Source organism: Lithobates pipiens, unplaced genomic scaffold, assembly GCF_037356315.1.
Source record: "Lithobates pipiens isolate NorthernLeopardFrog02 unplaced genomic scaffold, aLitPip1_a1.2 Scaffold_19, whole genome shotgun sequence".
Lineage (NCBI taxonomy): Eukaryota > Metazoa > Chordata > Amphibia > Anura > Ranidae > Lithobates > Lithobates pipiens.
In genome coordinates, this window is record NW_027507764.1 from 14,928,814 (window position 1) to 15,072,992 (window position 144,179).

Consider the following 144,179-nt stretch of genomic DNA (forward strand, 5'->3'; position numbering starts at 1 on the left):
TTAGCCAACAAACAAACCCTAGATATGTCACCCTCTCATTTAAGAGTTGCTCTTTTTGTATAAACTTTCCTCTGAGCATATGGCGATGAAAATTTACATTTCTGCTTAATATCAGTATTATTGAAGTCAACTGACTTCCCACTTTCATTGTCTGAGGAAATATTAACATTTGACTCATCACAAGACATAACGCTCACATCTGCCTTTGTCACGTGTTCAAGATCCTCCATTTTTAAGAACTGAGCATGTGCAGTCTTTTCCTGAGTCAAAAAAGCAATTTGACTTTCTTTTTCTTTAAACGATTGCAATAATGCATTCATTTTATGTTCCAATTCAACTTTTTCAGTCAATAATTGTTCAGTATATTTCTTCTCCTGCTTTGCTGCAATTTCTATTGCATTCTCTAAATGCTCAATATACGTACAAAAAGTTTCATAACCTGAACAGCTAGGTTCAAAAAATACATTTTCATGTGTATTTTCAGTTACATTTTGACGTTTTTCTGGCATATCAAACACCATTGTATTATAAATTTTTACTAGCTTCATTACATTACGTAATTTTTTCTTTGTTTTAACTAATGAGAATCTATCCTTCTCAATGTCAGCATTTGCCTGAAAGCATTGATTATACATTGATTTCCATAAAAAAGCATCAGAGACCTGTTTCAATAAACCTTTAAATTCTAATGTACTTTCATCAGCTAAAACATCTACAAATTCCATATTACTTTTCTACTCACCAAATATAAAACTTTTCAGTTTCCCGCCGAACTCGAATTGAAATCTGTCAAGACTTCTGTATATCTGAAATTCTCCGGTCTTTCACAATCATCAATATCATAATTTTCTTCTAGGTTCTTTTTTAATCTTTGCGAAGTTAATTTCTGTTCATCACTTCTTTCCCCTCTGATCAAAGGATGGAAGTTGAAAAAAAACTTCCAACTTATGATTGACTGGATGGCTGAGCCAATGTAAAAATATTTGCAAATGTCTTATATATCTCTTATATATATCTGGTGAGACCGATTGAGATTGTGAGAAGAATTTCCTTAATTAGTTCTGAGTCAGCGTAAATCAAAAATGTGTATTTTATTGTACACGCTTAAATGGAAAAGAATACTTACAAAAAATAGTACAATGATAAAATTATTAGTATCTTTCTTTCTTATTAGAGATATCAAGCTTGTCCATATGGTCTATTGTACTATCTAAAATGGCAGAATAACCCTTTGTATGCTGAATGTGTCTTTCTGAGAGTCTACTTAGTTGTGTGTGTAGGATCCAACAGGAAGTCTTACCACCTAACTTTTGTTTATATAAAACAGACTTTTAATTTCGCGCCAAAAGAATAAACCCTCCTTCACAAGGGTATGGGCTAAAGAGTGGTTACTATAGTAAAGCTACCTTCTGTTAACACTCATGAGTTGGGGGAAGTAAAACTATACCTCTAAACAAAATATCAGTTACATACAGGAATGTGTCTCTAAAAGCATATATATAATGAGGTGGGGAAGTAAAAACTAAGCAATGTATCAATTACATAGAATATATCTCTTAAAAGCATATATATGATATACAATATTCATCAAAATTCTGACAGGTTTTAAATGTTTAATTTTTCAATTATCACATGTTATAACATAGAATTAATTGATTCAAAGTTTTCTTTCACACAGTATGGAGTATTCATATTCTAAATAAAATATAATAAAGCCAATTAAAATTTAGATATTAAGAATATAACAGGGCCCAACCCACAATTTTCCACAATTATTTAACCAGCACCTCCTTCAAAGACCCATTAGACCCCCTGCCTGCTGCTATTACAAGACAATAAGGTCTAAGGTCTTTGAAAGCCTATATACTCACGATTAACTGCTTGTATCTGTCACCCAATCAAAGGCCCCCATCCGCAACTACACCAGCTCGGGGATAATTAGCCACTTATGTACTACCAGATACAACCTACTTAATACCCAGATGTTACCACCATATTGCTAGGAAGGCACACCCATACCTCAGATGGCCCCAATCCACAATTTTCCACAGTTAGGAAGGGATACCCATACCTCAGATAGGCCCAACCCACAATTGTCCACAGTTGGGAAGGGACACGCATACCTCAGATGGGCCCAACCCACAATTTTCCACAATTATTTACCCAGCACCACCTTCAAAGACCTAATAGCTAATAACACTAAGAAACTGAATGGCAAGCTAATGACATAAAACCTGAAAACCCACTACAAATACCCCAGCACCATGAGGAAGTAAGAGTCTCCCCCAAACCAAAACAAACAAGGGAGGGAGGGTGGGAGAAAATTGTCTGATGCTGTGATGAGCTCTGACTGAGCTGTGACACAATTCCCCTTCCTCTCTACTCACTACAGGACGCACCCTCTGCCTTGAACACTTCAATCTGCTAAGCGGACTGCATCATTCTAAATCACTGTATGATTCTCGTTTTTACGGTAATAATATTGATATTTCAATAATTCATATTGATGAGGAAAGCTCCAAGAAAGTCCGTTCAGTTCTTGTGTAAAAACTCAAAAATGTATTTAACTAGTTCCCGACCGCTGGACGGCCAAGCGGCGCACCTATTGTGGCGGGAAGGCGTCATATGATGTCCTCCCATTTAAACAGGGAATGCGTGTGATCGTACGCGTGCATCCCTGTTTCTTCGGTGATGGCGTGTCATGGAGACACCGCTCGCCACTGAAGGGGATGAACAGCCATTGAGTATGGCTGTTTACCACGTGATCACAGTTGGTCACACCCCCACTGTGCACGGCGCGTGCGAGCTGGTGGCGGCGTGTTCCTGGGAACACTGCTCGTCACCGACGCTGGTAAACAGCAATTGGCTGGCTGTTTACCCACGTGATCGGCTGTGATAGTTTCACATCCGATCACTAAAATGTAAACAAACCGCGATAAAGAGATGTTACCGGGTTCTCCTCCTCACACACCGATCGTGTGTGAGGAGGAGATTGAGGTAACATCTCGTTACCGCTTACAGTGTACACCAATCACACTGATTGCCCCCCAAGAAAGAAGACCTGTCACCACCCCTCATAGTACCTGTCACTCACATTCCATCAGCGTACCTGTCATAGTCCATCAGAGTACCTGAGTACCTGTCACAGTCCATCAGAGTACCCGAGTACCTGTCACAGTGCATCGGAGTACCCGAGTACCTGTCACAGACCATCTGAGTATCAGAGTACCTCTCACGGTCCATCAGAGTACACGAGTACCTGTCACGTCCCATCAGAGTACCTGAGTACCTGTCACAGTCCATCAGAGTACCCAAGTACCTGTCACAGTCCATCAGAGTACCCGAGTACCTGTCACAGCCCATCATAGTACCCGAGTACCTGTCCCAGTCCATCTGAGTACCGAAGTACCTGTCCCAGTCCATCTGAGTACCCGAGTACCTGTCACAGTTCATCTGAGTACCTGAGTACCTGTCCCAGTCCATCTGAGTACCCGAGTACCTGTCACAGTTCATCTGAGTACCTGTCACAGTTCATCTGAATACACGAGTACCTGTCACAGTCCATATGAGTACCTGAGTACCTATCACCGCCCTTCAGAGTACCCAAATACTAGTCACCAGGCTATCAGAGAACCTGTCACCAGGCCATCAGAGTACCCGAATACCTGTCACCAGGCCATCAGAGTACTCAAGTACTCGAATACCTATCTGCAGCCCATCAGAGTAACTGAGTACCTATTTACAGCCCATGCTTCATAGAATATATATGTTGGGGCGCTTGTTTTTCCAAAATGGGGTGATTTTGTGGGTAATTGCACTGTCCTGTTGCTCCAGGACCTTCAAAGTGTGATAGGTAGGAATGAAATGAGATGTGTCATTTTTGCTTGTAGAACGTCTGAAGGTACTACTTCAATATTGGTGCTCTGTATGTGGTCGTAGCAGAATGTATTTTGGGGTGTAATCTGTTGTATGCATATGCTGCATATGCTGTGTGTGAGAAATAACCTGATAATATGACAATTTTGTAAAAAAATAAAATAATAATAAAAAAAATCTTAATTTTGCAAAGAATTGCGAGAAAAAAAAGACAACTTAAAAAAACTCACCATGCTACTTACTTAATACCTTGGAATGTCTACTTTCCAAAAAGGGGTATTTGGGGGGTATTTGTACTTTCCTGACTTGTTTATGTCTCAAGAAAGGAGATACACCTGATGTACTGAAGGCCTGATCAGATGTGATCAATTTTCAGTGATTGGCACCATAGTTTGTAGACTCTATAACTTTCACAAAGACCAAATAATATACACTAATGTGGGTTATTTTTACCAAAGATATTTAGCAGTATAAATTTTGGCCAAAATTTATGAAGAAAAATTACTAATTAGCAAAAGTTTATGACAGAAACAAAGAAAAAGGATTTTTTTTCACAAAATTTACATTTTATTTTATTTATAGCACAAAAAATAAAAAACCCACTAGTGATTAAATACCACTAAAAGAAAGCTCTATTTGTGTGGAAAAAAGGATGCACGTTTCATATGGGTACAGTATTGCATGACTGAGTAATTGTCATTCAAACTGTGAGAGCGCTGAAAGCTGAAAATTGGTCTGGTCAGGAAGGGGGTGTAAGTGCACTGCATTGAGGTGGTTAATAATAAATATAGCAAAATATTACAAGAACAATATCCAAATATAGAATCTCATTAATAATGTATTATAATCTTAAAACTTTAGCATCTTTTAAAAAATGTAAATCCTTCCTTCTCACAGATGGGCGAAGCTGAAAGGAAACCAACTAATTATTACCATATGGGAAAAATGTAATTATTAAACCTTTTGCTTCATATACCATAAAAATATTTCACCCTTATTGATTTCTTTTTCTTTTACCAAATAATCATTCCCCTTAATTTCATAATTCATAAATGTAACATTGTTTTACAATACTTTGAAATACTTTCCCTCCAAACTGTGTTTAGCATAAATCTAAAATCCATACAACCTTTCAAATTTGAACTTAAAATATGTTTCTTAACTTAAATTCATTCATATATATGAGATGTTTTTAAAAATAATTACATATTATAATGTAAAGCTAATCCTAACTTATCTATATGATTTTAGGAAAAATGTACTGTTATCATAATTAACACAAGATGTTCCTCCTATCGAAAGTGACTCTATAGTAAGGATGTTTAACCCTTTCAAATCTGAAAATACACTATATGTGATTGTAAAAATTGATGTGTAAAAAATATCTCATCTTGCTTTGATAAACATATCATGTCACAAAAATGTATATATATATATATATATATATATATATATATATATATATATATATATAGCTGCAATATATCTTATGGATAAATTATTTCATCAGTAGTCAAAAAGTCAAAAGTCATGTTTTTTAGAGGTTTCTCTTTTGTTAGAAGTCTTGAGTTTTTTTTTCTTATTCTTCTTCCTGTACTCTGTAAAGTTGGAAGAACATTATTGAACATTAAAAGACAACAATAATTATAACAAATAAATCTCTTCTGTCAACTCTTCTCCCAAAACTGATATTCTTAAGCTTCAAAGTTTTGTTTTCATCTGGAAGGTCTAGAAATATAAATTCTCTCTTCTTTTGATGACTTACAAGTCAGATCCTGAAACAGAATGCTGTATCATTATTTTGAATTTCATTAATGCAAAATAGACCTTCATTTACTTATTAATTTTACATACCACAATCCTAATATTTTATTATGACATGAAAGACATATTATAGTAATAACATTTCTAATTACCTTACTTTGCTATATTTCTCTTAAACTGGTCTATACTCCTTATACTATTATTCTGTGTATTTAAACTATAACAGGATGCAATTTCTCCTTTTTGTCATGATTTGAAACCTCGTTTTTACAAACAAAGAAAAGGTTTCAAAACAACACAGAAGATTTAAGCAAAACTGTATCCATTCACTTCTCCTCTTTAAGACTTAGAGTAATGCGTGCTGTACTGTAATTTTTGGCATCTTTCAATTCAGTATTTTCTGTAGAACTTTTGCTGAATAGCATAACCATTCTTTGGGTAACACATAGAAAGACCTGCTGAACGACTCTTAATATTATTAACAAATACTGGCTCAAAGCCTCTCTCAGCACTTTTTCTAAAAATACCATTTACAGGTTTTTTAAAAACATTTGTACAAACATCATTTTGTGAATATAGGTAAAAATGTTCTGTTACCATATCTACCTGTATAGATTTAAATTGTAAAGCTTTAAAAATGGACAATATTTGTCATATTATTCTCCTGAATGAATTCTCTTTAAAATATTTTTTTTCTAGATCCCACAAACTTTGACTGCAAAATAAACACTTAACAATTGCTTCATATGTGTGTCAAAAGTCTTTTCCATATTTGTCAAACCTCTGGAGAAAAAAACTATTATTTTCTGATCACCTTCTTTTAATCAAGACAAAGTTACTGAAATTGAATTCTCAGATACGTCAATATGCAAAACAACAGACATTGACACACCAACTTCGATTGTATTCAACGAAGGAGCTTTCTGCAAATCCCTTTTCAACATTTCAAAAGGCATCTGTCTGGGTTTGACCCCATTGATCAAACACAACATCTTTTTGTCTCAAGAAATCAAATAATGGTTTAACTTTATCATCATATTTCTGCAAAAACTCTTTGCAACAATTTACTTCACTCAAAAATGGTTCTAATGCCTTGTAAGATGTTGGAATTGGAATAGCCGAAATGTTTCTAACTTTTTTCTGTGATAACTGTCTCTGTCCATGACTAATTTGCATATGAAGGAATTTTATCTGACTTTCCATTAACGGAACTGAGTTCTGTGTTCAATTTCAGCCCTGCTGTTTGTAACAGAGTAAATAACTCAGACAAAATAGTGACCTTTATACTTTGTGTAGACAGCAAAAACTTGTCCACCTGCTGGAAAATACATTCTGATCTGGAGAATGTTGATAATACTTTCTCCAAGTGCTAGTGCACTAAACCGTTACTAATATCCAATCCTGGAATTATTCTCGTGAATGCATACGTTTCTTTATTAAAGCTGAATGCAAGTTTATATTAACAGCTTTTAGTTAATGTTACTGAAAAATTACTATTGGCGACTTCCAGTACATAAAATACTTTGGCCTCGGCATCCAGGTTTGACATAAAATTTTAATTAGGAACAATAGGTTTGTTATTTCTAATGCATTTATTCAGTGATCTTAAATCAACTGATAAAGAATATGTATCATCAGCATTCTTGATAGGCCAAATACAATTATTTACCACAATTGTGCCTTCTTTAATATTCCTTGTTGTAAAAATTATTGTACAATGTCAGAAACTGGACTTGTTGATTCTTGTGGCAACTTATTTTGAATTTGGGGTTTAAGATTGTTTCCCTCAATTTCTATTTCAATGTCTTTAAACAAATCTGTATCCATTTTGGTCTGACTCTAAAGACTTTTATGTGATCGAACCAATTGTTCCAATACGAGATTGGTTCCTGTAAGTGGCCAATTATAATCTGAAGACATGTCAGCTGCTGTACTAAAATTTCCAACATTACTGTACATTGAGGGTTCTATTAACATAGATTTGGGCCTAGATGAATCTATCCATATAGTAGAATTACTTAAATCAATAATCCAATTTAATTTACTAATCACATCCATGCCTAAAATATTCTCTGTATTTTGGCAACACCGAATATCTATCTTAGTTTTCAAAAGTCCTGGAATTTCAAAAGTCCTGGAATTTCAAAAGTCACATCAGAAACTTTAGTTGCAACTGTATTTTCTTTTGCACTGAAACCAATTAATTTACATTTTAGAGAATCAATATTAACAGGTAATTTGTGTTTAGTTAAACTAAGTTTAGCTCCTAAATATTTTAACCATTTAGTTTTCTTACCATTTAATAAACCATGTACCCATGGCCTTCCACCTTCATCTATTAAAATTGGAGCAACAAAATTTAATGTACGAGAGGTCTCAGAAACTTTTTTATTCAATACCGATGGCGATGGAAGTATTCCATCTCTCTCATGTTCAGCATTGTTTGTCATATTGATTGAACTGTCATTAACAGTCAGTGTACAACAACAGAGGATGCACACGGTGTGAGCTCCCGTGCGCATGCCTGGACTGCGGTGAGAGGAGGAGGCACTAGTGCTGTACGTGCTGTCGGTCCGATGACCTGACGGCGAGAGTAGCGTCCGACAAGCCGAGGCCAAGGCTTGAGACACAGTGCAGAGTCCTGCAGGCGGGAAGGAGTTTAGCAGGGAGAAGCAAGGGGCACAAGCACCCAGCGGGACATGGCGCTGGAGAGGCAGCAAACAGCGGGCATTAAGTGAACGTGGAGTAGAGGTAGGCAATACAGCGCTATAGCAGAGGACATTGGGTGTTGACAGGGAAGGTTCCCACCCGCAGACGAGCTGCACTGCAGCCGGCAGGAGGAAGTTGAAAAAGTGCTAATGGAGGACTAAGGGCATATATGACATCACAAAGAGGTGAGGAGACTACCATGTTACAGCCCTGTTATAGGTCCCCAGAGGCCGGGCAGGTGCAGGAGAAGCTCGGGAGAGACCCCCCAGGATGCAAACATCAAACCACGAGACGGGGAGCCTGCTACAGAATGGAGAAGGGAGGAGGCCATCAGAGCAGAGCCAGATTTACTGGAGACGAAGCTGCGACTTAAAAATAGCAGCGGAGCCGAAAATCATAGCAGAGGAGAGGAGAGACTCTAAAGCCATCAGAGGTACAGGGGGGCATGGTGGGGAGAAGGAGTCAAATAAGGCCACGGATAAAGATTTGAGGGGGTTTTCGGAGGTGGGTAGCACCCCCACAGAGCAGGGGGGAGGTGATACATGATGGGCCACTCTCTCGCCCCTCAATAATATCAGAGACTATAGGAGACAAGCAGGCATCTAAGTGGGGACCTCCTACACTGCCCCTGGAACCCCCACCACCCCAAACCCCCCCTATTCCCCCCCTCTCTAAGGTCCAGACTAAGGAGGGGATGGATGTTGCCGGAGAAAAAGAGATCTGTGGAGTGGCTAATGTTATGCAAGCAGTGATAGAAGGTATAGCCCAGGAAGAGGAACTGATAAGAGAATCCAAGATATATATAGAGGGAATGGAGGTAGATTGAAGCACTACCCACAAAAACACATATAATAGAGTTAATATGTACGGTGGAAAGGACATGCAGACAGGCAGCAGAAGAACTTAAGGAAGAAATCAGGGCAATAGCAGGTAGAGTGGAAGTTCTGGAGGAAGGCCAAGGTGAAATTCAGCAGGCAGTAGGAGACATACAAGAGATAATAAAAATACAAGAGGACTCGATGAATATGTATAGAGATCAGTTAGATGATTTTGAAAATAGAGACCGCCGGCAGAATATTATGAAACAGGATCTACCAGAAAGATATAGAGACACGGAGCTTATAGAGACAGTGCAAAGGCTTTTTTCACAAATCCTTGGAGTGAATAACACAGAGGGGGTAAAATTAGATAGAATTCCAAAACCAGTGAGAGTAAATAAAGAAAGGCCAAGGGATGTAATTTACAAAATCTATAGATTTAGTGCAAGAGAGGAGATTATGAAAGCTGCACGTAGCACACCAGTAATAACGTTTGAAGGAGCAAAAATCGCACTGCACCCGACATATCGCGTAGGACTTTAATGCAACGCAGGTCAGTGCATCCAATATTGTAAGTGCTGAGGAAAATGGAGATCAGGTATCAGTGGGGATATCCTTTCTCATTGATAGCAACACGAGAAGGTAAAACAGCAGTGCTTCGCACAAAAGATGACTTAAATGAGTTCCTGGAGATATTGGACCTACCCCCGATTGACTTTATAGATTGGAGAACAAAGGAAAATTACACATGTTGTACATATTGACCAGACCGGATTTATGCCAGGTAGAGAAACTAGAGACAATACTATCAGAGCCTTACACATGTTATATTGGATGCAGAATGGAGGTAAAAAGACCCCAGGAATAATGCTATCTATGGATGCCGAGAAGGCTTTTGATAGAGTAAATTGGAGATTTATGGAAGAAGTACTGAATGAATGAATGAATGAATGAAATACTTATATAGCGCACAATGCGAACTGAATCGCCTCTAGGCACTGAAAGTAATAGGGCTGGGTGAGAGAATGATGGATTGGGTAATGGCTTTATACTCAGGTCCAAGGGCAAGAGTAAAGGTGAATGGAACATTATCAGAAGGGTTTGACATATGGAATGGAACAAGGCAGGGATGCCCCCTGTCCCCAATTCTATTTTCCTTGGTATTAGAACCATTCTTATGTAGAATTAGAGGTAATGGGAAGATAAGGGGAATAGAGATGGGTGATTGAGAATATAAAGTATCAGCATATGCTGATGATTTGTTATTATCTCTGACGAATCCACAAGACTCTATAAAAGAGGTAATGCAGGAAGTGAAGCGATATGGAAGATTGTCAAACTTTAAGGTTAATGCAGAAAAACCAATGCTACTGCCTATACAGATTCCATCAGCTTTAAGAGTGACCCTACAAAATAACTATCCGTTTATATGGAATAAGAGGTCACTATTTTACCTAGGAGTTCATATATCAGCAAATGTAAAAGCATTGTATGAACAAAATTATAGTCCTTTATTAATAAGAATAGAAGAAGATCTAAAGAGATGGAAAGGTCAGACTTTGACATTGTTGGGGAGGGTTAATGCACTAAAAATGAATGTAGTGCCTCGACTATTTTACGTTCTATATACACTACCCATAGCGTTACCCCAAAAGTTTTTAAAAAAAATATGTAAGATATTTTTAGAATTTATCTTGGAAAATGGAAAAGCAAGAATAGCCCATAAAATCTTATGCAGAGGGAAGGATGAAGGGGAGGGGGGGGGGGGACTTCCGGACATGATGAGATATTACAGAGCTATGACACTGGTTCGAATACTGAATTGGTGCCATGAGGGCGAGGAGAAAGAATGGGTAAGGATGGAGAAGAGAATGACAGAAAGAGAACTAGCGGGCACACCCTGGATACCAGCAAAGGACAGGGGTCTATCTAAAAGAACATCTCCACTAACACGAAACACATTGGCAGTGTGGGACAGATTAAACAAGACAGGCAAATACGCCCCGGGGATATCCCCTCTGGCACCATTAGGAGGGTTCCCTTGGTTCCCCCCGGGGGAGGAAAAAGGGGTATAGGGACCATGGGAATTAGAAGGAAATGCGATGTGTCTAAGATATGCCCCATCAGGAGTTTTACTGCCACAAAGGGAGATGGAATTGCAACAAGGAGGGAAATTATTATCAGGATGGAGGTATAACCAAATAAAATGTTTTTTTTTAAGAAAATAGAGTTGCAGATAAGATCTCAGGACACCCTTACTATATTTGAAAGATGTGTAGAAAAATATCAAGTCCAAAACATCTATTGCCCCAAATGTACAAATTGGTTTCGAAGGAAGAAAAGAATACCATACCCTATTTCATAAGAGAGTGGGAAAACGAATTAGAACATAACTTTTCGACAACACAAATAAAAAAATTAATTGGAGCAACATATTCCCTATCAAGCAGTTCAGCTATACAGGAGATGTCATATATATTTTTGACCAGATGGTATAGAACACCAGTAAGACTGGCACAAATATACAAAAAGGCAGATAATAGGTGTTGGAGAGGGTGTGGGGAGATAGGAACCTTTCTACATATTTGGTGGAATTGTCAAGGGATAAGGAATTTCTGGGAAGACATAGCCCCATGGATCAGTAGGGCCTCAAAGAGGCAGCTGGAGTTTGGCCCCTGGCACTGTCTGCTCCATGGCACTATGGATACCGGAGGGAGATATAAAGATAGTGTGACCCCCACCTATTAAATGCAGCGAAGAAACGAATTCCCAGATACTGAAAACAAACAACCTGCCCAACATTGAAAGACTGGAAGAAGGAAGTACAGGGAATAAGGGAGGCAGAGCGATTGTCAGGAACCAGGAGTCAGACTGAGACAGAAGTACAATCAAATCACACTTGTTTATTAATAAAAATAAAAAGGTAAATAGAAAAAAGCGTAGTCAAGCATAGCCAGAGTCCAGTAACCAGATCGGGTAGTCAGCCAGTCCAAAGTTCATTAACCAGATCGGTTAATCAGCCAAGCCAGAAGTCAGGGATCCAAGCAGAGCAACTGCAAGCAGGATAAGGAGCCAGGAGGGATGTCCATGGACCTGAGCAGCAATAATTTTGTCACCCAAAGGAGAAGTAAGACTGGTGCGAACCGTAGCCAAGATACAATCAGGAGGAATCATAGGAACCGGAATCGACTCTGACTTGGAAGTGGAGGAAAATTGTCGTGACAAGGCATCAGCCCTTACATTCTTAGTACCGGGTAAGAATGAGACAATGTAATTAAAGCTCGACAAGAAAAGAGCCCATCGTGCCCTTCTGGGAGAGAGTCGCTTAGCCTCAGACAAGAATGTAAGATTCTTATGGTCAGTAATAGGGATGAGCTTCGTGTTCGAGTCGAACGTACGTTCGACTCGAACATTGGCTGTTCAGCCGTTCGGCGAATTCCGAACGTTTTGGCCGTTCGCGTCAAAATTCGAGTGGCGCGCGCGCGGACCACAATGCACTGCGGTGGCACAGTGCATTGCTGCCTCATGATTGGCCAAGCATGCACTGTGACCCCGCATGCTTGGCCAATCGCAGCGCCAGCAGCGAGGAGAGCCATGATTGGCCACAGGCATCCTGCCTGTGGCCAATCATAGCTCAGGCTGTGTAGTACACGCCCCACACTATATAAGGCCGCCTTTTAGGCGGCCTCGTGTAGTGTGTTAGTTAGCATCTGAAGCAGTGGGTGTTCTGTGTACCTTCAACACAGTTACACACCAATCGTTTTTGGCTGATTTCCTATCTTGCTGCTGTGTAGTGGTTGTTGTCTGTGCCCTGACCGCAGTATACACCACTATATTCACCTCACCTATATAGCTAGTGATCTAGCTTTAACCACTTAACAACTGCCCATTGCCGATTAACAGCTTCAGGGCGGTTGTTTAACTCTGAGAGGCCGTTAATTAACGGCCTCCCAGAATTCTGCTCTCGCGCGCCCCCTGGGGCGCGCACTCGAGAGCATCTGTGACCGCTGGGTCCACAGGACCCGGCGCATCACGGATCACGGTAAACGGCCGCTCATAGTGGGCGTTTACCACGTGATCGCTCCATCAAATGACGGAGTGATCACTTGTAAACAAACCGGCGTCATGTTATGACGCCGGTTCCTCCCTCCCCTCTCTGTACCGATCGGTACAGCGGAGGGGAAAGAGATCAGTGTCAGCAGCGATGTGGGCTGCATCTGCAGTGCCCACATAGCTGCTCACCGAATTTAACCCCTCAATTCCCTGCCAATACTCTGCAATACCAGTGCATACTCTGCAGTACCCTGCCATTACTCTGCAGTACCCCGCCATTACTCTGCAGTGCAGTACCCTGCCATTACTCTGCAGTACCCGCCATTACTCTGCAGTACCCCGCCATTACTCTGCAGTGCAGTACCCTGCCATTACTCTGCAGTACCCTGCCATTACTCTGCAGTACCCCCCATTACTCTGCAGTAACCCCCATTACTCTGCAGTACCCTGCCATTACTCTGGAGTACCCCCCAATACTCTGCAGTACCCTGCTATTACTCTGTAGTACCCCGCCAATACCCCGCCAATACTCTGCAATACCCTGCCATAAATTGCCATACCCAGCCATACTCGGAGATACCCAGCCATACTCGGTGATACCCTGAAATACCCAGCCATAGACGCCCCCCACCCCTCACCGCCCTCCGGTGCTTCTACCAACTCGCCAGTACGATCAAAGCCAGAATCTTTTTTTTATTTTTTATTTCAGGCTTCCCAGCCTAGAGGTGAGATGTGGGGTCATATTGACCCCCAGATTTCACTGTAAAGAGGACCTGTCACCCCATATTCCTATTACAAGGGATGTTTACATTCCTTGTAATAGGAATAAAAGTGATCAAAAATATATTTTTGGGGAAAAAAATGTCAAACTAAAATAAATAAAGTAAAATGAACAATAAAAAAAAAAAAAAAAATTTAAAGTGCCCATGTCCCCATGTGCTCGCATGCAGAAGCGAACGCATGCGTAAGCCCCGCCCACATATGAAAACGGTGTTCAAACCACACATGTGAGGTATCGCCGAGAATGTTAGAGCGAGAGCAATAATTCTAGTCCTAGACCTCCTCTGCAACTCAAAACATGTAACCAGTAAAAAAAAAATTAAAGCGTCGCCTATGGGGATTTTTTAAGTAGCGACGTTTGGTGCCATTCCACGGGCATGTGCAATTTTGAAGAGTGACATGTTTGATATCTATTTACTCAGCATAACTTCATCTTTCACTTTATGCAAACATTGGGCTAACTTTACTGTTTTTTTTTGTTTGTTTTTTAAGCACAAAACTGTTTTTTCCCCCCAAAAAACGCGTTTGAAAAATTGCTGTGCAAATACCGTGTGAGATAAAAATTTGCAACGACCACCATTGTATTCTCCAGGGTCTTTGCTAAAAAAAAAAAAATATATATATATAATGTTTTGGGGTTCTCTGTAATTTTCTAGCAAATAAATGATGATTTTTACATGTAGGAGAGAAATGTCAGAATTGGCCTGGGTGCTCCAGAACGCCTGATGGCGCTCCCTGCATGTTGGGCCTCTGTATGTGGCCACGCTGTGTAAAAGTCTCACACATGTGGTATCGCCGTACTCGGGAGTAATAGCAGAATGTGTTTTGGGGTGTAATTTGTGGTATGCATATGCTGTGTGTGTGAAATAACCTGATAATATGACAATTTTGTGGAAAAAAAAAAAAAAGGAAATAGGCCGTCAGTACTTCAGGTGTGATCAATTTTCAGATATTGGCACCATAGCTTGTGGACTCTTTAACTTTCACAAAGACCAAATAATATCCACCAATTTGTACTTATTTTTACCAAAGATATGTAGTAGTATGAATTTTGGCCAAAATGTATGAAGAAAAAATTACTAATCTGCTAAATTTTATAACAGAAACGAAGAAAAATTCATTTTTTCGCAGAATTTTCGGTCTTTTTTCTTTTATAGCACAAAAAATAAAAAACTGAGAGGTGATTAAATACCACCAAAAGAAAGCTCTATTTGTGTGAAAAAAAGGACAAACATTTCCTATAGGTCCAGTGTTGCATGACTGAGTAATTGTCATTCAAAATGTGAGGGCACCGAAAGCTGAAAATTGGTCTGGTTATTAAGGGTGTTTAAGTGCCCAGTGGTCAAGTGGTTAATAATAGAGCTTGCAGTCAGTAGTGTTAGGAGATAGTGCGTGCGTCTGCGTGATCTGTACCCAGTACATACCGCTATAATATAGGGCAGGCCCCTACTTTCAAACATCCAACTTACAAACATCTCCTACTTGCAAACGCAAGGAGACAGCAGCAAGTGAGATGAAAAAAGATGGACGACAAAACAAATTATACAGGGGTGATAACCCTTCCCTATGTTTTCCAAAAAGCTTAAAAATCGTTTTTTTGACTGGAGCTACACTTTAAAAATGTACCGGTTGAAAATGACAAACAGATTCAACTTAACACAACAAACCTACACAGTCCCTGTCTTGTTTGCACCGCCTGTATACTGCTGTTCTGAGTATATAGGGCCTGGGGGCCACACGCATTTCCTTTTTTTAATATGGGTACGGGGTTCCCCTTAATATGCGTACAAGACCCAAATAGGCTGGTAATGGGCAGGGAGGGCTACCCATGCCATGTTTCTCAATGATTTTCAACCATATTGCAGGAACCAGATATAACATTAAAACCGCAAGCAGTTTTAAATGGTGTTATTTCCGTTTAATGTCATTTTGTGCAGGGACTGTTCTAAACACGGGAAACATGTGGCACTTCACAGGCATACTACAGACACCCCCCAGGCACCATATTTAAAGGAATATTTCACCTTTTTTTTTTCACTTTAATCGTCATTAAAATCAGTGCTCCCGCCAAAACGGCAGTTTTTAAAACTTTTTTTTGCAGTGACCCATGTCCCCTGAGGCAGGAGGCAGGTCCCCAAACCCTTTTTAGGACACTATCTTGCATATTAGCCGTTAAAATTAGCACTTTCCATTTCGAAAGTTCGAGTCCCATAGACTTCAATGGGGTTCGTACTGAACGCGGGGGTCGTTCGCAAGTTCTGGTGCGAACCAAACCGGGGGGTGTTCGGCTCATCCCTAGTCAGTAAGAATAAGAATGGGCACAGTGGTACCTTCAAGGAGATGTCTCCATTCTTTCAGGGCTAAAATGATTGCCAACAGCTCTCTGTCAACAATCTCATAATTGCACTCAGCAGGTGACAATTTCTTGGAAAAGTAGCCACACGGATGCATAGTGCTCTCAGAGTTAGGACATTGAGAAAGAAGGGTGCCAACTCCAGTCTCAGAAGCATCAACTTCTAGGATAAAAGGCAATGTAGGATCAGGATGTGGCAACACAGGAGCAGAAACAAAGGCAGCCTTGAGAGTCTCCAAGGCCTTAATGGACTCCGGAGACCAACTCTGTGGGTTACCGTCCTTTCTGGTCATATCAGTCAGAGGCTTGACCAGAGACGAGAAGTTACGAATAAACTTCCGATACTAGTTGGCAAAGCCCAGGAAACACTGCAGAGGACGTAAACCCACGGGTCGAGGCCACTGTAGGACTGCCGAAAGTTTCTCTGGGTCCATCGAAAAACCAGCAGTGGAAATGACATGGCCCAGGAATGTAACCTGTTCATGATGGAACTCGCACTTCTCCAGTTTACAATAGAGATTGTTCTCTCTTAGTTTCTGAAGCACATGACAGACAACTGTGTGGTGGCTCTCCAGGGACTTGGAAAATATGAGGATATCATCGAGATAAACCACCATACACAATTGCAACAAATCTCGGAGGACATAGTTAATAAATTCCTGGATAACTGCCAGGGTGTTACAAAGGCCAAAAGGCATTACCAGGTATTCATAATGGCCTGTTCTGGTATTAAATGCAGTTTTCCACTCGTCGCCCTCCTTAATGCGCATGAGATTGTATGCCCCTCTCAAGTCAAGCTTCGTGAAAACCGTTGCTCCCTTGAGGTGGTCAAATAACTCTGTAATCAATGGAATCGGGTAGGAATTCTTAATCGTGACACGATTGAGACCCCTATAATCTATACAGGGTCTCAGTTCACTGCTCTTCTTTTTTACAAAGAAGAAACCAGCACCAGCAGGAGACGAAGATTTGCGGATGAAACCTCGAGAAAGTGCGTCAGCAACTTACTTCTCCATGGCCTTATCCTCCAAGACTGACAAAGGTAAACCCGGCCACGAGGAGGAATGGCTCAAGGTTGAAGGTCAATTGCGCAATCATAAGACCGGTGTGGAGGCAAACTACCGGCTTGACCTTTATCTAAGACATCACCAAAATCATGGTACTCCTCCGGCAGGGAGGGGAGTGAAGTGGTGCACAGGACCTTGGATACCTTCAGGAAGCATGTCTCACCGCATTGTGGTGACCAGGAGAGAACCTCAGCACGGAGCCAATCAAAAGAGGGGTTGTGCCTCTGTAACCAAGGATAACCAATAACCAGCGGAAATCTGGGTGAGGAAATAACTTGGAATTTTGATTATCTCATGGTGAAGAGCCCCTACGGCCATGGACAATGGAACCTTCTCATGAGTCACATGGGCAGGCTGTAAAGGTCTCCCATCAAGAGCCTCAATGGCAAGTGGAGTGTCATGCAGCTGCAGCGGCATCGAGTGCTGTGAAACAAATGCAGCGTCAATGAACAGGCCTGCAGCCCCAGAGTCGATTAGAGCCTGTATCTCGATGGACGACTCAGCCCAAAAAGTGACCTGCCTGGCCACAATAAAGGCACAATCTCTCCCTCCTCCTAAAGGCTCTCTCATCTGCAGAGAGACACATGAAGCCCAAGTGCATGGGTTCATCTTCACTGACCAACTCGGTACCAGGAGGCATGGGAGGTGAGGGAGGCATGGGTAGGACTACAAAGCTCGGAGCGCCCAAGCAAGCACTCCTTAAGAGAAAGTCTTTCTCTGAGTCTGGAGTCAATGAGGATGGCAAACGAGATCAAACTCTCCAGCTCAGTGGGTATATCTCGGGCTGCTATCTCATCCTTGATGGAATCCGAGAGACCATGAGAAAAAGCAGCCACAAGGGCCTCATTGTTCCAAGCAACCTCTGCTGCCAGAGTACGGAATTCAATGGCGTAGTCGACAACAGTTCTCGTACTCTGTTTGATGGACATGAGGCACTTGGCAGCAGAAGCGGAGCGTGCGGGAATGTCAAAAATCCTTTTAAAGAAGGCCACAAACTGAGGGTAACTCAAGAAAACAGGTTTTTGCGTCTCCCATAGAGGGTTAGCCCAGGCCAAGGCTCTCTCAGAAAGCAAAGATATCACAAAACCTACTTTGCTTCTGTCCGTGGGAAACGCCTGTTGCAGCATTTCGAAGTATATCTCAACCTGATTGAGAAACCCTCTGCATTGAACTGGATTGCCCCCAAATCGCTGGGGAAGCAGAGCAGAACCAGACATACATCTTATAGAGGTAATACTCGAGGCGGGTGCCTGCACAGAGACTGGTGCAGTATCAGGGACGGCCTGCGACTCACGTTGTACCGGATCAGACACCATGGGGGATTCCAGGTGAGTTGTGCGATTCAGGAGCGTTTGTAACGCCAAGGCAAACTGATCCATAGTGTGATTTTGCTCATCCAATCTGGAAAAAATATTACCAACAAGTGGATTGACTGTATCTTCTGAATTCATGGTCTTCGCGTACTGACAGAAACCATGAATCAGACTGAGACAGAAGTACAATCAAATCACACTTGTTTATTAATAAAAATAAAAAGGTGAATAGAAAAAAGTGTAGTCAAGCATAGCCAGAGTCCAGTAACCAGATCGGGTAGTCAGCCAGTCCAAAGTTCATTAACCAGGTCGGGTAATCAGCCAGGCCAGAAGTCAGGGATCCAAGGAGAGCAACTGCAAGCATGATAAGGAGCCAGGAGGGATGTCAGCAAGCCAGTCTTGAAACAAACAGCAGGAGATGGTTCCTTGTGAGGTGACCAATGCGAAGACGGAGGAGAAGTTAGCTGGAAGGCTTTAAATAGGCAGGCCAGACGAGCATCATCAGGAACAGCTGGTAACTGTGGAGAGAGAAGAGAGCTGGCAATTAGCCGACAGCTGAGTGGCCAGCCCAGAGGAGGAAGGGCTAAGCCAGCCCTGACAGCGATGGATGCATAGGATAAGAAATAAACAAGATAAATTCGTGGTAACATGGGAAGGTTGGGATGAACATAGGGAAGATCTAGAAAAAGAAATATTTGCAAAAAATAATACGAGATGCGACAGAAGAGAAGTGATAGAGTTGAACAGAGAGCGGAACCAAAACTGTTACTCCTTGTTGGTTTTTTTATGTTAAATATCCATGTTAAGGTTGAATATGAAGTTATATGTAAAAGTTGAGGCGAGGGAGTGGGAGGTCCTCTTCTTGGTTAGAATCTTAATATTATTAAATTTTAAAAGAGGGTGGGGGGGGGGGGAGAGGAATAAGATAGGGTCTGGAAGAGAAATAAGTTAGGTAAACGCAATTAACCTTTTCAATTTTTTTTGTCCTTTTCTCCTTTATCTCGCACGTATTTATTCTCTGGTGATTTAAATTAAAAATTAGAGACACATAGGGGGAGGAAAGGAGAAATAGGTGGAGGAAGTATAAGTAGGAAAAAAGGTGCACTAAATTTAATATTGGGAAAATGCTCTCACAAGGAGGACAATAACACGAATACAGATAAGAACACATGGAGTAAGAAAATATCAAAAGTATTAAGAGGATAGGAAAACGCACATTGGATATTGGTAGCACAAAGGAGGGAAGAGGGGGAGGGTTTCTTCACCCCTGTCTTCTTCCTCCCATCCCCCCCTTATTTTTTTTTTCTCTCTTTTCTCTTTTTCACGTGAAGGATTTAATGACAATCATGGGCACAGATGGAGATGAAATGAGTATTAGGTGGAAGAATTATAAGTATCATCAAGGGGTAAAATGATTTTACACAAAAGATATAAATGTGAATATAGGATTGAACACACGCAGTAGAATAATTAGCAAGAGGGAAAGGGAAACTTAAATGAGAAAATGGGCAATTTTTACTAGAATCGAACCGAAGAAGTAGAAAATTCCTCTCCCAAGCCTTAATCTTAAAGGGAATATTGAAAGATAATATATTGGAATTGAAGAGGTGTCTGTACATGGATAGAAAAAATATGTTTAATAAAACTTTGAATTATAAAAAAAAAAAACATCCCCTGTAATACAAAAAAGCATGACAGGTCAAAAAGACCTCAGATTTCCCATTTACACTCAATCCGCAACGTGTGTCAAGTGACAATTCGTAACTTGTGGCAGGCGATGTGGCAAGTGGACAATCCGCAACTTGTGGTAGGTGACATGGCAAATGACAATCTGCAACTTGTGGCAGGTGACGTGGCAAATGACAATCTGCAACTTGTGGCAGGTGACATGGCAAGTGAAAATCTGCAACATGTGGCAGGTGACGTGGCAAGTGGAAATCCCCAACTTGTGGCAGGTGACGTGGCAAATGTCAATCCGCAACTTGTGGCAGGTGACGTGGCAAGTGACATTCTGCAACATGTGGCAGGTGACGTGGCAAGGGGACAATCCGCAACTTGTGGCAGGTGACTTGGCAAATGACAATCAGCAACTTGTGGCAGGTGACGTGGCAAGTGACAATCTGCAATATGTGGCAGGTGACGTGGCAAGTGGACAATCCGTAACTTGTGGCAGATGACGTGGAAAGTGGACAATCCACAACTTGTGGCAGGTGACATGGCAAGTAGACAATCCACAACTTATGGCCGGTGATGTGGCAAGTGGACATTTGCAACATGTGGCAGGTGACGTGGCAAATGACAATCCGCAACTTGTGGCAGGTGACGTGGCAAGTGGAAATTCCACAACTTGTTGCAGGTGAGGTGGCAAATTACAATCCACAACTTGTGGCAGGTGATGTGGCAAGTGGAAAATTCGTAACTTGTGGCAGGTGACGTGGCTGGTGGACAAATTCTGCAACTTGTGGCAGGTGACGTGGCAAGTGGACAATCCACAACTTGTGGCAGGTGACGTAGCAAATGACAATCCACAACTTGGGGCAGGTGACCTGGCAAGTGGACAATCCACAACTTGTGGCAGGTGGCATGGCAAGTGGACAATCCACAACTTGTGGCAGGTGACATGGCAAGTGGACAATCCACAACTTGTGGCAGGTGACATGGCAAGTGGACAATATGCAACTTGTGGACGGTGACGTGGCTAGTGAACAATCCGCAACTTGTGGCAGGTGACATGGCAAGTGAACAATCCACCACTTGTGGCAGGTGACGTGGCAAATGACAATCTGTAACTAGTGGCAGGTGACCTGGCAAGTGCACAATCTGCACCTTGTGGCAGGTGACATGGTAAATAACAATCTGCAACTTGTGGCGGGTGACCTGGAAAATGGACAATCCACAACTTGTGGCAGGTGACATGGCAAGTGGACAATCCACAACTTGTGGAAAGTGACAATCCATAACTTGTGGCAGGCGATGTGGCAAGTGGACGATATGCAACTTGTGGCAGGTGACGTGGCAAATGACAAACCTCAACTTGTGGCAGGTGACGCGGAAAGTGACAATCCGCAACATGTGGCAGGTGACGTGGCAAGTGGACAATCCACAACTTTTGGTAGGAGATGTGGCAAGTGGGCAATGCGCAACTTGTGGCAAGTGACGTGGAAAGTTTACAATCCACAACTTGTGGCAGGTGACGTGACAAGTGGACAATCTGCAACTTGTGGCAGGTGATGTGGCAAATGACAATCCGCAACTTGTGGTAGGTGACGTGGATAATGGACAATCTGCAACTTGTGGCAAGTGACCTGGCAAGTGGACAATCTGCATCTTGTGGCAGGTGACATGGCAAGTGGACAATCTGCAACATGTGGCAAGTAACAATCTGTAACTTGTGGCAGGCGATGGCAGGTGACGTGGCAAGTGGACAGTCTGCAACTTGTGGCAGGTGACGCGGTAAATGACAATCCGCAAATTGAGGCAGGTGACATGGCAAGTTGACAATTCGCAACTTTTGGCAAGTAACATGGCTAGTGAACAAATTTCCCTTGTGGCAGGTGATATGGCAAGTGAACGATCCACAACTTGTGGCAGGTGACGTGGCAGGTGGACAATCTGCAACTTGTGGCAGGTAACCTGGCAAGTGGACAATCTGCATCTTGTGGCAGGTGACATGGTAAGTGGACAATCTGCAACATGTGGCAAGTGACAATTCGTAACTTGTGGCAGGCGATGTGGCAAGTGGACAATCCGCAACTTGTGGTAGGTGATGTGGCAAATGACAATCTGCAACTTGTGGCAAGTGACGTAGCAAGTGGTCAATCTGCAACTTGTGGCAGGTGACATGGCAAATGACAATCCGCAACTTGTGGCAGGTGACATGGCAAGTGACAATCTGAAACATGTGGCAGGTGACGTGGCAAGTGGACAATCCGCAACTTGTGGAAGGTGATGTGGAGAGTGGACAATCTGCAACTTGTTGCAGGTGATGTGGCAAATGACAATTCATAACTTTTGTCAGGTGACGTGGAAAGTGACAATCCGCAACATGTGGCAGGTGACGTGGCAAGTGGACAATCTGCAACTTGTGGCAGGTGACATGGCAAGTGGAAAATCCGCAACTTGTGGCAGGTGAGGTGGCAAGTGGACAATCCTCAACTTGTGGCAGGTGACATGGCAAGTGGGCAATCCGCAACTTGTGACAGGTGACATGGAAAGTGGACAATCCACAACTTGTCTCAGATGATGTGGCAAATGACAATCCACAACTTGTGACAGGTGATGTGGCAAGTTGAAAATTCGCAACTTGTGGCAGGTAACATGGCCAGTGGACAAATTCCGCAACTTGTGGCAGGTGACGGGGCAAGTGGACTATCCACAACTTGTGGCAGGTGACGTGGCAAATGACAATCTGCAACTTGTGGCAGGTGACAACTTGTGGCAGGTGATGTGGCAAGTGGACAATCCGCAACTTGTGGCAGGCAACATGGTAAGTGGACAATCCACAACTTGTGGCAGGTGACATGGCAAGTGGACAATCCACAACTTGTGGCAGGTGACGTGGCAAGTGGACAATCCACAACTTGTGGCAGGTGACGTGGCAAATGACAATCCGCATATTGTGGCAGGTAACATGACAAATGACAATCCGCAAATTGTGGCAGATTACCTAGCAAGTGGACAATATGCAACTTGTTGCAGGTGACATGGTAAGTGGACAATCAACAACTTGTGGCAGGTGACATGGCAAGTGGACAATCCACAACTTATGGAAGGTGACGTGGCAAGTGGACAATCCGCAACTTGTAGCAGGTGAGTTGGCAAGTGGACAATCCACAACTTTTGGTAGGAGATGTGGCAAGTGGGCAATGCGCAACTTGTGGCAGGTGACGTGGAAAGTTTACAATCCCCAACTTGTGGCAGGTGACATGACAAGTGGACAATCTGCAACTTATGGCAGGTGATGTGGCAAATGACAATCCGCAACTTGTGGTAGGTGACTTGGATAATGGACAATCTGCAACTTGTGGCAGGTGACGTGGCAAGTGGACAGTCTGCAACTTGTGGCAGGTGATGCAGTAAATGACAATCCGCAACTTGAGGCAGGTGACATGCCAAGTTGACAATTCGCAACTTGTGGCAAGTAACATGGCTAGTGAACAAATTTCGCAACTTGTGGCAGGTGATATGGCAAGTGAACGATCCACAACTTGTGGCAGGTGACGTGGAAAGTTTACAGTCCACAACTTGTGGCAGGTGACGTGACAAGTGGACAATCTGCAACTTGTGGCAGGTGATGTGGCAAATGACAATCCGCAACTTGTGGTAGGTGACGTGGATAATGGACATTCTGCAACTTGTGGCAGGTGACGTGGCAAGTGGACAATCTGCAACTTGTGCTAGGTGACGTGGCAAATGATAATCCGCAACTTGTGGCAGGTGACGTGGCAAGTGGATAATCTACAACTTGTGGCAGGTGACATGGCAAATGACAATCTGCAACTTGTGACAGGTGATGTGGCAATTGGAAAATTCGCAACTTGTGGCAGGTAACGTGGCTAGTGGACAAATTATGCAACTTGTTGCAGATGACGTGGCAAGTGACAATCTACAACATGTGGCAGGTGAAATGGCAAGTGGACAATCCGCAACTTGTGGCAGGTGACGTGGCAAGTGGACAATCTGCAACTTGTGGCAGGTGATGTGGCAAATGACAATCCGCAACGTGTGGCAAGTGACAATCTGTAACTTGTGGCGGGCGACATGGCAAGTGGACAATCCACAACTTGGGGTAGGTGACGTGGCAAACGACAATCCGCAACTTGTGGCAGGCGATGTGGCAAGTGGACAATCTGAAACTTGTGGCAGGTGACGTGGCAAATGACAGTTCGCAACTTGTGGCAGGTGACATGGCAAGTGGACAATCTGCAACATGTGGCAGGTGACGTGATAAGTGGACAATCCGCAACTTGTGGCATGTGACGTGGTAAGTGGAAAATCCGCAACTTGTGGCAGGTGAGGTGGAAAGTGGACAATCCAAAACTTGTGGCAGGTGACGTGGCAAGTGGGAAATCCGCAACTTGTGGCAGGTGATGTGGAAAGTGGACAATCCACAACTTGTCTCAGATGATGTGGCAAATGACAATCCACAACTTGTGGCAGGTTACGTGGCAAGTTTACAATCTGCAACTTGTGGCAGGTGGCGTGGCAAATGACAATCCGCAACTTGTGGCAGGTGACCTGGCAAGTGGACAATCTGCAACTTGAGGCAGATGACATGGCAAATGACAATCTGCAACTTGTGGCAGGTGATGTGGCAAGTGGAAAATGTGCAACTTGTGGCAGGTAATGTGGCTAGTGGACAAATTCTGCAATTTGTTGCAGGTGACGTGGCAAGTGGACAATCCACAACTTGTGGCAGGTGACGTGGCAAATGACAATCCGCAACTTGTGACAGGTGGCCTGGCAAGAGGACAATCTGCAACTTGTGGCAGGTGACGGGGCAGCTGAGAATCCGCAAATAGTGGCAGGTGACGTGGTAAGTTGACAATCTGCAACTTGTGGCAGGTGACGTGGCACATGAAAGCCCAAAACTTGTTTGTGGAAGGTGACGTGGCAAATGACAATGCGCAACTTGTGGCAGGTGACATGGCAAGTGGAAAATCCGCAACTTGTGGCAGGTGACGTGGCATGTGGAAAATCTGCAACTTGTGGCAGGTGATGTGGCAAATGACAATCCGCAACTTGTGGCAGGTTACCTGGCAAGTGGACAATTGGAAACTTGTGGCAGGTGACGTGGCAAGTGGACAATGCGCAATGTGTGTCAAGTGACAATCCGCAACTTGTGGCAGGCGACGTGGTAAGTGACACGCTAAATACAAGTACACTGCGGCTCTCTCAGCTGCTGCTACTCACTCTGGTCTCACAAAATGTCTGAAATAGTTAAATAATACTGTTTTCTCTTATCTGTGATGTTATCTTAACTAAACGCTTCTAGACCCGGCATGCAAACGAGGTAAACGGGCATTTTAAACACTGGTTTCATGGTGTAAAAAAAAATTGTTCAGAGGACTTTGCCTCTGCGTCCCATGTACATGGAGCCTTACTGTACCCATTAGCAACTTTGACTCTTTCCGCAGCCCATGGTGGCAGGGGTAAGGTTGGTTCTGTCAAAGGGAAAAAATCTGTGTTCACTGGTCATACCCCTGTCCCTGATTGGTTGTGTAAACCTCCTGTTTTGCCACATCCACTGCAACACCTCCAATGTGCTTGTGTATTAAAATAAGTTAAGTTTATTTGAGGTTTTAGGTGTGCTTTGCCACAAGGGCCAACTTTTATTAATTGTGTGGTTTGATCCCCGCTTATGAAATCCTTACAAAAAAAGTACTGATTACAAAATGGTGTCCCCAGGCACCCACCTTTGGTACCAGCCCTGAGACTCCTCCAGCTTCTTGCCGTGGTACCAAAGCTAGCCTTGTTGATTGCAGCATTTTCCATTTGTTAGGAGGTGTGGGGTCTTATCTGAAACTTTACTGACTGCATCAGAAATTGCTTAAAATGTTAAATACAATAAATAAATAAAATGCGTGCACAGAGGGCAATGACTTAGACCTATTGTGTGCAACTGTTTGGAACAGAAATGTAATTTTAAAGCTTGCTGTTTAAATTAAAAGAACTGACTAATTCTACAGATAAAGTGTTTTTTTTTTTTTGCTAAAATTCCTGCCTGGTTTCAAGAGCTTGCAATCTATGTCCACTATGTCGGCACTATGTCGGCATAATCTGCTCAGTACTGTTTGAAGAGCTAATTAGGTCTTGTGTTATGCTTGTCAGACAAATGCGTATTTCAGCTTTCAAATACTGATCATGCTACTTACTCTACTACTACAATAGAGGAATTATTGGACATAAAACCCACAGAGGAACTTCCAGTGACCCCCCCCCCCCTAAAAACAAACCCCCTCTAACTGTACATGTTACCTGGTACAGTGCCGGGCATGTATCAATCTGTCCTGGATGGTACGATTAGTCCTGGAACCCGTTGTCTTCTGGGCTGGGCTATCCGTATGGCCCATGGATTCCGCACTCTTCACACACATAACAGCCTCTGAATGTCCAACTGACAGCTGAACGCCACAGATTACCCCGGGACAAGGGTACTGATGATGGCACTTATAATTAAAGGGGTTGTTAAGGTGTTAAGGTTATTATCAATAGATAGGTTCAGTCTTTGACTGATGGTGAGCAAAGACACACCAGGCGGGAGATCGGTGAGTAAACAGATTCTGATCTGCTTTATTGATAGCTTAATTCCTTCTTTTATACAGGTAAACAGGGGTGTACAGGTTCATTAATAATTGTACAATTGGGAGTATACATACACTATGTTAACCTTTATATCTGGGTGTATAAACTTTGATAATAATTATACAATTGGGCGGGCATTATCAAAAAAATAAATGTATCAACTTTGTATAACACATCAAAACCACATCATATCAAAGTACAATTTAAGGAAAAACCACCTTGTTTAATTATTTACTATTCCTCAAATAGTGCATATTTAATCTAGCTAAAGTAAACAAGCAGAATAAACTATTGTGTTGATTTAGAAATCGGCTTGTTGTGTATTTAGACGGTCAAACTGATATGTTTTCTGCTTGTGACATATTTTTCACGCTAGCTTGCAATAAATCATTTCATTAAAACTAAAAGTTTCTAGGCCTTATGAAAGTGATTGAGCCTTACTAAAGTAATGTCAAGCATATACCTATGATTAACTGCTTAACCACTTTTACCATTTTGCTGGCTTAAGACTAGGGATGAGCCGAACACCCCACGGTTCGGTTCACACCAGAACTTTCGAACGGATTTTAGAACCCCATTGAAGTCTATGAGACTCGAACGTTTGAAATGAAAAGTGCTAATTTTAATGGCTAATATGCCAGATACTGTCCTAAAAAGGGTTTGGGGACCTGGCTCCTGCCCCAGGGGACATGGGTCAATGCCTAAAATGTTTTTAAAAATGGCCGTTTTGGCGGGAGCACTGATTTTAATGACGATTAAAGTGAAAAAAAAGTGAAATATTCCTTTAAATATCGTGCCTGGGAGGTGTCTATAGTATGCCTGTGTAGTGCCATGGGTTTCCCGTGTTTAGAACAGTCCCTGCACAAAATGACATTTAATGGAAATAACATCATTTAAAACTGCTTGTGGTTTTAATGTTATATCTGGTTCCCGGCAATATGGATGAAAATCATTGAGAAAAATGGCATGGGTAGCCCCCCCTGCCCATTACCAGCCCCTTTGGGTCTTGTACGGATATTAAGGGGAACCCCGTACCCATATTAAAAAAAGGAAATACGTGTGGCCCCCAGGCCCTATATACTCAGAACAGCAGTATACAGGCGGTGCAAACAAAACAGGGACTGTGTAGGTTTGTTATGTTAAGTAGAATCTGTTTGTAATTTTGAACTGGTACATTTTTAAAGTGTAGCTCCAGTCAAAAAATCAATTTTTACGCTTTTTGGAAAACATAGGGAAGGGTTATCACCCCTGTTTAATTTGTTTTGCCGTCCATTTTTTCATCTCACTTCCTGTTGTCTCCTTCCGTTTGCAAGTAGGAGACGTTTGTAAGTTGGATTTTGAAAGTAGGGGCCTGCCCTATATGCTCTGCAGAAATGGCGAAACAAGGTGTTGGTGTTGCCACAACATTGTAAGCCCTCAAAGTAACTCTTGGTGGGTGCTGGAGCGCCCTGCTGTGAACGATTATATCAAGTATTGTAATTACATGCCATTGTTAAACAGTGGTAGAAAAATTGGGCCTTTGGTGGTTGTGGTGCTGGTGCTGGTGCCACAACACTATAAGTCCTCACAGTTACTCTCGGTGGGCGCAGGAATGGGCCCTGCTGTGAAATATTATATCAAGAATTGTAATTACATGCCCCTGTTAAACAGGGGCTGAAAAATTGGGCCTTAGGCACTGGTGCTGGTGCCACGACACTGCAACCTCTCCCATATACTCTAGTTGTGGTGCAGGAATGAGCCCTGCTGCAAAGCATTGCATCAAAAATTGTAATTAAACACCCCTGTTAAACAGGGGCTGAAAAATTGGGCTGGTGGCATCACCCAAAACCAAAAATGTTCTTCCAACATATCAGCGGAGGAGGAAGAGGTTAGACAATCAACATAACAGGACAGTCTCTCAGCATCAGCATAGGCAGTCTTGAATGGATGTGATATTTCAAAAGAAAATTATTCGGTTACATCAGCTTCAGGTGCTTGGTAGCTGTGGGTGATCCAAGACTGATTCATCTTGATGAAGGTCAGTCGATCAACTGAGTCGGTGGACAGGCGCACCCTGTGATCGGTAACAAAGTCACCAGCAGTACTGAAGGTGCATTCCGAAAGAACGCTAGATGCAGGACAGGCCAGTAGCTCAATTGCATACTGTGCAAGCTCTGGCTAGTGATCCATCCTCAAGACCCAGTAAGCCAGAAGATTTTCAGTGGGGAAGGTGTCCAAGTCTCACCTTGCCCCTAGGTATTGCTGCACCATGTAAATCAGACGCTGGCGATGGTTGCTGGAACCGATCATACCTTGGGGCTGCGGACTGAAAAATTGTCTGAATGCATCGGTCAGACGGCCACCTTCTCCACTGCTCATTCTGACCGATGCCTCAGCAACACGTTGTCCAGGACCAGGAGTTTGTAACCTCCCAGTCTCTGGGAACGCGTTGCACAGACTTTTCTGCAAGGCCTCCCGGAGATGTCTCATCCTCTGCTCCCTCTGCAACGGCAGGATAAGGTCTGCAACCTTACCCTTGTACCGTGGATCAAGGAGAGTGGCCAGCCAGTAATGGTCCCTCTCCTTGATCCGAAGAATATGAGGATCCTTCCGCAGGCTTTGCAGGATCAGGGAGGCCATGCAGCGTAGGTTAGCTGAGGCATTCGGTCCAGAGTCCTCTGGGTCACTAAGGACAACATGATCCGCAGCTACCTCCTCCCAGCCACGTACAAGTCCACTGGTTTCTTGGGACTGTAAATCATCCCTACAAGACTGCTGCTGCTGTTGATGCTGCTGATGCTGAGTGTCAGCCTCCACCTCCATGCTGACACAATCATCCTCCTCCTCCTCCTCTTCCTGTGTGATGGGTGGCACAGCAGGAACACTGTCTGGATAAAGGGGGCCTTGAGAGGCAAGGAAGTCTTCCTCTTCCTGCCTCTGTTCTGCCTCAAGTGCCCTGTCCATTATTCCACGCAGCGTATGCTCCAAGAGATGGAAAAGAGGTACAGTGTCACTGATGCATGCACTGTCACTGCTCACCATTCTTGTGGCCTCCTCAAACAGTGACAGGACAGTGCAAGCATCCCTGATCATGCCCCACTGGCGTGGGGAGAAAAAAACGAGCTCCCCTGACCCTGTCCTGGTGCCGTAGTCACACAGGTACTCATTGATGGCCCTCTGCTGCGTGTGCAGCCACTGCAGCATAGCCAACGTTGAGTTCCACCTGGTGGGCATGTCACATATATGGCGGTTCATGGGCAGGTTCAACTCCTTTTGGAGCTCAACCAGCCAAGCACAGGCATTAAATGATCAGCGGAGATGCACACAGACTTTCCTGGCCTGCTTCAGGACATCCTGTAAGCCCGGGTACCTGCCCAAGAACTTCTGCACCACGAGGTTAAGGACGTGAGCCACACAGGGCACATGGGTCAGTTGTCCCTGTTGGATGGCGGAGAGGAGGTTGGTGCCATTGTCGCAAACCACCATTCCTGGCTTAAGCTGGCGTGGCGTCAACCACCTCTCGGCCTGCCCCTGCAGAGCTGACAAAACATTTTCCCCAGTATGGCTCCTGTCCCCCAAACAAACCAGCGCAAGCACGGCATGGCATCGTTTTGCCTGCGTACTTGTGTAGCCCCTGGAACGCCTACAGAGCACCGCTGGTTCTGAGGACAGAGCACTGGAAGAGGCCATGGAGGAAGAAGAAGAGGAGGGGGTGAAGGAGAGAGGTGTGTCACAACCAATAGTAGCATTTTGGAGGCGTGGTGGCGGAACAACCTCCAACACTATTGCACCTTGTCCAGCATCCTTCCCAGCTGCCAGAAGAGTGTCCCAATGGGCCGTGAAAGACAGGTAAGGTCCCTGTCCATGCCTGCTGGACCATGAGATCACAAGACCGCCCTGTCCAGCGAGGCAAGGACATTGCCTTCCACATGCCGGTAGAGAGCCGGAATCGCCTTCCGTGAGAAAAAGTGGCGTTTGGGGACCTGCCACTGAGGAACCACACATTGTACAAACTCATGAAAGGGGGCCGAGTCTACCAACTGAAAAGGCAGCAGTTGAAGTGCTAGCAATTTAGCCAAGCTAGCATTCAACCGCTGGGCATGTGGATGGCTGGGAGTGAACTTCTTTCGACGGTCCAGCAGCTGGGGCAGGGACATTTGCCTGCTATAATCGGACGTGGGTGTACTGCTAGCAGAGTGCCCGGAAGCACTTGGCTGTGACACACCTAATTCTACACCTTCGTTCCTCTCAGAGCAGGTTTCAGAGACGGTCTAGTGGGGTTGGAGATCCCAGCTGATGAGGAGCAAGGAGAGGTCCGCTTTGTTCTTTGAAGTGGGTCTTTGAGGTACGCTTGCCAACGAGCTGCATGGCAGGTCAACATATGTCTGGTCATGCATGGTGTGCCTAATCGGCTGATATTTTGGCCACGCGAGATACGTTTGAGACATATATTGCAAATAGCAGCAGTGCGATCTGATGCACTCGTCTCAAAAAAGGCCCACACCAAGGAACTTTTAGAATAACGTGCAGAGGCAGCGCCCTGCACAGGCGGAGCTCTGCGGTGTGATTCAGTCGGTGTGCTGCCCCTAAGCTGGCCCCCGGAGGGCATCCTGCCTTGTTGGACATGTGCCTCCTCCTCCTCCTCCTCTCTCCTACCAGGCACCCACGTGGAGTCAGTGCCCTCATCATCCCCTCCCTCTTCATCGCTGGAGCAAACCTGGCAGTATGCTGCAGCTTGTGGAACATGACTGCCAGATTGCTATCCTTCTTGAGCATCCCCTCTCTCTGCGCTCACGCTACTGCCTTCCTCTAGCTGAGTATCATCATCAGAGCCTACAAAACATTGGGCATCCTCCTGGAGCATGTACCCAACACTGTGTTCAAAGAGTTCAGGAGACTCCTCACGAGGACGTGGTGGGCCTAGGGAAGGAGTCACTGATGATGAAATTGAGAGGAGGGAAGACGATGCGTTGGCAGCTGCTTTGCTAGTACCCTGAGCCTGGGTGAGAGAGGATGAGGAGGATGAAGAGGGCTTGGTCACCCACTCTACCAAGTCTTTGGCATGTTGCGGCTCAACATGTCCAGCTGCCAAAAAGAAGGACAAGCGTGTCCCATGGCCATGTGCTGATGATGGCAATGCATCGTGTCCACGACCAGCACTGTTGTTTCTAGACACAGAGCCTGCTTGCCCTCTTTTGTCTGCCTCTCCTTGCTGGCCTTCCAGATATGGTAATGGCCTGAAGGGAGATGGGAAAACCAGTGATTGGGTAGTGTATATTGTGCTGAAGGCACACACAACACCCACTAACTCCTGCAGATGGCAGATGGCTCAATTAGAGAAGAGCTATGTAGGTGGATATAACGGTGTATACTTTGGTCAGGGCACGCAGACAGCACGCACAATCTCCTACAACTGACTGTAAGCTCTATTTAAAAAGAGCAAGATAGCACGGCTATATTGGTGGATATATCGGTGTACACTGCGGTCAGGGCACACAGACAGCACGCACAATCTCCTACAACTGACTGCAAGCTCTGTTTAAAAAGAGCAAGATAGCCAGCTATATAGGTGGATATAACGGTGTATACTGCGGTCAGGGCACGCAGACAGCACGCACAATCTCCTACAACTGACTGCAAGCTCTATTTAAAAAGAGCAATATAGCTAGCTATATAGGTGGATATAACAGTGTATACTGTGGTCAGGGCACGCAGACAGCACGCACAATATCCTACAACTGACTGCAAGCTCTATTTAAAAAGAGCAATATAGCTAGCTATATAGGTGGATATAACGGTGTATACTGTGGTCAAGGCATGCAGACAGCACGCACAATCTCCTACAACTGACTGCAAGCTCTATTTAAAAAGAGCAAGATAGCTAGCTATATAGGTGGATATAATGGTGTATACTGCGGTCAGGGCACACAGACAGCATGCACAATCTCCTACAACTGATTGCAAGCTCTATTAAAAAAGAGAAATATACCTAGCTATATTGGTGGATATAATGGTGTATACTGCGGTCAGGGCACGCAGACAACAACCACTACAGAAGAGCAAGGACGCAAAATCGTCCGATAGCGAACGGTGTATACTGTGTTGAAGGTACACAGAACACCCACTAACTCCTACAGACGCCAACACACTACACAAGGCCGCCGCGCTGGCGGCCTTATATAGTGTGGGGCGTGTACTACACAGCCTTATCTATGATTGGCCACAGGCATCCTGCCTGTGGCCAATCATGGCTCTCCTCGCTGCCAGCGCTGTGATTGGCCAAGCATGCGGGGTCACAGTGCATGCTTGGCCAATCATGAGCCAGCAGTGCATTGTGGGCCGTGAGCGCCACACGAATTTGGAGCGAACGGCCCATAACGTTCGGTATTCGCCAAACGTATGTTCGACTTGAATACAAAGCTCATCCCTACTGACCACCAATGTAAGGTGACACTTCTACACTGACCACTAATGTTAGAGGGGGATTTACACTGACCACCAATGTAAAGGGGGATTTACACTGACCACCAGTGTAAGCGCAATTCTGCACTTACCACCAATGTAAAGGGAAATGTACACTGATCACCAATGGTATAAAGAATTTACACTGACAACCAATATAATGGGCGATTTTACATCAACAACCAATAAAGGGGGATTGCTACACTGGCCACTAATGTAAGGGTGATTTACACTCACCACCAATTTAAAGGGGGCTTATACATGAACCATCAATGTAAGGGAGAATTCAAAACTGACCACAAATGCAAGTTTGGATTTTTTTAAGGATTACCAATTTAAAGGGGGCTTCTACATGAACCACCAATGTAATGGGGATATACACTGACCACTAATGTAATAGAAGCATTCACATTAACCACCAATTTAAAGAGGGATTTACACTGACCACCAATGTAAGGGGGGCCTTCTCACTGGTTACTAGTGTGAATGAAAGGATTATACACCAAGCTTCAATGTAATGAGAAGATTTACACTGTCCACCAATGTAACTGAGACATTTAGCCTGCGTTCACATTTGTGTGTGTCAAGAATAAATGCAAAATTGATTTCATGACACCACAGAAACATGCTGCCCTAATTGTTAAAGACACCCTCATGCATTGGCTGAGATTTGCGTATTCACATGCACCAAGTCAGTTGTGGGGCCCTTATCAGCTGCCTCATACTTGCCAACTATCCCAGTTTAAATTCCCTTGTCCCCTGAAATTTTAGTCCTGTGTTGTGTCCTGATATCTCAGTGTGAAGTTCTATTACTAATGCTGCTTATCTCTGCCCTATTGTGTACAGATGACTCACCTTCAGACCCTGTGTTTTACATGTAAATAATGTAAATGGCCGTGGACCAGCGGAATTGATATGTAAATGGATGGCATATATATGTAAATCATGCCCCCCTGAGGTCATATCCACCATCCCTTCTGCTGAATGCTGCCCACTGGGGAGGTAAAGATGCATGCTTGCAGGTCTTGCCTTCAACTGTGGTCATTAAGCCTAACATCAGCCTGTTGTGCAAAGGTAAGCAAATTGGAGGTGGAACCCTTTTTTAAAATAACATGGTGCCACAGCGCCGTGAATTTTATTGCATGTGAATACACACATATCAGCAGATGCATGAGGGTGTCATTAACAATTAATGGCACTGCTGTGTATCTGCTAAAGGACAGCACATTTTTGTGGTGCCAGGAAAACAATTTTGCTTGTGTTCCCGATGCACACAAATGTGAATGCAGGCTAAATGTCTCAGTTACATTGGTGGTGAGTGTGAATCTTCTCATTACATTGAGGCTTGGTGTACAATCCTTTCATTCACACTAGTGGCCAGTGTGAAGGTCCCCCTTACATTAGTGGTCAGTGTAAATCCCCATTACATTGATGGCTAGTGTAGAAACTCCTCTTTATATTGGTAATTGGTAAAAAAATAAAAATTTGCATTTGTGGTCAGTTTCGAATTCTCACTTACATTAGTGGTCCATGTAGAAGCCCCCCTTGTAGAACCACCTTTCTCTGCAATTAGAGCTGCAAGTCTTTTTGAGGATGTCTCTACCAGCTTTGCACATCTAGAGAGGGGCATTTTTGCCCATTATTCTTTGAAAAAATATTTCAAGCTCTGTCAGATTGGATGGAGAGCATCTGTGAACAGCAATTTTCAAGTCTTGCCACAGATTCTCAATAGCATTTAGGTCTGGACTTTGACTGGACCATTCTAACACATGAATATGCTTTGATCTAAATCATTCTACTGTAGCTCTGGCTGTATGTTTAGGGTCATTGTCCTGCTGGAAGGTAAGCCTCCATCCCAGTCTCAAGTCTTCTGCAGATTCTAACCGGTTCTAAGATTGCCCTGTATTTGGCTCTATTCATCTTCCCATCAACTCTGACCAGCTTCCCTGTCCCTGCTGAAGAAAAGCATCTCCACCACATGATGCTGCCACCACCATGTTTCACGGTGGGGATGGTGTGTTCAGGGTGATGTGCAGTGCTAGTTTTCCGTCACCCATAGCGTTTTGCTTTTAGGCCAATTTTAGTCTCATCTGACCAGAGCACCATCTTCCACATGTTTGCTGTGTCCCCCACATGGCTTCTCACAAACTGCAAACAGGACTTCTTATGACTTTCCTTCAACAATGTCTTTCTTCTTGTCACTCTTCCATAAAGGGCAGATTTGTGGAGAGCACAACTAATAGTTGTTCTGTGGACAGATTCTCCCCCCTGAGCTGTGGATCTCTGCAGCTCCTCCAGAGTTACCATGGACCTCTTGGCTCTTCTCTGATGAATGCTCTCCTTGCCCTGCCTGTCAGTTTAGGTGGACGGCCATGTCTTGGTAGGTTTGCAGTTGTGCCATACTCTTTCCATTTTCGGATGATGGATTGAACAGAGCTCCGTGAGATGATGAAAGCTTGGGAGATTTTTTTTATAACCTAATCCTGCTTTAAACTTCTCCACAACTTTATCCCTGACCCGTCTGGTGTGTTCCTTGGCCTTCATGATGCTGTTTGTTCACAAAGGTTCTCCAACAAATCTCGGATGGCTTCACAGAACAGCTGAATTCATACTGAGATTAAATTACACACAGGTGGGCTCTATTTACTAATCAGGTGACTTCTGAAGGCAATTGGTTCAACTAGATTTTAGTTAGGGATATCAGAGTAAAGGGGGCTGAATACAAATACACGCCCCACTTTTCAGATTTTTATTTGTAAAAAAAACAACACATTTATCATTTTCCTTCCACTTCACAATAATGTGCCACTTTGTGTTGGTCTATCACATAAAATCCCAATAAAATACATTTTTGTTTTTGGTTGTAACATGACAAAATTTGGAGAATTTGAAGGGATATGAATACTTTTTCAAGACACTGCATTGTCTGCACATGTATAACATCGTTGTTATCATTTATTGACAGTTCTGTTGAACTGGTTAACAAAATGAACTTTGCATATCCAAAAATTCAATTACAGTCTTCTGACTTTACACAGCTCCTCCCCCCTCCCCAGGATAATTAGGGATTGGATGGATTTTTAGGGATAAGTCAGACCAGGTTCCCCGCCCTCATTGAGGAGGGGATTTGGTGTGGGAGGAAATGTGTAAAGCAAACACCCATATAAATACAGAGGGGAGGCTATGAAAATTTCAGAAGCTTCAAGACTCTGTACAGGTAAGAACTTCATATGTAGAAATACCTGTTGGCGGGGGAGGGGGATGAGGGCAACTGCTTAGGTTGCAAAGCACAAGGGGATACAAAGACATCCCAAAGGTATCAGAGAAATAAAAGTGTATCTAATGACAAATTTTTTAGTCAAATAGGATAAAGGAATAGTTAGGCTCCATTCACACATATGCAAGTTCTACAGTACGCATGCGTTTTTTGTGCAACTTTTGTGTCTTGTTTAGGGCAGCCTATTCAAATCAATAGGCTGCCCTAAGGCTGGGTTCACACTGATGCAAATTGAATGCGGGTTTCGCCGCATCCAATTCGCATGACAGGCGAGTGCGACCGGCTCTCAATAGAACCGCTTCACATTGGAAAAGGGTCCTGTGCGTCTTTAGCTCAGTTTCAGGTGCAAATTCAGGCAAAAATTTGGACCTGATGCGCACCTGAATCGGTAAATAGACACGCACTGGACCCCCTGCTGTGACCCTCACTCGCATGAGTGTGAACCCAGCCTTAATGTGAAAATCGCACAAAAATGCATATTCTTTTTTTTTGTAAGGTTGCACTGCACCAAAACACACGGCACTATGCTAGCATGCATTTTGGCGCATGTACGCTTGCATGCATGCAAAAGAGATGCACTTTTTTGCGTTTTGTGGAAACATTGACATTTATGGGGGGCACTACGTCATTCTCCCCTAGGCAAGAAAGAAAGACATGCTGTGATGCAGCATTAAAAAGGAATAAGGAATCATTTTCAAATTGTGGGGGAGAGCGGGAGGATCAGGGCCAAAACTGGGGGGCAAGAGGGACATGTGCCCGAAGTGCCACATTAAAACAGAAATATTGAGAGTGGTATCGCTATTCCTGTGGCTGGCACATCTGAAGAGATGCCAGGGATTAAGGTGACCAGATTTTTAAAATGAAATCTGGGGACATATTTTTTTTTTTTTTTAATGACTACCTGTATGAACTCTGCGGCAGAACAGGTTCTGGGGAGCTTGGTTTTTTCTTCACCACGCCAGTGGCTGCTAATGCGCGACGCATGCAGACTTCTGCAGCCATTTGATGAGATCACCAAACTGGTCAGTCGCAGCCATTGCGCCATCAGTGACATGGTACCTTATGCCTTCTTTATGGAGTGTGCATTGCGTCGTGTCACTGATCAAGCTGTGGAGGAGCAGGAGCGGGAAGATGAGGAAGTCGCAATGCTGGATGAATTCCCAGGGGGGCTACTCTATCTGAGACAAGTGAACAACAGGAGTCTGAAGAGGAGTCAGAGGAGGATGGTGCCGGGGCAGATGAGGAGGAGCAAGAAGAGCATGCTTTAAACCTTTCTGGGATCCCTGTTGTTGTCCGTGGATAGGGGGAGGAGAACGAGGAGGACGACATTATCCTGGATGATGAGCAGGAGCCAGGCCACCACACCGCTTCCAGATTAGTGCAAATGGGGGCCTTTATGCTCCAGTGTTTTAACAGGGACCCCCGTATAAAAAGCCTAAAGGTCAAGGACCAGTACTGGGTGGCAACGTAATTAGACCCCTGGTACAAACACAAAATGGTGGAAATGTTACCACCATCACAGAGGGCTGTCAGAATGGAGCACTTCCAGGCCTTGCTTCGAGAAATGCTGCATTCTGCTTTTGCGTGCGCTGGCAGAGGAGCAATTCCCACTCCCAGAGAAAGAGTTGTGGGTACCAATCCAACAGCGCCTGCAAGAAGAGGGCGGTTTGAAGATGTGTTGGTGACTTCTGATATGAGATCATTCTTTCAGCTGACCCATTGACAGGTGTCATCCGAATCCAGCATCAGGGAACGCCTAGACTGTCAGGTGTTCGACTACATCGGGTTATAGGCCGATGTGGACGCTCTGAAAAGTGATGAACCCCTGGACTACTGGGTGGGCAGGCTTCACCTCTGGCCAGAGCTTGCACAATTTGCAATGGAACTGTTGGCTTGCCCCTCATCCAGTGTCCTGTCCGAAAGGATGTGCAGCGCACCGTACTATATGCCCGTACCCTCCTGTTTGAAGAGGTTGAGTGGTATCATATTTTTGGGTCCCGCAGCGAGTTGCTGATGTCAGTGCTGGTGTCAGTGCTCTCTATCTCGGTGCTGGTGTCAGTGCTCTCTATCTCGGTGCTGGTGTCAGTGCTCTCTATCTCGGTACTAGTGTCAGTGCTCTCTATCACGGTGCTGGTGTCAGTGATCTCTATCTCGGTGCTGGTGTCAGTGCTCTCTATATATCGGTGCTGGTGTCAGTGCTCAGTCTCTATCGCGGTGCTGGTGTCAGTGTTCTATCTCAGTGCTGATGTCAGTGAGGGAGATAGCAGCGGAGAAGCCAATCAGCAGGCAGTGCCAGCACCATGGCTGAGGATCAGCACTGGACTGGCACCTCCGGACCACCTCAGTGAAGCCCTGCATAGGTGAGGGTAAGGGCCGGGCAGAGGGAGGGGTCAGGGGCTCAAGCACAGGTTGGCACACTGGGACACTGGCACAGGATTGCGCTGCCCTGACTGTGGCACTGATCATCTCCTGCACCCCCTTCATAGCCTGGCCTGACCTTGCCTCTCCTTCATTGCCTTCATGCACTCCTGAATTGACAAACTTTCACAGATAAAAAAAGAATACTTGTTGTTGTTGATCCCAGATTCACTTAATACTTCTGGTATGTCAGTGTCTATGTTGTGGGACTATGTGTGCACAGCTAGTAAGTATTTTGTGGCTGAAAATATGACTTGGAGGTTTTTAAGATTCGCCTGCCATTAAAGTGAATGGGGACCTGAGGTTCGCGAACATTTGGGAATGTTCGCGAAACGTCCCGTTGGAAGTTCGTCCATCACTAATAAGCATATTTCCCTCAAATTATATATGCAGTGTATGTGTTTATGGAATGATTGTATGATGCAGGGGTGGACTGACCATTCGGCACTCGGGCACTGCCCGAGGGCCCCATGCCACTAAAGGGCCCCATCAGAGTTGCCAGCCTCAATAAAACCAGGTACAGTATGTAAAAATCTGTGTTTTTTTAAAAATCCCAAGATTATAGCTGCCCCGCCTCTCCAGTACCTTTTCAGTGTGTGTATGTGTATTCTGTGTGTGTATACTGTGTGTGTAGATTGCGTGTCTGTGTGTGTATACTATATGTGTGTGTGTATACTGTGTGGCCCCATAATCGATTGCCTGGGGGCCCCATAATCTCCTATTGCCTGGGTGCCCCATAATAATCTTCTCCTATTGCCTGGGGGCCCCATGAGTTGTTAGTCCGCCCCTGGTATGATATATGTTATTTCTCACATTTTGTCCATGAAATAAAAAAAAAATACTTCTTAGAATTTTTTGAGATATGACTAGCAAATGTTAAGATGATAAGATCGAAAAAATACTTTTCAATGCATTTATTGATATTATATATAATTATACAATTACATATTTCTCTATATACTGTATATCTCTCTCTCTCTCTCTGTATACTGGATCTCCCCCTCGCGCTCTCTCTCTCTCTCTCTCTGTATATACTGTACCCCTTCGCTCTCTCTCTGTATACTGTATCTCCCCTCTCTCTATATATACTCTAATCCCCATCTCTCTGTATACTGTATCTTCTGTCTCTGTATATACTGTATCTCCCCCTCTCTCTCAGTGGCAGTGGTGCTCAGAAGGGGGACAGGGGGGACATTTGTGTTCAGTCGGTAGGAAGCACTGGTGCTCAGTGGGGGACGGGGGGCCGTGGTGCTCAGTGGGGGGACAGGGGGGACATTTGTGCTCAGTGGGGGGGGAAGCACTGGTGCTCAGTGGGGGAACAAGGGGGGCACTGGTGTTCAGTGGAGAGAGAAAAGGGGCACTGCTGCTCAGTGGGGGGATAACAGGAACAGGGGGGACTAGTGCTCAATGGAGGAACAAAGACCAGAAGACAAAAACAGTGAGAGAGGGGATGATTCATCTTCAGGATTCCAGATGCTATCAAGCAGTCAGATATTGAGAACCAGTACCTCCCACTCTGCCCCCCCAGCACCAGTGCCCCCCTTGTTCCCCCACTGAGCAGTGAGCACCAGTGCTCTCTTTGTCCTCCCAACTGAGCACCACTTCCCTCGCTTTGTTCCCCATGGAGCACCACTGCCCCATGTGCTCCCCTTGTCTACCCACTGAGTGCCAGTGCCCCCCTGTTCACCAGGGACCCCCTTTGTTCACCCACTGAGCACCAGTGCCCCCCTTGTTCCCCCACTGAGCACCAGTGCTCTTTGTCCTCCCAACTGAGCACCACTTCCCTCGCTTTGTCCTCCGGAGCACCACTGCCCCATGTTCCCCCACAGATCTCCAGTGCTCCCCTTGTCTACCCACCGAGTGCCAGTGCCCCCCCTGTTCACCAGTGACCCCCTTTGTTCCCCCACTGAGCACCAGTGCCCCCTTCACTCCCCATGAAGCACCAGTGTCCCTCTTTTTCCCCCACTGTGCACCAGTGATCTTTGTCCCCCCACTGAGCACCAGTGCCCCCTTTTGTCCCCCCCACTGAGCACCAGTGCCCCCTTTTCTCCCCACAAATCACCAATGTCCCTCTTTTTCCCCCACTCTGATCTCTTTGTCCCCCACTTAGCACCAGTGCCTGTCTTGTTCCCCCACTGACCACCAGTGCCCCCCCTGTCCTCCCACTGAGCACCAGTCTCACCACTAGGGATGAGCTTCGTGTTCAAGTTGAACGTACGTTCGACTCGAACATTGGCTGTTCGGCCGTTCGGCGAATTCCGAACGTTTTGGCCGTTCGCGTCAAAATTCGAGTGACGCGCGCGCAGACCACAATGCACTGCGTTGGCGCAGTGCATTGCTGCCCCATGATTGGCCAAGCATGCACTGTGACCCCGCATGCTTCGCCAATCGCAGCGCCGGCAGTGAGGAGAGCCATGATTGGCCACAGGCATCCTTTTAGGCGGCCTCGTGTAGTGTGTTAGTTAGCATCTGAAGCAGTGGGCGTTCTGTGTACCTTCAACACAGTTACACACCAATCGTTTTTGGCTGATTTCCTATCTTGCTGCTGTGTAATGGTTGTTGTCTGTGCCCTGACCGCAGTATACACCACTATATTCACCTCACCTATATAGCTAGTGATCTAGCTTTAACCACTTAACAACTGCCCATTGCCGATTAACGGCTTCAGGGCGGTTGTTTAACTCTGAGAGGCCGTTAATTAACGGCCTCCCAGAATTCTGCTCTCGCGCGCCCCCTGGGGCGCGCACTCGAGAGCATCCATGACCGCCGGGTCCACAGGACCCGGCGCATCACGGATCACGGTAAACGGCCGTTCGTCGCGGCCGTTTACCACGTGATCGATCCGTCAAATGACGGAGTGATCACGTGTAAACAAACCGGCGTCATGTTATGACGCCGGTTCCTCCCTCCCCTCTCTGTACCGATCGGGAAACATCGCTGCTCACCGAATTTAACCCCTCAATTCCCTGCCAATACTCTGCAATACCAGTGCATACTCTGCAGTACCCTGCCATTACTCTGCAGTACCCCGCCATTACTCTGCAGTACCCCGCCATTACTCTGCAGTGCAGTACCCTGCCATTACTCTGCAGTACCCTGCCATTACTCTGCAGTACCCCCCATTACTCTGCAGTACCCTGCCATTACTCTGCAGTACCCCGCCATTACTCTGCAGTGCAGTACCCTGCCATTACTCTGCAGTACCCCCAATACTCTGCAGTACCCTGCCATTACTCTGTAGTACCCCCCAATACTCTGCAGTACCCTGCTATTACTCTGTAGTACCCCGCCAATACTCTGTAATACCCTGCCATAAATTGCCATACCCAGCCATACTCGGAGATACCCAGCCATACTCGGTGATACCCTGAAATACCCAGCCATAGACGCCCCCCACCCCTCACCGCCCTCCGGTGCTTCTACCAACTCGCCAGTACGATCAAAGCCAGAATCTTTTTTTTATTTTTTATTTCAGGCTTCCCAGCCTAGAGGTGAGATGTGGGGTCATATTGACCCCCCAGATTTCACTATAAAGAGGACCTGTCACCCCATATTCCTATTACAAGGGATGTTTACATTTCTTGTAATAGGAATAAAAGTGATCAAAAATATATTTTTGGGGAAAAAAATGTCAAACTAAAATAAATAAAGTAAAATGAACAATAAAAAAATAAAATAAAAATTAAAGCGCCCATGTCCCCATGTGCTTGCATGTGCCACACATGTGAGGTATCGCCGAGAATGTTAGATCGAGAGCAATAATTCTAGTCCTAGACCTCCTCTGCAACTCAAAACATGTAACCAGTAAAAAAAAAATTAAAGCATCGCCTATGGGGATTTTTTAAGTAGCAACGTTTGGCGCCATTCCACGGGCATGTGCAATTTTGAAGAGTGACATGTTTGATATCTATTTACTCAGCATAACTTCATCTTTCACTTTATGCAAACATTGGGCTAACTTTACTGTTTTTTTTGTTTGTTTTTTAAGCACAAAACTGTGTTTTCCCCCAAAAAACCGCGTTTGAAAAATTGCTGTGCAAATACCGTGTGAGATAAAAATTTGCAACGACCACCATTGTATTCTCCAGGGTCTTTGCTAAAAAAAAATATATATATATAATGTTTTGGGGTTCTCTGTAATTTTCTAGCAAATAAATGATGATTTTTACATGTAGGAGAGAAATGTCAGAATTGGCCTGGGTGCTCCAGAACGCCTGATGGCGCTCCCTGCATGTTGGGCCTCTGTATGTGGCCACGCTGTGTAAAAGTCTCACACATGTGGTATCGCCGTACTCGGGAGTAATAGCAGAATGTGTTTTGGGGTGTAATTTGTGGTATGCATATGCTGTGTGTGTGAAATAACCTGATAATATGACAATTTTGTGAAAAAAAAAAAAAAAGGAAATAGGCCGTCAGTACTTCAGGTGTGATCAATTTTCAGATATTGGCACCATAGCTTGTGGACTCTATAACTTTCACAAAGACCAAATAATATCCACCAATTTGTACTTATTTTTACCAAAGATATGTAGTAGCATGAATTTTGGCCAAAATTTATGAAGAAAAAATGACTAATCTGCTAAATTTTATAACAGAAACGAAGAAAAATTCATTTTTTCGCAGAATTTTCGGTCCTATAGGTCCAGTGTTGCATGACTGAGTAATTGTCATTCAAAATGTGAGGGCACCGAAAGCTGAAAATTGGTCTGGTTATTAAGGGTGTTTAAGTGCCCAGTGGTCAAGTGGTTAATAATAGAGCTTGCAGTCAGTAGTGTTAGGAGATAGTGCGTGCGTCTGCGTGCTCTGTACCCAGTACATACCGCTATAATATAGGACAGGCCCCTACTTTCAAACATCCAACTTACAAACATCTCCTACTTGCAAACGCAAGGAGACAGCAGCAAGTGAGATGAAAAAAGATGGACGACAAAACAAATTATACAGGGGTGATAACCCTTCCCTATGTTTTCCAAAAAGCTTAAAAATAGTTTTTTTGACTGGAGCTACACTTTAAAAATGTACCGGTTGAAAATGACAAACAGATTCAACTTAACACAACAAACCTACACAGTCCCTGTCTTGTTTGCACCGCCTGTATACTGCTGTTCTGAGTATATAGGGCCTGGGGGCCACATGCATTTCCTTTTTTTAATATGGCATAAGACAGCACTAAGGAAAGGAAATGCCAATAACCCGGCATTTGTTTACATGGGATCAGCTGTGGTTGAACACAGCTGATCACATGTTAAAGGGCTGCTGTAATTGGCCCTTTACCTCACACTGTGATCACAGAGCGCTCCTGATGGGTGCCCTGGGGGTTCGGGGGGGGGGGGTTGAGGTTCTGGGAAGACATCAATAGATGCACTCCCAAAACTGGAGAAGGGCAGACTAGGTCTGACGGACTTCCCGACTGACTTTTCAGTGGAGTTCCGACGGACCTTACGAACGAACGGACTTGGCCACACACGAACAGACTAAGTCAGTTCGAAAGTCCATTCATTTTGAATGTGATGATGTAAGACGGGACTAAAAAAGGAAGTTCAATATCCAATAGCAAATAGCTTCCCTTTGTGTTGTATTTGGTCCGTTAGCCCAGCATACAGATGAACGGTTTTCCAGATAGGAATTGAGTCCGTCTGACAGATTTAAAACATGTTCTATTTCTAGGTCCATCTGATTTTCATAACGAAAAATGATCAGATTAGCCAACACGCGATTGGATTGTCTGGTGGACTGATCCCGTCGGACCTAGTCTGCCGGAAAGTCCGGTCGTGTGTACGCAGCATTAGGCCTGTGGACCATAAACATGTAGCTTTTAGTTTGACACTGCATAACCATTATAGTGTTCTTTCTGACCTAGAAGCAGATACAAAGGCTGCAAACATAGCTGCTTGTGAGATTGGCAACCATTCTCTGCACAAGAAGGAGGAGCTTAATAAAAAAAATCAAAAAAAAAATCAAAAAGTAACTGTTTTATCTGAGGTTTCAAACCAGGCGAGTGTTGTGGATAAGGCTCCTAAAAGGAGAAGTCATCTTCTTGTTGGCGATTTAATTGTAAGTGGTGTTTCCTTAGAAAATCAAGTGAAAGTGTCAAAGGAAGTTAAGTGTTTGTCTGCTGCTACTTTTAGGAGGGATAAAAGGCGCATTTCAAAAATTGTCAAAAAAAGCTAATGAAGAGTGCAATGTTGATGTTGATGCACAAATGATTTGTCCCAGAATGATGTGCATTCTGTAAAGAAGGGATTTGAGAATTTGGGTCAGGATCTTCAACAGTTAGGGTGTACTATTACATTTTCAGAGGTCTTACCTGTGCATAATGGACAACACGAGAAAGTACTTTGTATAGCAGAGTTGAATGTTTGGTTAAAGCAAGGGTAGGGAACCTTTTTGGCTGAGAGAGCCATGAACGCCACATATTTTAAAATGTAAATTCGAGCCATACAACATGTTTAACCACTTAATAACCGGCCTATAGCCAAATGACGGCTACAGGCCGGTTTGTTATCTGTGGGAGGCTGTCATGTGACGTCCTCCCGGAGAATCGTTCGTGCGCGCCCCCTCGGGCGCACCCCTGTGCCTGTGCCACCAGATCCACACCAGATCCACACCAGTGCCACTACAGTGCACACCAGTGCCACACCAGTGCCACACCAGTGCCACCTGTGCCCATCAGTGCCACCTGTGCCCATCAGTGCCACATCAGTGCCGCCTGTGCCCCACCAGTGCCGCCTGTGCCCCACCACTGCCGCCTGTGCCCCACCAGTGCCGCCTGTGCCCGACAGTGCCATCTGTGTGCTAGTCAGTGCCACCAGAGCCACACCAGTGCAACCAAAGCCACTATAGTGACATCAGTGCCGCCTGTGCCCACCAGTGCCATCTGTGTGCCCACCAGTGCCATCTGTGTGCTAATCAGTGCCACCAGAGCCACACCAGTGCAACCAAAGCCACTATAGTGCCCAGTGTCGCCTGTGTCCACCAGTGCCGCCTGTGTCCACCAGTGCCACCTGTGCCCACCAGTGCAGCCTCACCAGCCACCAGTATGGCAAAAAAATATTTTACTAGCGAGGAGGCCTACCAGCTTTTAAGTATAACCGATGAGAGCAGCGCGGAGCTCTCTCATTCTCTGTCCAATTCGGATTCTGCCGATGAACCCGTTACAAGCAGCGGGTCTGATACTGAATCAGAAGAAGAATATGTGCCCTTGAAAAGAATGCGTTCTGGCGTGGAGCAGCAGCCTACTACCAGCAGCGCAGTGCTGTCCACCTCGAGAGCAGTGCCGTTCACCTCGAGAGCAGTGCCGTCCACCTCGAGAGCAGTGCCGTCCACCCCGAGAGCAGTGCCGTCCACCCCGAGAGCAGTGCCATCCACCCCGAGAGCAGTCTCGAGAGCAGTGCCGTCCACCTCGAATAGGGGCCATGCCAGCCTTCCCTATGCCCTTCAACACCCCCTGTGGCTGCCCTCTAATTCCGGAGAAGCAAATTTCCCCCCCTTCACCGCCCAGCCAGGTGTCCAGGTGAACACCGATGATTTTTCAATGCTAGATTTTTTTCATTTGGCTTTCACCGAAGACTTACTATCATCCATTGTGGCCCAGTGCAACCTCTATGCACAGCAGCACATAGTAAGCAACCCTGGCTCTAGTTATGCCCGTCCCTTTCAGTGGAGAGAACTAACTGTAGAGGAATTCAAAATTTTCTTAGGCCTAACATTTTCTATGGGACTTTCAAAAAAAAAACAATTGTACTCCTATTGGTCTACCAAACCTGTCCACCACATGCCACTCTTCTCATCCCTTATGCCAAGATCACGATACGTAATGATTATGCGGTTCCTCCACTACAATGACAACACCCAGTGCCTTCCCCGAAATGACCCAGCTTTTGACAAACTATTTAAAATTCGGCCACTCCTAAATTATTTCTCTGAAAAATTTCCCCAATTATATACCCCCGAACAGAATATTTCCGTGGATGAGTCCCTTGTAAAATTCTCAGGCAGGCTTGGCATCAAACAGTTTATCCCCAGCAAAAGGGCCCGATATGGGGTTAAAATGTACAAACTTTGTGACCGAGCCACGGGATACATCTACTCCTTCCTTGTGTACGAAGGAAAGGACTCCCAACTGCACCCCCCTGAATGCCCAGAGTACATTGGAGCCAGCGGAAGAGTGGTCTGGCATCTTGTCTATCCACTCCTTGGAAAGGGATACCACCTTTATGTGGATACTTTTTATACGAGCTTGCCCCTCTTCCACAATCTTCACCGGAGAGACACCCCAGCATGTGGTACAGTGAGAGCCAATAGAAAGGGCTTCCCGCAAAAACTCGTCAATGAAAAGCTACAACGAGGGGAGACGGCATCTTTGCGGAACCAGGAGCTATTGGCTGTCAAGTGGAGGGACAAACGAAACGTCCACATGCTGATGACAATACATAATGACACCAACATAGAAGTCTCCAGAAGAAACGGCCCAATCCAGAAACCAGCCTGCATCTATGATTATAATTTGTTTATGGGAGGAGTGGACTTTAACGATCAGATGATTGAACCATACCTTCCCACAAGAAAATCCCGCCACTGGTATAAAAAAGTGTCCATTTATCTTTTCAGTTTGGCCATGTATAACACTTATGTCCTTTACCAAAAATCTACAGAGAACCCCGTATCCTATTTGTACTACCAAGAAGAAGTTATTTCCGCCCTTTTGTACCCTGAAGGCCCACCAGAAACTATTCGCTCTGATTGTGTGAGCAGACTCCACGAACGCCACTTTCCTGACAAAATCCCCCACAGTGAAACAGGCTGCAGACGTGCTCCAGAAGAGGAATTAGAAGAGACACCACATTTTATTGTCCCGATTGTCCTTCCCAACCAGGCCTCTGTATAGGTGAATGCTTCCGCCGTTACCATACTTCTCTACATTATTAGGGAAGTATGGTAAACGTAATTCTCATTTCCTGTCATTTTCCTCCACACCCCTTATGCCACTGCACTGAACTGTACATACCTCTGCCTTCTCCGACACCGACCCTGGCCTGTTATACGACCAAGCTTTTGCCTAACGCTAAACATACCTCTGCCTTCTCTGGAACTGACCCTGGCCTGTTATACGACCAAGCTTTTGCCTAACACTAAACATACCTCTGCCTTCTCCGGAACTGACCCTGGCCTGTTATACGACCACGCTTCTGCCTAACGCTAAACTGTACCTGCCTCTGCCTTCTCTGGAACTGACCATGGACTGTTTGACCACGTTTTTTGCCTGCCTCTTGGATTGATCTTTTACCCTGCTTTGCTAGTGGGAACAAAAGGGGTCTCACATATGTGAGGGGCTCCAGAATAGTTTTCCTGGATGAAGAAAACAAATTTTTTAGTTTTCTTATTCCCGAATTAGGGACTGGAGACTCAGAGGCTTCAAAGAGATTTGGGCGGGAGAAGCCTCTACCCCTTTCCCCATTATTTCATAGCCTGCTACTTGGACCATGTTCCTGCTTACTACCAGGATGGACAATATTCCTGCCTGCTACCTGGACAATTCCATTTACTGTCGCTGACCATGACCCTGCCTGCTGCCTGGATCAGGGCTCTCCTGCGGACAATTGGACTACTAAAACCACAGGTAATTTTTTGTTTACCCCTTACTTGGTTTGTATGTGCTATGTTAGAAATATGAAGGGCCTTCAAAAATGTGATAGATTGTAAGGAAATTGGATGCGCAAGTTATGTTCCTAGAACACCTGATGATGCTTCTAAGATGTTGGGCCTCTATGTGGCCAGGCTGTGTAAAAGTCTCACACATGTGGTATCGCCATACTCAGGAGTAGTAGCAGAATATATTTTGGGGTGTCATTTTTGCTATGTACATGATATGTGTTGGAAATATCTTATAAATGGACAACTTTTTGTAAAAAAAATGCATTTTCATTTTTTTCCCACATTTTCCAAAAACTTTGGGAAAAAAATGAAACATTCAAAGGACCCATTATGCCTCATAGATTATACGTTGGCGTGTTTGCTTTCCAAAATAGGGTCACTTTGTGGGCGTTTCCATTGTCCTGGTGCTCCAGGGCCTTCAAAAGTGTAATAGGTGGTTGAGAGATTAGATGGGTAATTTATGCTCCTAGAACGCCTGAAGTTGCTACTTCAATGTTGGGCCTGTGTATGTGGCCAGGCTGTGTAAAAGTCTCACACATGTGGTATCGCCATACTCAGGAGTAGTAGCAGAATATATTTTGGGGTGTCATTTTTGCTATGTACATGCTATGTGTTGGAAATATCTTATAAATGGACAACTTTTTGTAAAAAAAAATGCATTTTCATTTTTTTCCCACATTTTCCAAAAACTTTGGGAAAAAAATGAAACATTCAAAGGACCCATTATGCCTCATAGATTATACGTTGGGGTGTTTGCTTTCCAAAATAGGGTCACTTTGTGGGCGTTTCCATTGTCCTGGTGCTCCAGGGCCTTCAAAAGTGTAATAGGTGGTTGAGAGATTAGATGGGTAATTTATGCTCCTAGAACGCCTGAAGTTGCTACTTCAATGTTGGGCCTGTGTATGTGGCCAGGCTGTGTAAAAGTCTCACACATGTGGTATCGCCATACTCAGGAGGAGTAGCAGAATATATTTTGGGGTGTCATTTTTGCTATGTACATGCTATGTGTTGGAAATATCTTATAAATGGACAACTTTTTGTAAAAAAAATGCATTTTCATTTTTTTCCCACATTTTCCAAAAACTTTGGGAAAAAAATGAACCATTCAAAGGACTCATTATGCCTCATAGATTATACGTTGGGGTGTTTGCTTTCCAAAATGGGGTCACTTTGTGGGCGTTTCCATTGTCCTGGTGCTCCAGGGCCTTCAAAAATGTAATAGGTGGTTGAGAGATTAGATGGGTAATTTATGCTCCTAGAACGCCTGAAGTTGCTACTTCAATGTTGGGCCTGTGTATGTGGCCAGGCTGTGTAAAAGTCTCACACATGTGGTATCGCCATACTCAGGAGGAGTAGCAGAATATATTTTGGGGTGTCATTTTTGCTATGTACATGCTATGTGTTGGAAATATCTTATAAATGGACAACTTTTTGTAAAAAAAAATGCATTTTCATTTTTTTCCCACATTTTCCAAAAACTTTGGGAAAAAAATGAACCATTCAAAGGACTCATTATGCCTCATAGATTATACGTTGGGATGTTTGCTTTCCAAAATGGCGTCACTTTGTGGGCGTTTCCATTGTCCTGGTGCTCCAGGGCCTTCAAAAGTGTAATAGGTGGTTGAGAGATTAGATGGGCAATTTATGCTCCTAGAACGCCTGAAGTTGCTACTTCAATGTTGGGCCTGTGTATGTGGCCAGGCTGTGTAAAAGTCTCACACATGTGGTATCGCCATACTCAGGAGGAGTAGCAGAATATATTTTGGGGTGTCATTTTTGCTATGTACATGCTATGTGTTGGAAATATCTTAGAAATGGACAACTTTTTGTAAAAAAAATGCATTTTCATTTTTTTCCCACATTTTCCAAAAACTTTGGGAAAAAAATGAACCATTCAAAGGACTCATTATGCCTCATAGATTATACGTTGGGGTGTTTGCTTTCCAAAATGGGGTCACTTTGTGGGCGTTTCCATTGTCCTGGTGCTCCAGGGCCTTCAAAAGTGTAATAGGTGGTTGAGAGATTAGATGGGTAATTCATGCTCCTCGAACGCCTGAAGTTGCTACTTCAATGTTGGGTGTGTGTATGTGGCCAGGCTGTGTAAAAGTCTCACACATGTGGTATTGCCGTACTCAGGAGGAGCAGCAGAATTTATTTTGGGGTTTCATTTGTTGAATGTACATGCTGTGTGAGAGAAATAACCTGTTATAATGACAATTTGGTGTGAAAAAAAAATTAAATTTAAAAAAATCGTCATTTTGCAAAGAATTGTGGGAAAAAATGACAAGTTCAAAAAACTAACGGTGCCATGTACTAAATACCTTGGAATGTCTACTTTCCAAAATGGGGTCATTTGGGGGGTTTTTGTACTTTACTGGCTTGTTAGGGTCTCAAGAAATGAGATAGGCTCTCAGTACATCAGGTGTGATCAAATTGATACATTTTCAGCGATTGGCACCATAGCTTGTACACCCTATCACTTTCACAGAGAATAAAAAATTTCCACTAATTTGGATTATTTTTACTAAAGATATTTAGCAGTATACATTTTTGGTCAAAATTATGAAGAAAAATTACTTATTTAAAAAAAAAATTAATAGAAATGAAGAAAAAAGCATTTTTTTACAAAATTTTCGGTATTTTTTCATTTATAGCACAAAAAATAAAAAACCCAGAGGCGATCAAATACCACCAAAAGAAAGCTCTATTTGTGTGAAAAAAAGGACGAAAATTTCATATGGGTACAGTGTTGCATGACTGAGTAACTGTCATTCAAATTGTGAGAGCACTGAAAGCTGAAAATTGGTCTGGTTATTAAGGGTGTTTAAGTGCCCAGTTGTCAAGTGGTTAAAACTAAATACAAGTACAAGTGTGTGCATTTTATGTAAGACCAACACTTTTAAAGTATAATAAGTCTCTGAATTAAACAATCAGGTTTTCTTTATTAAGAGATAAATCACAGAACAAAGAAATACGGCAAAGTTGCCAAACATGACATGACCTCTGAATTCTTTTTAATAACGTTGTTATGCTGTTGCTAATCAATGATGAATTAAGTACTTCTTACCGTTAATGCGATTTCTGGTGCTGCATGGTTTTGCTGATGGCTTTGTGGTCTGGTTGATACATGGTGAGGTTAAGCTTCATGCAGGCGTTGAGACTTCCATACATTAAATGTGATCGTAGGTTGGTCTTAATGTTCTTTTTTTAAATTGATTAATCTACTAATTTCGACTAATTATAACTGTAATGTTGTCATCTCCCCCACTGTAATATCCACATCGTCTCCCCCACTGTAATATCCACGTCTCCCCTCACTGTAATGCCACATCTCCCCCCACTGTAATGTCCACATCTCCCTCACTGTAATATCCACATCTCCCCACACTGTAATATCCACATCTCCCCACACTGTAATATCCACATCTCCCCCACTGTAATATCCACGTCATCTCCCCCATTGTAATGTCCACATCTCCCCACACTGTAATATCTACATCTCCCCCACTGTAATATCCACGTCATCTCCCCCACTGTAATATCCACGTCTCCCCCACTGTAATATCCACGTCTCCCCCACTGTAATATCCACGTCTCCCCCACTGTAATATTCACGTCTTCTCCCACTGTAATGTCCACATCTCCTCCCACTGTAATGTCCACATCTCCCCCCACTGTAATATCCATGTCATCTCCCCCACTGTAATATCCACATCATTTCCTCCACTGTATTATCCATGTCTCTCCCACTGTAATATCCACGTTGTCTCCCCCACTGTAATATCCACGTCTGCCCCCACTGTAATATCCATGTCTCCCCCCACTGTAATATCCATGTCTCCCCCCCACTGTAATATCCATGTTTCCCCCACTGTAATATCTATATCCTCTCCCCCACTGTAATATGCACATCTCCCCCACTGTAATATGTCTGACTCTGCTTGCTTACCACTAGCAGGCAGATCCAGGAGCAGATGAGGCGGGTGGTAATGATGACGTCAGCGTGCCGTTCACCTAGGCCGCCGCTGGGTGTACCAAGATGGCTGCTGCTCCAGAGCTAGGCTGAATCTGCGGCATTTCCTATGGGCTCAATCCACGGATCGACACACCATGCGACCTGCAGATTGAATTGCGAGAGCCAGATGTAGCCATCAAAAGAGCCACATCTGGCTCGCGAGCCATAGGTTCCTGACCCCTGGGTTGAAGGATTGGTGTAAAGCTGAAGGCTTTGGTTATATTAGTATAGCGCTGACATGCTTGTTTATTAATGTGTGTTTCCATGTAATAATCAAAAGTTTATGGACATGTCTATGGCTTAGTATTTGGCGCCAACTAGTAGCCAAATACTGGTACTGAACTTAAATGTTTATTGCTTTGAAAAAAGCACAAAAGAGATATATAGGAATTGACTGTTGTTTTGATCAGAAGGTTGACCCTTTTATCCAGGAGGCTTGATGACCTACCCATGAACACTCTCTCTGGCAGTGCATGCTGGGTAGGACATAAAAGGACCCTGAATGGCCATGTTAGGTCTCTTGGGATCGCATGGTCAGCCTGTGAGGATCTGTATGAAGGTCCTCCCGAAGACAGGGCCCACAGCCTTTACGGAACGCAAATCTCGCTTGTTTGTGCGAGTGATCTGACGGTGCCAGAGAGATAGTGACCGGATTGGAGAGATCCAGAGGCACTCGTTTGAGCATCAGAGGACCGGACTCACCCAGTGGAGCGGAACAGAGCAACGGGCCCAGCCGAAGGAGAGGCAAGCTGCAGTCACCAGACCAAAGCGACTACATGGAGCTCCGATCCAGTTGGTGAGCGGGTCACGGCCCACAGTTTATTAACTTTCACACGCAGTTAGACTTATACACAGGCCTCACTGGGATTTATAGTTCCACGGAGGATGAGCAGAGCAACTGACACTGAGCAGGCTTGATGCCTACCTATTCTGATATCCCAAGCCTTGTAGAATAAGTACTGAAGTTATATCAGGAGCACCTTTACCTCAACTTAACCTACTTTAATCTGTAGATTACAAATCACAAGGAATTATTTTAGCTAGCGAAGACAAGAAGACCAAAGACCAAGTACTTTAAGTGAGATATCACGCATAGCATAAAAAATGTAAGGGGAGCTCCCGGGTGTTTATCTATATGTATATTGTTTGATATTGTTTATATTGAGTTCCATTGTACTGTCGTCCTATGTTGGGATGACAGCGCAATTACTGTAATCACCTCTTTGAATATTTTCTCAGTAAAATACACTGTTGTTTAAGCATCCGGTTGTGTGGCGTACTGTTTTCTCCCAGCAGGTGGAGCCAGTGGATCCTGAGGTTACACTTCAGGTACCTTGCATTGTATTATATTGTACTGTATTGTATTGCACCACAGCTGTGTCAAGGGGACTGAGCCAAGTTAGTGGGGTGTTGTTATTAGAGTGCAGGCCCAAATCAAATCAGCCGCTCCTTTGGGAGTCAGCGCTACACATGGGGGCATCGTCCGGGATCCTGTCACTCTAAAAAACAAGCCCACCTCAGCAGTGACAGTATGGATCCCCTCACAGTGGTCCAGTGGTGTGAAGAGGAAGGCACACGCTCACAAGTGAGCGTGGCCATTGAATTCCCAGGAGAAGACTGGAGGGAGAATCAAGTTAAAGAAATTGTGCAAGCATTGTCCCCAGACAGAAAAGCTTATGTGGTCGCAGTGAGACCAGACCATGAGACTGATTGCACTTACGCATTACTAGAGTGGAGGCAAGGTGTCCCTGAAAACCTTCAAGGTGCCAGTGTAAAAATGTCAGAGAAGACAAAGTTCTAACTGACACATCCCACCAGGTCAAAAAAGGACTGTTCGGGTCGGAAGCAGATAGAATCCTTTGACAAGGAGGTAGGGACCGCTGCCAAATCACGGTCAGAGCAACAGTTGGCTGACCTGAAAAGTAAAAGTAAAGCAATATAGTGACATACAGGAGAAGTTTCAGGAGACCTCCAGTATGATAGCTGAGCACATTAATGGATTACGTGTCGCATGCGGAGGTCAGAAAGACAGCCAGACTACGCCAAAACCTGGGTCGGTAATGAAGAAGCGTACCCATGGCCGCCTGCAGGAAGTGACTATCCAGAAAGATTTCAGCATTGATGGACAGATAGGAGAGAGAGGGCAGAAAGACAAACTGTCCTACACAAACCTCCTGCATCAAATTGAGTTGGGGCTACAAAAAGGATATTCAGAGTCCAAAATCAGAGAGGCTGTAATCCACCATGCCATTAGCCCAGGTTTAAGTGTCAGGAGCATGCTGGAGAGGAAAAGTAGATTGATTCTGACTCAGCTCAAGAGAATATTAAAGAGTTATTATGAGGAGTAAGATGCCACTGAACTATTCCACCAGCTAATAAATATGGCACAGAGCAGTCAAGAAACTCCCCAGAACTTTTTATTCTGAGCCATTGAACTTAAAGACTGCCTGTTGTCTGTATCACAGGGGGAAGGCACTGGAGAACACTTTGGAGCTGAACTGGTTCAGAAAAAATTCCAGAGGTCCGTGACTACAGGACTGAGGAGTGACTACATCAAGTTGCAGCTGAAGCAGTACCTGGAAGATCCCTCCACTCCAGATGAGATACTCATTGAGAAAGTTAATGAGGCAGACAAGATGGAGACTGAGAGAGATCAGAAACAGAGACATCTTCAACCTCCCAGCATCACAAGTGGCAAAGTCCATCAGTTAGATGTTCCCGAAAGCATTCGAGAACTCAGTGTCCTAACAGCACGTGCTGAACAGAGACCGTGGGTTTCATCCACTCACCATCTACCCACAAGCCAGCTTGAACTGGAAAAACTGCTCCAGACACAGAAAGAAATACTGGAAATGATGGCCCTGTTGACTGCCAGATCCACCATTCCTCTGGATAGAGAGGTTCCCGCGCCTAAAGAACTGACCAGTCCCACGGGGATAAAAGAGCCCATGACCTGCCTCAACTGTGTAGGAGTGGGACATCTCAGGCGAGTGTGCCCAAGCCCAAAAGCCGGCTTTAAACTTCAAAGGACCCCAGTGAAGGAGTCAACTGGGCGCCCAGTTATCACAAGGAACTTCAATCCAACCCGTACGCACCAGACCCCTGAGACTGCAGTAAAGTCAAGGTGGAAGAAGGAGAGGCCACAAAAGCCAATTGTAAAGGTACAAGCCACTAAGCAGGCCAAAAGTGCTACCTCCCGTGGGCTCCCTCCCAAGTTAGTGGGGCCCTCTCCAATTGGCCCATCCAGATAGAGGGCATATACACCAAAGCCCTGCTGGACACTGGAGCACAGGTGACACTGCTCCACAGGGACTTCTATGATAAGCATCTCAAGCACCTGCCTTTACAAAAACTGGAGGAGCTGGAGATATGGGGATTAGGGACCCCGAACTTCCCATATGACGGTTACTTGCAGGTCAAGCTCCCTTTCGACTCGAGTACAGCAGGGAAGGCGGAAACCTTTGACACCTTGGCAGTAGTGTGCCCTCGCACTTCAGGAGCTGACAGAAGTTCCCTCGTCATTGGAACAAACAATGACTTGGTGAGAAGACTACTTGCACTGCTTGTACAGCAGGAAAAGACTCTCCCCACAAAAATACACCCAATGTTAACCCAGGTGTACCGAGACCTTAAACATGAAGAGAAGGCCCCAGAAGAGGGAGTGGGAAAAGTCTGGCTTCTAGACAAGAAAGAGAGACTGGTAGTCTGCCTGAGAGCTTCCATCAAGTTAAGCTGGAAGAGACTAGGTCCTTTCAGTGTTCTTGAGACTTCAAACCAAGAAGAACACAGGGAGTTAGAACTTATCCCTGTAAGTATTGCCAACCAAGGCATTGAAGAGGAATCGCGGCAAGATTTCAGTCAGTGTCCGCAACACAGCAGCTGTGCCAGTGAGGGTGCCAGCCAGAAGACTGTTGGGACAGGCCAGCCCAGCAACTCCAGTCTCACCGTGTGTCTCAATGGGAGAACAGGCTGGAGAGACTCCCCAAGAAGAATTCTTCCTGAAGAACGCACCTCTTACTCCTGCCTGGATGGAGAGAGCCAAAGCCCAACTCCTGAGATGGAAGTCGACTTTCTCTACAAGTGATTTTGATGTGGGGCTGGCGAAGAGTGCGACTCACCGGATAGGTCTGGAAGAAGACAAGCCCTTTAGGGAGAGAGTCAGGCGAAACCCACTGGGGGATTTTGAAGATTTGAGAGAACAGCTGGCTGAACTCAAAAGGACGGGCATTATTAGAGAGTCCCGGAGTCCTTACACCTCTCCAATAGTGGTGGTAAAGAAGGAGAATGAGTCCTTACGGCTGTGCATTGATTACAGGACCCTGAACCAGAGAACCATTCCTGACCAGTACACCACACCTGGGATAGAAGATGCCCTGCAGAGCCTGTCAGGGGCGAGGTGGTTCAGTGTGCTGGACCTAAAAAGCGGGTACTATCAAATCCTGATGTGCCCTGAAGATAGGGAGAAGACCGCTTTTATCACTCCTGTGGGTTTCTTCGAATTCAATAGTATGCCACAAGGCCTGTCTGGAGCTCCAGCAACCTTCCAGAGACTAATGGAGAAGACAGTGGGTGACATGAACCTGATTGAAGTGCTGGTATACCTGGGCGATATCATAGTGTTTGGGAGAGCATTAGAAGAGCACGAAGAATGCCTGGAGAAAGTCCTGAAGAGGCTCCATGATGAAGGCCTGAAGCTCTCCATGGAGAAATGCCAATTTTACCAACCTTCAGTGAATTACGTGGAAGGGTTTGCCAAAATAGCCCACCCACTCACTGAGCTTCTGAAGAACGAGGAAGAAGCTGGTGCAGACTCAGATCAGCTTGGGAAGGCAAAGGAAGTACCCAGGAAGAAGAGATAATCCATACATGATCAGTGGACTCCAGAATGTGAGAAAGCCTTCAGGCAGTTGAAGTGGAGCCTCACCACTGTTCCGGTACTGGCCCATGCAGACCCTGCCAAACTCTACAAATTACGTAGATGCCAGCCGAGACGGCCTAGGAGGGGTAGTCTACCAGGAACATGGTGGGCACCTGCGGCACGTTGACTATGTGAGTAGAAGCTTAATTCCTGCCGAAAGAAGCTACCCGACTCACAAGCCTGAATTTCTGGCTTTGAAGTGGGCAGTGGTAGACAAGCTAGAGGACTACCTCTACGGGGCTGAATTCCTAGTCAAGGCAGACAACAACCCCCTCACATACCTGCTCACTACTGCAAAGCTGGATGCCACTGGTCACAGATGTTTGGCTGCCCTCTCTGCGTTTACCTTCAGCCTGAATTACAGACCAGGAGTTGGTAACCGAGATGCGGATGCCTTGTCAAGAAGGCCCCATGACTCTCAAAACCCCTCAAAAGACTGGATTCAGCTTACCCCGGAAGGAGTAAGAGCCCTCTGTGAAGGGACAAGCCAGCAAGGGAAAGGTGGGGCCAGAGCCAAAGAAGTGGGAGTGAGCTCAGTGGGGGTACCTAAGTGCTATTGTAATGTCTCTCAGATTATGCAAGAGGGTCTTCCCAAACTGTCGAAAAAGGATCTCAGAAAAGACCAGGAGGAAGATCCTCTCTGTGGATTAGTGCTAAAGGCAATGGAGAACAAACAGCCTTATCTGCTGCGGAAGAGCCCCCGGAAAGAAGCCCGGTTACTATTGAAAGAGTGGGATCAGTTACAGTAACAACAAGGGGTGGTCTACCGAAGGGGCCCCTCTGAAGATCCTGAAGAGAAGTGGCAACTGCTTTTGCCGAAAAAGTACAGAGAGAGGGTGCTGATGGCCCTACATGACCATCATGGTCATCTAGGAGCCGAGAGGACTCTTCAACTCATAAGGGACAGATTCTACTGGCCTCACATAAGGACAGAAGTGGAGAGCTATTGTCATTCCTGCCTCAGGTGCATACAACGGAAGACTCTGCCTCAGAGGGCTGCCCCAATGGGCCACCTAGTGAGCCAAGGGCTGATGGATCTAGTCTGCATAGATTTTCTGTGCCTGGAACCCGATCTGAGTGGGCAAGGGGACATTTTGGTGGTTACAGATCATTTCACCTGCTATGCCCAAGCGTTCCCTACTAGAGACCAGCAAGCAGCCACAGTAGCAAAGGCTCTCGTAGAAAAGTTCTTAATCAATTTTGACTTACCTCAACGGATACATTCGGACCAAGCAAGAGACTTTGAGAGCAGGCTGATAAAAAGACTGTTGGATCTGTTAGGCATACAAAAGTACAGGACTACTCCTTACCACCCACAAAGGGAACCTCAACCAGAAAGGTTCAACAGAACCCTCCTGAACATTTTGAGAACGTTAACTGCAAAACAGAAACCCCACTGGAGTAGACACATCACTGCACTGGTTCATGCCTACAACAGTACCAAAAGTGACGCCACTAGGTATTCACCTTAATTTGTGTAATTACTTCTAAAGGTCCAAAGAATTTAGGACCAAGTTTCTGAGAAGGAAGATTAAGTTGTAAGTGTTATGCATAGGGAGGAATGGTTCACCTGTGTCTATTTGCAATTTCCTTATAGGATTCTTGAAGTTTGCATAAGGTCTTCTTCAGTAATTCCTGATTGTTTTGTAAAGCAGACCCTCTTGCATTTACAGTTGGTAATAAAATGGTGATAAAAGATGGATGACATCCATAGTTAACGAAGAATAGGCTTTGAGAGATGTAACTATGGCAGGAGTTATTGTAAGCAAATTCTGCTAACGGTAAATATTCGGTCCAGTCATCCTGAAGATAGAAGATGAAACAACGAAGATATTGCTCTAAAGTTTGATTCGTTCTCTCAGTCTGCCCATTTGATTGTGGATGAAAGGCAGTTGATAGGTTGACTTCAATTCCCAGAGTAGAAAAGAATGTTTTCCATAGTCGTGATGTGAACTGGACTCCTCGATCATATATCATTTCATCTGGGAGCCCATGCAGTCTGTAATTTTCTCATACTAATTTCAGCAGTGTCTTCAGCTGAAGGAATGCTAGTGATGGGCACAAAATGAGCCATCTTGGTTAAACGGTCCACCACCACCATGACAGTTGTAAATCCCTTGCAAGGAGGTAGGTCCACAATTAAAACCATGGTCGCGATGGCACAGGGAGAGGCTGTAGAAGACCTACCGTGAGGAAGTGTGGTGCTTTGTGTCGGGCACAAGTCTCACGTGAGAGAACATACTCCTTTGCATCTTTCTGATAAGAAGGCCACCAAAAGGTACGAGCAAAGAGGTCTATCATTTTCCTAATTCCAGGGTGACCAGCAGATTTTGAATCATGCACCAGCTGAAGCACCTTAAGTCGTGCCTCTTCAGGGACATACATTCTTTTTTCAAAGGCCCAGCGGCCCTCATGAAAGTCCATGTGTAAATCTCTTGGTGGATTAAGAGTGGGTTCCTATCATAAAGTTCCTATCATAATCTTTTAAAGAAGCTCTGCAGGGTACATTACTCCCAAAAAGTGTCTGTCTTGTAAGATAATACTCACTTTTTCTAAGTCTGTAGAAGAGTCACAAGACATTCTCGAAAAAGCATCTGCTTTTCAATTTTTACATCCTGGTCTGTAAGAAATGACAAACTTGAATCTTGAAAAAAAAGAGTCCATCTTGCCTGCCTTACATTGAGTCTCTTTGCAGATTTAATAAATTCAATATTTTTGTGGTCACTAAGGACAGTTACGGGATGTGTGGTGCCCTCCAGAAGGTGTCTCCATTCAGGGAAAGCTTCCTTAATTGCTAAAAGTTCCTTATTGCCAATATCATAGTTCTGTTCTGCAGCTGTCATTTGGTGGAAATAAAATGCACATGGGTGTAATAAAATTTTTTCACCAATTCTCTGAGAAAGAACTACTCCGATGGCTGTATCTGAGGCATCTACTTCTACTATAAAGTGAAGTTCTGGGTTAGGATGTACCAGTATGGGTGCAGGGGTAAATAAGGTTTTCAGATGTGAGAAAGCCATTTCTGCCTCTGTGGACCACTGGAAGCGTACCTTCTTCCTTGTCACATAAGTAATGGGAGCCACGATTTTAGATTTTTTTTTTTAATACATTTCGGGTAAAAGTTTGAGAACCCTAAGAACCGTTGCACATCCTTTATGTTCTTGAGGGTAAGCCAATCTAGGATGACTTGGATCTTGCTGGAATCCATGTTCAGCCCTTCAGGAGAGATGATGTAGCCCAAGAACTGTATATGGGTCTGTTCAAACTCACATTTTTCCAATTTAATATATATGGTAATTCTAAGACCGTATGGACATAATCCCGGTGTTCCTGTAAATTGGCTGAAAAGATAAGTATATTATCCAGCAAAAGCTACCACAAATTGATCTAACAAGTCTCTGAAAACATCATTTATGAAATGTTGAAAGGTAGCTGGTGCATTACAGAGGATCCATAATGCCCATATCTTGTCCAAAAGGCAGTCTTCCATTCATCTCCAGGTCGAATTTGAACAAGATTATATGCACCCTGCAGATCAAGCTTGGTGAAAATTTTTGCTGTGCTTAGTCTCTCAAATAGTTGTGAAATTAATGGAAGTGGGCAATGATTCTTGACTGTCATTTTATTTAATTCCCTGTAATCGATGCATGGGCGCAGGGTTCCATCTTTTTTTTCAAGAAAGAATAGCGGGCTCCAGCAGGAGAGGTTGAGGGATGGATAAACCCCTTTGCCTGATTCACTTGTAGAAAGTCCCTTAACGTCTTCAGTTCTGGTTCAGTAAGATTGTAAAGGCGACCAAAAGGAATTGGGGCTCCTGGTACAAGCTCTATTGAGCAATCATATGCCCGATGAGGTGTTAATTGGTCAGCATATTTCTTAACAAAAATGTCTTTAAAGCCTCGGTGTTGAGGGGGCAATTTTTTCAGGTTAGTTGATGTCACTCCGATAACAGTAGGTGAGATGTATCTCTTTTGACAATGTAACTCACAATGTTCAGAGGGAAAGGCAAGATTTCGGGCCTGACAGTCAATATTGGGGTTGTGAATTGATAGCCATGATATTCCTAAAATAACAGGAAACTGAGAAGAAATCAGGTTGAAAGATAAGATATTAACTCTTGATGTCCGGGCTCAATACTTAACTGCAGAGGAACAGTCTCATGAGTGATTAATCCGGAGGTGAGTAGAGAGCCATCCACTGTCTCCATATGTACTGGGGATGGTTTAGGTATTGGGTGATGCAATTTTCATCAGAAAACTTCAAATCCATAAAGTTACCACCAGCCCCGGAATCCAGCATTGCTGAGGTGGAGAATAACTGGTCTTTCTCTTTAAGAGTGACGTTTACAGAAAAATTTGGGTGATGACAATCTCATTTTCTCCTATTCCCACTTGTTCCCTAGATGTGGACAATTCTCTTTGGCCAGCCGCTGCAATGGTTTGTCTTGTTTGTCTTGATTTATTTGGACACCTGAGGGCGTAGGGATCTGACTGACCACAAAGATTCAGTTCATGTCTGCATCTCTTTTCAGCAAAGCTGAGAGCTCCAATCTGCATAGGTTCAGGTTCATAGTTGGCAAACGATTTAGGCGTTGGTTGACTATCGAACGAGTCAACAGATCTTTGTTTCTCAAATCGTCTCTCCATAAATCGTCTATCGATCTTAATGCTTAATTTACTAAAATCATCAGGACCATTGGGCATATCTATTCTGGAAAGTTCATCTTTTATATTCTCAGAAAGTCCTTTTCTAAAGTGAAAGCTCTTTGCACTGTCGTTCCAGTTGGTATCAGTTACCCATCGACGAAATTCGGCAGCATATTCAGAAACAGTACGTCTTCCTTGGCGCATGTTCAGTAAAACAGTTTCAGCAGTTACGCTGCGATTTGGATCAACAAAAATGAAATTCCTGGTCGTCACAATCCCCTCGAAATCTCCTAGACGCCGTTACCTAGACTGTCAGCGGTCTTCTCAACCCAGGTTCACCGTACTTCATGAAGTTCCGAGGAGTGGTGATAGGGTGACAAGCAACCTATAGACAGGATTGTGAATTTTATCACGCTATTTTAATCTGTATACATTGTGTGTAATTGTAAGGGGGGGTGTTTACAATACATTTTATGATGGAATTACACTATGTGCACATATCTGTTTTTATTGTGAGAAATATCCAGATCAACTGAAGCAATCTCAGGTGCAAAGACACTGATCATTACAGGCGCAAGTTGTGGATCTATCTGGTGAGTTTGTGACCATAAGGGAGATTATGCACGTGGTGTGGTGACGGGATTCTGATTTGGAAACACACCATACATGAACGATCTGAACAGATCTGAATTGGATTGATTTTGAACAACTGAACAGTCATGTTATCTACTTATGGCAGAACTTTTAAAGCATTGCTAATGTTATAGTTTGTCTGTAGCATATGTTGAATGTTGGTTTTAGTTATAGCGGCCACTATTAATGTTTATATCAAATCAGTATTTGTAATTAGTGGTCTGTGAGCGCTGGGAGAGGGAAATTTTTTTGACTATGGTTAATTGATCACTTTCATTGGATTTAAGAATCTCTTATAATAGGACCAAAATCCTAAAAACGACCTCAATTCAGTGATGGTGCTTGGGCGGGGCCAAGAAGTAATGGCCTCCAACTTCTCCAAAAAATATAATGACAATTAATAATAGATAAAATGAAATAAACTAAAACTAAACTAAGAGAAAATAAAATAAAATAAAAAATTGTGAAAAAAGAATAAAAAATAATAAAAAATAAATAAAAATAAAATGAATGAAATGAAAAAAAAATATATAGGAAAAAATAGGAAAAAGAAATCGAAAAAATTGAAAAAATACATGAAATATAAATGAAAAATAATAATAATAATAATAATAATAATAATAATAATAATAATAAAAGAATATATTGATAGTGTTAATAGTAGAAAAATAATAATAATAGTAATGATGGTAAAAAAAAATAATTAAAAAATTATACATAGAAAGAAAAACTGAAAAATAATAATACTAAAAAATAATAATAATAATGAAAAATAGTAGAAAAATAAATAAAAATAAATATAAAAATAATTAAAAATTAAATGAAAATAAGCTGTGATAGGAATTGACGGATATTATCAAAAAATAAATAAAATAAAATATTATTCATACACTGAAAATGATCTATATATTATCCATATAAAACCAACAAGCTAATGTGGGTACACATATATGTAGCAAGAGGTATAACACAAAAGGCACTATTCGCAATTATGGAAATAAAGTATTAGAGAATAGTGGAAATCTCAATACTTTTGTTAATTCCGCCAGGAGCTAAAGTGTCAAGGCAGTAAATCCAATATGTTTCCCTAGCACAAAGTTTTTTGAAACATTCAGCTGGGGGAAAAGAACTATAGATTTGTTCTATAACCCATACCTTAAGGCCAGAGGTAGACCCTTGGTGCGCAGTAACAAAATGTCTAGGGACACTATGCGGATCAGTTTTACCTTCAATCGACCTCCTACGTTCCCCGAACCTCTATCTAGCCGGCCGAATGGTTCGGCCAACATAGATGAGGCCTCAGGGGCAAGTGAGGCCATACACGACATAATCTGAAGAACAATTATAAAAGTCCCTCAGACAATAGGTAGTACCCTTTGTACTGAAGGACTTCTGGCTATGTTCAACAAAAACACACATTTTGCACAATTTCTTGTGACAGCGGTACATCCCCACAAGAGGGATGAGGGTGGGTACAGGGACGAAGGTAGGAGCAGTTTTTAATTAGCTTGGAGCAATTTTACTTTTTAGATTAGGGGCTCTACGATAGGTTACTTTAGGCCGAGGAGGAAGAATCGATTTAAGGTGAGGGTCTTGTTGTAAAATATCCCAGTGAATTTCTATAATTTTCTCAATTTTTTTATGTTTACAGTGGAAGGTAGTAATAAAATTACTAGAATGGTCCCTCTGAGTTGAATGGACTCTTTCAGGTTTGCCACGTAGATACAGTTGGTATGCGTCCTCCATGAGACTCTCGGGGTATTGTTTTTCTTTGAATTTTGTTTTCAAAGAAGAACTTGATTGAATGTAATAAACGTCTTGTGTACAGTTCTGTCTCAAACGACAGAATTTTCCCTTAGGTATGTTTTTAATCCATTTGGGAAAATGACAACTTTTAAAGTGCAGATAAGAATTCCCAGCAGTTGGCTTTATGTAGTTCTTCGCAAATATTGTAGGGCCATCATGACCAAGTTCCAACTATTCTTGTAACAGTCACTAACGGTAGTTGTACATAACTCTTGGTAACACAAAACAGTCCTTTACTTATCTCACAGTATCTCACAGCCCTGACACAAGGGACTAAAAGAAACCCCCACCATTTGACTGAGACACCCCATCCATTCATGATCTCATCTTGCTAAACCCCTGTCAATCTAATGTCACCAGCCACAGTGCCACCTAGTGACAGAAGAGAAAAGATGCAGCAATTCCAGAATTTAGGGAGGAATCAGTGGATCTTCTATCAATCAGCCAGGACAATTACTACCTGGCAAACTAAATTTGTTAGCAACCCCATCTAAACATCAGGGTGCTCCATTTACAGTGCCTTGCGAAAGTATTCGGCCCCCTTGAACTTTTCAACCTTTTGCCACATTTCAGGCTTCAAACATAAAGATATAAAATTTTTATTTTTTGTGAAGAATCACCAACAAGTGGGACACAATTGTGAAGTGGAACGAAATCTATTGGATTTTTGAAACTTTTTTAACTAATAAAAAAATGAAAAGTGGGGCGTGCAAAATGATTCGGCCCCCTTGCGTTAATACTTTGTAGAGCCACCTTTTGCTGCGATTACAGCTGCAAGTCACTTGGGGTATGTCTCTATCAGTTTTGCACATCGAGAGACTGAAATTCTTGCCCATTCTTCCTTGCAAAACAGCTCGAGCTCAGTGAGGTTGGATGGAGAGCGTTTGTGAACAGCAGTTTTCAGCTCTTTCCACAGATTCTCGATTGGATTCAGGTCTGGACTTTGACTTGGCCATTCTAACACCTGGATACGTTTATTTGTGAACCATTCCTTTGTAGATTTTGCTGTATGTTTGGGATCATTGTCTTGTTGGAAGATAAATCTCCGTCCCAGTTTCAGGTCTTTTGCAGACTCCAACAGGTTTTGATCCAGAATGGTCCTGTATTTGGCTGCATCCATCTTCCCCTCAATTTTAACCATCTTCCCTGTCCCTGCTGAAGAAAAGCAGGCCCAAACCATGATGCTGCCACCACCATGTTTGACAGTGGGGATGGTGTGTTGAGGGTGAAGAGCTGTGTTGCTTTTACGCCAAACATATCGTTTTGCATTGTGGGCAAAAAGTTGGATTTTGGTTTCATCTGACCAGAGCATCTTCTTCCACATGTTTGGTGTGTCTCCCAGGTGGCTTGTGGCAAACTTTAGACGAGACTTTTTATGGATATCTTTGAGAAATGGCTTTCTTCTTGCCACTCTTCCATAAAGGGCAGATTTGTGCAGTGTACGACTGATTGTTGTCCTATGGACAGACTCTCCCACCTCAGCTGTAGTTCTCTGCAGTTCATCCAGAGTGATCATGGGCCTCTTGGCTGCATCTCTGATCAGTCTTCTCCTTGTCTGAGCTGAAAGTTTAGAGGGACGGCCAGGTCTTGGTAGATTTGCAGTGGTCTGATACTCCTTCCATTTCAAAATGATCGCTTGCACAGTGCTCCTTGGGATGTTTAAAGCTTGGGAAATCTTTTTGTATCCAAATCCGGCTTTAAACTTCTCCACAACAGTATTACGGACCTGCCTGGTGTGTTCCTTGGTCTTCATGATGATCTGTGCTTTCAACAGAACCCTGAGACTATCACAGAGCAGGTGCATTTATACAGAGACTTGATTACACACAGGTGGATTCTATTTATCACCATCAGTCATTTAGGACAACATTGGATCATTCAGAGATCCTCGCTGAAACATGTTCTATTTCTAGGTCCATCTGAATTTTTGAATAAAAAAGTCAGATGAAGCCCACACACGATCGTAATATCCAACAGAATGATTCCGTCTGGCTTTTTCTGCCGGAAAGTCCGGTCGTGTGTACGTGGCATTGGAGATACCACCTGTATATATGATGCTCAGTTCCTGCTGAACAGAGGGTACAATGGGCAAACGTTCAGCTGTTTGTTTGAATGCCCTTAAATTAGAACCTTTCCTGGCTGGAGAAGAAGGATTAAGAAATTCTAATGCCGCGTACACACGATCAAACTATCCGGCGGACTTGGTCCGTGTGTGGGCTCCGGCGGACTTTTTTCCCCCAAAAGTCCGGCGGACTTAGAAAGTAGTTTTGACTCAAAAACTGTCCGCCGGATTGCGAGTCCGGTGGACAATCCGGCTGTCTGTGTGCTAGTCCACCGGAATTTTGAAATGAACGGACTTTCCCGCACACGGAGGAAAGTCCGTTAATTTTGAACACGTCTCCAGGTAGCCGGGACTAGCGAAGGAAGTCAATCTCGCCGCCTTTGGCGGCGAGATTGACATGTCGCTGGCCCCATCACCTGGTATGGAATTAAAGGGGAAGCCCTATGCTGAAAAAATGGCGTGGGGGTCCCCCCAGGTCCATATCAGACCCTTATCCGAGCACGCTACCCGGACGGTCAGGAAAGGGGGTGGGGATGAGCGAGCGCCCCCCCCCCTCCTGAGCCGTACCAGGCGGCGTGCCCTTAACATGGGGGGTGCTTAGGGGAAGGGGGCCGCATGGCCCCCCGCCCCAAAGCACCTTGTCCCCATGTTAATGAGGACAAGGGCCTCTTCCCGACAACCCTGACTGTTGGTTGTCGGGGTCTGCGGGCGGGGGGCTTATCGGAATCCGGGAGCCCCCTTTAATAAGGGGGCCCCAGATACCGGCCCCCCCACCCTATGTGAATGAGTATGGGGTATAATGTACCCCTACCTATTCACCTGAGAAAAAAATGTAAATAAAACACAACACACGAGGGTTAAAAATAATTTATTGCACAGCTCCGGGGGGTCTTCTTCCGTCTTGGGGGAGTCTTCTCGCCGGACTCCTCTGCTATCTTCTGCTAGCTCTTTTACTAGCGGAGGAGCCCGGCTTTCTTCTTCGTCGCCCCCCCCCCGGGGGTATTTTTCCGAATTCGGGGGTCTTGTCCCCCTCTTCGGGGGTCTTGTCCCCCTCTTCAGTTCTTCTTGACGGGCCTCCGCTCCTTCTTCCTGCTCTTTTACTGGCGGTGGCCCAGTCTTCTGTCGCCGCTGTCTTCACCACCTTCTGTTCTTCTCTTCTCCTTCCTAGAGATGTTGACTCAATGCTGTCTCTGGCCATAATGACAGGGACGTGTTGCGCGGCGACTTATATAGGGACAATGGGCGGGGTCACCGGGTGATGTCCCTGTCCATTATGATGTCACAGTCCCAGAGGATGCTGGGACTGTGACATAATAATGGGTGGGCACATCACCCGGTGACCCGCCCATTGTCCCTATATAAGTCGCCTCGCAACACATTCCTGTCATTATGGCCAGAGACAGCGACGAGTCAACATCTCTAGGAAGAAGAACAGAAGAACAGAAGGCGGCGAAGACAGCGGCGATAGAAGACCGAACTGGGGGACAAGAACCCCGAAGTCGGAAGAAGAAGGCGGCGGTGGCGACAGAAGACTGGGCCACTGCTAGTAAAAGAGCTAAAGGAAGAAAGCGGAGGCCCGGCAAGAACAACCGAAGAGGGGGACAAGACCCCCGAAGTTGGAAGAAGACCCCCGGGCGGCGCCGAAGAAGAAAGCCGGGCTCTTCCGCTAGTGAAAGAGCTAGCAGAAGATAGTGGAGGAGTCCGGCGAGAAGACCCCCCCAAGATGGAAGAAGACACCCGGAGCTGTGCAATAAATTATTTTTAACCCTAGTGAAAGAGCTAGCAGAAGATAGCAGAGGAGTCCGGCGAGAAGACCCCCCCAAGACGGAAGAAGACCCCCGGAGCTGTGCAATAAATTATTTTTAACCCTCGTGTGTTGTGTTTTATTTACATTTTTTTTCACAGGTGAATGGGTAGGGGTACATTGTACCCCATACTCATTCACATAGGGGGGGGCGGTATCTTTAATAAGGGGGCTCCCGGATTCCGATAAGCCCCCCACCCGCAGACCCCAACAACCAACGGCCAGGGTTGTCGGGAAGAGGCACTTGTCCTCATCAACATGGGGACAAGGTGCTTTGGGGTGGGGGACCGTGCGGCCCCCTTCCCCTAAGCACTCCCCATGTTGAGGACACGCGGCCTGGTACGGCTCAGGAGGGGGGGCGCTCGCTCGACCCCACCCCTTTCCTGACCGGCCGGGTAGCGTGCTCGAATAAGGGTCTGATATGGACCTAGGGTTTTTTTTTGGCGTAGGGCTTCCTCTTTAAGGCCATACCAGGTGACGGGGCCAGCGACGTGTCAATCTCGCCTGGAGACACGGTCAAAATGAACAGACTTTCCTCCATGTGTGGGCAAGTCCGTTCATTTCAAAAGTACGGTGGACTCCCGCCATAGTCCGCCGGAAAAGTCAGGTCGTGTGTGGGCAGGTCCGCTCATTCGGAAAGTCCGGTGGACTTTCTGGCGGTTTGTTCGCCAGACTAAGTCCGCCGGATAGTCTGATCGTGTGTACGCGGCATTAGAGTTATTTTTGAATGACTGTTTTTATTATGAATGTTCTATTAAGCTATTGATCGATTCATTGCAGGCAAATGTATTTCTGTATTGTTTTAGAATGATAACTGACTCTGTGTGTCCTGATGTCTCCTCCAGAATGAAGACTCTGGTGGTTTTTCTTTTCCTGGGCTCTTTGGGTCTGGCTTGGTGCAGACCTAAACCTGGAGGTAAGAATAATAGAAATAGAAATAATAACTGTGGTGCACTAGCTGAGGAGGAGGATCTGAATACATTCTCTAGCAGAAGCTAGTAAATAAAAATAACTCCTGGAAGAGTTCTGATACCAACACTAAATTTGGGATCTTTTTTCACTCTCAGTAATAACAGTAAACAGGGAGATCGAATCTCCTTAATGGGGACACAGATAGCAGAGACAACCTGACAGGGGTTCTAACTACCCACCCATTCTATCCAAAACTAAAAAAAAAAAAAAAAATTTACCTTATATACTTTAACCTTAAATCAGTACTTCAACCAGACTTTGTCACTTTCAGATTTGTTCAGCCAAGGGACCCCAAAATGTATAATTATTGAGTGTCTTCTCTTTTTCTCACTTCAGCCTTTAATATCGCCAGAACTGGGGAAGCCTCACAGAGCTCCGATTATCATAACGATACGCCTATAGATTACGCTTACAATGCCAAAGAACCAAACTGGATAAATGGCTTCTGTCCCCACACAAATAATGACCAGTCGCCCTGGTGGAAGGTAGACATGAAACGGAAATACAAAGTAAATGCCGTTGTACTCACTGGACGGTCGTATGCCGTTATGGAACGGCTGATTGGTGCTGAGGTCCGAATTGGAAATTCTCCAGACAATAACAACCCAGTGTGAGTACCACAGGGCCAACAAACTGTAAGGGTACCTATGTCAATGGTCTTTGGGCTTATGTCAATGGCCTCAGTTTTTTTGAGATGCTTCTGAGATCACTTAGAATTCAATGACAGGTGTATCTGAGTATACCTCCTGCAGTTGACCTTCTTCTGACCTGCTAAGACTTACCTGATCCTCTGCTTTCCTGACAAATGGTGCTTCCCCACCCTCTGGTGGTGGACTGTCCCTTTGCGCCAGGGTTTGATGACATCATGGCCTTAGACCGCTGGTGTGCTGGTGAGAAGAAGCTGGGGTGCATGTCCCCTAGATCTAAATAAACAATTAATCCTTGCAGTACAGGCACAAGCTCCACTGCATCGGAAAATGTTTACGTTTCCCTATGCTTGTGTAATTTTCCCAGAATTCTGTACAAAGATACAATTCAAATTTTAGACATCCCCTGTGATGGGAATTTCAATTTTGGTGAGAAACTCCCCAACAGTTAAATACTTCTAAAGAGATGGAGACACTGCAACTTTTCTCATTAGAACACTAATGCTGCGTACACACGACCGGACTTTCCGGCAGACTAGGCCCTACGGTCTTCCCGATGGACTTTTGGCAGAGTTCATATGGACTTTCCGATGAACGGACTTGGCCACACACAAACGGACTAAGTCCGTTTCTAAGTCCATTCGTTTTGAACGTGATGACGTAAACGGGTCTAAACAATGAAGTTCAATAGCCAGTAGCCAATAGCTTCCCTTGCGTCGCATTTGGTCTGTCGGACCTGCACACAGACGAACGGTTTTCCCGATTTTAGTCTGTCGGAATTGAGTCCGTCGGATAGATTTGAAACATGTTCTAGGTCCGTCTAATTTTTTTTTCTTCAGAGCAACAAAATGTAGTAATCTGCTACAAAGTTTGCTATTATACTTTGTGATATATTACCTTTGTTTCCAGTGTCCTCAGATGAAAGATTTTTGTGACACACTCACCTGGGACGGAGGCTTTTGGAGGGGACTGAATGCTATCCTCTTGCCTACCGACTACGGGCCCTGGCATTTGAGGGAGATACAAGCATTTAGGAAGCTATTCTCTGTTATGTAATGCAAAAGGACATTATTAAGGAGGCCATGATGCCCTATGCCACCCTAACTTGCCCTATACCATCCCAACCTGCCCTATACCACCCCAACCTGCCACATACCACCTCAACCTGCCCTATACCACCCCAACCTGCCACTATACCACCCTAAACAATCCTAACCTGCCACTAGGGATGAGCTTCGTGTTCGAGTCGAACGTACGTTCGACTCGAACATTGGCTGTTCGACCGTTCGGCGAATTCCGAACGTTTGGGCCGTTCGCGTCAAAATTCGAGTGACGCGCGCGCGGACCACAATGCACTGCGGTGGCCCACATCGCTGCTCACCGAATTTAACCCCTCAATTCCCTGCCAATACTCTGCAATACCAGTGCATACTCTGCAGTACCCTGCCATTACTCTGCAGTACCCCGCCATTACTCGGCAGTGCAGTACCCTGCCATTACTCTGCAGTGCAGTACCCTGCCATTACTCTGCAGTACCCCCCATTACTCTGCAGTAACCCCCATTACTCTGCAGTACCCCCCAATACTCTGCAGTACCCGCCATTACTCTGCAGTACCCCCAATACTCTGCAGTACCCTGCCATTACTCTGCAGTGCAGTACCCTGCCATTACTCTGCAGTACCCCCCATTACTCTGCAGTAACCCCCATTACTCTGCAGTACCCCCCAATACTCTGCAGTACCCTGCTATTACTCTGTAGTACCCCGCCAATACCCCGCCAATACTCTGTAATACCCTGCCATAAATTGCCATACCCAGCCATACTCAGAGATACCCAGCCATACTCGGTGATACCCTGAAATACCCAGCCATAGACGCCCCCCACCCCTCACCGCCCTCCGGTGCTTCTACCAACTCGCCAGTACGATCAAAGCCACAATCTTTTTTTTATTTTTTATTTCAGGCTTCCCAGCCTAGAGGTGAGATGTGGGGTCATATTGACCCCCCAGATTTCACTGTAAAGAGGACCTGTCACCCCATATTCCTATTACAAGGGATGTTTACATTTCTTGTAATAGGAATAAAAGTGATCAAAAATATATTTTTGGGGAAAAAAATGTCAAACTAAAATAAATAAAGTAAAATGAACAATAAAAAAATAAAATAAAAATTAAAGTGCCCATGTCCCCATGTGCTTGCATGTGCCACACATGTGAGGTATCGCGGAGAATGTTAGAGCGAGAGCAATAATTCTAGTCCTAGACCTCTTCTGCAACTCAAAACATGTAACCAGTAAAAAAAAAATTAAAGCGTTGCCTATGGGGATTTTTTAAGTAGCGACGTTTGGCGCCATTCCACGGGCATGTGCAATTTTGAAGAGTGACATGTTTGATATCTATTTACTCAGCATAACTTCATCTTTCACTTTATGCAAACATTGGGCTAACAAGTGGTTAATAATAGAGCTTGCAGTCAGTAGTGTTAGGAGATAGTGCGTGCTGTCTGCGTGCTCTGTACCCAGTACATACCGCTATAATATAGGGCAGGCCCCTACTTTCAAACATCCAACTTACAAACATCTCCTACTTGCAAACGCAAGGAGACAGCAGCAAGTGAGATGAAAAAAAATGGACGACAAAACAAATTATACAGGGGTGATAACCCTTCCCTATGTTTTCCAAAAAGCTTAAAGATAGTTTTTTTGACTGGAGCTACACTTTAAAAATGTACCGGTTGAAAATGACAAACAGATTCAACTTAACACAACAAACCTACACAGTCCCTGTCTTGTTTGCACCGCCTGTATACTGCTGTTCTGAGTATATAGGGCCTGGGGGCCACACGCATTTCCTTTTTTTAATATGGGTACGGGGTTTCCCTTAATATGCGTACAAGACCCAAATAGGCTGGTAATGGGCAGGGAGGGCTACCCATGCCATTTTTCTCAATGATTTTCAACCATATTGCAGGAACCAGATATAACATTAAAACCGCAAGCAGTTTTAAATGGTGTTATTTCCGTTTAATGTCATTTTGTGCAGGGACTGTTCTAAACACGGGAAACACGTGGCACTTCACAGGCATACTACAGACACCCCCCAGGCACCATATTCAAAGGAATATTTCACCTTTTTTTTTTCACTTTAATCGTCATTAAAATCAGTGCTCCCGCCAAAACGGCAGTTTTTAAAACTTTTTTTTGCAGTGACCCATGTCCCCTGAGGCAGGAGGCAGGTCCCCAAACCCTTTTTAGGACACTATCTTGCATATTAGCCGTTAAAATTAGCACTTTCCAATTCAAACGTTCGAGTCCCATAGACTTCAATGGGGTTCTAACGTTCGTACCGAACGCGGGGGTCGTTCGCAAGTTCTGGTGCGAACTGAACCGGGGGGTGTTCGGCTCATCCCTACCTGCCACTATACCACCCTATATTAGTTCCAGGATAACACCTCTTGACGGTTTGAAGTCCAGCACCAGCTAAACACTTCAGAACTAACTAAACCCATCCACTCTTCCCTAGAAGCGGTAATATGCCCTGGCCGAAGGGCTGCTGTTAGAAATCATGGGGGCCCCCGTATAGCCTACCTCATGGGACCACCCCTGATCCTGCTCATCTGCCTACCTAAAATGCGATCCGAAAAACAAAACGGAAGGAGATATGTCTTCCCACGTCTTGGCGGATCGGAGGGTATTTGGATGTAAACAGGCAGCCAAGTCCATTTACACCCGACTACCCATAAAGCAGAGTTGGCTCGATCCGTGGCCGCTCCACATAAACTGAGTGGACCTTTCATCCGTCTGCTCTGCTCTGATCAATGGGGAATCAGTGAACAGATGCCCCGCTGAGCAAAGTGAAGCCCCCTTTGTGTGATAGGGGCCTAAGGATGCATTTCACTGTCCTTCAATGATCATCATCATATCATTGTGATAATCATATTGCGTCACTTGTGTCAATCTAAGGAGGACTAATTTGGCATCTACTGTATGTCAGTGGGATGAAGGAGGGGAACTTGGCTCTGTAGAAATGTATGAAACCAAATGGCTCTAGGGGGAACACGAAGGGAGAAAGGAGGGCTAAATGGACTTTAAGGGATGATTTGGATGGGTGGCTATTGTGGTGTTTGTCAAGCAATGAGGGAGCAATATTGCAAAATGCAGACACACAATGCCCCAGCCATGTTCATTGTACGCACTTGCAGGGTATTTGTGGTGCACCCTATTCAAGGTGACATGCCATTACATTTTTGCCATTGATCTCCTTTTTCAGGTGGGGTGGTCGGGTGGTTGGTAAAATTTCAGCTTACAAGTGTAGTCTCAGATCTGGACATTTCTCTCTAGGGGTCCACACACTGACTGTCTGCCTGACACCCTTTCTGTATAGCACCCTGGAGTTTAGGCAGGGTTGCTTCTAAATTTACCTGCCAGGTGTAGCTACCTAGACTTATTGTTAGGGATCATCTGACTTCTTCCCATATCTGGCACTGCGGCACTTTTCTCTTCTGCCACTGGGTGGTCAGGTACCTGGTGGCATTAGATAAGAGAAGGGCAATGCAAGGTCAGATTATGAATGTATGGGGTATCTCAGACAATGGACAGGGGTTTTCTTGGATCCCTTGGCCTACTGGGTGAGTCTATATATTTGGATGGAGTCAGGTGATTGGTGTTCTGTGCCACCTGGATGGCTGTCTGGGTGGACGTATGTTGTATTGCCCAGGCTGCTAGGCTGGAGTTTGGGCCTATCCCGGGCACATCTGGCTGCTAGGCTCTCTGAGGGCCTATCCAGAACCAAGAGATCAGTGTAGGGTTGGGGATTGCGGCTTGCAGTCCAACCAGAGATGATGGTTCTGCCATCCAGAAAACCTGTCGTGATCGGAGTTCGTCACTAAGGGGCCGTCCACCTTATTACCATGGACCACAGTGAGTAACTGAAGCAAGTATTCTCACCAACCGTGGATGGTGAAGAATCGGGAAACTTCAGTGGGTATTTAGCCAGGGACCCAGCCAGCAGAGGTGACGCTTGCAGAGCAGCCTTGTCTCAAGCCAGGGACTGAGCAGGCCACTGGGGTGAAGCTTGAGAGGTATCTTGAGTGCCAAGCTAGGGTCCCAGCAGAGAAGCGGGGGTGACGCTTGAGGAAGATACTACAGTGAAGATTGGAGGAGCTCAAGGGATTCAGTGGCAGAGAACCATCTAGTCTAGTGAGAGACTGGGAGCTCAGTGGGCAGAAAAACTACAAGAAGTGATTGTAGTAGAAGTGAAGGAACTGTTACACTTTGTGTTAGGAATTGTTAAAGACTGTTGCCATAGGAGACAGCATTCCTACACATGCAGATGTGACGTCTTGCTGAATGTCTTTCCCTGCCGGGCTGTCTACCTATTGAAGTCTCGGAGCCTGCCATTCAAGAAGTGTATGGCGCCCAATGACTTTAACTACTTTGCACCCACTGTGACTCACAACTAGGGATGAGCTTCGTGTTCAAGTCGAACGTACGTTCGACTCGAACATTGGCTGTTCGTCCGTTTGGCGAAATCCGAACATTTTGGTCCGTTCGCGTCAAATTCGTGTGGCGCTCACGGCCCACAATGCACTGCGATGGCGCAGTGCATTGCTGGCTCATGATTGGCCAAGCATGCACTGTGACCCCGCATGCTTGGCCAATCGCAGCGCCAGCAGCGAGGAGAGCCATGGTTGGCCACAGGCAGGATGCCTGTGGCCAATCATAGATCAGGCTGTGTAGTGCACGCCCCACACTATATAAGGCCGCCATCGCGGCGGCCTCGTGTAGTGTGTTGGCGTCTGAAGCAGTGGGTGTTCTGTGTACCTTCAACACAGTACACACCGATCGTTTTCGGCCGATTTTCTATCTTGCTGTTGTGTAGTGGTTATTGTCTGTGTGCCCTGACCGCAGTATACACCGCTATATTCACCTCACCTATATAGCTAGTGATCTATCTTTTATAATAGAGCTTGCAGTCAGTAGTGTTAGGAGATAGTGCGTGCTGAGTTAGAGTAGGATTTTGCAATATCAATCAATTGGATCACTCTGCAAATGCTGTCTCATGTACCCCTTAAATGGACAAAGCCTACTTGATCTTTATGCGCAGCCACTGCGCCCATCAAGCGCAGCCACTGTGCCTATCAAGCGCAGCCACTGTGCCCATCAAACGCAAGTACTGTGCTCATTAAACGCAGCTACTGGTGCCACTAGCGGCTGGTGCTCAAAATTTTTGGGGAGGCGCAAACAAACTGAAAAAAGAAAATCAATTGCGGCCATTGTGCCATCAAACTAAGCCACTGTGCCGATCAAGCCCAACCACTGTGTCTATCAAACGCAGCCACTGTGCCCATCAAGCGTAGCCCCTGTGCCCAGCAAGTTCAGCCACTGTGCCTATCAAATGCAACCACTGTGCCCATCAACCACAGCCACTGTGCCCATCAATTGCCACCACCGTGCCCATCAAATGCAACCACTGTGTCTATCAAACGCAGCCACTGTGCTCATCAAGCGCAGCCACTGTGCCCATCAAATGCAACCACTGTGCCCATCAAACGCCGCCACTGTGCCCATCAAATGCAGCCACTGTGCCATCAAACGCAAGCCACTGTGCCCATCAAATGCTGCCATTATGCCCATGAAACGCAGCCACTGTGCCCATCAAAGGCAGCTACTGTGCCCATCAAGAGCAGCCATTGTGCCAACTACCATACTTATCAATTGCTGCCAGTATGCCCATCAATTTCTGCCAGTGTACCCATCAATTGCCACTCCTGTGCCCCATCAAATGCTGCCAGTGTGCCCATCATTTGCCGCTGCAACTGTGCCCCATCAAATGCTGGCAGTGTGTATCACCCCGGCACTTGCTTGTCTCGCAGCGGGTCAGTGGCGGTGTCCTGCGTGCTCCTTGATGTCTTCTTCCGTCCTCTCTATCAGGCGTCCAATCACAGCGTCTGATGTTTCAGCCAATCGGGTGACAGATAACAGACCCGAGCACCTGATTGGCTGAGAGGTGGTTCAGTGTTAGCAAAGTGAATTCCTTCGCTTTGCTAACAAACAATTGAGTGAGCAGCAAACGCACAGCATTGCACCCGCTGTTCACCTTTTTGGGTGCCTATTAGAGTCTACGGCTCTAATCAGGTGCTTCCAAAAAAAAAAAAAACATCACTATAATTCAGGTGCCCAGCGCCAGAAAAGGGGCCAGACACCTGAATAGGGGGTGTCAGCGGGGACTATAAATAGATTCATGCAAGGCATGAATCTATCTATGGTGATAGAGCGGTGACAGAAGAGAGGGGGCAGCGCTCCTGCGCCCTTTACGGACGCACTGCCACTGTATGTTATACTTTTCATTTAAAGCCCCTCTCAGAGATAAAATCCACACCCTTGCCTGTTGTAGCCACTTCCTATTGGATGGGCTATGGTAAAAAAAAGGTGGACGTCAGCAGAGAGGATTGGAGGAGACTGGTGGTCCCCTGGGTCGGTGGTACTCCTAACAGTGGGGATGTGGGATCTAGTTTGGGGATTTACGTAGGTATATCTGGCTTCACACAGTAAGGGGGAAAAGGCCTAATAGAAAAAGATAGTGGGTATTTAAGTCAAATAATGAAGAGGTAGAGAAAACATTTTGGGAGCCCAATGGATCCAGCAAATGATGCATTCTAATTATTTTCCTATTGCATTCTTCTTTCTTTTCTCCAGTACCACTACATTAAACTCCCACTTAAATTAATATTTTATTGCTTCATAGGCAGAACAAATGTCATTTGTAATTATATGGCAGAGGTTGCAGTGTGGTGGCACCAGCACCAGTGCCTAAGGCCCAATTTTTCTGCCCCTGTTTAACAGGGACATGTAATTACAATTCTTGATATAATATTTCACAGGAGGGCCCCTTCCTGTGCCCACCCAGAGTAACGGTGAGGACTTATAGTGTTGTGGCACCAGCACCACAACCACCAAAGGTCAATTTTTCTACCACTGTTCAACAATGGCATGTAATTACAATTCTTGATATAATCGTTCACAGCAGGGCGCTCCAGCGCCCACCAAGAGTCACTTTGAGGGCTTACAATGTTGTGGCAAAACCAACACCTTGTTCCGCCATTGCTGCAGAGCATATAGGGCAGGCCCCTACTTACTAACATCCAACTTACAAACATCTCCTACTTGCAAACGGAAGGAAACAACAGGAAGTGAGATGAAAAAAGATGGACGACAAAACAAATTATACAAGGGTGATAACCCTTCCCTATGTTTTCCAAAAAGCTTAAAAATAGTTTTTTTGACTGGAGCTACACTTTATAAATGTACCAGTTGAAAATTACAAACAGATTCAACTTAACACAACAAACCTACACAGTCCCTGTCTTGTTTGCACCGCCTGCATACTGCTGTTCTGAGTATATAGGGCCTGGGGGCCACACGCATTTCCTTTTTTTAATATGGGTACAGGGTTTCCCTTAATATGCGTACAAGACCCAAATAGGCTGGTAATGGGCAGGGAGGGCTACCCATGCCATTTTTCTGAATGATTTTCAACCATATTGCAGGAACCAGATATAACATTAAAACCGCAAGCAGTTTTAAATGACGTTATTTCCGTTTAATGTCATTTTGTGCAGGGACTGTTCTAAACACGGGAAACACGTGACACTTCACAGGCATACTACAGACACCCCCCAGGCACCATATTTAAAGGAATATTTCACTTTTTTTTCACTTTAATCGTCATTAAAATCAGTGCTCCTGCCAAAACGGCTATTTTTAAAAACATTTTAGGCATTGACCCATGTCCCCTGGGGCAGGAGCCAGGTCCCCAAACCCTTTTTAGGACAGTATCTTGCATATTAGCCATTAAAATTAGCACTTTTCATTTCGAACGTTTGAGTCCCATAGACTTCAATGGGGTTCTAACGTTCGTAACAAACGTGGGGTCCGTTCGAAAGTTCTGGTGCGAACCGAACCGGGGGGTGTTCGGCTCATCCCTACTCACAACCAGGGCCGGACTGGCCTACCAGGATACCGTGAGATTTTCCGGTAGACCGCTTGCCCTGGGGCCGCTTTGAGTTGCGGCTGCAGTGCTCCCCTCTCTCCTGCAGATCACGGAGCTGGCTGGGTCTGTGTTCGGCGGTGGTGCTTTAACACGGTCCCAGCCCCCCTAGACCGGCTTGTGTGATAGTAGATAGAATCAGTGTTCCGCTTTTCTATATTCCTCCATGCAGCCGCTGAATGCTTGGAGGAGGGAGTCGAGCATTCAGCGGCTGCATGGAGGAATATAGAAAGCTCATTTCCTCTCTATGCGGCCCCCCTGCCGATCCTCCTATCCAACTTCTTTTACTGGCCCCTCCCAGTTCTCCTTGTGCTCCCTCGCTCCCCCCACCGTGCTCTCCTCCCCCCCCACACTCTCCAGCCCCCTCCCCCCTCACAGTTTTTTCTTCCCCCCCCCCCTGCTCTCCAGCTCTCCCCATCCTTCTCTAGCCAGCATCCCAGTTCTCTCCACGCCCCCCCAGTGCTCTCCACCCCTGTTCTGGATATTTGGGGGGAACCCCACATCATTTGTTTTTTAAATTTGACGTGGGGATCCCCTTAATATTCATACCAGACCTGAAGGGCCTGGTAATTGAATTTGGGGGAATTTTTTTTTTATCAATGACTGTTTTCTGTATTACGGGGAGCCGACAATTCATATAGCCGCGAGTGATTTTAAATGACTTTTGTTCCTGCCGAAATGACACTTTGTGCAGGGACAGTTTTAAGCACGGGAAACATGCGCCCCTTCACAGGCATACTATACACACCCCCCAGCTACGAAATTTAAAGGAATATTACACTTTTATTGTTTCACTTTAAGCATTATTAAAATCACTGCTCTTGAAAAAACTTTAGTTTTTAAAACTTTTTTTTTGCATTGATCCATGTCCCCTGGGGCAGGACCCGGGTCCCCAAACACTTTTTATGACAGTAACTTGCATATTAGCCTTTAAAATTAGCACTTTTGATTTTGAACGTTCGAGTCCCATAGACTTTAATAGGGTTCTAACGTTCACACAAAGTTTAGGTCTGTTCGCAGGTTCTGGTGCCAACCGAACCGGGGGGGTGTTCGGCTCATCCTTAGTTGTAACATGACAAAATGTGGAAAATTTCAAGGGGTATGAATACTTTTTCAAGGCACTATGTATACGTGTATATATATATATATATATATATATATATATATATATATATATTATATACCACGTGCATGTGTTTGAACTTAGGGGTGCACACCGTCATGCAATAGGCTGCGCACACCATTGAGTTACTGTACCATGACTTCTCTGTGTGTTCACAGCGATCCCTCTGTGTGCACTATTGGTCACAGGGAGATGGATGGAGAACATGGACTGCTGCCTGCTGCACAGACCTACAGTATCGTTCCCTGTAATTGCCCTGAGCCCAGGGGAGGGCTGGCAGCATTAAGCCTGGGGGGCAAGTCCAGTCGAGTGGCCCATTGTACCACCGAATCAGCCCACCGGGTTTTATAACATGTATTGATATTATGAAGCAAGACAAATATGACACAGCAATGACAGCATGACCCCGGTCTTGGTAAGGAGCCGCTGACGTGGCTCTATACCCATGTGATTGGCCATGTGAGTGTCCAATAACAGTCAATCACATGTAAATGACAGCATGTAAAGAGAGCCGATCAGGGGCATCTCCTCGCAGGGGAGACTGTACAGACAATTAGGGTACTGATGTTGTCAGTGCTGCCCTAGTAGTGCCCAGCAAGTGACGCCAGTCTGTGCCCATCAGTGACACCAATCAGTGCTGCCTTTCAGTGCCACCCATTAATGCCCATCATTGCCACCCATCAGTGCCTAATTATACCGCCCACAAGTTCCACCTATCGGTGCCACCTATCAGTGCCACCACCTATCAGTGAACTTCAGTGAAGGAGAAAAATTACTTACAATACCTTGAAAAAGTATTCATACCCCTTCAAATGTTCCACATTTTGACATGTTACAACCAAAAACATAAATGTATTTTATTGGGATTTTATGTGAAAGACCAACACAAAGTGGCACATAATTGTGAAGTGAAAGGGAAATGATAAATGATACAAATAAATCTGTGAAAAATGTGGGGGGAATTTGTATGGCGCCCCCCAGATTCAATACTTTGTAGAACCCCCTTTCTCTACAAGTCTTTTTGAGGATGTCTCTACCAGCTTTGCCCATCTAGAGAGGATATTTCTGCCCATTCTTCTTTGTAAAATATCTCAAGCTCTGTCAGATTGGATGGAGAGCGTCTGTGATCAGCAATTTTCAAGTCTTGCCACAGATTCTCAATGGGATTTGGGTCTGGACTGCGACTGGGCCATTCTAACACATGAATATGCTTTGATGTAAACCATTCCATTGTAGCTCTGGCTGGATGTTTCGGGTCGTTGTCCTGCTGGAAGGTGAACCTCCGCCCGGTCTCAAGTCTTTTGCAGACTTTAACAGGATTTCTTCTAAGATTGTCCTGTATTTGTCTCCATCCATCTTCCCATCAACTCTGACCAGCTTCCCTGTCCCTGCTGAAGAAAACCATCCCCACCACATGATGCTGCCACCACCATGTCTCACGGGGGGGGGTGGTGTTAGTTTTCCCCACACATAGCGTTTTGCTTTTAGGCCAAAAAGTTGAATTTTGGTCTCATCTGACCAGAGCACCTTCTTCCACATCTTCTCTGATGAATGCTCTCCTTGCCCGGCCGGTCAGTTTAGGTGGACGGCCATGTCTTGGTAGGTTTGCAGTTGTGCCGTACTCTTTCCATTTTCTGATGTTGTATTGAACAGAGCTTCGTGAGGTTTCAAAGATTGGGAGATTTTTTTTTATAACCTAACCCTGCTTTATACTTCTCCACAACTTTATCCCTGACCTGTCTGGTGTGTCCCTGGGCCTTCATGATGCTTGTGTTTGTTCACTAAGTTTCTCTAACAAACCTCTGAGGGCTTCACAGAACAGCTGTATTTATACTAAGATTACATTACACACAAGTGGACTCTATTTATTAATTAGGTGACTTCTGAAGGCAATTGGTTCCACTAGATTTTAGTTAGGGGTATGAGAGTAAAGGGGGCTGAATACAAATGCCCCTCCCCCACATTTTTCATATATTTATTTGTATAATTTATTATTTTCCTTCCACTTCACAATTATGTGACACTTTGTGTTGGACTATCACATAAAATCATCAATAAAATACATTTACGTTTTTGGTTGTAACATGACAACATGTGGCGAATGTCAAGGGGTATGAATACTTTTCAAGACAATGTATTTACATTTATTTATTTTTTTTAATTCGGCTTTTTTCATATTTTAGCAAAAAACAAACAAAAACCCAGTGGTGATTAAATACCACCAAAACGAAAACTCCATTTGTGTGAAAAAAGGACAACAATGTAATATGAGTACAGTGTTGCTTGACAGCGCTATTATCATTCAGAGCCCAGGTTCACACTAACATCGGGAATTAAATAGAGCGAGTTCAGATTAACTATTGAACGATTTCATATTCGCATGTCAATCCCGACTTTGGGGTGCGATTTCAGAGACATCTGCGGCGTGTTCCTATACAAATGTCTATTGAAATCGTATTCCGAAGTTGCCAAAAGTAGTACAGAAACTACTTTTGGGAATCGGTTTGACACTGCAAGTGGAATCGTTGCGCCGATTGCATGCCAAATCACTCCAATGAGAACCTGGGTTTAATGCAGTGTTTCTCAATTCCAGTCCTCATCATGGCCCACTAACAGGTCATGTTTTCAGGATTTCCCTCAGATGAAACAGCTGGGGTAATTACTAAGGCTGCTTTCACACTGGGGCGGGAGCAGCGTCGGCGGTAAAGCGCCGCTATTTTTAGCGGCGCTTTACCGTCGTTTTAGCGGCGGTGTGCGGGCACTAGCGGGGTGGTTTTAACCCCCGCTAGCGGCCGAAAAGGGGTTAAACCCGCCCGCAAAGCGCCGCAAAGCAGCGCTTTGCCGGCGGTATTGCCGCGGTGTCCCATTGATTTCAATGGATAGGAGCGGTATAGGAGCGGTGAATACACCGCTCCTTCACCGCTGCAAAGATGCGGCTAGCAGGACTTTTTTCACCGTCCTGCCAGCGCATCGCTCCAGTGTGAAAGCCCTCCGGCTTTCACACTGGAGTTAAAGGGGCCGTTTTTTTTCAGGCGTTACACAGGCGCTATTTTTAGCGCTGTAACGCCTGAATACCGCCCCAGTGTGAAAGCAGCCTAAGGCAGTGAAACTGATCAAATCACCTGTGCAAAATAATGGAAAGCCTGAAAACATGACCTGTTAGTGGGCCATGAGGACTGGAATTGAGAAACACTGGTTTAATGTGAGAGCACTGAAAGCTGTAAATTGTCCTGGGTAGGAAGGAGGTGAAAGTGCCTGGCAGGCAAGAGGTTAAATGATAAGGCTGAGGGAGAGACAGAGTAGGATAGAAGAGAGGGAGGAGGGGGAAGTCTGGTCACAGCTCACTCACTTGCACAGTCTCAGCAGGAGGCTCACTGGCTCAGTCAGTGTCTTCAAGCGGGATTCCACCCTAAAGTGGAACTTCCGCTGATCGGATCCCTCCCCCCCTCCGGTGTCACAATTGACACCTTTCAGGGGGGAGGGGGGTGGAGATACCTGTCAAAGACAGGTATTTTCACCCACTTCCGGGCATAGACTCCCACGGGAGTCTACGCCATTTCCTGCCCTGCCGCGCTGTCTGCTGGGACACACACGGGTCCCAGTGACAGCGCGGAGATTTCCTATTGCGCGGCGCAGCTCGCGCATGCGCAGTAGGGAACCGGGAAGTGAAGCCGATTCGCTTCACTTCCTGATTCCCTCACCTAGAATGGCGGCGGCAGCAGCCGAGGCCCGAGCGGTCGATCGGCCTCGGCTGCCGGCATCGCTGGAACCCGGGACAGGTGAGTGTCCTTTTATTAAAAGTCAGCAGCTGTAGTATTTATAGCTGCTGGCTTTTAATATTTTTTTTGGGGCGGAATCCCTCTTTCATGTTTAGGATGGGACTTTGTGGCTGATGACTTTAAAGTTTCCCGCCCGCATATCCCCTTTAAACAGCACACGGCTGCATTGAGTGTGGGCGGGCACAGGGAGAGAGAGGCGGGAACAGGGAGAGAGGGGGGGGGGAGAGGCAGAGCTGATCGTTCTCCCATTAGTGTAGACTAGAGGAGGGCTGTACTGTGTACTCTGCAAGACGGAACACACAGCCAATGTCCCTGCCACAGGACACATCGCAGCTGCAGCATGGGATGGAGATCATGGAGGGATCGCTTCAATTTGGCTGCTAATTCAGGATCCAGCCCTGTTCACCCCCCGCTGGAGCTGCCCAAGCAGTAGCACTTGGCCGGGTCCAGAAACTGCACATGCGCATTTCTGAGCTGGCCATATAGCGGCCCTTTTACAGGGAATCAGAGCAGCCTGGGGGGAAATTGCCACTCTGCCCCCCAGCCCAGCCCGCCCCTGCCTGAGCCTGCAACCTTTCTTCTGTCGTTGATTCCCTCAGCACTTACTTGCTGAAGGAGGCAGGCAGTGTGTGAGCTGAGTCACTGCTTCTCCAGCAGCACAGGGACTGAGAGAGCTGGGACTTTAATCTCACTATTGGCAAATGTAGCCAGGGTAAATCCGCATATGAGCCGAAATAGGAAAAATAGTCCCTCTAGCTACAGTCTCCCCGGCCCTCTGGATGAACTGAGCCCCCCCCCCAGCCCAGGGGTCGCCTCTTATCAGGATATAGCAGTGGATGGATGGCCACCTACCTGTATGCAGGCCAGGTAGCGATCACCCCTGGGCACTCCACTGTCCAATCTGTGTGTTCTCTGGGCTCAGTAGCAGCAGCAGGCTGGGAGGTGTACAGGAGTGTCTGATGGCTGGCCGACTCATAAAAACTCAATCTTTGTGTTCCACCACCATGGGACCGGGGACAATTCACCAGCTAAACCGGAAGTGAAGCGGTTCCACTAAAAGCACCACCCTACATCCTCCATGGCTTCACAAATCATAAACCACCACACAAAGAATAATTGTACAGTGAGAGTGTTCGGGGGAATCGCTCTGCGCCCCGAGGAAACTCTAAGCCCTTGTGCACACGGTCGTACATTCCGACGGAAAATGTCCGATCGGACCGTGTTGTCGGATAATCCAACTGTGTGTGGGCTCCATCGGACTGTTTCCGTCGGAATATCTGACGGACAAAGTTTTAGAGCTGGGCTGTAAAACTTTCCGACAACATGATCTTGTGTGTAGAGAATTCCGATCGGAACAAAGTGCCACGCATGCTCAGATCAAATTCCTAGACCAAAGCTATTGGCTACTAGCCTGAACGTAGTCCCGTCGTAACGAAATAACATCGTCACGTTACGTACGATCGGATTTTCCGACATCTTTGTCCGACCGTGTGTATGCAACACAAGTTTCGGACAAAATCCATCGGACAAAATCTGACGGATTTTGTTGTCGGAATGTCCGACCGTGTGTACAAGGGCTAAAGGGAGCCAATCAAGTTTCCCAGCTGCAATCACATGATTGCAGAAACGTCAAGCTTCCCGTAGACACCTGTGTATCCGACGCCCCCGCAGACACTTAAAGGAACTTTTTGTTTTTTTGATCACTAGCTTTGGAGGGGGGGGGGGGGGCACTGAATTATGAATATCTTTAAAAATAGCCCTAAGCTTCTCATTGATCATAGAGCATGTAATGCAAACCCAAAGGGTAGAGCTTGCCCCCAGGATTTAGCAATTCTCTGCCTTGTGGCTAAATAGATGTATTTCTGGCCAAATTTATGGTTCTTTGAAGAAGTTTTTAACAATTGATGTGCCTGTATGTATACTATGATCACATTTTGTAAATCTCTCAAAGGTGAATAAGTGCCATTTTCTGTATCATTGTGCTGGTCCTTGTTTGTCTTCCACAGGTGCGGTAAGGTCACCAAAATTACTAATCCTACGTTGAATTTCTTCTGTGATGAAATGGAGGGTCAATACGTCAGTGTGGTGATCCCGGGGCGCAGTGAATACCTGCACCTGTACGAGGTGGAGATCTGCATAGTTTAGGTAAACCTCAGAGGAACATGACAGAAGGAATACTGAAGTTGATCATCAAATTTAATATCCAGGAAATAACATGTCCTTAAAGCGGAACTTCACTGCTCAACCAAAAACACGATTTAATTCATTTTTAATATTCAAAGCAAACTACCCCCATCCATCCATGTCTCCATTGCTTTATTTTGTTGAGAAATCAGTTTGAAAAACACCTCCATCAGCCGTTAGTTTAGGCATGCAGGCAGGAGGGCGTTCTTAGCTGAAAAAGCCCATCCTTCACCCCTGAAGACTCCTGGGATGTATGACATCATTTGCCTAGGCATGGAAACTAGGAATCAATGGAATAAATGTAAAAATAAAGTTTAAAACAAATGAATATGATATACTTTCCTATCTATTTACTAATGCTAGCAGCATAAGGATTACAAATAGTCAGTGTTGATTGAGAGAGTGAAGTTCTGCTTTAAGGCCCCAGAAAAATATGACACATCTATGTTTTCCCATCTGACTGGAGGAGGACGTTTTCCACACCTTATAGTCTTGACTCACTCAAGAAACTCTTCAGAAATACCAGTCTATATATTTTTATTTCAAGAGAGTGAAACTTAGGGATCTATTTATAAATCTTTTCTCACAAAATTCACACAACTTTCACTCAGGATTCACACATTTCCCCAACTGAATCTAATTTACTCCTGGGTTAAATTTGTGAGTCCCACGTGAATTATTTTTTTTTATAAATAGACCCCCTAAGCAAGAGTATCTAAAACACAATCTTCATTTTCAGTTGTGAATGAAATACTTGTATAGCGCACAATGCGAACTGAATCGCCTCTAGGCGATTGTTGTGGTTGGAATGTGGAAAGGTTTGAACCACTGTCTGGTTTTATTGATGCCTGTGTCTGCTTCATATATCCCAGCTAAGTCCATGACCTCTCTCCAACTCCTTTAGGCCAGATGGTCTTCATCCCTTTCTATATCGCTTCTATAGAATGACCTTGACCTAGTAAGACCAAACACCCTTTTATCTGATTGGGACAAAAAGAGAACAGGAACTGCTCTACCACGATGGGAAAAATCAAGGTCAAACCTTGTAAGTGCCCCTTACACCCCGTACATCATGCACATTCTCCTTTCATAATCTCAGTTACACTTGTCCCGAAAGGGCAGAACTTGCTGAAACAGACCTAGAGGTTCTTTATAAATGTAACCTTGTTGGGATAGGGAATGGATAGATTGGGGACCGTTGTCCAAATACCCATGTTTTTCTATTAACAAGCCAGGCCAGGCGTCTTCATTGTTTCACCTTCCTCCTTATCTCAACAGGCTTCCATATATTCAAAGGCATGTGTTTAGTGAACTCATGGCCAACACAGATGTTTAAGGGCATGTGGTTTATCCTTACACATTCAACCATCCTGTAGAATCTGTGGTCAAATTTAGACTCACCTGTTAGTAGCACTTGACTCTCTGCTGCCTGTGGTGGCAGGGGTCAGGTGGGTTCTTTTGCAAAGGAAAAAAAATCTGTGTTCATTGGTCAAGCCACTGATTGGTTGGGTGAACATTCTGCTTTGCCACTTTCCCTGCAACACCCCCAACCTCCTTGGGTCTTAAAACAAGTTACATTTTTCTGTGGCTTTAGGTCTGCAAGGGCCAACATTTTCTAATTTGGTGAGTTGCTCCTAACTTATGAGCCATGAAATCCTTACAAAAAATGACTGAACTGCTAAAATTTTACAAGATTACAGAATGGTGTCCCCAAGAATCTGTCTGTGGCACCAGTTCTGAGACTCCTCCAGCCTTTTGCCTGTGTTACCCTGACATCCCTCCAGCTGTTTGCCTGTGCTATCAAATTTAGCCTTGCTGAATGCAGAATTTTCCATTTTGTTTTGTGGTGTGGGGTCGTATCTGAAACATACTGAATGTATCAAACGTTGTTTTAAAATGTTAAATAAGCAAATAAATATAATGTGTTTGCAGAGAGCAATGAGTTGGACTTAAAGTGTGCAACTGTTTGGAACACAAATGTAATCCTAAAGCCTGCTGTTTTAATCATATGAGCTGTCAATCTAGTTCTATGAATAAAGTGTATTGTTTAAATAAATTAATGTGGTTCTTTTTTGCAAAAATTCCTCGCTGGTTCCAAGAGCTTGCAATCTATGTCCACTGTCGGCATAATCTGCTCAGTACTGTATGAAGAGGTAATTGGGTCTTGTATCATTACTCATCCGAGTAAGCTTCAGATTTTAAACACTGATTGTGCTACTTAATCTGCTACCAAAATAGAGGAATGTAACCCACAGATGGACTGCCAGTGACCCCCACTTTAAACAGGCCCCCATTCCAACTTCACTGTTTTACCTGGCATGTACCAATATGTCCTGTAACCTGTTGTCTACTGGGCTGGGCTATCTTTTTAACCCATGGATCCCACACTCCTCATACACATAGCAGGCCCTGAAGGTCCAACTGACAGCTGAACCCCACAGAATACCCCCGGGACAGAGGTAGCCACATGGCCCTTTAAAAGTTTTAAAATTCTGGGGGGGCCTTATGGTCACGTGACCGACATGATTGGCTATCACGGTGGTCACATGATGGGAAGCTCCCAATCGCAAGCAGCGAATAGGAGCTTTCTATTGGCAACCAGTAACTGTGCCAGGAGCGCACATGGCACACACTCTCAGCACAGTGCTATCGGCGCTTTTGCATGCAAACATGCTGCCATTCGGTGCCAAGGCCCGGCCACCGTGAGGCCAAATATTTGCGTGCGCTTACTGCGAAGAGGTTAAGGTAGCATGCAATTGTGAAAAAAAGTTTTTTGTGTTTTTTTTTTTTTAAATATCTGTTTGAAGCTCATATTAACCACTTTAGCCCCTGGAAGTTTTACCCCCTTCATGACCAGGCCATTTTTTGCAATATTTACTGACAATTGCGCAGTCGTGTGATGTACCCAAATAAAATTTATGTCCTTTTTTTCCCACAAATAGAGCTTTCTTTTGGTGGTATTTGATCACCTCTGCGGTTTATTTTGTTGCGCTAAAAACAAAAAAGACAGACAAGTTTGAAAAAAAAAAAAACTATCTTTTTGTTTTCTGCTATAAAACATATTGAGTAAAAAAATCGAATTTCTTCATCAATTTAGGCCAATATGTATTCAGCTACATATTTTTTATAAAAAAAATCTCAATAAGCGTATATTGATTGGTTTACACAAAAGTTATAGCATCTACAAGCTATGGGATATTTTTATTTACTTTTTAATTTTTTTACTAGTAATGATGATGATCAGCAGGACTGCGATATTGCGGCGGACATTCTGCCACTAACTGACATTTTTTGGGGACCAGTGACACTAATACAGTGATCAGTGCAAAATATATGCAGTCACTGTACTAATGACACTGGCTAGAAAGGGGTTAACATCAGGGGCGATCAAAGGGTTAACTGTGTGCCTATCCAGTGTTTTACTACAGTGTGGGAGGTGCTTTTTCTAGGGGAAGGAAAGGAATACATGCTTTCCCTCCTGTTAGACCGACGATCTGCCTTGTTTACATAGGGTAAGGTGACCAGATTTTTAAAAAAGCAGACTTTTTTTTTATTTTATTGGAAAATCGTAAACAATTTTTAAGCGTATTATTCTCAAATGATATATGCAGTCTATCTGGTATGTGTTTATGTAATGATTGTATGATATATATACGTTATTTCTGGAAATCATTTCATACCAACCCCATAGCAATATTATACCAGCCCAACCGCATAACATCTTTACTTTCTTGTTCATAAAAGGGAAAATCATTCATTTTAAAGCACATTTAAAGAGTGTATTATACTCATCAGTGCCCATCAGCGCACCCTCATCAGTGCCCATCAGTGCAGCCTCACCCAGTTCCCATCAATGCAACCTCACCCAGTGCCCATCAATGCAGCCTCACCCAGCGCCCATCAGTGTAGCCTTACCAGTGCCAATCAATGCAGCCTTACCAGTGCCCATCAATGCAGCCTGATCAGTGTCCATCAATGCAGCCTCATCAGTGCCCATCAATGCAGCCTGATCAGTGCCCATCAATGCAGTGTCACCAGTGCCCATCAGTGAAGCCTCACCAGTGCCCATCAATGCAGCTTGATCGTTTTCCAACAATGCAGCCTCATCAGTGCCCATCAATGCAGCCTGATCAGTGCCCATCAATGCAGTGTCATCAGTGCCCATCAGCGCAGCCTCACCAGTGCCAATCAGCTCAGCTTCACCAGTGTCCATCAATGCAGCCTCATCAGTGCCCATCAGTGCCGCCTATCAGTGCCCATCACTCATGCGGCGGCCTATCAGTGCCCATGAGTGACTCCACATGAGTGCCGCCTATCAGTGCCACTGCATGAGTGCCTATCAGTGCCGCTGCATGAGTGCCCATGAGTGCCGCCTATCAGTGCCACTGCATAAGTGACCATCAGTGCCACCGAATGAGTGCCCCTGAGTGCCACCTATCAGTGCCACTGCATGAGTGCCCATCAGTGTTGCCTATCAGTACCACTGCCTATCAGTGCCACCTTTCAGTGCCCATCAGTGCTGCCTGTCAGTGCCGCCTATGAGTGCCTGTAAAAAAATGTCTTATATTGTTGATAAGACAAACTTACGATTGTGAGACGAATTTCCTTAATTAGTTCTGAGTCAGCGTAAATCAAAATGTGTGTTTTATTGTACACACCAAAGTAGAAAAATAATACTTACAAAAATAGTACAATGCTACAAAACAATGTGGCGATTCATAAATGATTAAAATTCTAGTATTGGTCATTCGTTTCAAAATGTATGAAAAGAGTTCTTACAAGTTAGACCATGTGATCTATTGTCTTAGCTTTTAGAAATGGCCGAATAACCCTTTGTATGCTGAAGAGTAGCTGAAGAAAGTCTGTGTGTTGAGATGTATGTTGTGCCTCAAGCAGGCTGGATGAGAACTTCTTCAAGGAAACTTTTAGGTTATAAGAACTCAAAGCTTCTAAATTCGTGCCAAAAGAAATACACACACCCCTTATCCTATTAACATCACCTCCCCTTTTGTTTCTCACAAGGGTGAGGGCTAAGGAGTGGACACCTAAGCTTTTCAACATCTGGTATTCTTCATACATACAGACTACTCTCCTAATGACAGGAAATGGGGGAAGAGAATCTTAGACTTTAAACAAAATATCAGTTACATAGGAAAATGTCTAAAAGCATATATAAGGTTTACAATATTCATCAAAATCCGACAGGTTTTAAATGTTTACTTTTTCAGCTTCAGCATGTCACCATCTGGAGATTTTATTGATTCAGAGTTATCTTTCACACAATTATGGAGAATTCATATTCTAAATGAAGTATAATAAAGCCAAATTACATTTTAGATATTAATATAACATTCCCCTCTGAAATATGAATACTAATCATATTTTCAAATATAAATCCATTCAAAACATTAATGTCTCAATCACGCAGACTTTGATTCAATAACTCCAAATGTTCTGTCATGTGTAACTGAATCCGCAACTCCAAAACCCATTCTCCTTTTACGCTTTTTTTGCTTCACTTCTAATTCGATAATATCATTTTTTTCATTCTAAACATCAAACATAACTGGAATATAAGAAATAACATAATAATAATAAAAAGAATAACAATAGGATGTGATAAAATATTTCCTGCTGCTGAAGTTATCGAAGTTTTTCCCCAAATTGATACACTATTACTAAATTTTTTCCACCAATTACTTCCTGAAAATTCTGACTATTGATGTGACATTTCTTGCAAATTACCTTGTTCATATTTAAACAATAATTCTGCCTTCTGCAATTCCTTAGCCAAAGCTATTAATAAACCTTTATCCTTTTGAATTATATTTGCCAATTTTTCCGATGGAAATTCATCTATTTGGGAAATATTATACTTTGTAGAAAAAAAGTGCTAATATTTTTCATAAACATATTTGTTAAATTTGTTCTCAACCCATTAACACTTATTGCAACAATGTCTCCTTCTATACAATACAAACCTTGATTTAGATTTTCTGTATTTGTACAAGAAGAGAAAAAAGTTTTAACCCTTTCTGTATCTGACATAATCTGAAAACAAACCTTCTTTTTATCTACACGGGTAATTAATTCAGAAATTGTTTCAACTTTTTCTATTCTTGCTGAACATAATGTGTGATTATGATAACAATAATGAAATATACTTTTATCTTAATTAGGTAAACAGATAACTTTAGACTGGAATTGTAAACATGATGACAGATCTAATTGTTCTAATTCAGAATTTTCATTGTTAAATACAAAATCTGTATACTGTAATTTATAGTATAATAATTGTGTATTGCTGACAGGTAATCCCAAAACAGTGATTGGAACCAAAATCTGTTCTTTTCCGGCTATTGGAATCATAGAAGAACTATAACATACATCCTGTTTGCATCCTATCCATTTATTTACCCATAAATCTGTATGATTTATAGCATATACATATTCTCTGGGTAAATTCTGTAAAATGCCAAGAGGAGTTATTCCACTCTGAAATGCTTGCGCAATTATTTTAAAATTAGTGGAATATTCAGTCTCTAAGCATGCTCTGGCTATATGAGAATGTTGTTCACTTATCATCAAATCAAGAGTAATATTTTGAAGATGTAAAATAGATGGACCCATTATATTAGCAATTTTAATTACCATATTTTCTAAAATCTGATTTAAATGTCTTTGTATTTTAATACCATTACTTCCCACTAAACCAGCGGTTTCTAGATCAGACTTTAAAGTATTAATATCCATACTATTTGTTATACTCCCGATCGTGTCAATCCCTCCTAAAACACCTTCAACAATACCACGCTTATTTCTGTTATAATTTCTATTATTAATTCCAAACCATCTCTCAATACCCAATTTCATATTAACCAAATGTCCTTGACATTTTGGAAACCTTGTAGAAATTTTCCATTCTGAAACATTAAAATTCCACAAAATAATGACAAACTTTCCTTCTCTCAAAAGCGTTCTGGATTGGAAATGGTTAATTTGAAAAGGACTTGCAGAGAAACTTTTCTTATTGACACATGGAGTTTTCCTTGGAGACATAACAATAACACTTGCCTTAGCACATTTCACCGGATAATTTTCTATTGATGTGCAACATTCATATATACCAGTATCATTCAAAAATACTCTCATTTGTTGATAAAAAAATGTATCATTGATCCAATTCACACTACCAAAAATTCCTTTATGAATTATGATAGTAGAACTGTAAAGAAAACTACCCAAAAACTCATCATTTCTTTTCCAATTTAACAATGAATTTTGAGGTAGATATTTTTGTATCACATATCAAATGCAAATTATCTTTATCTTCCATAATTTCCAAAGATTGTGGGAAAATATTAATTTCTGGAACAATCCTATCAACTATAAAAATATAAATTTTGACCCTTATTTGAGTAAATTTTCTTGTTACTTTAAAATCCCATGTTCTTACCACGTCTCCTTTTTCATCTCCAATGATGTTTAAATGTTTTGGATTTAATATCTTTACAAAACTTTGAAAAAGATAATAAAATTGATCAAAGGGATAAAGTATTTTCCCAGATCTTGACATAGTATTAGTAACATCTCCAGACCACATTGTTGACTCATTACCTTTTAAATATATAGACCAGAAACTCCTCAACAATATGTTACATTCAAAAGTTCCGGTTTTGTTATTTAGTCTATAAGATCCCTGCACTTTAACAAAATTTGTTTTGGATTCTATTTTAACTTTGATTTCAATATTATTGCTGTGAATGAAATACAATTGTAAACAGAAATCATATCCCTGTCCTACACATACAAATCCATACAAATCTTCTGCTGTAATAATATCAACATCTCTAAAATTATGATTTTTATCATATGCATTTATATCAATAACTCTCTCATTTTTGTCCTTTGTGATGATCTCAATGTTCTTATTTTTCAGTTCATCTGCATTGATATCAATGTCTACATCTCTCTTATTTCTAAATAGTATGTGATCTTTGTTGTGTAATTCTTCAATCCTGTTAATTCCTGAACAAATCGTGATATATTTGACCACAGATAAAATTTTCACTAAGGAAAAGATGCATCCTGTGATGATGATACATTTTGTCTCTTTAAAACTTTTCTTTTGTTGAGCTGACATCTTTTCATCTTTTTGGGATCCATGATTCCTCCAGATTAGATTTTTATAATTCATTCCTGAAAAAAGGAATGCAGCATCATTATCTCGGCATATACAACTTGTTATACCCACATTTTTCTTTCTACATACATATTTCACTGAACTTAGAAGATATTTGTACCCCTTGAACATCCCAAAATGTCCATGGACCTTCCCAATTACTTTTCCATGTTCCAACTCCTGAAACTCTAGCTCTGCCTGTGACGTGCATCTCACCATCTCTGGGTGTGACCTCACATGTAACAATTCTTTAATCATCTTTATCCTTTCTGTCTTAGACTTGTGTCAACAATATCTAATTTTATTTTAAATAAACCTTTCTGTTCCTGGTCAACTTGATAGACCGCTTATCTTGTACAAAAGATAATTTTGGTTTAACAACAAAATAACAAAATGTTACAAAAAACAATATCAATTGTAGAATATCAAAAATAGATTATTCTTACAATGAAGATTAAATCCGATATGTGTGTGGATTTAATAACAATTCTTCATGCTATATATGTGCCTTGTGTGTGCTAGAGTGAACATTTCTCTGGACTGTGTCGTGTCCTTCATTAATTGTCTGTGTCCTGTAACAAGATCTCCTCCTAAAAACACCAGCCCCCACCTTTTTCCTTAAAGACTAGCTTAAAATTCTGCTGGGCAAGACAGTGCCACAGAATGAGCATATTCCCTCCCACTTTTCTAAAACAATGGGCGTTACTCATTCTAAATTCCTAAGGGTAGCTACGAATCTGATATGTATAAAAACATTTTAAAAATACACAAACCTTTTTACCTTAAAACAAATACTACATATCAGTATATATACAAATTATTTCTTAATAATCTCTTAATCAAGAAACATTGTAATATAAAAGACATATTTTAAACATACACAATGACACTTTTTATCATGAATTAACTTCCTTTCTCAACTGAAAATGTGTAGAGAAACCATTTTTTCATAACATCTGCAACCAATTTTGACTTCACGAGGCAACACAAACACCATTTTCCTTTCTCAAAAGGAGAATACTTTGTAGCAGCAGAAATTGTGCTTCTTACACCCATTAGAATAAATGGAACAACATCAACCCAAGTATTTCCTTTGTCCAACAACATTTTTTTCAATCCTAGATTTAATTGTCCGATTCATCCTCTCAACAATAACTGCAGACTGTGGATGATATGATACATGAAATCTCTGTTCTATTTTTAAGATTTTACACATCCTCTGTCACTACTGAGGTGTGCTGGTATACCCCAAACTAGAAAAACATGATTAATCCACATCTAAACAATTGTTAAAGCATCATCATTAGTGTATCCCACCTGTAGGTGTTGTGATATATGAAACACAAAAACCCTTTTAGTCATGACACAAACTTATGGTCTAATGACCAAAATAATTTTGTGACACCCGATGAAGAAGGAAAAAGCGACTTGTCCTTTTTGTTCCTCTGAAATTAAAGGAATCTGTGTGTCTATTTTCTTCACAACATAAATTGGGACCATTTCAGGTTGAACTACTAATTCTCCATACAAATCTATTTTCCTAACTGTCTTAAACATAATGTATTCATTCAGTTGCTAATTGAGTACCATGCTGAAAATGTATTCAGTTACTGAATACAAAACTATTCTTTTACCCTACTTTTCAAGTGAACTAAACCTTTCAATGTTCAACCTGAACAAAACAAAAATAAAAACATAATAATCATAACAATGAAACATTGATAAAAAATAATAATCCAATGGATTATCCTTAAAAATATTTAAAATATATCAAAGTTCTCAATAATATTCCAAACGTCAAAACCAGATCTCTTAAACTCATAACAATAACCTTATTCATAGCAAGTAAACATCAACCAGAAAATTCTTACCATATCTGCAGTTAATTTAAGGACTACTAACCGTTTTCACAATGTTATATACTACATAATGAAACCTTTCCTGTCTTAATGGACTATTTTCAGTTTGCAATCTTTGCCTTTGGGTCTTAGAAGGGAAATAAGTTTGATTATTATGACCTCTATACTTCAAATTACTACACCAGCGTACCGAGTAAACCTCATGACGCCTTGGCAAAGTTTTCGGATAATACAACCTCTTTTGTATATCATTATTATTATTATTAGCCAACAAACAAACCCTAGATATGTGACCCTCTCGTTTAAGAGTTGCTCTTTTTGTATAAACTTTCCTCTGAGCATATGGCGATGAAAATTTACATTTCTGCTTAATATCAGTATTATTGAAGTCAACTGACTTCCCACTTTCATTGTCTGAGGAAATATTAACATTTGACTCATCACAAGACATAACGCTCACATCTGCCTTTGTCCCGTGTTCAAGATCCTCCATTTTTAAGAACTGAGCATGTGCAGTCTTTTCTTGAGTCAAAAAAGCAATTTGACTTTCTTTTTCTTTAAACGATTGCAATAATGCATTCATTTTATGTTCCAATTCAACTTTTTCAGTCAATAATTGTTCAGTATATTTCTTCTCCTGCTTTGCTGCAATTTCTATTGCATTCTCTAAATGCTCAATATACGTACAAAAAGTTTCACAACCTGAACAGCTAGGTTCAAAAAATACATTTTCATGTGTATTTTCAGTTACATTTTGACTTTGTTTTTCTGGCATATCAACACCATTGTATTATAAATTTTTACTAGCTTCATTACATTACGTAATTTTTTCTTTGTTTTAACTAATGAGAATCTATCCTTCTCAATGCCAGCATTTGCCTGAAAGCATTGATTATACATTGATTTCCATAAAACAGCATCAGAGACCTGTTTCGATAAACCTTTAAATTCTAATGTACTTTTATCAGCTAAAACATCTACAAATTCCATATTACTTTTCTACTCACCAAATATAAAACTTTTCAGTTTCCCGCCAAACTCGAATTCGAATCTGTCAAGACTTCTGTATATCTGAAATTCTACGGTCTTTCACAATCATCAATATCATAATTTTCTTCTAGGTTCTTTTCAATCTTTGCAAAGTTAATTTCTGTTCATCACTTCTTTCCCCTCTGATCAAAGGATGGAAGTTGAAAAAAAACTTCCGACTTATGATTGACTGGATGGCTGAGCCAATGTAAAAATATTTGCAAATGTCTTATATATCTCTTATATATATCTGGTGAGACCGACTGAGATTGTGAGACGAATTTCCTTAATTAGTTCTGAGTCAGCGTAAATCAAAAATGTGTATTTTATTGTACACGCTTAAATGGAAAAGAATGCTTACAAAAAATAGTACAATGATAAAATTATTAGTATCTTTCTTTCTTATTAGAGAAACCCACTACAAATACCCCAGCACCGTGAGAAAGTAAGAGGCTCCCCCAAACTACAACAAACAAGGGAATGAGGGTGGGAGAAAATTGTCTGATGCTGTGATGAGCTCTGACTGAGCTGTGACACAATTCCCCTTCCTCTCTACTCACTACAGGACGCACCCTCTGCCTTGAACACTTCAATCTGCTAAGCGGACTGCATTATTCTAAATCACTGTATGATTCTCGTTTTTACGGTAATAATATTGATATTTCAATAATTCATATTAATGAGGAAAGCTCCAAGAAAGTCCGTTCAGTTCTTGTTTAAAAACTCAAAAATGTATTTAACTAGTTCCCGACCGCTGGACGGCCAAGCGGCGCACCTATTGTGGCCGGAGGGCGTCATATGATGTCCTCCTGTTTAAACAAGGAATGCGCGCGATCGTACGCGTGCATCCCTGTTTCTTCGGTGATGGCGTGTCATGGAGACACCGCTCGCCACCAAAGGGGATGAACAGCCATTGAGTATGGCTGTTTACCACGTGATCACAGATGGTCACACCCCCACTGTGCACGGCGCGTGCGCGCTGGTGGCGGCGTGTTCCTGGGAACACTGCTCGTCACCGATGCTGGTAAACAGCAATTGGCCGGCTGTTTACCCACGTGATCGGCTGTGATAGTTTCACAGCCGATCACTAAAATGTAAACAAATCGCGGTAAAGAGATGTTACCGGGTTCTCCTCCTCACACACCGATCGTGTGTGAGGAGAGGAGGAGATTGCGGTAACATCTCGTTACCGCTTACAGTGTACACCAATCACACTGATTGCCCCCCCCAAGAAAGAGGACCTGTCACCACCCCTCATAGTACCTGTCACTCACATTCCATCAGCGTACCTGTCATAGTCCATCAGAGTACCTGAGTACCTGTCACAGTCCATCAGAGTACCCGAGTACCTGTCACAGTCCATCAGAGTACCCGAGTACCTGTCACAGACCATCTGAGTATAAGAGTACCTCTCACGGTCCATCAGAGTACCCGAGTACCTGTCACGTCCCATCAGAGTACCTGAGTACCTGTCACAGCCCATCAGAGTACCCGAGTACCTGTCACAGTCCATCAGAGTACCCGAGTACCTGTCACAGTCCATCAGAGTACCCGAGTACCTGTCACAGCCCATCAGAGTACCCGAGTACCTGTCCCAGTCCATCTGAGTACCTGAGTACCTGTCCCAGTCCATCTGAGTACCCGAGTACCTGTCACAGTTCATCTGAGTACCTGAGTACCTGTCACAGTTCATCTAAATACACGAGTACCTGTCACAGTCCAAATGAGTACCTGAGTACCTATCACCGCCCTTCAGAGTACCCAAATACCAGTCACCAGGCTATCAGAGAACCTGTCACCAGGCCATCAGAGTACCCGAATACCTGTCACCAGGCCATCAGAGTACTCAAGTACTCGAGTACCTATCTGCAGCCCATCAGAGTAACTGAGTACCTATTTGCAGCCCATGCCTCATAGAATATATATGTTGGGGCTTTTGCTTTTCCAAAATGGGCAGATTTTGTGGGTAATTGCACTGTCCTGGTGCTCCAGGACCTTCAAAAGTGTGATAGGTAGGAATGAAATGAGATGTGTCATTTTTGCTCGTAGAACTTCTGAAGGTACTACTTCAATATTGGTGCTCTGTATGTGGCCAGGCTGTGTAAAAGTCTTGCACATGTGGTATCGCCGTACTCAGGAAGAGTAGCAGAATGTATTTTGGGGTGTAATCTGTTGTATGCATATGCTGTGTGTGAGAAATAACCTGATAATATGACAATTTTGTAAAAAAATAAAATAATAATAAAAAAAATCTTCATTTTGCAAAGAATTGCGAGAAAAAATGACAACTTAAAACAACTCACCATGCTACTTACTTAATACCTTGGAATGTCTACTTTCCAAAAAGGGGTAATTTGGGGGGGTATTTGTACTTTCCTGACTTGTTTATGTCTCAAGAAAGGAGATACACCTGATGTACTGAAGGCCTGATCAGATGTGATCAATTTTCAGTGATTGGCACCATAGTTTGTAGACTCTATAACTTTCACAAAGACCAAATAATATACACTAATGTGGGTTATTTTTACCAAAGATATTTAGCACTATAAATTTTGGCCAAAATTTATGAAGAAAAAATACTAATTAGCAAAAATTTATGACAGAAACAAAGAAAAGGGCATTTTTTTCACAAAATTTACGTTTTATTTTATTTATAGCACAAAAAATAAAAAACCCACTAGTGATTAAATACCACTAAAAGAAAGCTCTATTTGTGTGGAAAAAAGGATGAATGTTTCATATGGATACAGTGTTGCATGACTGAGTAATTGTCATTCAAACTGTGAGAGCGCTGAAAGCTGAAAATTGGTCTGGTCAGGAAGGGGGTGTAAGTGCACTGTATTGAGGTGGTTAATAATAAATATAGCAAAATATTACAAGAACAATATCAAAATATAGAATCTCATTAATAATGTATTATAACCTTAAAACTTTAGCATCTTTTAAAAAATGTGAATCCTTCCTTCTCACAGATGGGCGAAGCTGAAAGGAAACCAATTAATTATTACCATATGGGAAAAATTTAATTATTAAACCTTTTGCTTCATATACCATAAAAATATTTCACCCTTATTGATTTCTTTTTCTTTTACCAAATAATCAATCCCCTTAATTTCATAATTCATAAATGTAACATTGCTTTACAATACTTTGAAATACTTTCCCTCCAAACTGTGTTTAGCATAAATCTATAATCCATACAACCTTTCAAATTTGAACTTAAAATATGTTTCTTTCTTTTTTTTTTTTTTTTTTTTTTTTTTTTTTTTTAGAAAAGTCAAGAGTTTATTAATATTAAAGTAGATAAAAAGTAACAAGAGACAGTATAGAAAATATTGCATTGTACAGTGTTTAGGTGGCTGACACATTGATGAGCTCTACTTTCTAAAAATTCTGTTTTTTTAACCTCAACAATGCCACTAAAATGAAACTGTTGAAGTTTATTTATTTTTTGTCATTAAAGGGGTTGTAAAGCTCCGTCTTCCATCCTCTAAACAGGCTCCTCTAAGCCAGTGCACCGCCGGCTCCCCCACCCCTTCCCTCAACCTCCCCTCCAAATTTCCTTCTTCTCTGTCTGAATCTCTCACCTCCCGCCTCTCCTCAGCAAACTTCACACTATCATCTGAGCGGTGTTTAGTCAGCCAGAACAGCTTACTGAACAGCTTACCGAGGAGGAACAGGAAGTGAGAAATTCAGACAAAGAAAAAAAACATTCCGAAAGGGAAATCGAAGGAAAAGGCAAGTGAACCAACAATGCACCAGCCCAAAGGAACCCACTTAGAAAACCAAAAACGAAGCCTCACAACCCTTTTAAGAGTATCGGACCTAACAGAACACAGACTGTGGATGGAATGACCTGGCCACCTTTGAGGATTAAGAGCATCCTACAATTACACACAGGGGTTGGTCCACCAAAACTGGAGCGCGCAAAATCTGGTGCAGCTCTGCATAGAAACCAATCAGCTTCCAGGTTTTTTTTTGTCGAAGGTTAATTGAACAAACCGAAGTTAGATGCTGATTGGGCACCATGCACAGCTTCATCAGATTCTGCACGCTCCAGTTTTAGCAAATCAACCCCAAAGTTTGGATCTGGCTGGTACATAGTGCAGAACAAAGGTTTATTAGAGATCAGACCCAGCTGACCCTTTTGCGAGCTCAAGTAATCTGCTAAGTATGTATTTTCTGAATATAAAATGGCTCCACAATATTTCTTTACAATGACCCTGCCAGTTCCAATAGTGACCTTGAAGAAAATGCGTATTGAGGTATTAGAGGAGACAAGTCCATCAGCTGGTATAATTGCACTCAAAGAAACCCTAATGGAACCCAAAGGGACATGGACAAAGTTAAGTAAAACCCCAGAAATCGAATCTTCCCCAGAGAGATTCAGAGAGATGACATGCACATGCTTAGGGCACCACCATTTATCGGACTGAGTCATTGCTTTGAACAGCTTCAAGCGTTAAACTTGATGTTCCGGGTTTTTTCCTCTGTCTCTTTTATTTTTTATAAATTCTTTATTTTTTCATCTTTTCTTTCCATAGATTTCACATTACATTTCGTTTTACATCTACAACTTCTTTAACAGCTATAACAGTCTTATAATATTTCAATCCATACCTCAATTCCATGTCCCCCCTCCCTCACCCTTCCCTCCCAGAGAAATAAATAGATAAATATACAAACAAGAGAAAGAAAAAAAAAAAAAAAAAAAAAGTTTGAATTTTCACTATAATCCCCCCCCTCACTCCCCCCCCCACCACCACCCGCCTGCTCTATCATATTTCGAAATGTTTCACATCATACTTTCTCTATAATTTAGATATGGAGCCCAGATCTTCTGATATTTCTCGTCTTGATCTCTCATTGTCATTGTTAAATTTTCCATTTGTTGGATTTCTGCAATTCTCTGAAACCACTGTGCTCTAGCTGGAGGGTTGCTTTTTTTCCACAGAACCGGGATACATGCCCTTGCTGCTATCAATAAATGTCTCAGCAAAGAATTTTTGAATCTTTCTATTGCCATTGGGATGTCCAGCAGCAGAAAAGTTGCCGGTTTATCTCCCAGGTCAATTCCTGTAATCCTTACAATAGTATCGGCTACCATCTCCCAGAACACTCTAATTTTTGGACATTCCCAAAATATATGTAATAATGTTCCTTCTGCTCCATGACATCTCCAACATGTCTCTGATATCTGGGGGTAAATTTGATGTAACACTTTTGGTGTTCTATACCACCTAGTAAGGATCTTGTATCCCCCTTCTTGATATCTGCTTGCCATCGAGGCCTTTTGATTAAACAACAGCATCTTATCCTTTTGTTCTGGGGAAAACGTAGTCCCTAAATCTCTTTCCCAAGCCTGTAAAAAGGGCAAATCTTGTGAAGTCTCCTGTTCTATTAACATACTATAAAAATAAGACATCAGATGTCTCAGTTCCTCTCCTTTCAAACAGATCTCTTCAAACTCAGTCAATGCCCTTATTTCTACGTATACCTTTGATTTAGATCTAATAAAGGCTTCTAATTGCCTCATTCTGAAAGGGTCTAGTCCTAATGTCATTCCTTTTTCAATATCTTTTTTAGTCATTAACCGGTTGCCTACCGAGAAATGACAAATTCTACTCATACCTCTATCTTGTATTGTTTTAAACTTTGGATCTGTCATTCCCGGTAGAAATGCTGGGGTACCAAGGATAGGAAGGAGCGGACTGGGAGTTCTTGAAATAGATGTTTTCCTGAATACTCTTTTAGTTATTCGTAATGTCTCCCCTAGTATTGGATGTTTTCTCAATCCCATTGGTATTTCTGTATCTGGAATCCACACTAATCCTTCCAATGGGATATCTGTCGCTGCTTGTTCTGTCTGTATCCACGGTTTTTCGTTTTTAAGCCTACACCATTCCACTACTCTAGTTAAGTGTGAGGCCTCCTGGTATTTTATTGGATCTGGAAGTCCTATCCCTCCTTTTCCTTTGGGGAGTACTAAAATATCTCGGCGTACTCTTGCTGGTTTCCCAGCCCAGATGAACTTCATAAATCTTGATCTAAGATCCTTAAACAAACTTGTAGGGATCTTAATTGGTATAGTTTGAATTATGTATAACAGTCTGGGCATCACATTCATCTTAATAATATTGGTTCTCCCGAACCATGTAAAAATCTCTTTGTCCCATTTTTGAAGATCACTTTTGATCTGTCTTACCAGTGGGATATAATTAAGTTCAAACAGTTCATTTAGATTTTTTGACATTTTTGTTCCTAAGTAACTTATATATGAATTCGTCCATCTAAAATCAAATTGCGTGGACACTGCTTGCAACTGAGGCGAATCCATCTCTACTCCCATTGCCTCCGATTTTCCATAGTTTATTCTAAAGTTAGATATTTTCCCATATTCTCGTAGCTCCATTAATAAAGATGGGAGAGATGTAATTGGGGACGTTACAAAAAAGATCAAATCATCTGCATAAGCTGCCAACTTCTGATCCTCATTTTTTATTTTTACCCCCCTGATATCCACATTAGCACGTATTTTCCTTAAAAAAGGTTCTATTGGCTCTGATAATTTGTCATTCACTTTCACCCTAGCACTTGGTTTTGAATATAAGTTTAGGATCCATCTCAGCATCCCCTCCCCCAGGCCTATATGTTGTAGTACTGCTTTTAAGAATATCCAATCCACCCGATCAAACGCTTTTTCTGCATCCGCAGATACTATCACCATTGACTTATGCAATTTTTGTACCAGGTAAATTGTGTTCACCACTCGTTGCGTATTTTCTCTTCCTTCTCTCCCTGGGACGAATCCCACTTGATCTGGGTGTATTAGTTCCGGTATCAAATTTATCAATCTCATGGCTAATATTTTTGTGAACAATTTAAGGTCCACATTCAACAACGAAATAGGTCGGTAGCTGGGACACTGAGAGGGATCCTTTCCTTCTTTCGGTATTACTGTTATATGCGCCAGTAACGTTTCTGTTGGAATTTGCTTCCCTTCCCGTATTGAATTATAAGCTTCCACGAATCTCGGAGCCAATTTCTCTGCGAACATTCTATAATATGACAAAGTAAATCCATCTGGACCTGGTGATTTACCTAATTCCAATATTTTTAATGCTTTTGCAACTTCCTCTAGAGTGATTGGTACATCTATTTCTCTGGCCATTTCCTCTGTTATTTTTGGCATTTCTGTCCTTTCAATATATTCTCTAGCGATCTCTCCTTTTTTTAACTCCTCTGCCAACGTAGACTTCTTTTCCAACTGATATAGCTTCTCATAGTATTCTTTGAATACCTGAGCAATTTTCTCCGATGTATTAACCATTTCATCTCTCTGTGTCTTAATTTGTGTAATTGAATTCCTAGTTGTGCTTTCTCTGAGGGCGTTTGCCAACAGTCTCCCTGGTTTATTCCCAAATTCATAGAATCTCCGTTTCCCTCGAGTTAGCTTTGCTTTCGCTTTATCTATTAATTGGAGATTTAATTTTTCACGCAGACCCTCTAATTTCTGTTCTACTAATTGTGCTTGTGATTTTTTATGTACTGTTTCTAGTTCCCTAATCTCTTTAAGCAAGTTATCAATCGTTTCATTCATTCTGCGTTTTCGATGTGCTCCCATGGATATAAATATTCCTCTCATGACACATTTATGTGCTTCCCATATACAAAAAGGTGTTGTTTCTCCTACTTTATTTGTTGCAAAAAAAACATCCAGTTCTTGTTCTAATTTTACCTTATATTCACTATCCTTTAGTAATGTTTCATTTAACTTCCATTGCCATTCCCTTGGTTCAGCTTCCCCTAATTCAATCACACAACTCGTCGGGGCGTGGTCTGATAGTGTAAATAGGCCAATTGAGGCTTCCACTAGGGATGTAATCACATTCTGGGAGATTAAAATATAGTCAATTCTAGAGTAAGATTTATATTTTGCCGAGAAAAAAGTATAATCTCTGCTCTGTGTGTGAACAGCCCTCCAGCTGTCGATCAGCTGCAGTTCTTGCATCATTCTCTTTACTTTCCTTAATTTGACATAAGATAGATGAGACGAGCCTTTTGATGTGTCTATTATTGGATCCAAAGCCATATTTAGGTCGCCTCCTAACACTAGTATTCCCTCTTTATGTTGTTGAATAATCTGTAAATAGATTTCTAGAGAGGTTACTTGGTTTTCATTTGGCAGATATATATTTACCAATGTCACTTTTTGGCAGCCCAATGTACCTTTTACTATCAGGAGGCGACCTTCCTCATCCCTGTATACCCCTTGTTCCTTCCATGGTGTCTGTCTTGCTATTAAAATAGATACCCCACAAGATTTCGAGTTCTGTGAGGTGCTATGATATACCCAGGGGAAATAGTGATCTTTACTCCAAGGGATCCTATCCTTTTTAAAATGAGTTTCCTGTAAGAAAACTATTTGAGATTTAAATCTTTTCAACTCCATTATTAATCGTGTACGTTTCTCTGGGGTGTTTAGTCCCTTAACATTGTATGATGTGAAACTTATTTTAGTCATTTTTATTGTCAGTTCGGGGGGGGGGGGGAGGGAAAAAGAGAGGAGACGAAAAATAAATAAATATATAAAAATAAAACCCAATCCACGCCCCAAAACAACCCCTTCTTTCAGATAAATGAGAGACAGATACTATATCCGGAGCTGTCCCCCACGAATAAAAAAAAAAAAAAAAAAAAAAAAAACCCAACGCCTCCGACTTTTCCTCCACCTGGAGGAGAGGCGTTTAATATGGGGGTGTTAGTGAGCAAAAGAGGAGCAAGTGAACCGCGCCCACAACCAGCGTTCTCCACACTAACAATAATTATTTTTCTACCACATTCATCTTTTTCTTGTTAACATAGACATGATCTTTATCATTATCTTTACTTAATCCTTTACTTTTCACATATTATCTCTATTCTTCCCCTTTATTTCTTTTCCCTTTCTCTTTCTCTTTCCCATCTTCTCTCCCTTCTCTCCCTCCTCCCCCTCATCATTTCTACTGCTACCCCTCTCTTCTTTTCCTTAAGTAAATTACTCTCCCCTCAACCCCCCCCCCCCCCCCCGCTATCAACAGGAAAGGGAGGGCTGGAGGGGAAGATGTGCGGGGGACACAAAAAAAAAAACAAAAAACAAAAACAATCTCCCCCTCCCCTCCCCTTCCCCCTCCAATACCGAGTAAACCTTCACCCCCCCTCTCTATTCACTCTACTTCCCCACCCCACCTCTCTCCCCTAAGGGAGTCCTATTAAATCAATCCACATTTTGTGTCATTTGTGTCATATCCATGCAATCAAAAAAAAAAAAAAAAAAAATATATATATATATATATATATATATATATATATATATATATATATATAAACCATAAGGATACTTATAATTTCCTTTCCCATCTCCTCCCCCTACCACATCCCCTATCTTAAATCCAAAACCGTGTATATCAGAGTGCACACATTATCTCACACTTCCATTTTGCCATCCCACCCTCCTCCCAATCCCTTTAACCTACCATACCCACTTCTCCATTTGTAAGAAGTCCTATTAGATCACTCTACAAAAAAAAAAAAAAAAACACAATCTCCCCCTCCCCTCCCCCATCCCCTCCCCCATCCTCTCCCCTTCACCCTCCAAAACCGAATAAACCTTCACCCCCCTCTCTATTCACTCTACTTCCCCATCCTACTTCTCTCCTCCAAGGGAGTCCTATTAAATCAATCCACATTTTGTGTCATTTGTGTCATATCCGTGCAATCACAAAAAAAAAAAAAAAAAAAAAAAAATATATACATATATATATATATACACACATACATATATGCATACATACATATATATATACATACATAAACCAAAAAAATACTTATAGTTTCCTTTCCCATCCCCTCCCCCTACCCCATCCCTTAACATAAATCCAAAATCGTGTATATCAGAGTGCACACATTATCTCACGCTTCCATTTTACCATCCCACCCTCCTCCCAGTCCCTTTAACCTACCATACCCACATTCTCCATTTGTAAAAAATCCTATTTAGATCACTCTACTTTTTATATGTGTATCATACAAAAAATAAGTAAATAAATAAATAAATAACTAAGAAAAAAAAAAAAAAAAAATAATTATATAATATACTCTATTATCGCCCTTCATCTACGTTTCATATTCCTTATTCGTGCAAAAAAAAAAAAAAAAAAAAAATCCACATTGCCTCTTTCCACCGCACAGCAAAACATGCCTCCATCTACCCCTCTGAGACGCAGGGAGGGAGGAGAAAAAAAAAAAAAAAAAAAGAGATAAAAAATACAAAAAATAAACACACAAATCCCAGAGATAATATTTCTCGGGGAGAAAAAATAAATAAATAAATAAATAGAAAAATAAAGAAAGGGGGAGTCCCAAAATCAAAAAATTAATTGGGGGAGGAGGTCCTTTGCCTCTTAATACAGGGTCTATCTTTTCTTCTACTTCTTCTACTTCAGCTTCACTTTGGTGATCCACAGCTTGGTCCCTCTGATTGGTCCCTCCTTTCTACCATTCTGTTATTCCTTTTATTCGGGAAATCTTTCTCTTCTCCTATTATCAAGGGGTCTTTCCAGTTAGGTATCTCAATCATCTCTGATCCCAGAAATTGAAACAAATCGGGTAACTGCTTATGGTCGTATAGAGAAAACATTAGTCCTTCTTTTTTAATTATCAATGAAATTGGGTACCCCCATCGATATGTTGCCCCCTTAAGTAGCACATGATCTAATAATGGCTTCAACACTCGGCGTCTGTCTCTCGTCTGTCGGCAAAGATCTGAATAGATTTGTATCTCATGTTTATCAAACTCGACTGGGCTCTTTCTCCAAGCCGCTCTTATTATCTCCTCTTTCGTTTTATAAAAGTGTACTCTGCAGAGAACGTCCCTGGGAGCTTTCATGGCTATTTTCTGAGACACCGGAATCCTATGCACACGATCAAGCTCAATCTGCGTATCAGGGGGATTACCCAGCAGTTCATTAAAAATATTCAGTAATACTCCTCTTAGCTCTGTAGCTGACACCGTTTCTGTAATACCTTTTATCCGCAGATTATTCCTTCTGCTTTTATTCTCAAATTCCTCCAAATGTAGCTGCATAGTAGTCATTCTCTGCGATTGCTCTATACATTTTTTCTCTAGTTCTTCCATCCGTATTTCTACTTTATTTTGGGATAATTCACAGTTATGCAATTTATAGTCTATTGCCTCTATTTTCTTCCGTACCTCACCCACTTCCTCCTTTAATGGACCCAGCAGATTACACATTAATGCCTGTATATCATCCTTTGTGGGTAAGGCTTGAATCAACTGTCTAAGCCCCTGTTCCCCTCCTCCCATCTCTTTTAAATCTGTGCTTGTTACTGGTGCCTGATATATCTGCCGGTCTGTTTCTGACATTTTCTGGACTGAGGCAGGGATATTATCTGAAAGTGGATACAAGACTGACCTTTCACTTTCGTTTTGATCCGGCCGTCCTCCTCTTATGCACTTCTCCGTCTGTGCAGAGATATCTTTAGCCTTCGCTATCTCCTCTGTGTCCCAGCTCTGCATAGGATTAATGCCAGTATACAAAACTGTCTTTGAAGAGAGGAATGCAGTATCACATGCCGGGGTTTGCGAGGATTTAATGATCTTAGCTGTGTCAGCTGTCACGCCACTCTCCTCTCTTCCCCCGCTCTTCACCGTCCTAGTCTTTAGCTTTTCCTCCTCCTCCACCGCTGTACCCCCTCCGCTCTTCACCAGATACCTCGTGATATATGAGCGGACAGGAGCATTCAGCTGCTTTGTCTTCCGCCCACGGCCCGGCATGAACAGAGAGTCTCTCCGGTCCGCTGCTGTGTAATACACGCTGTCTGTAAGCACGGTCACCGCTCACACGAGCCTCCTCACTCCTCCATGCTCAGCACACACCCCCCGGAAACGGAAGTCTAAAATATGTTTCTTAACTTCAATTCATTCATATATGTGAGATGTTTTTAAAAATAATTACATATTATAATGTAAAGCTAATCCTAACTTATCTATATGATTTTAGGAAAAATGTACTGTTATCATAATTGACACAAGATGTTCCTCTTATCGAAAGTGACTCTATTGTAAGGATGTTTAACCCTTTCAACTCTGAAAATACACTATATGTGATTGTAAAAATTGATGTGTAAAAAATATCTCATCTTGATATGATAAACATATCATGTCACAAAAATGTGTATATATATATATTGTAAGGGATCTTCCCGGGGTAGGGTGTGTTTGGACACAGTTCACAGCAGACTTGGACTTTATAAAGCAGACCTTGGCGTTTATTCGTGGTACAAACAGTCCAACAAACAAAATATACAGCAACACCGTGCTTCTTGTGTATAACAGGAACAAAATAATAACAAAACAAACAACCTAGCCCGGCTGGGCGCTTACTAAACAGGTTCTTCTCACCTATCTGACACTTATAAACACAGCGTCTTTCGCCTGGATATCGCAGGGTGGATTTGAGCTCCAGCAGTGGCTGTGCTTGCAGCTTCCTCAAACACACAGACTGTTCATTTCCCTGGCTGGGAGCAATCACCTGCAGGCCCGCAGAGCCTTTACCTTCCCAGGCTAATTAGGATCAAAGCTCACCTGATCCAAAACCCAGAACTGGAACGAGGGATGGAGGGTGTGGAATGACAGGTCCCTCTACCAAACCTACCTGCCATTCCATATAAACCCAGGCCCGGCAAGATTAAATAACAACTCAGCAGCATATTGCTGCTGAGAAACTGATCCATCCTGGACTTACCATCTCACACTGTGTAGCAACCTAGGTGAGATGTACACCCCCTCAACCACTTCTCCAGTGACATGTCTACATATCCCCCCCCTCTTTTTCAGACCGGAGGGCTGAGCCTTTTGTCCCCACAGACAACTCACCCTCGACAATGCGTCAGCATTTGCCTGTAATTTCCCTGGCCTGTGTTCCACAGTGAAATTAAAGTTTTGTAAGGACAGAAACCATCTAGTCACTCTTGCATTTCTCTCCTTGTTTAACTTCATCCATGTTAGGGGGGCATGGTCTGTCACCAACTTGAATTTCCTGCCTAGCAAGTAATACTTTAAAGATTCTAGGGCCCACTTCACTGCCAAACATTCTCGCTCCACAATGGCATAATTTTTCTCGGCCGGGGTTAGTTTTCTACTCAAGTACGTCACCGGATGCTCCTCACCATTCACTACTTGTGAGAGTACTGCACCTAAGCCTGTGTTAGAGGCATCTGTCTGGACCAGAAATTCTCGCTTGAAATTGGGGGTAACTAACACAGGTGGTTGGCACAAGGCAGACTTAAGGCTTTGGAAAGCCTTCTCGGCCTCTGGGGTCCACGTGACCATTGCTGTCTTTCCGCCCTTTGTCAAGTCAGTTAGTGGAGCAGCAACTGAGGCAAAGTTCGGCACAAATCTACGGTAATAACCGGTAATACCCAGGAAAGCTCTAACCTGTTTCCTTGTCAGGGGTCTAGGCCAATTCTGTATTGCCTCAATTTTATTTAGCTGTGGCTTAATCAATCCTCTCCCAACAATGTAGCCCAGATATTTGGCCTCTTCTAGGGCTAGAGCACACTTCTCGGCATTTATGGTCAACCCTGCATCACTTATGGTATCCAACACGGCCTGTACCTTACAGAGGTGACTTTCCCAATCAGGGCTAAAAATGACCACATCATCGAGGTAGGCGGCTGAGTAATCCCGATGTGGTCGCAGAATCAAGTCCATCAACCTCTGGAAAGTTGCAGGCGCTCCATGTAACCCGAATGGCATCACTACATACTGGAATAGCCCATCAGGGGTGGAGAATGCAGTTTTCTTTTTAGCCTCGTCAGAAAGTGGAATCTGCCAGTAGCCCTTTGTGAGATCGAGGGTGGTTATGTACCTGGCGTTACCTAACTTCTCAATCAACTCATCTACCCTGGGCATAGGATAAGCATCGAACTTGGAGATCTCATTCAACTTTCTGAAATCGTTACAGAACCTCCAAGTTCCATTGGGCTTTGGGATTAGCACAATCGGACTGGACCATTCACTCTGTGACACCTCAATTACCCCCAGATCAAGCATACGTTTTACCTCGTCAGATACGGCTTTTCTACGTGCCTCCGGTATCCTATAGGGCTTTAGGTTTACTCTGCTTCTAGGCTCAGTTTCAATGTGATGATGGATGAGGTGGGTACGCCCTGGGAGGTCAGAGAACTTGTTTTTGTTTTTCTGTAAAAATTCCAGAGCCTCCTGTTTCTGTGACACTGATAGAGCATCACCTACTTTGACTGGAGGGATTGGTGGTGACAAATTATTAACAGTATTTGTCGCCACCAAGGATTCCCTGTCTTTCCAGGGCTTGATTAAGTTTATGTGATAAACTTGGAAAGGCTTCCTTCTACCTGGTTGGTGCACCTTGTAGTTCACCTCACTGATCTTTTCAACAATTTCATAAGGACCTTGCCACTTCGCTAGGGTGACGACCATAGACCAACTCGAATGGTGAGAACCCTGTGGATGCTTGGGGCACCTCCCTAATAGCAAACATGAGGTAGGGTAATAAATGATCCCAGTCACGACCATCTTTTCCCACCACTTTCTTCAACATATGTTTCAAAGTTTTATTAAATCTCTCCACCAATCCGTCCGTCTGGGGGTGGTATACAGAGGTACGGATGTGTGAGACTTTAAATAGTTTGCATAATTCCTTCATCAGTTTTGACATAAATGGCGTACCTTGGTCAGTTAGGATTTCTTTGGGGATCCCAGTCCTAGAGAACATATAAAACAACTCACGTGCAATTGTTTTAGATGCAGTGTTTCTTAAGGGTATAGCCTCAGGATAGCGGGTCGCATAATCTATGACTACCAAAATATACTGGTGTCCTCTAGCTGACTTTACCACGGGACCCACTAAATCCATGGCAATACGCTCAAAAGGCACCTCTATAATAGGGAGCGAAACCAAAGGACTGCGAAAATGTGACACTGGGGCACTAACCTGACATGTGGAGCACGACTCGCAGTATTTTTTAATGTCATCATATATCGCCGGCCAAAAAAACCTCTGGAGAACCCTCTCTCGCGTTTTGTCAGTCCCCATGTGTCCCCCAAGAACATGGTTATGTGCCATGTCAAGCACCTGACGCCGGTACGGCTTAGGTACCAGAAGCTGTTCCACAATCTCATCCTTAACCTTATTGACTCTATAGAAAAGATCATTAGTCACCGAAAAATGTGGAAATCTTTTTTCAGCATCTGGTTCCTGAGGTACCCCATTCATAACAGCAACCTGCTCTCTCGCATTTTTGAGAGTGGGGTCCTGTAATTGTGCAGCGCCAAAATTATCCCTAGATACCTCTAAGTCTAGTATATTTTGCTCAGTGGGAGGAGCCTCCTCCTCCCCAGCCAGGACCTGCAAAGGAATGAATGAATGAATGAATGAATGAAATACTTATATAGCGCACAATGCGAACTGAATCGCCTCTAGGCGCTGTGGCGAGCTTTGATCATCTGCTAAAAGAGGAAGGTCTTGAGTTTTTTCCTAAAAGCCAGGTGATTTTCTTCCAGGCGGATGTTGATTGGTAGAGCATTCCATAGCCGAGGCCCTTGGACAGCGAATCTCCGATCCCCCTTGGATTTATACCGGGCTTTGGGCACGAGGAGGAGGTTTTTGTTGGCTGATCGAAGACTGCGGTTTGGTGTGTAATGATTTATTTTCTCCATTAGGTATTGCGGAGCTTCTCTATGCACGCATTTGTGGGTGAGGCAAAGGGTCTTGAACGTGATCCGATTTTTTACGGTTAGCCAATGTAAGCTTCTCAGTGAAGGAGAAATGGATTCCCAGGTTTTTTTTCCTGTTATCAGCCTTGCCGCCGTGTTTTGGATCAGTTGTAATCGCGCAAGTTGATATTGTGGTAATCCTATGTAAAGCGAGTTTGCGTAGTCCAGTCGTGAATTAATGATTGTTCCAACTACCACTGCTTTGTCATTCTTTGGGATAAAAGGGATGAGTCTGCGAAGCATGCGCAGCAGATGGTGAGATCGACTGACTACTGCTCCTATTTGCGCATCCATTGACATTTGTGCGTCTAAAATAACCCCGAGACTCTTCGCTTTGGTCTTTGGGGAGATAGTCTGCCCAAAGACGGTTGGTGGAGACCAGGAGGTTTTGGTTGCGGGCTTATGATTTGGGTGTAAGATAAGAAGCTCTGTCTTTGATTGGTTCAGCTGGAGGGAGTTGGTGGTCATCCAGTCCTCTATTGATTTGAGGCAGTTTTCAAGTTGTTGTTGGTGATCTTTTTTTCCATTGATCCGGAAATAAAGTTGCGTGTCGTCAGCGTAAGAGTGGAAGCAGAGATCTGAGCATCTGATGATTTGAAGGAGTGGGCGAATGTAAATGTTGAAGAGAACGGGTGACAACGGAGAGCCTTGAGGGACTCCGCAGGTGACTGCCCGAGTTTCGGAGAGGAATTTTCCTAGTTTCACTGTCTGTGACCGATTTCCTAGGAAGGACGCGAACCAATGGAGATCTATGTCTTGGACTCCGGCTACTTCTGTGAGGCGGACGAGTAGAGTATTGTGATCTACTGTATCAAACGCTGCACTTAGGTCTAGCAGTACGAGGAGACACGGCTCTCCGTCATCTGCCGCTTCGAGGGCGTCATCCCAAATCTTGAGGAGAGCTGTTTCTGTTCCATGACCCGGGCGGAAGCCTGATTGCAGCGGGTCCAGGAGTTTGTGAGTATCCAGGTGAAGTTGTAGCTGATGTACTACAGCTTTCTCCATGATCTTAGAAATGGTGTTGAGGCTTGTAATTGGCCTACGGTTGTTTGGATCCTGAGGGTCCAGGTTTGGTTTCTTGAGTAGAGGTTTGACGATGCCTTGTTTGAGGATGCTGGGAACAATCCCTTCGTGGAATGATTGGTTTATGAGGTGGGTTATGGTTGGAGCCACGATGTCGGAGCATTCTTTCAGTAGTTTTGTGGGGATGATGTCAATAGGTGAGGTACTGTCACGCAGTTTATTAATGATGTTTTTTGCGGTGTCTACGGTAATTGGGGATAGTGAAAATTTCGGCGGTTGCGGTATGTTGGTGCAGACATCCTCTTTGTGTATTTGCTGGCTGGGGTCGGATGTTTTCTTCTGACAAATTGTTTCCCTGATGGTTTTGACTTTATCGATGAAAAAATCTGACAGTTTGTCACAGTAATCCTGGGATTCGCTTTCTGGGGGTTCTAGGCACACCGGATTCATTGATTGATTAACCAGTTTAAACAGTTCCCGTGGTTGGTTTGCGGCCGTTGAGATTGTATATGAGAAGTGGTCCTTTTTGGCTTTGAAGATTGCTTTCCGATAATTCTCTGTCAGACCTTTGAAGTTAAATAGGTTTTCCTCGGTGGGATTTCTTCTCCATGTTCTTTCCGCTCTTCTGCGTTCTTGCTTTAGTACGGAGAGGGAGCTATTAAACCATCCAGCATTTTTCTTCCTGATGAGAGCCCTGCGTTTTGGTGCTACCGAGTCTGCTGATTGCAGTAATGCCTTGTTCAGGGAGTTGAGTGTTTCCTCCGTAGAGTGGTTTAAGGTTATTGTAGATATTTTTTTGGACAGAGTGGTTTTGAAGGCTTCGGAGTACAGTTTTTTATGCGATCTGGTCCAGTGCGTTGTTACAGGTTTCCGTTTTGCGTTGGTGATGTTGGTAGTGATTTTGAATTTGATGGCGTGGTGATCCGTCCATGGCAGAGTTATGTTGTCGCATATGTTGACGTCGATGTTCTGTTTTAAAATGAGGTCCAGGGTCCTGACCCATGCGTGGGAGTCTTTATCAGTTGCTGTAGACCCAGTTCTTCTAGTTGATTGATGCAGGCAGTCGCGATGGGGTCTTTAGGCTCGTTTGCCCAAAGGTTGAAATCTCCGAGTGCCAGGAAATTTTTGAATTTTAGGGTGTGCATTGCAAAGGATTCCGTGAGGGGTGAAAGAAGATTGGACTTTGGTCCCGGTGGTCTGTAGCACAGTAGAATATGAGTGGTGTCATGGGGTGTTGGTTGAAAATGTAGCGTCAGGGTTTCCATAAAAGACACTGGGTTCTGAGATGATGGTTTAGTGAGATCCAGGTGACCTTTAAAGATCACTGCTAGGCCTCCTCCTTTTTTCCCTATCCGGTGTTCGGTTAGGATCCTGTAGTTTTCCGGCACCAATTCGGTGAGGATGGTGTTGCAGTCAGAGGTTAACCAGCTTTCGGTGATGAAGAGACAATCTACATTGTTCTCGATGATGAAGTCGTGTACTTCCAGTCTATGTTTGACTGCAGACCTGGCGTTAATAAAGGAGAACAATCATTTTCATCCTGCACACTTCTATCATTCACAGGGGACAAAGCAACCCCCTTAGAGGTATGCCCACTCCTTTTGGGGATTTTTCTTTTTTCCCAGAGAGCCCAGAATAATGGAAAATCGCGCCCCAATATTACATTATGCATGAGGTTTTTTACCACACCCACTTCATATTGTACGGTGCCTTGTTCAGTCCCGACTTTAGCCAGCACTATAGGGTACACTTTTGTATCACCATGTATGCACACAACACTCATATGCTTTTTAGACTCTAAGTCCCCAGCCACCAGGCTAGCATGCACCAAGGTTACGAGGCTTCCCGAGTCCATTAACGCCTCAACGGGAAGGTCATTGATGGTAATATTGCAGATTTGCGGTTCAGTCTCTAGTCCAGGAACTGCAGCACAAGATGGTTCCGCAAACAGCGACTGACGCCGGCTAGCGTCACACTCCATGGGTTCAGTGGTAAGAGGGCAATGGGCCGACACGTGTCCCGCCTCATGGCATCTCCAACACTGGATAGGGCCTGGTCTCTTTGGCAAGGAGTCCTTTTCAGAGCCCCTTAGCCACCCGGGACCATCACCAGTCTTTTGTCCCTGAGACACCACTTGAGCCCTTTTCCCGCCATCAGCACCCCTCCACACTCCCCCAATAGATGGAAGTCTCTTACCAGCTGACGGCACAGATATGGCGCTCCGGGGAGGTGAAGATGCTGCAGGAACATCACGGAGGTAGTCCTCAGTCGCCTGGAACCTCTCCACAAGGTTGACAAGTTCGTTTGCATTCTTAGGATCACCTTGTCCCACCCAGCGTTGCAGGTCAGTAGGAAGCGCTCGGAGGTAGCGATCCATCACGACCTTCTCTAGGATTTGTGCAGGAGTAGAAGTGTCTGGCTCCAACCACTTTCTTGCCAAATGGATTAGGTCATACATCTGGGACCTCGCTGATTTGTCCAGACTGTAGCTCCAGTTGCGTACCCTCCGGGCACGGACTGCAGTAGTAACTCCTAGTCGGGCAAGTATCTCCTCTTTTAGCCGAGTATAGTCCTTAACCTCTTGCTCACTGAGGTCATAGTAGGCCTTTTGAGGTTCACCTGTTAAATAGGGTGCAATTACCTCTGCTCACTCAGCGGCTGGTAACTTCTCTCGCTCAGCCACGCGCTCAAATACTGTTAGATAGGCTTCAACATCGTCCTCAGCAGTCATCTTTTGCAGCGCTTTCTGTACAGTCCTTCTCCCAAAAAAAATCTCTGGAGCGGCTCCCATCACTGTGGGTGGATTAGCAACCACAGGCGCCTCTCGATTTGCTATCAGGTGCTCGATAAGTTGTTGTTGTGCAGCCATGGACTGTTCATGTCGTCTATTGGCCTCTGTCTGAGCCTGCTGTTGTTGCAAACTCACTTGCATAATCTGCTTCAGCATCTCCTCCATGTTGCTGGACTGTTCTTGGAGTGTAGTTGCAGCTTTCACCCAGGACATCAGCAGCTGTAGCCAAGTCTGTCCACACCGTTGCCCCTAGCAACCGTGTTGCCCGCTACCTCCACCAATTGTAAGGGATCTTCCCGGGGTAGGGTGTGTTTGGACACAGTTCACAGCAGACTTGGACTTTATAAAGCAGACCTTGGCGTTTATTCGTGGTACAAACAGTCCAACAAACAAAATATACAGCAACACCGTGCTTCTTGTGTATAACAGGAACAAAATAATAACAAAACAAACAACCTAGCCCGGCTGGGCGCTTACTAAACAGGTTCTTCTCACCTATCTGACACTTATAAACACAGCGTCTTTCGCCTGGATATCGCAGGGTGGATTTGAGCTCCAGCAGTGGCTGTGCTTGCAGCTTCCTCAAACACACAGACTGTTCGTTTCCCTGGCTGAGAGCAAACACCTGCAGGCCCGCAGAGCCTTTACCTTCCCAGGCTAATTAGGATCAAAGCTCACCTGATTCAAAACCCAGAACTGGAACGAGGGATGGGGGGTGTGGAATGACAGGTCCCTCTACCAAACCTACCTGCCATTCCATATAAACCCAGGCCCGGCAAGATTAAATAACAACTCAGCAGCATATTGCTGCTGAGAAACTGATCCATCCTGGACTTACCATCTCACACTGTGTAGCAACCTAGGTGAGATGTACACCCCCTCAACCACTTCTCCAGTGACATGTCTACAATATATATATAAGAGTTTCTTTCCTCCGTTTTTTGGTTGAAAGAAAAACGGCTAAATTGGCTAAACTAGATGAGCAGATTAAGATTATTAAAGAAAAACTGGTCCCCATCAAAGATAGCGATGAATATCGTGAAAGATCGCAGAACTTATTAAAGATCCTAGAAAAGGAAGATAAGGAACAGAGGACAAAGAAAAAGAAATACAATAGGGATCTGGCTGATTACAATGGGAACATTGTTTTCGAGTGGCAAAAAAAATTACTGGAGGATCTGGCAAGGGAGAATAATGGGGAGATGGAAATTACACAACCCATTGTTGACAACAGTAGCGTGAATGCACAGGTTATTCAATCTACTATCCCTAAACATACGCACTCCAGTAATAAGCCCCCACCTAATGGGAATTATTCTAACTATTCCCATCAATCCCCTCAGAGGGGACGGGGCAATAATAGAGGTGCCCCTTCTTATCAGGGTCCCCCAAGGGGCTATGGTTCCCAAAGGCCTAATCAGATACCCTATGATGGGAATCAGGGCTATCAGGGCCCACCTTACCCACCAAATGGGGGTTCTGCACCCCGAGGGAGGGGATGGGGTTATCAATATAACCAACGGGGTAGGGGCTCGTATGTGGAGCAACAAGGAGGGTGGAGATACACTAACAACAGGGGTTATGAGCCTAATTCTCCCTCTAACAATTTTTTGAGTGGATTGGGAATTTAGTATTCCCACACAGAATTATTTTTTCCCATTAAGGGATATGTACGGCCCAGATGGGGATCACAATTTTAATCCCCATTCTCAACCTTCAATAAGTGGAACCATATTTGGTATGGCACCGCAACCTAATAGAAGTGAACATGGAGGGCAGGGTGCTCCTGTCAGAGGGGGACAGAAATATTGGGGTTTTTCCAAAGCCCCGCAGGGCACCAAAAGATTAGGCGAAAGAGGAGAGGAACCCGAGGGGGGAGGCAGTCTCGAGCAACAAAAAAGACCCAGGGTGTAGCGGGTAAGGGAATTTTTAATTTAAGTTCTAAGCTCTTGTCTGATTCGGAAAGACAGATTTTAGATAAGGGTTTGAAATTGGGAGGAGAGACCTGGTCATCAGGCCCGCTGACAAAGGGAGTGCTATTGTTGTGCTAGACAGAGAAGCCTATATGGCCCGAAATGAAGAGAATTGTCAGCGATCATGACACCTATATCGTTCTACCTTCTGATCCGAAGATCCAATATGTTAAAGAATTGGAGAAAATAGTGTTGAAGGGATATACAGCTGGGATTCTTAATGCTAAGGAAAGGTATATTTGATTCCTAAAGCCCCACACACTCCTGTGTTGTACTACTTGCCCAAAGTACATAAGGATCCTATCTGCCCCCCGGGACGTCCAGTAGTGAGTGGAATTGATTCCCTCACGTCCCGGGGGGCAGATATATTGATTTCTATTTACAGCCCCTTGTGGGTAAGATGCTCTCTTTTATTAAGGATTCCAGGCATGTGATTAATATTTTGGCTGGGATCTCTGCTAAACAGGGTATCTGGATGGTAACAGCAGATGTTACCTCCCTGTACACGATTATCCCACATGAATTGGGTATGGAAGCTATTCATGGATTTTTGGTTTGGGATTCTAATCTCTGTGAGGAACAAATAGGTTTTCTTATGACTTTACTTAGATTTGCAGCTTCCCATAACTATTTTTGGTTCAACCAACAATTCTATAGACAAGTTAGGGGAGTTGCTATGGGGGCCAAATTTGCCCCGAGCCTGGTCAATTTGTTTATGGCCAGGTGGGAGGAGGATGTCATCTAGGCCCAGGAGGTCCCACAGTTGGTCCTGTCGGCAAGATACATAGATGACATCCTCCTCCTCTGGGAGGGTAATTTGTGTGACCTTTCTAACTTTTTGCAACCCCTCAACAATAATCAGACGGGTATTCACCTGAACTATGAGATGAGTCAGGACAGAATTAATTTTCTTGACCTGAACATCTCGGTGAAGGATGAGGTTTTTGTGACGTCTACCTACTTCAAGGAGATGGACAGAAATTCCTTTATCCCCACAGATAGCTGTCATAATGCCCCCTGGCTCAGAGCAGTCCCCAAAAGCCAATATATGCGCCTGAGGCGTAACTGCTCGGACCCAGGGGAATTCTGCACTCAGGCAGGTGTCCTTACGTCCAGATTTCTAGAAAAAGGATATGAACGGGAGTTTCTGGCCTCTACTTTGGAGGGTGTCCTCAATCTTGATAGAGCTGATTTATTGAGTGAAAGAGGCCCGAGAAATAATGTTGATTTTCGAGAGAATGTTCCTTTTGTCACCACTTATTCCTTACAACATAGGAGTGTAAAACATCTGGTGGAGAAATATTGGCACATTGTTACGGGGGATACTGTGTTGGGGAACATTTTTCCGGCCAGGCCTAGAGTTATTTTTAGGGGTGTCCCTTCTTTGAGACACCAACTAGCTCCCAATGCGATTGATCCGCCCAAGATGGGGAAGGGCTTTTTCCACCAATTAACTGGATACTATAGGTGTGGAAAATGTAGGGTTTGCTCTCTCAATATATGCACTCAGAGACGTACTACCGTGTTCACTTCTACGGTAACACGAAAGGAACACGCTATCAAACCATGCATTACTTGTTCCACAAAGGGTGTCGTTTACATGCTGCAGTGCCCATGTGGGCTGCAGTATGTGGGACGGACCAAACGGCCCTTACAAATTAGGTTGAATGAACACATCACAAATATTCTTATAGGGTTCCCCAATCACTCGGTGTCTAAGCATTATTTGCTCAAACACAACAAAGATCCTTCTAAAACTTTATTTCTGGGCATAGACAAGTTCAAACCACACTGGCGAGGAAGCTCATTGGTCAGAGAAATTTCTAAATCTGAAATGTCCTGGATCCATCGGTTGAAATCTTATGTCCCTTACGGACTTAATATAGATACAGATGTGAACGCATTTATAGATAATTCCTAGGTACAAAGTTTTATTTATCTACTGGTTAAAGTAAATTATCTTTTATTTATTCTAAGGAGTTGATTGATTTAATTGTTCATGAGCCTTGTATTTTGTAAACTCTTTCTGAGACATGGAGGTTGGCTTTTTTTCTTTTAGTAGAGGCCTAACTTTCAAAATCTTTGGGGTTATCCTTATTTTTATTTTTATATTTTTTATATAAAAATAGTCTCCCTTTTTTTGGGGTCTTTTTTGGGGTCTTCCTTGTTTCCGTTGCTATAAAAGTAAAATAGTAATTATGGGGTGGCACTATTTTGGCTATTGGCCATCACTATTTTTATTTGGGGTAATTAGGATATGTGTGTATGGGGGGCGTGGCCTAGCGGCGGAGGAAGATGGCAGCTTAGAACAAGAGCTCCTCCATCCAGACCTCCTATTTCGCCTTAATCAGCGGGAAGAATACCCCTTTCTGGCAGGAATGATGGCTGGGAGAAGCTCCTCTGTCTCCCGGTCAGCGCAGGATTCGTCCACACAGCTTAGCCGCAACATCCCGGCAATGTTCCGCTCCCAAGCGGCGGATGTGCAGGCCGCATCTCAGACCCCGGACCACAGTACATCCGCAACCCCGTCGGATCTCCAGGGAGCCTCCGCGGTGTCAGGTACGCACCGTTCGCACGTCCCTCCCCCTCTGAATCTGGCAGACCTACACCTGGTTGCCACAGACATAAAAAACACCCTGTTTGCTGCCATATCGGACCTCAGAGCAGATATTAGGGCAGTTGCATCCAGAGTGGAACAGGTGGAGGCCGCAGCCATGACACATGGGGCAGCCATTCAACAGGTGCAGCAAGTCTCCAGTGTACACGGACAGCACCTACTGGATATGCATAGACACATGGAGGACCTGGATAACAGGGGGCGAAGGCGCAATCTTAGGGTACGCGGCATCCCGGAAACGGTGGAAGGTCCCCAACTACAAACTGCAATTTGGGCTATTTTTAATACGCTGTTGGGTAGACCTCCAGATGCGCCGGTGGAGATGGAGCGATGTCACAGAGCTTTGAGGCCCAGGGGCAGGGATACTGACCCCCCCAGGGATGCGGTGTGCTGCCTGGTAAGCTTTACTCAAAAAGAAGAAATTCTGAGATTCTGAGAGAAGGGGCGCTTATCCAACTGTTCCAAGACCTATCTGCCATCACGCTACAGCACAGACGCGACCTTAGACCCCTGCTACAAGTTTTACGAGACCGCCGTATTCCCTATAGATGGAAGTTTCCATTTTGCCTGCAGGCCTCAGCTGGAAACCGTACGGCACACTTGAGAGTCCCGGCTGACTTGAGACCCTTTTGTGATACCCTGGACATTCCATATGTTGAGGTACCTGACTGGTACAGTGCCTTCTTGCGACCAGACCCCTGGATTCCCACCCAGCCTGACTCTACGCCACGATCACACAGGCACCGGCCAAGGAGAAGGAGGAATTCTACTACCTCCCCGCCTAGGAGTCGAGGCGACATGGAAACGGAAGATAGTCCACGGGCTTCCCCCTCATCTGTTCGTCGCAGAACCGACCAGTGACTAGTTACTAGGGTGGGTGAGTAGTGTCTTGCCACCCCTTTGGTTGTTATCCTGATTTGTGTAATTGCACCTATATATGGCCATCCCAGAGGGCTCTCTGGGTGGTATCCTCTCGAGCAGCCCATCGTGACAGTAAACTGGCGAAGTGACGCAACTTGCAAGTAATGCGAACGCAGCAGCAGCAGACTGTAAGTATTTTCCCCAGGCTTGGGGCTGAGAACTGCCATACTGCATTGTGTTTATTAGGGCAATTATGGGACTTTTCGCCTAGCATGGCCGGACAGAGCCCCTGACTTTTGGTTTTGTTCTTAAGGCAATTAAAGGGGATAACTTCTCTCTGGTTGGGGTCCAAATTTAACTTCGCATGGATTGCCCACTGTTGCTATTGAACACTCTCCTTACATGCCACTGTGTGCCCCCTTGGCGGATTGGGGGTCCTAGCACTGCTCCTCCAGTTGAGGGTATGGGCTACCTTGCCTACTACGGGACGTATGCCCTATTACTTTCTCCCTACAGTCTTACTCTTAACTTCTGCTGCTGGGACTGATGCCTTTGATTGCTACACTTCGCAAGGCGCACAAACTGACTTTAGCCTCGGTGACTGTCACTGTCCTTATACGCCTGCTGTTTGGGATGGTTGCAATAATTGCTTTGATTCAGTATTCGATTGGGTGTCTCTTTTCAACATGTTGATGCTCCCCGATAGGGGATAGTTACTGTTTGACTTATGTATGTAATGTTTGATGGTCATTTTCACATGTTTAATGTTGGGGCCTAGAGGAAAAAAAATAAAATAAAATTTTGGTGGGTGGGGATGCATGGACGTTTCGTCCGGGCACTTTCGGTACTACCTTAGCTGCTCTTGGCCGCATGGAAGCATCGCTGCAGTATGGGGCGCTTCGCTTATCTGTCCCGCTCTTCCAGTCTCTGGCGATTGGACCGGAGGCGTCGCAGTCTCTGCGGCGGCTGGAGACGTGGAAGATTCTGCTTCGCTGCTCCTTAGTGACCAAGGTCATCGGGTAGGGGACCCTATAAATTGATCCATCTGATGTGAAGCCTACTGTTTGCCTAATAATGGGTATAAGTTACAGGTTGGTTTTTGGGTGCAGAATGTTACCTTATTCTTTAGATGCCGGCAGTACTCTTTTTCGCTCTATAATAGGGGTACGGGCCGGAGCAGGGTCCCTTAGGAACATGGTTAAGGGGCGATATGTGGGGGGGATGGTTCCCCAACAGATCTAACCCTTTAGAAAGGGGGTTCTTCCCAAACTATACGAGCTAGACAGGGAGTCACCTGAGTGGGGTTAGCTGTGTGTCTCCCTCTATTGCTCGGCTTCGTTCTCACATCAAGAAGGCAGGTTCCCATCTTGAACATACCCGGAATTGGTTGTTCCGTTTTCCCCTTTTTTTTGTGTTATTGTAGTGCGACTAGGTGGGGTAGCAGGCCTATACTCACCTCTGGTTGATTTTCTCCTGGGACACCCCCAGGATACACACAGTACATTCAGTGGTAACCCCGGCAACGGCTGGGATTCCCACTGGGGATTGATAGATAACGGTTCCCCCCCTCCCCTCCCTACCTCCCTCCCCCCCCCTTTTTTTTTTGTTCTTCTCTTCTCTCCTTCACCACCTTCCCTCTCCTCAGTTTCTTCCCTCTTCTTTCCGCCTTCTCTTTCTTTGTTGCCCCTCCTTTTTTCCTCTTCTCCAGATTCACCCTCTCCGTCCCGTTGTTGCGGGGCGTGGACTAAGGCGTATATCAAGTTAGTGTTGTGGCCACTGTCTCTTGCCCACTCCTTGTCTCTGCCACCGATCATGTCATCTGTGAAGCATGTCTCAGCTCCTCTATCGCTTAAAGTTTTCTCCCTGAACACTAAAGGTCTCAATGTGCCGGAAAAATGGAGCAGTGTTTTGGCAGAAGCCCACAGACATAGGGCACAAATCCTCTTTTTTCAAGAAACGCATTTCAAAACTGGCTCAATTCCCCGCTTGTCGGACAAGCATTTCCGATGGTATTTCACGCAACCTCCCCTGACTCCAAGGCTAAGGGTGTCTCCATCTTGCTAGCCAAATCTCTCCCATTTGTTCTGACTGATCAACTAGTTGACCCGGAAGGCAGGTACCTCTTTTTGAAAGGGACCTGGAAAGACAAACATATAACTTTGGCGAATGTGTACTGTCCCAATACTAATAGAATCCCATTTTTGAAAACTGTTCTGTTGAAACTCGCTACTTTCCAAACTGGCCTCCTTATTTTAGGAGGGGATTTCAACCTAACGCTGGATCCCTTGCTGGATACTTCGTCGGGAACGTCTTCACTTCCTTATTTGGCGCTACGGCAAGTCAAACTCCAACTTACTTCTCTTGCGCTTCATGACACCTGGCGTACGCTCCACCCTAGTGAGAAGGACTACACCTTCTTTTCACATCCACACAATCGCTACTCGAGGCTGGACTACCTTTTCATACGAAAGGCAGATTTGTCCCATCTAACTGACGCATCTATAGAAGCTATGACACTCTCAGACCATCATCCCATCACACTGACTTTGCAATTCCCACAGAGGGAGAGGCTGACCAGAATGTGGAGGCTAGATGCGTCCACCCTGTCAGACCCTGCGGATTCCACCCATATAGAACAGGCCATTAGGGACTATTTTGCCACGAATGATACACCGGATGTGTCTCCTATGATGCAATGGGAGGCACATAAGTGCGTGATTCGGGGGCACCTTCTGGCAATCGCAGCTAGGAAAAAGAGGGAAAGGCAGGAACTGATAACGAATCTTATACAGGAGATTACTAAACTAGAATTACAGCACAAGCGTACTAAAGCCACTCAAGTGGCGCAGCGACTGGCAGATGTCCGGGCCCAATTGGTGGAGGAATTGTTTAGGCGGGCGCGTAAACGCCATATGCTGTCACAAAAGTTGTTCTACGAGCAGGGCAATAAACCTGGAAAATTACTAGCTCGCTGTTTACAAAAGCGTACTCTTGCCAGGATATGTGTGTATAAGGTTAGTATAGCACATTTAAGCGATTTCGGTCTACATATCTAACCCCCCCCCCCCCCTTTGGTTAGGGGGTCTGTATATGTGGATGATTTTTTATGTTCTGTATATTTTTTATATACACATGAAGAATACAGAAATATTATATACATATATATTTTTTGTATTTTTTGTATATTGTATTTGGGGATAGTATAGCTTTAAGAAACTTTTTTTCGTATTTTTTTCGTATTTTATGTTTTTTTGACACATAGGGATATGAGGTAAATTTTTGGTAATGTATCCTCATAGTTCTGTATGGGATGCATTACCTATACAATTCGGGTATGTAATACATATATAATCATATTTTCTTATACACTTTTTTGTTTTCTAACTATATATATTTCTTTAGGGGCTCTAATTTGTGGAACATTTTTGGGGAGTGACATCCGGATTATCATGTTCTTTTTATTTATACATTTTTTGCCCTTACATTCTGTTGGGAGATTTAGACGTCTTGCCCACAATTAAGATGGTTTTATTTGCCAGACCTCTAAGTCTCAGAACGAGGTTTGGCTCTATTTAATGGTGGTGCGTTACGGCGGGCCCGTTCCCTATTGAAAACGTCACGTATGACGAAACGCGTATGGGAGGGCACGCTGTGACGTCACCACGTGTTACGAGAGGATTGATTTTACATGCAAAAAACGTTCGTTTTTATGTAAGTGTATTTCTACTAATTAAAAAAGCATTGAAGTTTTTTACACTATGGGAGGCTTCTTTTCTTTTTATATTATGAACGTGCACCTGGGTTACTTATGAGATTGTTGAGCGGCTACAGTGTATGGATCATTCGTTCCTGAGGGATCAAGGATAAAGTGTTCGGTGGAAGCGAGGAGCTGCCGGTGGCTTGGTACTTTAAACGCTCCTTGTGCTTTTACCATCTGGTAAGCGCACTGTTTTGTCAGTGGTGGGACACTATAGCGATAAGGAAGTGTGGAATCACTGTGGTGCGATCGTTTTCCTTTTTTGGATAACATACAGTTTTTATGGACTTTTCTTTATAAATTTGTTTTTGATTTATATTATTTGGCGCAGCTCTTTTGTTCATCTATACTTATGTGTGTGTATCCCACTGTGGAGCAGCAGCCTTATATTTTGTGAAACATTCATTTGTAATTTTTGGACTATTTGTATTTATGTCTAAGATACATTTTTTGGGGATATTCATTTGAGAAAAATACTTATTTTTTTCTTGCTTGATAGTTTTTCCTCTTGCACGATAAAATAAGAAAGAGGAATTGTTTCCTTCCTTTCTTTGAGGGTTTCAGCGCAGTTTTATTTTTCTTTTGATTGACTTTATAGATTGGAGAACAAAGGAAGTAAAGACCCTGATACAGTATCCAGAACGATGGTCCAGAGTAACAAAATAATGACTCTTTTCCCCAGAATTTTGTGTGATGGGGGGTGGTGGGGGGAGGGAGAAGGGAATGAAAAAATTAATTAATTTATTTATTAACCACTTAATAACCGCCCTATAGCCGAATGACGGCTATAGGGCGGTTTCTTAACTCTGGGAGGCCGTCATATGACGTCCTCCCAGAATTCCGCTCTCGCGCGCCCCCTGGGAGAGCATCCGTGACCGCCGGGTCATAGCGGCCGTTTACCACGTGATCGCTCCATCAAATGACGGAGTGATCACTTGTAAACAAACCGGCGTCATGTTATGATGCCGGTTCCTCCCTCCCCCTCTCTGTACCGATCGGAACAGCGGAGGGGGAAGAGATCGGTGTCAGCAGCGATGTGGGTTGCATCTGCAGTGCCCACATCGCTGCTCACCGAAAATTAACCCCTCAATTCCCTGCAATACCCTGCCATTACTCTGCATTACTCTGCATTACCCTGCATTACTCTGCATTACCCTGCATTACCCTGCAATACTCTGCAATACCCTGCAATACTCTGCAATACTCTGCAATACCCTGCAATACTCTGCAATACTCTGCAATACCCTGCATTACTCTGCAATACCCTGCAATACCCTGCAATACTCTGCAATACTCTGCATTACCCTGCAACACTCTGCAACACTCTGCAACGCTCTGCAATGCTCTGCAACACCCACCAATACCCTGCAACACTCTGCAACACCCGCCAATACCGTGCAACACTCTGCAATGCTCTGCTACACCCTCCTATATCCTGCAATGCTCTGCAACACAATACTCTGCAACGCCATACTCTGAGATACCCAGCCATACTCTGAGATACCCAGCCATACCCAGCCATAGTCGGTGATACCCTGCAATACCCAGCCATAGACACCCCCCCTCCCGCCGCCCTCCGGTGCTTCTACCGACTCGCCAATACGATCAAATCCAGAATCTTTTTTTTTTCAGGCTACCCAGCTTAGAGGTGAGATGCGGGGTCTTATTGACCCCATATCTCACTGTAAAGAGGACCTGTCATGCCATATTCCTATTACAAGGGATGTTTACATTTCTTGTAATAGGAATAAAAGTGATCAAAAAATTTATTTTTGGGGAAAAAAATGTCAAACTAAAATAAATAAAGTAAAATGAACAATAATTTTTTTTTTTTTTTTTAAAGCGCCCCTGTCCCCATGTGCTCGTATGCAGAAGTGAACGCATACGTAAGTCCCGCCCACATATGAAAACGGTGTTCAAACCACACATGTGAGGTATCGCTGCGAACGTTAGAGCGAGAGCAATAATTCTAGCCCTAGACCTCCTCTGTAACTCAAAACATATAACCAGTAAAAAAAAATAAAAATCGTCGCCTATGGGGATTTTTAAGTAGCGACGTTTGGCGCCATTCCACGAGCCTGTGCAATTTTGAAGAGTGACATGTTAGGTATCGATTTACTCAGTGTAACTTCATCTTTCACATTATGCAAAAATTGGGCTAACTTTACTGTGTTTTGTTTTTTTTTAAGCACAAAACTGTTTTTTTTCCAAAAAAAAGCATTCGAAAAATTGCTGCGCAAATACCGTGCGAGATAAAAAGTTGCAACGACCACCATTGTATTCTCCAGGGTGTTTGCTAAAAAACATATATAATGTTTTGGGATTCTATGTAATTTTCTAGCAAATAAATGATGATTTTTACATGTAGGAGAGAAATGTCAGAATTGTCCTGGGTGCTCCAGAACGCCTGATGGCGCTCCATGCATGTTGGGCCTCTGTATGTGGCCACACTGTGTAAAAGTCTTACACATGTGGTATCACCGTACTCGGGAGTAATAGCAGAATGTGTTTTGGGGTGTAATTTGTGGTATGCATATGCTGTGTGAGAAATAAACTGATAATATGAAAATTTTGTGAAAAAAAAAAAGTAAAAAAATCTTGATTTTGCAAAGAATTGTGGGAAAAAATTACAACTTCAAAAAACTCATCATGCCTCTTACTAAATACCTTGGAATGTCTTCTTTCCAAAAAGGGGTCATTTGGGGGGTATTTGTACTTTTCTGGCATGTTAGGGTCTCAAGAATTGAAATAGGCCGTCAGTACTTCAGGTGTGATCAATTTTCAGATATTGGTACCATAGCTTGTGGACTCTATAACTTTCACAAAGACCAAATAATATCCACCAATTTGTACTTATTTTTACCAAAGATATGTAGTGGTATAAATTTTGGCCAAAATTTATGAAGAAAAAATTACTAATCTGCTAAATTTTATAACAGAAACGAAGAAAAATTCATTTTTTTTACAGAATTTTCTGTATTTTTTCTTTTATAGCACAAAAAATAAAAAACCCAGCGGTGATTAAATACCACCAAAAGAAAGCTCCATTTGTGTGAAAAAAAGGACAAAAATTTCATATAGGTCCAGTGTTGCATGACTGAGTAATTGTCATTCAAAATGTGAGAGCACCGAAAGCTGAAAATTGGTCTGGTTATTAAGGGTGTTTAAGTGCCCAGTGGTCAAGTGGTTAATTGGGTTTTGTTTTTTTCCAGAAGAAGGGTGTGAAACAGATGGTTATGAGGGTAATGTAATGATGGTGGATTGGTCTTTCCAAGTGAAAAAAATGCATAAAACAAATACACCTAGTAGACTGTTGGCATGTATAATGAAGGGGTAAAAGACTATAGTCATTATTCAAAAACTCATAAAGTATATTCTAGACTAGATAAGTTTATGGTAGATCAGTATTATCTAGAATATGTGAAGGAGATAAAAATCGGGATAATATTGATCTCGGACCATGCACCGGTGGCGATGACATTTCAGCTAGTGATGAGTGGTAAACGGGAAAGGATATGGAGACTAAATGAAATTCTTTTGGATGATAAACAGATATCGGAAGATATTCATAATAAAATAGTAAGCTATTTTGAAGAAAACACATCAGAAGTGGCGGAGCAAGTGATATGGGCAGCCCACAAGGCGGTGGTGAAGGGGGCATTAATAGCACATCGCTCAAGAGTAAAAAGGGAAAAAAAAAGAGATGGAAGATCTAGTTAGGAAAATACAGGAGCTAGAAACAAAACATAAAAAGAGTCCTCACCCGGAAGAGACTAGACAGCTGGAAAGACTGAGAGGAGACCTTATTCACCATATAGATAGGAAGATTAAAAACAAATATAGATTCCTGGCACATAGATTCTATGAGCACGGGAATAAGTGCGGTAAATTATTAGCCAATCAATTAAAAAAACAAGGGGAATCCTCTCATGCCCATAGTATAAGAAATGGGGATAAACAGATAATAGACACTAAATCTATAGCAAAAGAATTTGAAAATTTTTATAAGAACTTATATAATATTAAAGGTGCAATATCTGGGATGGAGGAAGGAGAACAAGGAAAAGAAATAAGAGATTATATTAAGGAGTCCACACTTCCATCTCTTCCTCTGGAGACAGTGGAGAAATTGGAAGAAGAGATATCTGTGGAGGAAATAAAGAAAGCTATAGAAAATGTGCCTAATGGGAAGAGTCCAGGACCGGACGGAGTTACGAGCATTTATTATAAAAAATATAAAGAAGTCCTGGCCATACCATTATGCAGATATTTTAATCAGATAACAACCGAAAAGCCGATACCCCCAGAAGCATTACCAGCCTTTGTGACAGTTATACCCAAACAAGGGAAGGATCCGGGACTATGTCCCAATTATAGACCCATATAGCTCTTAAATACGGACACAAAGTTACTAGCTAAGATTTTAGCCACAAGATTACAAGAGAAAATTACACATGTGGTACATATTGACCAGACCGGATTTATGCCAGGTAGAGAAACTAGAGACAATACTATCAGAGCCTTACACATGTTATATTGGATGCAGAATGGAGGTAAAAAGACCCCAGGAATAATGCTATCTATGGATGCCGAGAAGGCTTTTGATAGAGTAAATTGGAGATTTATGGAAGAAGTACTGAAAGTAATAGGGCTGGGTGAGAGAATGATGGGTTGGGTGATGGCTTTATACTCAGGTCCAAGGGCAAGAGTAAAGGTGAATGGAACATTATCAGAAGGGTTTGACATATGGAATGGAACAAGGCAGGGATGCCCCCTGTCCCCAATTCTCTTTTCCTTGGTATTAGAACCATTCTTATGTAGAATTAGAGGTAATGGGAAGATAAGGGGAATAGAGATGGTGATAGAGAATATAAAGTATCAGCATATGCTGATGATTTGTTATTATCTCTGACGAATCCACAAGACTCTATAAAGAGGTAATGCAGGAAGTGAAGCGATATGGACAAACTTTAAGGTTAATGCAGAAAAACCAATGCTACTGCCTATACAGATTCCATCAGCTTTAAGAGTGACCCTACAAAATAACTATCCGTTTATATGGAATAAGAAGTCACTATTTTACCTAGGAGTTCATATATCAGCAAATGTAAAAGCATTGTATGAACAAAATTATAGTCCTTTATTAATAAGAATAGAAGAAGATCTAAAGAGATGGAAAGGTCAGACTTTGACATTGTTGGGGAGGGTTAATGCACTGAAAATGAATGTAGTGCCTCGACTATTGTACGTTCTATATACACTACCCATAGCGTTACCCCAAAAGTTTTTTAAAAAAATACGTAAGATATTTTTAGAATTTATCTGGGAAAATGGAAACGCAAGAATAGCCCATAAAATCTTATACAGAGGGAAGGATGAAGGGGGGGGGGTGGGACTTCCGGACATGATGAGATATTACAGAGCTATGACACTAGTTCGAATACTGAATTGGTGCCATGAGGGCGAGGAGAAAGAATGGGTAAGGATGGAGAAGAGAATGGCAGAAAGAGAACTAGCGGGCGCACCCTGGATACCAGCAAAGCACAGGGGTCTATCTAAAAGAACATCTCCACTAACACGAAACACATTGGCAGTGTGGGACAGATTGAACAAGACAGGCAAATACGCCCCAGGGATATCCCCTCTGGCACTATTAGGAGGGTTCCCTTGGTTCCCCCCCGGGGGAGGAAAAAGGGGTATTGGGACCATGGGAATTAGAAGGAAATGCGATGTGTCTAAGATATGCCCCATCAGGAGTTTTACTGCCACAAAGGGAGATGGAATTGCAACAAGGAGGGAGATTATTATCAGGATGGAGGTATAACCAAATAAAAAGTTTTTTTAAGAAAATAGAGTTGCAGATAAGATCTTGTTTAAAGGGGGCGTGGCCTGGACATGGAAGGGTAGAGACGTGCAACGCTTGAGCTCCCGGCCGTCTCTCACCTTAAGGGATAAACTATACAGTTGGACCGCACTATGCCCACCTCAAAGAAGAAGACCACACAAAAGCACGGCAAATCTACCCGACCACCGACTCCTGCATCGCATTCGGGTGATATTGGGAGACTTTTTCATCTTTCTCAGCACCGCTCCTCAGGCCCCAATATGGCGGCGGAGCGCGCCCACGCGGACGCTGACCGAGCTACTTGCTCCTCGCCGGACCTGGATTCAGAGACCTCTCAGGCTTCCCTGCCTGCTCCGTACATGGGAACACCCCTGGCGACCCACAGTGCTGCCCTGGACGCTATGGAGACCCCACGACAGGCGCAGCCGGTGGATGCGGACCTCCGCCTGCTGTTACAAGCTCTCCCCACGAGAGCCGACATCACCGCCTTGATCGATAAGGTGGAGGAGACTCACCGCAAGGAGATAGCTCTTGTCAGGGGAGAGGTGAAGGACCTGGCGACTAGGGTTGCTGGCGGAGAACATTCCCTATCGGCCCTGTAGCTACGGGTGGAAGCAATGGAGGCCTCACAAGCAGCCCATGTGGACATGCTACTCGCACAACAATTGCGGCTGGAAGAGATGGAAGACCGCAGCCGCAGAAACAACCTGCGGCTGCGGGGGCTGCCTGAGGCGACGGGATCAGAGGATCTAGCGGACACTGTCGCTGCAATCTTCCGCAGTATCCCTGGAGTGGAATTGCCATCCCGACTGGAGTTTGACAGGGTGCACCGTGCTCTGGGCCCCAAGTCCGCGGATTTGACTAGGCCGCGGGACGTTGTTTGTCGGCTGCATCATTATGGCCTCAAAGAGGAGGTTTTGCGGAAGTCCTGGGAGGCCCCTACCTTGGAATTTGATGGTGCAGAGGTGAGGATCCTCCCGGACATCTCCCGTGCCACCCTTCAGCGGCGTGCCTTAGTGAAGCCCTTGCTGGACCTTGCACGCCGTTGTGGTGCTACATACCGCTGGGGCTACCCGCTGTCGGTCACGTTCCGCAAAGACCAGAGAGTCTTCACTCTTCGTGCCATGGACTCCCTACCTGCTTTGTTCGGTTTCCTGGATGTGGAGCCTATCGCTGTCCCGAACTGGCTGGCGTCTCTGCCCCGTCCGCAGGAACAAGACCCAAACCGTGGATGACGAGGGGACTTGTCGCCCAGACAGCAGCGACAACGCCGCAGACCCAGGGCACAGGGGAGGACTCCCGCGAGCTTTAAGGTAACTTTTGCTTTTTGATCCCTTGTCCACTGCTCCCCCCCTCCCCCCCTCTCGCCACCGCCATTATAATCGTCGCCACCGCCACCGTCATTTATGTTATGCCGCTGTCCTGGACTGCGGCTAAGGCCTGCGCGGATGACACCCCCCCCTTAGCTACCTTCTTACTACTACCCTGATCTCCCCTCCTCACCATGGAGCCGTTTATAGAGCCGCTCTATTGACTACCTATCTGGGAGACTGTACCTCGTGCGGCAGCTCGTCTCTTTATACCGGGTCGCAAGCTGAGACACGAGTCACTACTTCTGTGTCACCTACGATGGGATGCCTTCACATGCTCCGGGCCCCTTGATAGGGGGCATTGCCTCTCGCTGACTCTGGTTTGGTGCCGGGAAGGATTACCTGTTGGACTTCACTGCTGTGACAACGCTCCTCAACGAGCGGACTGGCTCCCCACTATTGTGTCAGACAGTTCTTCCATTGCCTGTGGCGGGGACGTCTAGGCCCAGTAGACGGACGCTGCCGGGGTGATATATCGGCCAGACCGCCCTTGTAACCGGTCCAGACGGGGAGTATCTTTGCACAACCGGTACTCTTGGCTCAGGCGCTCGGACGTCTGCCAGCCCTTTTGTTTGCTGAGTGGCTATGGGACCTGATTGCAATGTTCTCCATGGGGAGGGAGGTGGGATGTTTTTCATTTTTTATTCTCTTACTTTATGTCACTACGTTTATTGTCTTGCATTTTATTTTTTGATAAGATGGGGAGGACGCATCTGGCCGGGTATCCCGGCGGGCGGCACTTGCTGTTCAAGGAGGGTGGGGGGTGTTCGGGGAAGGGGCAGGTTGTGGGACTCGGAAGTAAGGATGGTTGTATGTGCCCAGGGGGGCCTCTGGTTGCCCTGCCCGGATACGGTATGACCTGCTAACCACCTTACCTGGGTTGCTGCTCATTATTATAGTCCTCTGCTTTATTTGTAAGATTTACTTGCACTGTTAATTTTTGGTTTGGTTATTTATTTTCTATGTTTCTGTTCTATGGTTTTGAGGTGTTATACATGGTGCATCTGTGACCTACAAGAGGTGGGAGGCGGGCCTGTGGAGCTGGCTACCTGGTTTCCTGTCAGTCTCGTCCTCACCAATAGGCTGGCATATTTCACCGGGGGTGCGGTTTGTTCCCCCTGGGAAATTATATGCTCTTATTTGTGTTATAGGGAGACGGGGGCAATAGGCCCACTCCCGTGTTACAGTTCTTTGTGTTTTTCTTTTTCCCTTCTCCTCTCTATTTCTCCCCTCTTCTGTCCCCTCTCTTTCTATACCAGCATCTGTCTTCGGATTTTCTTGTCTCTATCTCTCCTTTCTCTCTTTCTGCTTTTTCTCGCTACACCCCCCCTTCTGGACCCTTTCCCCCTCCCTCCCCTCCCCGCCCCACCCCTGTCCCCACCCTCACCCCGCTCTGACCCTTCCTGAAACCTCCCTCCCTTCTTACCGACCCCGTCTGCCCGCCCCGGTGTCCCCCCCCCTTTCTCTCCTTACTCCCCTTTTCTCCGGTTTGGAGGTTCCCCCGGTTTGATTATGTCGGTATCACATGTGAACATACTATCACTTAACGCAAAGGGCCTTAATACGCCTGAAAAGCGTCGCATTCTTCTGGCTGATCTAAAAAGATTACATGCTGATATTGCCTTTATACAAGAGACACATTTTAAACCAAATGCACTGCCATACCTACGCAATAGACACTACCCGTGGACGTATCATTCGGCCAACCCGCTAGCTAAATCCAAAGGGGTCTCCATACTCCTCTCTGGTAAACTTCCGTGGTGATGCCAGGGATCCCTATTAGATCCTTCAGGCCGATATGTGTTTCTTAAGGGGCTTCTTGGCCACTTACAGGTGACTTTAGCGGCCGTATACGCCCCTAACGAACTTCAAGCCACTTTTCTAGAGAGGACCATGGAAAAATTACAGGAATTTAAAGTTGGGCAATTGTTGCTCGGGGGAGATTTTAATGCCCCGCTGGTCCCATCTGTAGACACTTCGTCTGGTCAGACCTCCATGCCGATCGCTCAGCTTAAACGCATTGCGAAGACACTACACGACTCACAACTTATAGATGTCTGGAGGCTCCAACATTCGGGCGAACGAGATTACACGTTTTACTCCCCCATGCACAAACTTTATACCAGAATTGATTACTTTCTGATTCCCCATTCCCAACTGCACGCGGTTGAATGCTCTTCCATCGGCGACAGGACATGGTCAGACCATGCGCCGATCTTCCTTACTTACTGACTGTCTGACGCTTCCTCCCTGACGAATAGATTTTGGCGACTGAACGAAAGTCTCTTACAGACCCCGGAAGTTCTGGATGATGTCACCAAAACATTGCGTTGCTATTTACAGGAAAATGACCTCCCAGACTGTACTCCGGGTGTTCTGTGGGAGGCCCACAAGACGGTAGTGCGCGGGGCACGGCTAAAGCGAGAACGCACCGAACAGCTGAACCAGCTTTTAGAACAGCTACACGTCATAGAGGCCAGACACAAACACGTTCCCTCACAATCCTCTGAAAATGACCTACTGACCGTCAGGAAGCAGATTACGGATATACTTCATTATAGAGCTAAAGCTGCCATTCAATTTTGCCGCAGGATGACTTACGAAACAGGTGACAAGTGTGGAAAGCTACTGGCGAGACTGGTCAGGGAACGTAGGCTTCTGACATATATTCCCCATATCGTGGCACCGGGGGGACGGAAAATCCAATTACCCATGCATATTACCCGTGAGTTCAGGAATTTTTATTCAGAACTGTACAATCTACAGATGCACCCCCCACCTCCGACAGCCTTGTCCGACTACCTAGAAAAGTCTCAAATGCCCTCCTTGTCACCGGCGGTGAGGGAGGAACTGGAATCCCCCATTACCTTGACGGAAATTCATAGGGCTATAGGGACGATGAAGCCGGGGAAGGCTCCGGGACCAGACGGCTATACGCTGCAATACTATAAACGACTTTGCAGCCCATGCTTGCACTATTCAACGCAATAGGGGCGGGCGGGGAGTTCACTAGAGATTCCTTAGCTGCTCACATCTCGGTGATTCATAAAGAGGGGAAAGACCCGGCATCCTGCGGTAGTTACCGGCCGATTTCTCTCCTAAATATAGATCTAAAAATTTACACCAAGATCTTGGCTACTAGGCTGGCAGGCCATCTCCAGCAACTGATTCATTTGGATCAGGTTGGATTTATTCCCTCCCGTGAGGCCCGAGATAGTACCACGAAGGTGCTTAATCTGATTCATGTGGTGAGAAAAGCGGGATCACCATGTGTCCTGTTAAACACGGATGCTGAAAAGGCTTTTGACCGTGTGAACTGGCCATTTATGTTTGCAGTACTCCGACACGTGGGATTGGGGGACCGGATGATTGCACGTATATCTGGGGTATACTCCAGGCCGACAGCCCAAGTTAAAGTTAATGGGACGCTGTCAACTCCCTTACCGATAACCAATGGGACGCGCCAGGGTTGCCCACTATCTCCTCTCCTGTTCGCATTATCTCTAGAACCCTTTTTAGCCACGGTGAGACTGAACCCAGACATACAGGGAGTAGTTGTGGGGGGTGCGCAACACAAACTCTCGGCATATGCAGACGATATGCTTTTCACACTGACTAACCCCAGCATCTCCTTACCTAACCTGCTCAAAGAGTTTGAGGTGTACGGGAAGCTATCTAACCTAAAGATCAACTTCACCAAATCAGAAGCCATGGGGATACTGATACCGCCACGATTGCTCCCCACTTTGCAATCCAGCTTCCATTTCAAGTGGACGACGACCGCCCTGACTTACCTAGGCACTAACATTCCTCCAGACCTTTCGGACCTGTACACATGCAATTTCCCCCCCTTACTTACTAAGACGCAGCTGCTTTTGGACTCATGGCACAAAGGGACACATTCCTGGTTCGGTAGATGTAATTTACTGAAAATGTGCATCTTACCCAAATTTTTGTATCTATTTCAGACTCTGCCGATCAAAATCCCACCTGCATATTTTAAACAGGTACAGACACTGTTTGCCCGCTTTGTCTGGGCACAGAAGCAGCCTCGGATACCACGTTCCCAACTATCACTTCCGAAACGACACGGCGGTGTGGCGTTACCAGACATCAAGCAGTATTACAGCGCCTCCCATCTGAGTAGGGTGATTGATTGGGGTCGCAACCTCACCACCAAATTATGGGCCCAAATAGAGCAACACCAGTGTTCAGTCCCATTGAAGTCTGCTCTCTGGTGCAGAGACGCGTTACCGAAGGAAGTGAAAGCTCACCCTCTTATAGGCAACACCCTCTACCAGAGTGAGAAGGCGGCATTCCAACACTCCCTGATGACCGCGGTGTCGCCGCTGACACCAATCCTCGGTAACCCTAGATTCCTGCCGGGTCTACCGACTATGCAGTTTAGACGGTTGCGGGACTCCAACCTTACTAGGGCCTCTCAGTTTGTAGCACGTGACGGCTGGGTTTCTATCGGTGACCCTATGGTCTGGATTTTTGGAACGCCGCGCGTCTACATCACTTTCTTCAGTCCATCCCGAACCCCACGGATTATTCCAGACAGCTGACCGTGTTTGAGGAATACTTCTCTGGCACGGAACCCATCTCCCGACTTCTCTCTAAAATGTATGTATTACTGAATACCCCACCACAACTGCACCGTATCTCTAGTCTCGCGAAATGGGAGGGGGATCTGGGTCACACCTTCACACCCGCGCAAATTGCACAGGTTCTGCGGTTCGCCCTGAAATCTTCAATATGCACCAAAACGCAGGAGTTGAATTATAAAATCCTCACGAGATGGTACCTGACTCCTAGCCGCCTTCACCTTATCTTCCCGGACGCGTCTGCACATTGCTGGCGATGTGGGGAGGATGGAGGTACAATCCTGCATGTTTTTTGGTCCTGCCCCAAGCTCTCTGACTTTTGGACAGCAGTCCGAAACATAGCCCAAAAATTCACGATGTGGCAAATCCCGAATGACCCGGCGTTCTTCCTCTTACATGTGTCGGACCTGCCCTCTAGGAAATATGCACGGTCAATACTGCGCCATCTCACCAATGCGGCCAAATCTTGTATCCCTCTGCTCTGGAAGCAACAAACTCCCCCTTCCGTGGCAATGTGGCTACGGAAGGTGGAAGAAATTAACAAAATGGAGGATTTGATAATGACTGCCCAGGATAGGCAGGAAGTCTACCGAAGGACCTGGTCCCTTTGGAATGCGTTTGTGAACTCGACAGAAGGCAGAACCCTTTTCGGGCCATAGGTGGAGATGGGTTAGTTAACAGGTGTCCATGTGGGGTACTCCGAATCACCTCCACTCCCCTTCCCTAATCTATTCCCTGTGCCTCCTTCCCTTATCCTCCGCTTTCCTAAACCCTCCCCCTCTCTCCTCACTGCTTCTCTATCCTATTCCACTCCCCTTTCTACATCTCTCACCCCCCCCCCTCTTTCTCTTGTTTGTGCGCTCACTGCCTACCTTTTCTTATGACTGCGACCTATTGCCTGCTCACAGCGGCCTTGACCTCTGCCTGCGGGCCCGGACCTTGGGATCTTAACTGGACTTGGTATATCTGTGGCCCTTCTACCGGAATCGGATGAGGGAGTGATCCGGGTGGGGTCGACTCACTATTCACGGTGTAATGCAAGGCTGGTAGTCGTACTTTCTGTTACTGTGCTGCACATTCGGGAGGCTGCGACCTTCACTGTCTATGTTGTACCTTCTTGTTTGGGGGCTCTACCCTATATGTGTGAAAATTCTGAATAAAAATTATATTTGCAAAAAAAAAGATCTTGTTCAAAAAATGTTATTTTATGTTAAAATAAATTACATGTACAAATTATAAGACAAATTATGTGATACCAGAAATAAAAAGTAGACATATTGAAGTACGGATGATACAAAGCAAAGAAGAATTTCAAGATATTCTCGTGGGGAGTTGCAGATAAGATCTCAGGACACCCTTACTATATTTGAAAAGATGTGTAGAAAAATAGTCCAAAACCTCTATTGTCCCAAAAGTACAAATTGGTTTCGAAGGAAGAAAAGAATACCATACCCTATTTCATAAGAGAGTGGGAAAAGGAATTAGAACATAACTTTTCGACAACACAAATAAAAAAATTAATTGGAGCAACATATTCCCTATCAAGCAGTTCAGCTATACAGGAGATGTCATATACATTTTTGACCAGATGGTATAGAACACCAGTAAGACTGGCACAAATATACAAAAATGCAGATAATAGGTGTTGGAGAGGGTGTGGGGAGATAGGAACCTTTCTAAATATTTGGTGGAATTGTCAAGGGATAAGGAATTTCTGGGAAGACTTAGCCCCATGGATCAGTAGGGCCTCAAAGGGGCAGCTGGAGTTTGGCCCCTGGCACTGTCTGTTCCATGGCGCTATGGATACCGGAGGGAGATATAAAGATAGTGTAACCCCCCACCTATTAAATGCAGCGAAGAAACGAATTCCCAGATACTGAAAACAAGCAACCTGCCCAGCATTGAAAGACTGGAAGAAGGAAGTACAGGAAATAAGGGAGGCAGAGCGATTGTCAGGAACCAGGAATCAGACTGAGACAGAAGTACAATAAAATCACACTTGTTTATTAATAAAAATAAAAAGGTAAATAGAAAAAGCGTAGTCAAGCATAGCCAGAGTTCAGTAACCAGATCGGGTAGTCAGCCAGTCCAAAGTTCATTAACCAGATCGGGTAATCAGCCAGGCCAGAAGTCAGGGATCCAAGGAGAGCAACTGCAAGCAGGATAAGGAGCCAGGAGGGATGTCAGCAAGCCAATCTTGAAACAAACAGCAGGAGATGGTTCCTTGTGATGTGACCAATGCGAAGACAGAGGACAAGTGAGCTGGAAGGCTTTAAATAGGCAGGTCAGACGAGCATCATCAGGAACAGCTGGTAACTGTGGAGAGAGAAGAGAGCTGGCAATTAGCCGACAGCTGAGTGGCCAGCCCAGAGGAGGAAGGGCTAAGCCAGCCCTGACAGCGATGGATATATAGGATAAGAAATAAACAAGATAAATTTGTGGTAACATGGGAAGGTTGGGATGAACATAGGGAAGATCTAGAAAAATAAATATTTGCCAAAAAATAATACGAGATGCGACAGAAGAGAAGTGATAGAGTTGAACAGACAGCGGAACCAAAACTGTTACTCCTTGTTGTTTTTTTTATGTTATATATCCATGTTAAGGTTGAATATGAAGTTATATGTAAAAGTTGAGTCGAGGGAGGGGGAGGCCCTCTTCTTGGTTAGAATCTTAATATTATTAAATTTTAAAAGAGGGTGGAGAGGGGGGGGGGGGGAATAAGAAATAAGTTAGGTAAATGCAATTAACCTTTTCAATTTTTTTTTGTCCTTTTCTTATTTATCTCTCACGTATTTACTCTCTGGGGATTTAAATTAAAAATTAGAGACACATAGGGGGAGGAAAGGAGAAATAGGTGGAGGAAGTATAAGTAGGAAAAAAGGTGCACTAAATTTTATATTGGGAAAATGCTCTCACAAGGAGGACAATAACACGAATACAGATAAGAACACATGGAGTAGGAAAATATCAAAAGTATTAAGAGGATAGGAAAGCGCACATTGGATATTGGTAGCACAAAGGAGGGAAGAGGGGGAGGGTTTCTTCTCCCCTGTCTTCTTCTCCCCATTCCCCCCTTATTTTTTTTATTTTTTTCTCTCTTTTCTCTTTTTCACGTGAAGGATTTCATGACAATCATGGGCACAGATGGAGATGAAATAAGTATTAGGTGGAAGAATTATAAGTATCATCAAGGGGTAAAATGATTTTACACAAAAGATATAAATGTAAATATAGGATTGAACACACACAGTAGAATAATTAGCAAGAGGGAAAGGGAAACGTAAATGAGAAAATGGGCAATTTTGACTAGAATCGAACCAAAGAAGTAGAAAATTCCTCTCCCAAGCCTTAATCTTAAAGAGAATATTGAAAGATAAGATATTGGAATTGAAGAGGTGTCTGTACATGGATAGAAAAAATATGTTTAATAAAACTTTGAATTATAAAAAAAAAAACATCCCCTGTAATACAAAAAAGCATGACAGGTCAAAAAGACCTCAGATTTCCCATTTACACTAAATCCGCAACATGTGTCAAGTGACAATTCGTAACTTGTGGCAGGCGATGTGGCAAGTGGACAATCCGCAACTTGTGGTAGGTGACATGGCAAATGACAATCTGCAACTTGTGGCAGGTGACGTGGCAAATGACAATCCACAACTTGTGGCAGGTGACATGGCAAGTGAAAATCTGCAACTTGTGGCAGGTGACATGGCAAGTGGACAATCCCCAACTTGTGGCAGGTGACGTGGCAAATGACAATCTGCAACTTGTGGCAGGTGATGTGGCAAGTGACAATCTGCAACATGTGTCAGGTGACGTGACAAGTGGACAATCCGCAACTTGTGGCAGGTGGCTTGGCAAATGACAATCCACAACTTGTGGCAGGTGACATGGCAAGTGAAAATCTGCAATATGTGGCAGGTGACGTGGCAAGTGGACAATCCGTAACTTGTGACAGGTGACGTGGAAAGTGGACAATCCACAACTAGTCTCAGATAATGTGGCATATGACAATCCGCAACTTGTGGCAGGTGACGTGGCAAGTGGAAATTCCACAACTTGTGGCAGGCGACATGGTAAATGGACAATCCACATCTTGTGGCAGGTGACATGGCAAGTGGACAATCCGCAACTTGTGGCAGGCGACATGGTAAGTGGACAATCCACAACTTGTGGCAGGTGACATGGCAAGTGGACAATCCGCAACTTGTGGCAGGTGACATGGTAAGTGGACAATCCACAACTTGTGGCAGGTGACGTGGCAAATGACAATCCGCAAATTGTGGCAGGTTACCTAGCAAGTGGACAATCTGCAACTTGTGGCAGGTGACATGGTAAGTGGACAATCAACAACTTGTGGCAGGTGACATGGCAAGTGGACAGTCCACAACTTGTGGTAGGTGACGGGGCAAATGACAAACCGCAACTTGTGGCAGGTGACGTAGCAAGTGGACAATCTGCAACTTATGGCAGGTGACGTGGCAAGTGGACAATCTGCAACTTGTGGCAGGTGACGTGGCAAGTGGACAATCTGCAACTTGTGGCAGGTGATGTGGCAAATTACAATCCGCAAATTGTGTCAGGTTACCTGGCAAGTAGACAATCCGCAATGTGGGGCAGGTGATGTGGCAAGTGGACAATCCACAACTTGTGGCAGGTGAAATGGCAAGTGGACAATCCACAACTTGTGGCAGGTGACGTGGCAAGTGGACAATCTGCAACTTGTGGCAGGTGACGTGCAACTTGTGGCAGGTGACGTGGCAAGTGGACAATCCGCAACTTGTGGCAGGTGGCGTGGCAAGTGGACAATCTGCAACTTGTGGCAGGTGATGTGGCAAGTGGACAATCTGCAACTTGTGGCAGGTGACGTGGCAAATGACAATCCGCAAATTGTGGCAGGTTACCTGGCAAGTAGACAATCCGCAATTTGGGGCAGGTGATGTGGCAAGTGGACAATCCACAACTTGTGGCAGGTGACATGGCAAGTGGACAATCCACAACTTGTGGCAGGTGATGGGGCAAATGGCAATCCGCACTTTGTGGCAGGTGACGTAGCAAGTGGACAATCTGCAACTTGTGGCAGGTGCCGTGGCAAATGACAATCCACAACCTGTGGCAGGTGACGTGCAACTTGTGGCAGGTGATGTGGCAAGTGGACAATCCGAAACTTGTGGCAGGTGACATGGCAAGTGGACAATCTGCAATTTGTGTCAGGTGATGTGGCAAATGACAATTCGCAAATTGTGGCAGGTTACCTGGCAAGTGGACAATCCACAATTTGTGGCAAGTGACAATCCGCAACTTGTGGCAGGCGACGTGACAAGTGACACGCTAAATAAAAGTACACTGCTGCTTTCTCAGCTGCTGTTACTCACTCTGGTCTCACAAAATGTCTGAAATAGTTAAATAATACTGTTTTTTGAGCTTGGGAAAGGTCTTATGATGTTATCTTAACTAAACGCTTCTAGACGCAAACGCGGTAAAACACGGCTAAACGCGGCATGCAAACGCGGTAAACGGCCATTTTAAATGCCGGTTTCAAGGTGTCAAAAAAAATGTTCAGAGGACTTTGCCTCAGCGTCCCGTGTACATGGAGCCTTACTGTACCCGTTAGTAACTTTGACTCTTTCCGCAGCCCATGGTGGCAGGGGTAAGGTTGGTTTTGTCAAAGGGAAAAATCTGTGTTCACTGGTCATACCCCTGTCCCTGATTGGTTGTGTAAACCTCTTGTTTTGCCACATCCCCTGAAACACCTCCAATGTGTTTATGTAGTAAAATAAGGTACATTTATTTGAGGTTTTAGGTGTGCTTTGCCACAAGGGCCAACTTTTATTAATTGCGTGGTTTGATCCCTGCTTATGAAATCTTTACAAAAAAAGTACTGATTACAAAATGGTGTCCCCAGGCACCCACCTTTGGTACCAGCCCTGAGACTCCTCCAGCCTCTTGCCGTGGTACAAAACCCAGCCTTGTTGATT

The 144,179-nt window shown here is 44.1% G+C and overlaps 1 protein-coding gene across 1 annotated transcript; it reads left to right on the forward strand.

Annotated features, from left to right (window-relative positions):
- Positions 1-36,622: 36,622 nt before the first annotated feature.
- On the forward strand, positions 36,623-88,520 carry LOC143997942 (pentraxin fusion protein-like). Its single transcript, XM_077493760.1, has 4 exons — positions 36,623-36,695; positions 69,557-69,627; positions 70,020-70,293; positions 86,287-88,520. The coding sequence occupies exons 2-4, from the start codon at positions 69,558-69,560 to the stop codon at positions 86,423-86,425; spliced, it is 483 nt and encodes a 160-aa protein (XP_077349886.1). The 5' UTR covers positions 36,623-36,695; position 69,557; the 3' UTR covers positions 86,426-88,520.
- The last annotated feature ends 55,659 nt before the right edge of the window (positions 88,521-144,179 follow it).

Bases quoted from the DNA above. Each gene is read 5' to 3' on its own strand.
- LOC143997942 (XM_077493760.1), top strand. From the start codon at position 69,558: ATGAAGACTCTGGTGGTTTTTCTTTTCCTGGGCTCTTTGGGTCTGGCT. The intron at 69,628-70,019 runs GTAAGAATAATA...TTCTCACTTCAG, and splicing joins GTGCAGACCTAAACCTGGAG to CCTTTAATATCGCCAGAACT. The intron at 70,294-86,286 runs GTGAGTACCACA...TGTCTTCCACAG, and splicing joins CCAGACAATAACAACCCAGT to GTGCGGTAAGGTCACCAAAA.